The 138,661-nt window shown below is 51.5% G+C and overlaps 5 protein-coding genes and 1 long non-coding RNA gene across 14 annotated transcripts; 3 read left to right on the plus strand and 3 right to left on the minus strand.

Annotated features, from left to right (window-relative positions):
* Positions 1-2,834: 2,834 nt before the first annotated feature.
* Positions 2,835-5,041, plus strand: DEFB125 (defensin beta 125). Its single transcript, XM_080586071.1, has 2 exons — positions 2,835-2,996; positions 4,791-5,041. The coding sequence occupies exons 1-2, from the start codon at positions 2,936-2,938 to the stop codon at positions 4,910-4,912; spliced, it is 183 nt and encodes a 60-aa protein (XP_080442197.1). The 5' UTR covers positions 2,835-2,935; the 3' UTR covers positions 4,913-5,041.
* An 18,022-nt stretch (positions 5,042-23,063) lies between these two features.
* CTSB (cathepsin B) lies at positions 23,064-33,271 on the plus strand. Of its 4 annotated transcripts, none has more exons than XM_080586059.1 (10): positions 23,064-23,150; positions 27,656-27,807; positions 28,074-28,159; positions 28,576-28,690; positions 28,954-29,072; positions 29,576-29,661; positions 30,301-30,447; positions 31,051-31,167; positions 31,677-31,805; positions 31,912-33,271. In XM_080586059.1, exons 2-10 carry the CDS (start codon positions 27,682-27,684, stop codon positions 32,007-32,009), a joined length of 1,023 nt encoding a protein of 340 aa, XP_080442185.1. In that variant the 5' UTR covers positions 23,064-23,150; positions 27,656-27,681; the 3' UTR covers positions 32,010-33,271. The 4 variants fall into 4 exon arrangements, with proteins under 4 accessions (XP_080442185.1, XP_080442184.1, XP_080442187.1 ...); XM_080586058.1 differs by lacking the exon at positions 23,064-23,150 and adding an exon at positions 23,205-23,362; XM_080586061.1 differs by lacking the exon at positions 23,064-23,150 and adding an exon at positions 25,270-25,484.
* Positions 33,272-34,180: 909 nt separating this feature from the next.
* Positions 34,181-47,394, minus strand: FDFT1 (farnesyl-diphosphate farnesyltransferase 1). 2 transcript variants are annotated; one of them, XM_080586047.1, is made up of 8 exons: positions 47,214-47,394; positions 45,396-45,493; positions 42,056-42,239; positions 40,567-40,695; positions 39,953-40,144; positions 38,821-38,997; positions 37,686-37,838; positions 34,181-35,774 (listed from the first exon to the last, which is right to left on the minus strand). In XM_080586047.1, the coding sequence occupies exons 1-8, from the start codon at positions 47,313-47,315 to the stop codon at positions 35,553-35,555; spliced, it is 1,257 nt and encodes a 418-aa protein (XP_080442173.1). In that variant the 5' UTR covers positions 47,316-47,394; the 3' UTR covers positions 34,181-35,552. The 2 variants fall into 2 exon arrangements, with proteins under 2 accessions (XP_080442173.1, XP_080442174.1); XM_080586048.1 differs by lacking the exon at positions 47,214-47,394 and having other exon boundaries at positions 45,396-45,712.
* Positions 47,395-48,522: 1,128 nt separating this feature from the next.
* On the minus strand, positions 48,523-54,330 carry NEIL2 (nei like DNA glycosylase 2). 2 transcript variants are annotated; one of them, XM_080586063.1, is made up of 5 exons: positions 54,174-54,330; positions 51,751-51,942; positions 51,128-51,444; positions 50,017-50,213; positions 48,523-49,688 (listed from the first exon to the last, which is right to left on the minus strand). In XM_080586063.1, the coding sequence occupies exons 2-5, from the start codon at positions 51,886-51,888 to the stop codon at positions 49,372-49,374; spliced, it is 969 nt and encodes a 322-aa protein (XP_080442189.1). In that variant the 5' UTR covers positions 51,889-51,942; positions 54,174-54,330; the 3' UTR covers positions 48,523-49,371. The 2 variants fall into 2 exon arrangements, with proteins under 2 accessions (XP_080442189.1, XP_080442188.1); XM_080586062.1 differs by having other exon boundaries at positions 54,135-54,328.
* Positions 54,331-54,683: 353 nt separating this feature from the next.
* Positions 54,684-81,881, minus strand: GATA4 (GATA binding protein 4). Of its 3 annotated transcripts, XM_080586056.1 has the most exons (7): positions 81,742-81,881; positions 80,901-81,142; positions 63,571-63,740; positions 61,492-61,617; positions 60,485-60,572; positions 60,077-60,219; positions 54,684-58,947 (listed from the first exon to the last, which is right to left on the minus strand). In XM_080586056.1, exons 2-7 carry the CDS (start codon positions 80,995-80,997, stop codon positions 58,765-58,767), a joined length of 807 nt encoding a protein of 268 aa, XP_080442182.1. In that variant the 5' UTR covers positions 80,998-81,142; positions 81,742-81,881; the 3' UTR covers positions 54,684-58,764. The 3 variants fall into 3 exon arrangements, with proteins under 3 accessions (XP_080442182.1, XP_080442181.1, XP_080442180.1); XM_080586055.1 differs by lacking the exon at positions 81,742-81,881 and having other exon boundaries at positions 63,571-63,737; positions 80,901-81,726; XM_080586054.1 differs by lacking the exon at positions 81,742-81,881 and having other exon boundaries at positions 80,901-81,726.
* Positions 81,882-82,335: 454 nt separating this feature from the next.
* LOC308192475 lies at positions 82,336-85,641 on the plus strand. 2 transcript variants are annotated; one of them, XR_013948827.1, is made up of 2 exons: positions 82,336-83,095; positions 85,258-85,641. It is a non-coding gene; the product is annotated as an uncharacterized lncRNA (long non-coding RNA). The 2 variants fall into 2 exon arrangements; XR_013948828.1 differs by having other exon boundaries at positions 85,261-85,641.
* The last annotated feature ends 53,020 nt before the right edge of the window (positions 85,642-138,661 follow it).

Raw genomic sequence — 138,661 nt, forward strand, 5'->3', positions numbered from 1 at the left:
CCTGGTGTATTGACCAGCACGAGCCTCCTGAATAACTGGAGATGTTAGCTCCCAACACATGGCTGAACGTCCCACTCACCGGAATTTGTTTGCTGTTCCCAGGCAACACGGCAGTGTTTGTTTGGCAGAGAAAATAAATCCCGCTCTTAAAATGCCATTGTTAAACAGGGCTGTGTAATCTGCGCCAGGACGATGGTCAAACGGAGTCCTGTGTGGGCAAGGTGAGCTTCATACTTGTGGGCAAGCCCCTCACGTCCTGGGGACACAGGTCTGGCACCACACCTACCAGCCCAGTACGGATGTCTCAGGTGCCCCAGAGCATCCCAAATGATAAATGTCTGTTTAGGCAACTGGAATGAATGCTAGATCTCCACCAACTTCACTGAGAACTAAGACATCTCAAGGACTTGAAGACCTATTTGTTCTGGATGTATGTAGTGGATGCCCAGTCCCTGGAGGTGCTCAAGACCAGGCTGGATGAGGCCCTGGGCAACATGATCTAGTGGGTGGCATCCCTGCACGAGGCAGGGAGTTGGGACTAGATGGTCTATAAGGTCTCTTCCAACCCAAACCATTCAGTTTTGGGTGGCTATGACTCACCAGATGTTTGTAGGCCTGAGCACGCATAGGATTTTGGCATTATCCCCCAAAACCTCCAGCAGGCTCATGTTGGACAGGAGGCATGACAGCCTGCTGGGCAGAGGTTCACACCAGAAGCTTCTCCTGCAAAGCAGGACTGGCATAGGGTTATTTAGGAGAAGTTTGGAGGATCAGGAAAGTCTCCTGAAACGTGCTGAGGCCTTACTGCTCATGGCCTAGTCATGAACAATAACTATGGGGAAACCAGGGGGAGCCAAATTTAGCAATTGATTTTATGGTGGCATGATAATTTACCATATAAAACTTCCCTCCCCACAGAAGAAAAGTCTGAGTTGGACGAAAGCTAGGATAAATGTCACAGATGTGTTGTTCTTACTGTACCTGAGGCCTTCCCTCATGGCCGCTGTTACGGCAGGAGACAGCCGGTCCCCTGGTTTGGTGAGGATGGATGTCATTGCGGTCTGTAATGAAAACCTGCCCACGGCCATGGTGAGTTTGTGGGCCAGACCTGATCCCAAGCTGAGCCCGTGGTCCCTTTTTCTGAGGTTCTGTACTTGTGCTTGTTTTTCTCAGGGTTTGGTGAAAAAGGAGGATGGGGAGGCATCACAAGATGGTGTTGGGCTCCAGGAGACTTTCCAATTGCCGAAGCGTTTGCCCCTGCAGATTTACTGCTGTGGTCATCTGCACTGCTGTAAATATATCCCAGGCTGAATTTTAAAGCCTGGGCTCTCCAGGTCCTGATGGTGGGGACTCCCCTCCCATTTGGGGTCCTGGGGAGGACGGGGATTGACCTGACTCCTCCCCAGCCCCCCAGCCCCTGAGACACCCAGGAGCGAAGTTCTGTTGCCGAGCACAAACCATCCTTTGTGTGCTCTGGGCTCTGAAAAAAAAAAAAAAAAACATCTGTTGGCAGGTTTGGGAGTGAGGAAGAGCTGGAGAGGCTCAACAGAGGCTGAGTCCAGCAAGGCGCAAGGACCACGCAGGAGGGAGCAAGCCCAGCTGCCGTCAGAGCCATTGCCTGGGGGACAGAGACTTCCTGCCCCCAGTTTCTGGGGGAAATCTGCTTTTTTTGGTATCGGCCGGGTTTGGCTCCTTTTCCCAAAGCATGCTCACCGCAGCTGCAAGCACCAGGCAGTGCCACCGGACGTGCAAAGCACCCCAAGATTTCCAGGGCCCCTTTCTCTTTTCCCAAATCTTGCTCCAGGTTGCACATGTTGTTTAAACATTTGGTGTCCCATGACCCAAAGTCCAGCTGGCAAAGGGCTCCCTACTGCACTGTTTGATGAAGGTGATCCTTGTTCCCCTCAAGCAGCCTGAGTTTTACAGTTTTCACCCAACCTGCAAATAAAAGGCCATCAAAGTGACTTGCAGAGGGAAAACGGAGGAGTTAGTGATGCCCTCTGCTGCTTCACTGCTGTAAAAAGAATCCTTTGTGAGGTTTCTGTTTCTTCTTCCACTTTTTTTTTTTCTTTTTCTTTTCTGTTTATGGGAGATTTCTGCTTTCTATTTGCTTTGTGTTGTTTGCTGAAGTTGAAATTCAGGTCCCATGTCTACTAATTTCCTGGAACTGACCCGGAGAACTAAAACAAACCAAGGGTGATCTGTGATATACAGGCTTTTCCTAAAGCTCCTGCTCCTGCTAATTGCAGAGACATGCTCCGGCTTTCCTATTCAATAAATCCACAAAGGAATATGTGGAATTGCTATTTTTTCTTGACAGCTGTAAACAAAAGCTTTGCCAGTGATCACTTTGCAGCCCAGAACTTGGGAAATGCAAACAGACCTTTGATTTTTAAGGATCCCCTGCTTTTCAAGCTAACCTTGCGCTGTCAGGGAGTGCTGGGGAGGGGACTCTGGATTTTTTCAAGCTCGATTTGGTCAGTGCTAAGGGCAGAGACTGGGAGCTAGAAATTAAATAAATAAATAAACAAATAAAAAGGCACAAAACTTTGATCCTGCAAATGCTTGGACGGGTTTTCAACATCTCATGCTCGAGCCTACAAACACGAGAAGAGCCAGACTCAGTCAGCCCCAACATCCTGGCTCCAGCAGCAACCAGAAGCAGCCTCCCCAGTGCTCGGTGCAGTTTGTTGACAAAACCCTGTTGTTTTTTTCCTTCTTCTTCCCCCCCCGTAAAATGATATGTCCAGGACTGGGCACATCCCAGTGCAACTGTTTGCTGTCGTGTTGAAATGCACATGCGATTAACAAAGTTCCCTCCCGTCCAGCAGCATTACACAACCCCCCAGCCCTATAAATCCCGGATTTTCCCTCTTCTTTATCTCTTTACAGCCCTTCACTCCTCCCCACGGGGAACACCCACCCACGCTCAGCCATGCGGATCCTCCAGCTGCTCTTTGCAATCATTGTCATTCTCCTCCTCCAGGATGTTCCCGGTAAGGACAAAATATTTGCAGGGGTTTCTGCAGGACTGAGAGAAGAGGAAAGGCAGCTCCCTACCCCCAGGTAGAAAAGGACATGACAGAGCCCTCAAGTCTAGCCAAGTCAAGGCTGACCTGAGTCTTGCTTCCCAGGAACAAATTTTGTCTGAAATTATCTCCACAAAGTTCCTGGATGCAGGTGTCCCAAATTCATGGGCTTTATGTCTTCTCCTCTCCATCCTCTCACATCCCTCCCCGAAATGCTGAGCCGAAGCCAGGAGCTTGAGCTCTGCTCCTGACCAGGGCACAAGCCTGATCCCCTACAAAACAAGGAGAACCCCGTGAAATCAAAAGGCATCTTTCTGGGGAAGGGAAGTGGGGGGAAAACCTAAAATTCTTTTTTGTTTGTTTGTTTGTTTTTTTGCCTCTTTTCTTATGGGATTCTGTTTGAATAGAGAAGCTTTGGCTGGGCTTTTTGAGCTTTTTGATTGGTTTCTTTTGTATCTGTGTTAGGACTTCAGGTCTCACTCTGCTCTAAGGTCACTATGGTATCACTAGGACTATAATGGTGTAGCTGCTGTGGAAATTAAAAGGAGTGTGGCCAGCGTGCATTAAAAGGAGCATGGCCAGCAGGTCAAGGGAGGTGATCCTCCCCCTCTACTCCACCCTGGTCAGGCCTCACCTGGAGTACTGTGTCCAGTTCTGGGCTCCCCAGTACAAAAAAGACAGGGATCTCCTGGAAAGAGTCCAGCGGAGGGCCACAAAGATGATACGGGGCCTGGAGCATCTGCCCTATGAAAAAAGACTGAGAGACCTGGGTCTGTTCAGCCTGGAGAAAGGAAGACTGAGAGGGGATCTCATCAATGTGTAAAAATACCTGAGGTGTGGGAGACAGAGGGATTTGGCCAACCTCTTTTCAGTGGTTTGTGGGGACAGGACAAGGGGTAATGGCCACAAAATGGAGCCCAGGCAGTTCCGCACCAACATGCAAAAAAACCTCTTCACGGTGAGGGTAACAGAGCCCTGGGACAGGCTGCTCACGGAGGTTGTGGAGTCTCCTTCTCTGCAGATATTCAAGGCCTGTCTGGACGCCTACCTGGACAGCCTGCTCTAAGGAACCTGCTTTGGCAGGGGGGATGGACCTGATGATCTTTCGAGGTCCCTTCCAACCCCTTCAATTCTGTGATTCTGTGATTCTGTGAAATCAACCCAGACAATCAAGAAGAGGAGAATTCCTTCCTCTGTGTATTTACACTCTCATTTAATTAACTTAAGCCCTAGGGATAAAAGGAGGAGAGGGAAGGGCTTGCCCACTCTGGTGGTGCATACCCATCAGGGCATCCCTCCAGAACCCCCAAACTTAGTACTCTTGCCATGTGTAAGGAAAAGCAGCATACACCTTCTTTATCAAAACAGGAAGACTTAACAAAATAATAATAATAATAATAATAATAATAATAATAACAATAATAATAATAATAATAATTCCAGCTCCAAAACCACCAGCTGATAAAACACCAGCTCCAAAAACCACATCTCTGACTGTTGGTGTTGCCCAAGGGATCTGCCTCCCCTGACTCATCCAGCCCAAAGCCAGGCACCTCTCCTAGGCTGGCTGTTAGGAGACTTGCTGGGCTTGGTGTAAGGAGGTTTTCCTCCCAAAACACATCTGCCCTTCACCACGAAGCAGGCTGAAGCTCCCGGTTCCAACCTCAAGCACTGGTTGCTCAGCCATTGACACCATGGGGAGCTCCAGGTGGGTTCCCGGGTCCGCTAAGCGTGTGTCTCCGTCCTCTTTTTCCCCTGCAGCAAGAGGCCTTTCGGACAGCCAGCAGTGCAGGAACAACCACGGGCACTGCCGGAGGCTCTGCTTCCACATGGAGCGCTGGGCTGGGAGCTGCAGCAACGGCCGCCTGCGCTGCTGCAGGTGAGAGCGACCATAGTGGGACAGATCCGGCACCCTGGGCACCAAAACTGTCCGTAGGAGCTGCTGTCAGACACTGCCATCCACATCCGCAGCTGGGTTGGTCCACCACCAATAAACCTCTTGGTTTTCTATATCCTCCTGCGTCTGGAGTGCAGCTGCGTTCCCCCCGAGAAGGATTGTCCTGCCCCGTGCTTGGGGTTTGGTTCCTTTGCACACACGGAGTCATGGAGGGAGGATGGGATGCGCCGGGGTGGCCAAAGCGTCTGCAGATGTGGCAGAGGACCACGGGGAGCTCGGTGTCCTTCCATGGGCCTTGCCCAAAGCAGCCGTGCAGCCTCTCTCCTAGCCCATGCCACTGCTTGTCACAGCCTTTGTCAACCACTTCTCCTGCTCTATCTACGATTCTGGGAATCCACGATTTTGTTTCTGCATGGAGCAACTCTCATGTGAGGTCTTGCATGCACAGCGGGAGGTTTACATCAAAAGAGAAACTCACCGTGAGGGTGATGATAAAAACAAAAGGAGTCAAAAGGAGGTTTTTTTTTTTTGCCTTCATTTGCTAGCAGGAGACACTCTGGGCTGAGCCTGGTTGTGTGCACGGGGGCAGAAGAAGAGGACCAAAGCCACCAGCAGGGCTTTGGATGGGCTCTGGATGATGACATTTAGGAAGCACTCAATTTCTGGGGGTAGTTAAATAGCTGAAGAAATGCTGTTTGCTTAGAAGGAAACAAAAAAAAAAATGGAGAAAACTCTTGCCAGAGGAGAAATGATGGATATGCTTGTGAAGGAGGAGAAGGAGACCTCGGGGCCAGCAAACCACAACCTCAGCCAGGGAGCCCAGGCAGTGTTAGGTCAGGCTTGGTGACAGCAGGTGGCAGTCCCAGCCTGCTCCTCTGCTTCTGCAGCAGGAAGGGAAGGGAAGGAAAAAGGAGGCTAAACTTTCCCTTTTCCACCCTGAAACATGATGTCTGCATGGAAACTGCCTGGTGGAGGAGCTTTGGTTCCACAGAATCACAGAATCATCTAGGTTGGAAGAGACCTCCAAGATCATCTAGTCCAACCTCTGTCTTAACACTAACAAGTCCTCCACTAAACCATATCACTGAGCTCTACATCTAAACGTCTTTTAAAGACCTCCAGGGATGGTGACTCAACCACCTCCCTGGGCAGCCCATTCCAATGCCTAACAACCCTTTCGGTAAAGAAGTTCTTCCTAACATCCAACCTAAACCTCCCCTGGCGCAACTTTCGCCCATTCCCCCTCGTCCTGTCACCAGGCATGTAGGAGAACAGACCAGCCCCCACCTCTTTACAGCCTCCTTTAAGGTACCTATAGAGAGCGATGAGGTCCCCTGAGCCTCCTCTTCTCCAGGCTGAACAAGCCCAGCTCCCTCAGCCGCTCCTCGTAAGACTTGTTCTCCAGACCCCTCACCAGCTTGGTCGCCCTTCTCTGGACTCTCTCAAGCATCTCCATGTCCTTCTTGTAGCGAGGGGCCCAAAACTGAACACAGTACTCGAGGTGCGGCCTCACCAGAGCCGAGTACAGGGGCACAATCACTTCCCTAGACCTCCTGGCCACACTGCTTCTTATGCAGGCCAGGATGCTGTTGGCCTTCTTGGCCACCTGGGCACACTGCTGGCTCATATTCAGCCGACTATCAACCAGTACTCCCAGGTCCTTCTCCACCAGGCAGCTTTCCAACCACTCATCTCCCAGCCTGTAGCGCTGCTTGGGGTTGTTGTGCCCCAGGTGCAGGACCCGGCACTTGGCCTTGTTGAACTTCATACAGTTGACCTCAGCCCATCGCTCCAGCCTATCCAGATCCTCCTGCAGAGCCTTCCTGCCCTCGAGCAGATCGACACACGCACCTAACTTGGTGTCATCTGCAAACTTACTGAGGGTGCACTCGATCCCCTCATCCAGGTCATCGATAAAGATATTAAAGAGGACCGGCCCCAAAAAAATTTTTTTACAAAAGCTTGTGTCGAGGGCTGACTCTCAATAGATGGCAGCGAGGGAGCTGCTCTGCTACGTGCGAAACCCCGACCTGCTGTGGAAACCCCGACCCTCCAAGCTGTGGCAGGGTTGTGTCTGAAGGAGGGACAGCTGGCACGGGCTGGAAGCATGGGCAGAGTTTCACCCCTCATCCATGCAGGGAGTTTTAGGAGGTGAAAAAGAATAAATTTTTGCATTTCAGACCATATCCTAGCACCACGTGAGGGGTTGCCTCTTCTCCTGTAAATGCTGAGCTGGTGGGTGGAAGTATGAGTAGGAATGGGCTATGGCCAGGTGGTCCACACTTTACACCCTTTACACCAGGGAGTAAATGTGGTCAACCATGGTGCTAAGAAGGATGGGGAGCTGCCCACTACGATGTGCTCTGGAGCAGGACTCCCAGGAACAGGACATCACCTAGGAGAGGTGACACAGGGTGAGCAAGAGCAGAAATGTCTTGGAAGTGCGAGGGGAGAGGGCTCCAAGGGATACGAAAGTCTCCTCGAGAGAGAAGCTGGAAGGCTCATCTCCTGGAAACACCACGTGTAGTATCTGGGGGTGGCTAAAATTCTCACCCAAAAGCTTTCTGGGGCTGCGAGACCCCCAGCTACCCACAGCAGAGACCCAGAGTGGCCAACCCACTCTGCTGTCTGCCCAAGGGACCAGTCCTGTCCTGGAGGAAACAGAGGGAAAACAGTGAAACCAGTAACTGGGCTGCACTGGTTGACACCCGGGGAGATCTGCCCCACCTTCCCCTATATCTATACTCCATGCTTGAAGCTCCAGAGCTGAGCTCCTCCTATCACCATGAATTAAATCAACGAGGGATGGGGTGCCCACGAACTTCAGGGCTCGCGGTATCCCCAGCCTGGCTCCTCTCACCCCACGGGCTGCACAACCAGTGCCTTCACGTGGTCCCATCTCCTGGACGCTGCTGCTCTCCTCTGAGTGACGGTGCAGCTCCTCGGGGACCTCGCAAAGCTCAGCCAGAGGTTAGCAGCCGCCCCGGCTCGCTCGAGCCATCAGCCCCATCGAGCAGATAAGGCTCACCCCCGATAACGGGACCTGCCGGCAGCAAGCCTCCAGTTTTCCACCTTTTTGAAGTCTGGCCGGTGAGGTTTTGCAGAACTTTGTCCGCTTGCCAAAGTAACCAACTTCCAGCTCCAGCCTTCTTCTTCCCTCCTTTTCCCCCCTCTTCCTCCTCGCTCCTCCAAGCGCCCGCCTCTCCGTGGGGCTGATAGGGATGCTGGGGGGGGGGGGACACGAGGGGCTGATGTCATTTGTTTTTGGCTCTGAGGAGGAGAAGGAGCTGCAGGAGGAGGTGAGGGTTGGACACGTCTGTCTCTACCCAGCCTGGCGCCGGGAGCAACTGGGAGCCTTCCTTTCGCAGCCGCCTCCGCGCCTTATCAGGGGCAGGATGAGATCTCGGGGACCGCGCCGATGCCGGGGCTGCGAGGGGAAGGAGGTGGGGAGAGCCTGAATGTGAGCCTTGTGAGAAGCACACCCGGACGGACGCGTGCATGTGAGTGCGTGTGTGTGTGTGTGTGCGCTCACTGCTGGAAGCCGCTCCTGGCAGGAGCCGCGCCGGGAAATTGCTCCCAGCAGGATGGAGCCAGCTATCAGCCGAGAAGAAAGCGCCTCTGTGCCCTGTCGCCCTGCTCCTGCTGAGTTTAACCTCTCCCGTTCCGGGCAGGCAACCTGGAAAATCCTACGGGACTATCTGCGAAGGGTTCAGAAGGACCCCTTGCCATCAAAGGAGGAGGCCAAGCCCTGTGGGTGGAAGGAGGGAGGGAGGTGGTGGCATCCGTCCCCTGCCCAAAGTGGGGCTGGAGGTGCTCTCAGGAAGGGCTGGCTGCAGATTTACCATGGAAATGGTTTTGAGATGGAGCATCGGGTCCTCCTCCAAAGGATCTTGGCAATTCTTTTCCATCTTGGGACAGAAAACCTTCATCCTCCATAAAACAGCAATAACTCCTAACGCCACTCATTCTTCTTCTCTCCCCAAAATTAGGGTTTGATCAGAAAATAAATCAATATTTTTAGATAAACCCCAAATCAGACTGTGCTTCCTCTCTCCTACAATGCTGCCATGGGGAGAGAATAGCCTTTGGGACGTGCGAGCTGCAGCCCAAGGAGAGAGGCAGCTCCAGAGAGCCATAATCTCCAAATGTTTCTGACCATGCACCTCATTGGTAAAATATTTTTCAGCATGAACCTCCAATATGCATATGTTTCTGGATTTATGAAATTATCTACATATAATACTGTACTACTATATTGTATACATTATCAAACATACATGAAAATATAAATTAAAAAAGGATGAGATGAAATAAGCATTAATTTTATTATAGTATTTTACTTATTGGTGGTGTGAAAATATTTTCTCCCTGCACCCCAACAGGTTGTCTTGTGCATGACCCACTTTGGAGACCCTACTCTAGAGGAAAAAGGGGGTTTGGGACTACAGCCCTCAAGGCATGGAGCAGTAATGTAAATACTGAGTGGTTCTCTTTCCAGCTGGAAATTTTTAAAATTGATTTTTCCACTTGGAAAAAAAAGAATAACATTTTGAGTAAAAATCAAATAGATCTTGAAAAACTAGGAATGCTTTAAAATCTGGGCCACCTTCAGGGGCTCCTCCACACCTAGCTGCTGTTTCGGGATAGCCCTTCCCATCCCAGCAGAGCCGAGCCTCACGCGGGGTGAGCGATCCGAATACCTGCAGCACAAAGGTCTCCGTTTCCTCTGGCCTCCCTGGCTCCCCTGAGAGCCAAAGGAATGGGCTCTGAGCACCAAGAATCACGTCTTACAAAAGTTTTCTTATCTCTGCAGAAGGAGAAGGGAGCCAAGCCGACCAGGCACCATGGAGACACTTGTGTCTGTTAAATTAACCCTGCCCGCAATGCTTGGCACCTTTTTTAACGTGAATAAATGGATGTCCTATTTGGATGCCCCTGTGGGAAAGGGTACGGCCATGGAGGCTGCTCCGTGCTGACCTCTCCTCGTCCACGTCAGCGCAGAAGCGTGTCAGTTGGTCAGCGCCGATGGCTCGGCGTGTACCGAAGCACATTGTCCGGGCGTAAATAAATGACTTCATCCTCTTGGCGAGGCGCTCGGGGCTCTTTCGGGAGCGCCACGTGGAGGAACGACAGCGCGGGGGCCACGCAGCCCCGCTCTCTGCAGGGATGGAGCCGGTGGAGGGCTCCAAGACAAACACCGCTGAAAGCTTGTGGCTCTTGGCCTGGAGACGTCCTGGGATGAAATGCAGGGCTGAATTTGGGGAAAGCCCCCCGAGGAGAGGTGCCGGGTGAGCCTGTTCTCCTCTCCATCTTCATTTCCCCGTGGAAATGGGCCGTCAGCTCCGCCAAGCATCGCTCCTCCAGCCCGCAGTGTTCAGTGGAGCAGGACCCTTCCCCAGGCCTGGGAGGGACGCGGGAGCTGTCAGGAGGCGTTATTGTCCAGATCTTCGGGCCGCTATCAGCGACTCCCACGCGCTGGAAGTGAGATATGCGTGACAACATTTTTTCCACATGCCGGCTTATCGGGGCCAAGAAGAGGGGAAGGGGCTGGGGAAGGTGATGGGGAGGAGAGGGGGGATGGAGGGGAGGTGCGTGGGTATGAAAACCCAGCCACCTTGCCCTTCACCCGCCCTGTGCCCTATGAAAGGAGAGAAAAATATTTTTTGGGGGGGAGGAATGCGTTCACGACGTAGTTGTGTTGGATCCGCAGCCTGCTGGCCCACTGGGGACCATCCTGAATTTCTTGGGCAAGATCCTAAAACCTGCTTCCTGAAAACATCTCTCTCAATTCATATGGGTGTACGTACAAATGGAAAGACCTTCTGCAAGGATATTGGCCGGGCTAGCAAGACCCCACGGGGTACGATCCCAGTTGTCAACTGCATCTCGTTGAGTTTTTTCAAGCCCTGGGAAGGCAGGGTCTTGGCCCACAACCCTGTTTTGCAGAGCAGAGCCTGAAACCTGGCTTTCCCAGTCTTTGGAGAAGACAGGGGGAGCAGAAATCCAGCACAGCTCTTCAGTCCATCGCCAGCCTCCGATCAGAGTCGGCACCACCAGGGTCACGTACGGAAAAACCTTCAAAATGCTTTCTGAGGCCAGGCAGAGCCATCCCACCAGCCACTGCCAGCCCCCAGGCCACCAGCTGGACCACCCTGAGACAAAAACAAACCCCAGAACGTGTGGGGACACATCCTGTGCCTCGAGCGTGGGAGAGGCAAGTGGGTTTTGCATGGACAAGCCTGCAACAGCAATGCTCTCATGAGGGCTGTGGTCGTCCTTTGCTCAATAAATGAGGTTTGTAAAGGAAGGTGGTGTTATAAAACCAATAAATACCCTTGGCAGGGTGGGTGACTCATTTTTCTGGAAATTCTCTCCTTTCTGTGCATAAGGACAATGCATCCATGTCCAGCTCTTGAGAACAGAAGACACTTGCCACCTTGTCCTTCCACTGTCCAGGAGATTGAAGAGGAGAGCTTCACTTAGCTCATGAAAGGTCTTCCAAACTCAAACACCCAAAAGATAAGTGGTCCAGCTGAGCTGCAGGGTTGGCAGCCTGGCAGAGGGCAGAGCCACCTCCCGTTGTGTCCTTGCCCAGGTGCTTCTTGCTCTTCCCTTTGCTGTTAGCTCTGCCCTTGTGGCTTGTGGTCACCAAAGGGTGACCTGCTCGGGGTGGGTGGTAAGTGCACCAGGGGGAATGAAATTGGGGTAAGGGCCATGGACTGGGTAACATAAAGGCTGGCCAGCTTGCATGTGCACACAGAATTAGGAACAGGGAAAAAAAATATATGGGCCCAGTGTCAGAGGACAAACCGCCACACGTCATTGGGAACAGAAAGAAGGCAGCTCTCACACGGAGCAAAAAAGCCATCCTTTTTTCCTTGAAAAGACAATATTTTTCAACCTGCCGTGCACATGCGTCTGTGTGAGCAGCAAGCTGTCCCCAGGGGTCACGCCACCCGAGCTGGCAGCCCTGCTCCCTGTTCCTGGGACTGTCCTTTGCACTCACGAGGTTAAACACCGGGGAGCAGAGCACGCACTGCCTTCCTCCTTTCCTTTCCTTCCCTCCCCTCTCCTTTTCCCTACAGCAATGGGGCAGTGAGTACACAGTCAGGCTTGTGACATCTGCATGGGGAAGGATCAAACCAGACTGGGTTGATTTTTGAGAGATGTGGGGAAAAAAGTGCTTGTTAGCAGGGAAAACCTGACGTAGCAGATGGTAAATGCCAAGGCATCAGTGCACCACGAAGCCTTTTGGGAACTCGTTGTGGGCCCAGCAAGCAACCACCCAGCAAAAGGTTGTGGGGCTGCAGACTTGATCCCATGGTCGGCAAAACCACCAAAATTGGGGTTCCCTTCCCTCAATAAGCAGCGGCCATAAGAGTCAGAAGTGGCTGCGCATGGCTTTGCCATGAGCACGTGGGGCAGCACTTGCTGAGTGTGCCGATGCTTCTGGAGGCAGACAGATTCCAAATGAGCATTCAGCCATGATCAGCTGTAGAAATCACTTGTATGAGGCACGGGGAGAACAGACAGGAGGCATCCCCCAGTGTCTCATCCTCCTTGAGACATCCTGGGACTAAACTAGGTCTTTGGACTCCTTTAGCCACAAAATCAAAAAACACATGGAGCAAAACAATTGCCGGTAGCATCTAACTTTCATGGTGCATCCGATGCTGATGCCAAAACATCCCCAGTGCTGATGCATCTTCCAGACAGCGACACAACTGCTGAATCAAAACTCTGTGTTTTATTCCGGGCTGAGCCTGCCTGAGCCCATGTTGTGGCAAACAGGAGGTCAATAAAGGCTCGCCGTGGGAAATAATCTTATTTTAGGTTTGGCGCTTTTTCAGCTGCGGGGTAGAGCTGTTCCTACGGCACGTGATCTGTCACGTGGAGGGCTGGCCTCCGTTCTTCTGAACGGCTCTGCAGGCTTCCCTGCCTCAGTTTACCTATCTGTAAGATTAAAGCAAAGATAAAGCGGTGTCCCAAAGCTGAACGCTCATGAAGAGATGGAGGAATTGAGGCTGGATGGGACCTCAGGGTGTCTCTGATCTTCCACTTGCTCCCAGGATAAGCTGAAGAAGATGCCCCAGGGTGTCAAATGCCATTTATTAGATTTATAAGAAATACCTTAATATATTATCTTTATAATACCTTTGCAATAGTGAAGGTTATCTTGGGATGTGGACCGTTGAAGACATCTCTACCAAAGAAAGTGATTTTTGACGTGATTAAACCTCCCACAGAAACATCTCGTGACCCTGATATATTTTCTTTCCCTTGAGTAAATTGAAAAGAGGAAGCAGTCAGCATGAAAATCCCTCCATATACTGTCCAGAAAAGAAAGAAAAAAAATCTAAAAAAAGCGATTTTCACCTCTTACCATGCAACTTTCCTTCTCTGGGGGGGGGATGTGAACTCATTTCCCTCCCCACCCGCCGTCCCTGGAGAAGACAGATCGGAGGGGGTCACCCTGTCACCCTGAGCCTCCCCCCCCACCGGTCCCCAGGGTGCCCGGCTGTGCCTGCAGAGGCCGTGGGAGTTTGGCTACCGTTATCCGGCTCTTATCAGCCCTAATGTGCAGCCTGTCACCGATCCCACTTAGCTCAACGACCCCGGAGCGAGCCCCGTCTCCAGAGGACCCCGCTATCTCTGGACCGGCGCAGACCTTGGCTGGAGCCGGCGTCTTCTGACGACAGAGGAGCTGCCCCAGCTCCCCACCCTCTCCCGTTGCTTCTCTCCCGGGTCTGGCACGGGCTCGCCTGCTTCTTGCTGACTGAAATAGCAGCAGAGATAACAGCCCCAGGCGGGGAGGCAGCGGTAAAATTTCCATTCACAAAACGGACCTCCCCGGCGCCCCGGGGAGGACAGCCTGGCCACAGCCATCCCCTCCTCCCCATCTTCTCTTCTCCCTCTGTCTCTTGTGCCTTCAACTTCAGGGTCTCCAGCCTTACAGGTAGGGAAATGGGGGTGTGGAGATGTCCGTGGTGGAGCTGGTGGCTGCCGGGTTCCTGACCTCTCTCCCAGACCCACAGTGTCTCTGTTGAGGCAGGCTGGAGGCCTGTTTTCATGTGTGGAGTTACCCAGATTTTCTCTTTGGAGGCATTTTACCACCTGGAAGGCCACGAGGGAGCTTGTCCTTCCCCATCCCAGGCACCTCCACCTCATCTCCGCGTTCCATGTCATGCCCACGACGTGGTCGCATGTCCACTTGCAGACCCATCAGACGAGGACACACAGTACCCATCCCTAGGGACTGCTTGGAGACACCCAGATGGATGCCGAGGGATCACACAGCCCCTGGAGTTCCCTGATTGCTTTCTCCCCTTGGTCTGACCAGGCTCACCACCACATGTTTGTGGTCCAACCCACCTCTGCTGATACCAACCGGAGACCTGTGGGCAATCTCTTCCCTCCTCCCCTCTTCTCAAGGTTGCCCAAGCCATGTCTGGAAATGTAGTTTGGCTACCATAATGCAGATGTTGTCACCACATGATGTCCCATCCTGCTTCAGAGAGATGGGACCCAGATCATCCCTCCTACCAAGGAGGGAATTAAACAAGTGTCTTTGTCCACACTCTTTAAGGACTAGGCCATTGCTCTCAACCCCAACCAAGGAGCACTGAGCCTTACAAACCTTGGGCAAATTTTGTCCGTCAGTACATGCCAGAGACCATTCCCAACAAGCTCTCCTGTAGTGAAGAGGTCTTAGACCTAACACACTCCCAGCAGACCATGAGACTTTTGAGCAGTCCAAAAGACTTTCCTGGTCTGCCTTTGTCTTGGTGGCTTCCTCTCTGTCTGCAGTAAGAGAATTTTATTTTCCATCCTTCTCTCCATTATTCCCCTATATTCCTCTTCCAGCTTCTTCTCCTTATCTCCCACCACCTTCCTGTTTTTCTTCCTCGCCCAGCACCCTCCAGCCGCCCCGGCTCCTGGACCATTGGCTTCCTCCTCCGGCCAGTGTCCTCCTGGAGATAGCCCCAGGCCTCCCCGGGGGCCACAAGCAACCCACGGGGCCCCCGGTGCTGACCCCGTGCTGAAGGAAATGGTCCTCGAAGGAAACAACAGCAGCGGGCTCCCAGAATATCTCCTCATAGGGCTACCCCAGGGATGCGGAGATAAGCAAAAATAAGCCGCCTTCAGGGAGGAAGGAGGAGGAGGTCAGGGCTGTTCGCCTGAGATGTTTGTACATAAACACCAGTCCTGCCTTTCCCGGCGGGATCCTGCATCCTTTTCGGAGCGGGGATAATTTTTATTCAGGCTCTGCTCACCTTGGGACGTGCAGCTTGGCATCCAGGGAGGAAGATGCTCCAAGCCATGGGGGTGACGTTAGGGGGGGCAGACCCTGACGCAGCCACTCCCAGCAGAAGAGCCTCACTTTTTTTTGGTGTTTGTTCCTTGGGTGGGTGCCAGTTCAGGGTTAGGACCTCATTTGATGCTGGAAAGACTCAGGCCTGTGAGATGGGACCACCACTTGCCCCTCGGGTGAGGCCTACAGGCTCTTGGAGGACACATGGGCCCACAGGCCCTGTCCACCACACACCTCGGTGGGCTGGTTCCAGTGGCCTATGGCTAACAACCCATTTCAATCTAGCTGAATTGCTACCTAGTCAGCTAGAAAACACCCCAACTTCTGACTTTCCCCCCCAAAAAAGACTTCTCCAAAGCCCCACGACAGAGTCATTGTACCCTGAAGTCTCAGTTTAAACACGTGCATCTGGTTCTACTGCAATTAGCACAGAACACATTCACCGTCTCCATCTGCTCTTCCCAAGCCGAACCTGCTGCCCTCTTCCCACTGAATTTATCAGATATTTGGCTGGAAAGCACTTCAGGAGGCAGCGGGGGTGGCGAGACCTTGGGAATGAGCCCTGGGAGGAACCCGCAGCTGCCTGCTTCCCCCGTGCTGTTGTGGCTGTCACGAGACGCTCTCCCGGCTCCCCCGGGTAATCCCACCGCAAAGCTGCTCCTCATTAGCTCCTGCTCTGCCTATCTTTTCTTTTCAGCACCTTTGTGTGCACAGCCAGCTGGGCCCATCATGCAGGAGGCCTCTCAAACCTTCACCATCCTCGTCTCCAGCTGGAGGTTTCCAGGATCTGCCAGTGCCACGTTTCCTTTGCGCAGGAGATGGGCTGGAGCAAGTCATCGCCGCCCTGCCCCTCCTTGCTGTCCCTGTAATCCTGTAGAGACATCCAGCCGAGGATTGCAATGCAAGTTCTCACTGACAAAAGCGAGACTGGTGCATTTAAGTACCTAAAAATACGTCGACACCTCCACAGCAACCTGTGGCAGTGAGACCTGAGACGAATAACGCACGAAACCTTTCCGAGGTGGTGAGAAAGTACAGCATGCAGCTGCAGTTTGCTCCCCGCTTTTCTGCATCCCTTGGCAAGACCCGTTCCCAGCTGGAAGCCCCAGCTAGGAGGCACTTGCCCAAACCTCTGTTTGCAGCTGCAAGGGTTGAGGAAGCCTCTCGAGCACACGGGCTCCTGTTAGGCAACCGGGTGTGCAGCAGCAGGGGTTCAGTCCCCCGGCCACAGAGATTTTATGGTGCTCAGCTTCCTATTCATTCCTGATGCACATGTCCCTGTCCCTGTTTATTTATTTATTTATTTATTTATTTTATTTTTTATTTTCTGGTGCATTTTATTTATTTATTTTTTCCTTTCTGTGCTGTGCTGAAGCAGGGCTCCTTGCTTAGCAGCCAGCGGGCATTGGAGATGCTCCCACCAATTTCTGCTGGGGTCAATCCTTGCTAGGAGCTGTGACACCAGCAGGGCTGGGACTTGATCCAATCCCTCCTGGAGGCACAGAGAAGGATCCTGCAGCCCTGTCTCACCCAGGAGATGGGATGAGAAGCAGCAGACTGTCCCACCTCCCTAGGGGAGCCATTCCCAAGCATCCACGGGTTGGGATGACAGCAATCATCCCCCAGCAATGAGATCTGCTCCAAGATGGGCCCTTTTGTGATGCCCTGCAGCACTTTTTTTCTGTAGTTTTTTGCACAAATTCCTCCTGCATTTTATAAAACCTTCCCGGACCACCAGGTGGCACCAAAACCCAGCCCAGCCCGCAGCAGTTTGCTTTCCCCTCGGGTCTGGCCTCATCCTGCAAACCCTGAGGTCCCCAGCGGGCTGCTGCAGGGATGGGTGCGCACAGGCTCTGTCCCCGCAGAGCCTCCCTTCCACCCGTGGGAACTTCCCCATCAGCCTCTGCACAGTTTTTTTTCTAAATAAATTAAAATTAAAATTTCCTTAGATGACTTTTAAGGTCCCTTACAGCCCAAACTGTTTTGCGATTCTATGACTCTGTGATAGGAACAAGCCCATCAGCCAGGAGGCCAGGTGCCCACCCAGCTCAGGGTCTTGTCTTGGCCGTGGCCAACCTCTGAGCCTGCAGAGAGAGGCGAAATTATTGAAATTATTAAATACTTTCCCCAAAGGAAGAGGGGGAACAGGCAGAGCTGCTTTCGATGGAGGACACCGGAGTGCCGCTCCTGCAGGAGAGCAAAGGACACAGGAGGGGATTTTGCTTTATCCATCCCAATGTCCGTGTTTGAAGCACCCACAGCAAAATGCTCTGCATGCAAATTGTCACAGCGTGTGTCAGTGCCTCAGCTGCTCTCTCACTTCTTCTTTGCAGTTGGTTTCCTCCTCCGGGGCCAGCTGGAGGTTTCTGTCAGGCGTGATAGCAGTCCCTTCCCTGGTGCCTCTTGTGCAAGCCCACCATCTGAGCAGGGGCTGACCGCAGGAGGACGAGGAGGGGAAGCCGGCTCTCACTTCCCATCACAAGCTGGGACAGACGGACAGAGATTGCATCCGTCACAAGCCGGGACAGACGGACGGAGATTTCAAAGCACAAGCTCAGCAAGTGCTGGAGGGAGGAGGTCAGGAAGAGGCGCACGGGGAAAGCAGCTGACGTTTGGCTCACACTAAACCACCTCTCCTGGGTTTTCTGGGGATCGGGGTAGGGTATGAGTAAGAACAAAGGCAGGCAGGTCCCGCAAAGGGAAATGAAAGCACAGTGTCGGCCCCAAAGGGTTTCAACCCTCCTGACACGTGGGTGGAGAGCACGTGGGAAAGGTGCCCCGGAGGGCAGGTGTTTCCCAAGAGGGACATCATGGTCAGCCTGGGATCCTATCACCTGCTGAAGCCCCAACCACAGGAGCGAAGAGAGCGCTTTTTTCCAAAAAAGCTGCGGCAGCAGCCCCCCCAAGAAAAGAGCGAAGCAGTTCCCATGGATTTAAAACTCACTCCAAAATCCATCCTGGACTGCTAAACACAAAGGCTCGCTGATGGTTGTGCTTGCTTGAAGTCAAAGGAGGGGAGATACCAAAGGCAGATGATGAAGCAAAAGGATATTTTCCATGTTTTACATAAAAAACGCAAAAAAAAAAAAAAAAAAGCAATTAATGTTTAATTTAGATGAGGATTTTGCCTTGCCAAGGATTAAGTGTGCCCAAACTCAAAGTCCTGGCAGCAGCTGGAAAGCACCAGGAGCAGAAGCCTGGAGTGGTTTCTGCCTTCATCCTCCCCTCTGCCCATAGCCAGAGCTGTGCAGAGGGACAGAGAAACACAGAATCCCAGAATCATTAGGGTTGGAAAAGCCCTCCAAGATCACCTGCTCCAACCACCCCCCTACCACCAATGTCACCCACTGAACCATGTCCCTAAGCACCACGTCCAACCTTTCCTTGAACACCCCCAGGGACGGTGACGCCACCACCTCCCTGGGCAACCCGTCCCAATGCCTGACTGCTCTTTCTGAGCAGAAATGTCTCCTCATTTCCAACCTGAACCTCCCCTGGCACAACCTGAGGCCTGATGAACCTCCCAGGAACAAATGATATTCCTGGCGTTGCCTCCCCGTGGGGCTCTGCTCTCACCAGCTCTCTGCTCACCCAGAGCTGGATTTGCTGCTTCCCAGCCACGGTGGGAAGAAGCTTTTTGCTTTTTGCTTATGTCATCCGGCAAAGTCACTTGATTCCTCGTGAGCTCACTGAGTCACCAGGGCTTGCACAACCGGAGTTCCCTGTTTGTGAGGATCTGCTGGGAGAAGGGGGAGGATGCTGCAGGACGAGTCCCGAGCAAGAAATAACCCCAGCAGGGACCTTCAGCCTCGCGGGGAGCTGTAAAGCAAAAAGGGCTCAGAGGGGGGTTAAGGTCCCAGACTCGAGCTGCTGCTGGGCAAGCTGAAATCCAGCAGAATTAGCTGACAACCAGCATATTTGTTGATTTTTTTTTTTTTAAAGCCACATGCTTCGAGAGTGAGGGTTTGAGCTCAGGCATCCCAACTCCCACACCAAGCTGAGAGTTGCATCCGTGTCCAGCTCCTACAGCCAGCAATTCTCAGGCAGGGTCGGGGCTTCCCTGTCCTTTTAGAGATGAAAAACACAGATACGTTGTCTAAAATGACACAGGGGACCGATGTAGGCTGGCTAATTCTCAGTTGAAAGCAATAAAACCTGGCACATGTACTTGAAGGCAAAAATACGTTTCTATTTCACTACTGTTGAAGCAGCAAAGTCCTCGGGTTGGGTAATCTGCAACGTTTTGTAGACCGGGTGCTTCACCGCCCCGTGATGGGAAGAGGAAAGCTGGTGCTGAGCTGGGCAACGTCAGCTTTGGAGGGTGAACCGTCAGCAGAAGATGCTCGAAGAGGGCTGCAGTGACACAAAGTCAAGGAGAGCCACGTGAGGGAATGGGGTGAGGGCAGGAATATTAAAGATCTTCAAAGAAAATACTATAGTGCTGTTTCAGAAGTTAAATATTAGTGATTAAAAGTGGCCTATTAGGGTGAATTAGGAAAAAATGTGGATGCACACACCCAGAAAGAACCCACGTGGAGAAGCACACTTGCTCTTATCCCAAGCCAAGGTTTTTGCTTATTAACAAAACCTGATTTCCATCCCCTGGTCCTGTGTGATAATGGTTTGAAACCCTAGAAATGCAAAAAATATGCCTATATTATTTAGTTCTTTCTTTCTTTCTTTCTTTCTTTCTTTCTTTCTTTCTTTCTTTCTTTCTTTCTTTCTTTCTTTCTTTCTTTCTTTCTTTCTTTCTTTCTTTCTTTCTTTCTTTCTTTCTTTCTTTCTTTCTTTCTTTCTTTCTTTCTTTCTTTCTTTCTTTCTTTCTTTCTTTCTTTCTTTCTTTCTTTCTTTCTTTCTTTCTTTTCTTTTCTTTCTTTCTTTCTTTCTTTCTTTCTTTCTTTCTTTCTTTCTTTCTTTCTTTCTTTCTTTCTTTCTCTTTCTTTCTTTCTTTCTCTTTCTTTCTTTCTTTCTTTCTTTCTTTCTTTCTTTCTTTCTTTCTCTTTCTTTCTTCTTTCTTTCTTTCTTTCTTTCTTTCTTTCTTTCTTTCTTTCTTTCTTTCTTTCTTTCTTTCTTTCTTTCTTTCTTTCTTTCTTTCTTTCTTTCTTCTTTCTTTCTTTCTTTCTTTCTTTCTTTCTTTCTTTCTTTCTTTCTTTCTTTCTTTCTTTCTTTCTTTCTTTCTTTCTTTCTTTCTTTCTTTCTTTCTTTCTTTCTTTCTTTCTTTCTTTCTTTCTTTCTTTCTTTCTTTCTTTCTTTCTTTCTCTTTCTTTCTTTCTTTCTCTTTCTTTCTTTCTCTTTCTTTCTTTCTTTCTTTCTTTCTTTCTCTTTCTTTCTTTTTCTTTCTTTCTCTCTCTTTCTTTCTTTTCCTTCCTTCCTTCCTTCCTTCCTTCCTTCCTTCCTTCCTTCCTTCCTTCCTTCCTTCCTTCCTTCCTTCCTTTCTTTCTTTCTTTTTCAGTGAAACTCTTTCTGAATTTAGCCATGTGAATCCTGCAGCAGCCCCTTAGCAGCTCGCTGCCACGTGATGTTGAGGCAGGTGATTTTACCAGAGGTAAGAGGAGGTTGCCCAAGACCTCCTGCTGGTTTCCTTATCTCATTCCTGTAGTGGTGGATTTTGCTCCAAAGGCTGAAGCTTGCCACAGCCAGAGCAAACATCTTTTTCTCTGATACTCTAAAAATCCCTGCGAGAGTAAAAATTAAAATTAAAAATATTATTATTAATAACAATAATAATGATAATAATAGTAATCATAGTAAAAAGAAGAAGAAAAGGTTTTCTTTCCTGCCTCACTTGGGCACATGAAAGATTTGTAGGCTCCTTGGAAAGCATCTGTAATGGAGAACCTTTCTGGGCTGGATTCAGTTTCGTCTACCAAAGGAACCCACCTCAAAAATGGGCATTTCTCCTGCCCAAATGGACTGAAAAAGGAACGGCGACTTCATCACTTCCTCAGAGAAGAGAGAGGCCAGCTCCCCGTGCAAAGCCTTACTTTGTGCTTTCATTTCTTGAAAAAGACAACGAAGCATTTGCCAAGAACCAGGTGGCTGCTCCGGGAGGATCAAAAAGAACAGCTCAAAGACCCCAGAGCAAGGCAAAATAAATGCATTTGTAAAGGTGCTGGTATGCCACTTGTAGAAATAAATAAATAAATAAATAATAAAAAATAAAATAATAAAAAATAAAATAAAATAAAATAAAATAAAATAAAATAAAATAAAATAAAATAAAATAAAATAAAATAAAATAAAATAAAATAAAAAATAAAATAAAATAAAATAAAATAAAATAAAAAATAAAATAAAATAAAATAAAATAAAATAAAGAGCAGCAAAAAAAACTATTTGAAAATAAGGAGATATTGGAAAAAAGGGTAAGGAGCTTGAGTGACGGTCTGCAGCACGCATGGCCAGCGGTGCTGAGCACTTGCGAGCTGCGTCGTGCAAAGGTCAGGCCACAAGTCGGGTCCTTCTGCCTGTTGTCAGCCAACAAAACCTCACGGCAGCAAGGAAATATCTGCAAAAGCAAACAAGGACCGGCACCGCGAGGGATCGCTGCGTGAGGCAGAGTCTGAGCGAGGCTGGGCAGGCCACGAGGGGTTTATTTGCGTTTCGCTGATGATTTTCATTTCCAAAGCACGGAGAAAAACACAGCGAAGGGTGTCTTTGCTGGTTAAAGATTATATTGAAAGGAAGCTGCTGGTCCAAGGGCCTTTGCCCAGTGTATCGAAGCATAAACACACTTAAGGACATGCCCCAGTGTTTGTGCAGTGTTTATTGGAGATGTTACTGGTGTATTTAAGTTTATTAAATGCAATTGCTCCGTTGTTTTTTGTTTTGTTTTGTTTTGTTTTTTCTTGCTTTGCCCAAGCTCAGCAGGACGAAGCTGGGAAGAAGAGGATGAATGGCCCGATTTATCTGGTGCTGCTTGGCATCACCTTGTGCCCTGCAAGTTCCCACAAGGCACACATCACATCTAAACCCAGCAGAGCCCACCAGCTCCTCACGTCGCTCCCGCTGTGTGTGCAGGGCTGAGCATCTGCTCCCTGCTCCTGCTCGCGGAGGATCTGTTGTATCCCCACCTCTCCCAGAGGGGGCTGAGAAAAACGTATATACACGGTTTTTCTCTTTAAAGTGAACCTTCGGCACCCTCGTGGTCTGGAACAGGACATGAAACCGGGTCTTAGAATGACCTGCGGTGTTCACGGTTCTTGCGAGAGCTGGCCAAAATGTCAAGTGGAAAAGAAGTAAATTGGCACGGTGCGGATTTGCTGGGCTTCCGGGGGAAAACTGCAGGGGATGGTGGCAGGATGGGGGTGGGATGGGCGGGGGGTGGAGGTGGGATGGAGATGGGGTGGAGGTGAGGTGGTGGTGAGAAGGAGATGGGAAGGAGGTGGGAAGGAGATGGGAAGGAGGTGGGATGGAGATGGGAAGGAGGTGGGATGGAGATGGGATGGAGGTGGGATGGAGGTGGGATGGCCATGGCATGGAGGTGAGATGGAGATGGGATGGAGGTGGGATGGAGGTGGGATGGCCATGGCATGGAGGTGAGATGGAGATGGGATGGAGGTGTGATGGAGGTGGGCAGGGAGGAGGAAGGAAGCGGTGGGATGGAGGCAGAAAGCAGGCAGGCTGGAGGAAGGAATCACACAGGTTGGAGAAGGGAAGCAGCCTGGATGGAAGCAGGACAGAGGAGGGAAGCAAACGGGCTGGAGGCAGGAAAACGGGCTGCAGGCAGGCTGCAGAAGGGAACTGGGAAGGCTGGAGGAGGGAATTAGGCAGGATGGGGTGGGAAACGGATGGGGTGGAGGCGGGCCGGAGAAGGAGGAGGAGGAGGAGGAGAAAGAGGAGGAGCAGAAGGAGGAGGAGAAGCAGGAGGAAGAGGAGGAGAGCAGCGGGCTGCAGGCAGGAAGGGCACAAGGTGTGGGGGGGCGGAGGCGGGGAGCAGCAGTGGGCGGGCGGGGAAAGGGAAAGGGGCAGGGAAAGGGGCAGGGAAAAAGGGGCAGGGGCTGGCAAAGGGGCAGGGAAAGGGGCCGGGGCAGAGGAGGAGCCGCCTGCCCGTGACTCAGCCGCCCGGAGCTGCCCCTTCGCGCAGCGGGGCCGGGGCGAGCAGCGGGAGCGCAGCGGGGGACGGTGAGGACCGGGGCGGGGGGGACCCGGGGAAGGGACGGGTTCAGCCTTTGGGGGGGCTTTGGGGGGCTCCGTGCTGCGGCTTTGCAGCGGAACCGGGGGCAGGGCTCGCAGCTCCGCTTGTTTTTCCGGCTTGGTTTTGGGGTCGGGGGTTCTGGATGCTGGCGCAAGGGGAAAGAGCAGGGGAAGGGCAGGGGAAGGGCAGGGAGGGGGAGGACGCCCTAATTTCCTAACAGGGGTCGGGTGGGAGCGGAAGACGGCGGGGTTGTTGCTGAAGGGCGATGAGGAATGTCCTGTGGGGCTCGCCTGGCTGGGGACGGGGATGGGGACGGGGATGGGGACTGGGATGGGGATGGGGATGGGGTTGGGGATGAGGGTGGGCATGGGGATGGGGATGGGGATAGCCATTCAAGGGGACCCTCTCCCATCCCATGGCTTTCAGATGGAGAGGCGAGTGCCGCCACTTGCATCAAGATGCCCTTCCCATTTGGCCAGGTATCCAGCCTGTGCCAGTGGCTTGGCTTTCCTGGGAAGGGTTGGGTGTGGGGACGAGTGGCTGACGCATATATATATATATTATTATTTTTTTTTTCAAAAAGGCCAAAAACCAAATCTAATTCTCCCCATACAGTCACAGGTGGAATGGAGTCACCACGCCACGGGTCTGGTGCGTGCCCCTGGGCCACCAAGCTCACCCGGCTGGGCTGGCCAGCTCCGTCCCGACCCTGGCTTTGTTGTGGCTCCGTCACACCGGCAGCCAGAACAAAGGACAAAGCTCATTTGGGGCAAAAGGCTGGAGGAAAGCACATGACAAGGGCTTTGCTGAGCACCTCCTGCCCCCGAGGGCTGGGGGTACTGCAGCTGCAGGGGTGGGCCAGCTTTTATCTTCCTCACCCCTATGGAAAAGGGCGTGCGGGTGCCTCCCTGGGTGCCCGGAGGGCTTGGGGCCAGACGCCGAAGGAGCCAAGAGGTGCTTCAGGGCTCTGACTTATTTCAGGGCCTGAGCTGCCCGAAGCGGGTGCTGGTATGAGCAGCCTGTTTTGGTGTGGTTTCTGTTCTGACTGGGGCAGGAGGGCGGGGGAACGCCCGCTTAGACGGGGCTGACACACAGATCTGGGGGCGAGAAGACCTTTGCAGTGGGGCGCTGCAGCGGAGGGGTTTGCTCAGCATCCGCTGCGTGACCCTGCCCGGCTCCGGGCTGAATATTTGCGGCTCTGTCCGTGGGAAAACAGGCAGGGGAGCGCCTCTGGCTTCGAGATTTGATCAGGAGAGATGGAGAGAGCAGCTGGGCCGTGTCTCCTGCCCCCCCTGCAGACACCCGTCTCGCTGCGGCTGCTTTCCTCCCTCGCTCGCTGCAGCTCCTCTCCGTGAGCCTGAGGGTTGCGCTCAGCCCAAATTTCTTTTCAAGCCTCCAGATGGCTGAATTGCAGGCGTTCTGCCCAGGTAGCTGCTTTCTGGCCTCAACTTCTTGCTCTTTATTCGAGAAATGTCATTACTGGATACGTTGGGGCCCAAAGCAGTGGGGCAGGGGATTTGCTGCAGCCCAGGAGGAGGTGGAGCAGCTCGGGGGGCTCGTTGCACGCCCCAAGCACCCTCCTGCGACCTGGAGAATCGCCCAGGTGAAGTCTCAAGAAGTCCAACAACCTTTGCCAGGGCAATATTGAAGCTGTGAGGCTGTGGGTCCTGCAGGAGAAAGGACTGGGCTGTGCACGAGGCCAGGCTGGGTTTGCTGCTGCCTTTTGGGTTTTCCAGGGCTCGTACAGACCAGGCAGTGGTTCCTCCACCCACGTAGGCGAGGAACAGGGGCATTTGGTGGTAGGGACCCTCCCCAAAACCAGCTTTGCCTTTCCCTGTTGCTTCTTCCCAGCACTGCAAGCCTGGTGAACGGGGCGAGTCGTGGCTTTTATTGCTGAATTAGCCTGCACCACCCCTGGGAGAGCTGCACAGAAGCAGAACCGGCGCGCGTGGGGACGGTGCCAAGGCCGGGAGGGGCAGCAGAGGCTGCCTGCAGGTGGACACCCCCTTTGGAGACCTTTGGGGGCAAAACCAGGGCTGGAAAGGGAAAAGATCTTGCTGGAGCAGCGTGCAGGAGGAAGCGGAGATCTGCAGGCACCGCTGCCCTTACGCAAGTTTGGGTTTTGGTGCCGTTTTCGGGGTGGCGGTGTCTGAAATGGCCGCAAAGGTCTCCGGGGAGGGGACGGGTGCGCAGGGGAGATAGCGGCGGTGAGGAGCGGTGACGGAGCCACGGGGGGGGCGTCTTCCTCTGCCTTTTCAGGGGGGGGGAAAGAGGGTGAAGGCAGGAGCCAGCAGCCTGTTTTCCCGGCCGCAGGCTGCCCCCGTGACTCGCTCTCAGCGGAAATTCGCTCTCTGCAGCCAAGATTTACCGCACGCAGGGCGCTTGCTAAAGCTGGGGGGGGGGGCTGGGGAGGAAGAAATCACGTGAGATCGAGGCTTTCCCCTTCCTTCTCCACCCAAATCCTCCGGCAAACCTTGGGATAGCGTCATCCAGCTGAGAGCATTGGTCTTTACCCCCCAAAAATGCCCTCTCTCAGCCCGTTGCAGGCTCGGCAAGGGGGTTGTTTGCTGAAATGGCCGTCAGGCCGCGGGTTGTTTGGGTTGCACAGAAGGAGACGAGGCTGCTCCTGGCCACGAGCCACGTTTTGGGGTGTAAGCAAGCTTGCAAGTGGCGGTGTCCTCTTTCAGCTCCGTCTCTGCTTGGCTGCAGCTGGAGGTGTGCAGCCCATGCGGTCTCGTAACCTGAGGATTAACCAGGCTGTTGTGCTGCCAGACCTGGGGTGGTGTAAACTGGGGGGGACTGGGCTCATCCTGGGGGACAGAGGGGTTTGAGCCCACTCTGTTGCTGCTGCACCGGGCATCTTGGGGCACGGAAATGCCCTGGGTGCAGCTCAGCTGCCTCTGGTCAGGCTGCTGCAGCTTTATCCGGGTGCTGGGAGATAAATCCATGCCTTGCCCGCCAGCGTTCGGGTGCTGTGACTGTCCAACCCAACGGGCAGGGTCCCATTTAGACCCACTTGATGCAGAAAAGGCCTCCCAGAGAGGCCAAATGATCCTGTGATTGGACTGGGAACACCTTCAGAAAGGTGAGATTTGGGGGGCAGGAGGCCCCACGCGTTGCTGAAACTCAGCTCAGCTTTTGGGCTGAGCATCCTGCCGAAAGCACGAAGGGCTATGGGGGGGAAAAAATCGATAAGTGGTGGATGAATGGGGGAGAAAAATGAAAGGGGGAGGCTGCAGGCGCCTGGGCTTGCTGCTGGCAGAAAGTAGGACACTGCTGCTGGGCTTTCTTCCCTGGAAAGGCTAAACTTGGCTGCGAGTGGGTGGAGGCAGCCTGGAGATGTGTGCGCGTGTCCCCATTGCTCGCAGAGCTGCTGATGGGAGCTGTGGGGCTGCTCCGGCGTGTTTGGCCACAGGGGTTTAAGCCTGGGCTTGCAAAGGTGATTACGCACCCGGCTTGCTGAGATGAGTAGGAATTAGAGCCTCAGCCTCTGCCGCTCAGCGCTGCTGTGAGTATCCGAGGTTTTTAGGGCTGCTCAGGGGGGGTTTGGAGAAGGGTTTTGGTGGAGGGGGGCACCTGAGTGTTTTTGCAGAGGTCGAAGAGCTCGTGGCGTGCCCGAGTCAGGTGTGGGGACGTGGAACCAGCTTGTGCTCTGACATGGGGGGGCTATGTTGAGGGCTTGCCATGCCCCTGTATTTCCCCTGTGTCTCCGTTCCCCAAACTGGGACTTTCTTGGCATGCTGCCACTTTTCAAAGCCTCCTGAGAAGTCCCCATGGGATGGGAGCTGGTCGCGGGTCACCTCTGCGTGGGCTTGAGCTCCCCACTCTGTGATGTGAGCACGTTTAGGGTCCTCAGGGCCACTAGCTGGCCAAAATGAGGCCATAAACCCCGAAAATGTGCTCTGCAGAAGCATCTTCAAAGAGTGTTGCAGCAAAGAAGGGACTGGCGAGTTTCCTGGGGCTGCAGCCCTGCAGTTTGATCATTTATTCCTTATCCTTTGGTTTTATGGAAGCAAACACAGCTCTTAATGCCCTCCAAACTCAATCCCTTGGATCTGCTTCAAAAGAGACTTTTCCTGCTGCTGCTAATCCCGCAACAGACGATGAGCAGGGGTGCCTTGTCCGACGCACTTCTGAGTGGCAGAGGGGATTATTAGTGTGCTCTCATGTCTTCTCCTGACCTTTGGGGTAAATTGGGGTTGTCAAGGGCTTTGTGTGGGCACGTTGTGGTCAGAGCCCACGCTGGGGAGGTTTCCAACGATTCCCAAATCTGGCTGCAGGTTGAGCGACCCGTGCCGTAGCCAACATGTGGCCGTCCGTGTCCATCCTATGCGTCCTGGTGGCCTTGGCCAATGCCCGCAGCGTTCCTTACTACCCGCCGCTCTCCAGCGACCTGGTCAACCACATCAACAAGCTCAACACCACCTGGAAGGTGAGTACTGGGATGGTGTTGGGGGAGGACAAAGGGACGATCTCCGTGGGGCTCGGTGGCTGTGGTTTGGGTTTCTCGCCGCCGTGGTTGCATCAAACCAGCTTTGGTCCCAGTTGGCTTCTCCGCTGAGCTGGTGCCATCACGGATTCCTGCTGTGGTGGTAATTGGTGATGAGCTCATAGACCAGAATGAAGATCTGGAGCACCAGGCTTGTGCCCTTGGTGGCTGTGGAGAGTCCTGTGCCACCTCTCCTTGTCTCTCCCCAGGCAGGACACAACTTCCACAACACTGACATGAGCTACGTGAAGAAGCTCTGTGGCACCTTTCTAGGTGGGCCCAAGCTCCCCGAGAGGTGAGTGCTGGGGGAAGAAGACGAGGGCCCCGCAAAAGCTGCTGTAGATGCTCCTGGTGTGTCTGCAGTGGGTGGGGGGTCTTTCCTGGCAGGCTGTGAGCGGGGTTCCCCTGGGTACAGCTCACTTTTTGGTACCTTGTGGACATCTCGCGTGGAGTTAGTGTGGTGGGGAACTTCCATCCCGTGTTGTGCCAGCTACTTGAGCAATCATGTAAGTTGTAAGCCTCAAAACTCAGAGCACTGGAGGAGCTGCTGGCCTGGTCCGAGGACTTCAGCAGTGTTCATTCTCCTTCAGCAGTTAATAACAGGAGCAGTCCTCCTCCAGGTCACCTCCTGAGCTGGCTGGAGAGGGCACTGCCTCCGGTCCTGCTTCACTGGGGTTCCTATAACAGGACTTCCCTCTTTCTCCCTTGCAGGGTCGATTTTGCTGCAGATCTGGACTTGCCAGATAACTTTGACTCACGGAAGCAGTGGCCCAACTGTCCCACCATCAGCGAGATAAGAGACCAGGGCTCCTGTGGCTCTTGCTGGGTAAGAGCACGGGTTTCAGGTCCTGTCGATACGGGGTTTGGCAGACAGCAAGCAGGCTGCTGAGTTTGCTACTGAGCTTTAAAACTGGGGGGCACGGGGGATTCTGCGATGTCTTAGCACTTCAGTGGGCTTGTCCCAGCCACACTTGAGCTTGGTGCTCTCAACTCCTTCCCAGGAGGGGACAGAAATCTGCCTGGTTTCTCTCCCATGGCCTACCCTAACCACCTTGCCTTGTATATTTTTTTGGGGGGGGTTGCCCACAGGCCTTTGGTGCTGTAGAGGCCATTTCAGACAGGATCTGTGTCCACACAAACGCCAAGGTGAGCGTGGAGGTGTCGGCAGAGGACTTGCTGTCGTGCTGCGGCTTCGAGTGCGGCATGGGGTGAGCTGCTGGGGGCACTTGTTGGCTTCAAAGCGGGGTGGGAGGAGCGGGGACACAGCCCGAAGATGCTGGTGTTGTTTTGGTCTTGTTTTTTTAGTCTTCCCCCTCAGCACAAAGCCCCACCGGTGGCTTGTGCTGTAGATGGTGGAGTTGGGTGGGAACATGGAGGTGACTGCATGGCCTGAAGGCCCATCTGGGCCATGTCCTGCCTCCACCAGTAGCTGGCCAAAGGGAGGGTCTTTCAGTAGCCCCAAAGCCTTGTTTTTTTGGCAAAATTATTTTACCTGTGGCTTTTGCAGTCTTTGGGAGCAGGGCTGGGAGTTCGGTCTCCGAGCTGTGTGGTTCTGGGGGCAGAAGCTGACCAGGGACCTGGTGAGGAGGCCCCACTACTTTGGGATTTGGAGACATGGCTGCTCTTAGCTCCTTCTTGCCCTGAGGCTTTAAAGGATCAACTTCAGCTTCCTTGGCCTGGCTGGAGCTCGAACTTCTGCCTCTTTCCACAGGTGCAATGGTGGTTACCCCTCCGGTGCGTGGAGGTACTGGACAGAGCGGGGCCTCGTGTCCGGGGGCCTCTACGACTCCCACGTGGGTAAGTCCTGGATCATAGCCTTGTGAAGGCCAAGAGGAGCATCCGCACTAAGTTATGGGACAGTGCCCTTCTGGACGTGCTGGTCTGCGTCCTCATGGCTGTACCATGGCCTTGAGCACCTCCGCTAGCCCTGCTGGCTGCTCCTGTCCCCATGGCTCCCTCTGGCCCCCCATGTGGGACAAGACACCCATGTGGCACAGTAGTCACACCTACCACCCCACAAAACTGGGGTTGGGGCAGGTCTGAATCAGTCTGTGGATGTTTTTGTTGGCCTTGGACCAATTTAATATATTTTGGCTGGGGGCAGGAGTCTTCCTGCCGTGTTTCACCTTCCAAAAGCAACTTCCAGACTGGAAACCTCTGCCACCACCTCCTAGCAGGGCCATAAGGTGGTTCAGGTTTCCATCTTTTCCCTCACCTTGTCAAGAGGGTGGCGGTGGGAAGCAGGTCCAAAGGGAAACCTGCAGCGATTGCTCATCTGGTGATGACCTACTCTTGCCCTCACCCCACTGATCTGTGGGGTTTCTGGGTTAAAAGGATCATAATTTTGCTCAGGGCATCTGTTGCCTTCTTCAGCTTGGCTGCTGGGGCTGAGGGGTTGCTCGGGGACAGCCGGCTCATGCTACCTCTGCCTTCCAGGCTGCCGTCCCTACTCCATCCCACCCTGTGAGCACCACGTCAATGGCTCCCGGCCGCCGTGCACTGGGGAGGGAGGAGAAACCCCCAGGTGCAGCCGGCACTGCGAGCCTGGCTACTCGCCCTCGTACAAGGAAGACAAGCACTATGGTAAGGAGGTGGCCTCCCAGCAGGAGCTCCGTGGGGTGCGTGGGATGAGACCTCTTCCCAAGCAGTTGTATGGCCAACATCCTCAGGATGGGTGCTGTGAGCCCGTCTGACGTGCCCATTTGTGCTAATTGAGATGGGGGAGGTGATCTGGGTCCTCTTGGTTGTGGTAATGTGGGTGCAGGAGGTGACCACCTGGGTTGAAGAGCACGGTGCTGAGTCTGGCCTCACATCTGCTTCCTTCCTCCCTACTGGTAGCCGCTGGGACTCTACGCGGAGGGTTGTCTGGCTGCTTTTTCCAGATTTGTCTTAGCATTAAGTAATTTTTCTTTTAGAAGTGAATCTGGAAAAGGGGAGAACTTCCCTTTCCACAGCTGTCTGGTATAGGTCTTTGGGTACAGAATGGGACCCTTGGGTTAAGCCAAGGGAAGAGGGATGGTTGGAGCCCACTTCCCCTGCTGAGCTGTGCCTGTGTCTCCAGAGCAGCTGGGTTTGAATTTAAGCTTTAAGTGGAGAAAGGGCACACTGAGCAGTTATAGTGCAGCCATTTGGAGATACGGGCCCAACAAAGCTGGGCTGATGGTAGGACTTCTTCCACCTTGCTAGGCATCACATCCTACGGCGTCCCTCACAGCGAGAAGGAAATCATGGCTGAGATCTACAAGAACGGACCGGTGGAAGGAGCCTTTATTGTCTACGAGGACTTCCTGATGTACAAGTCTGGTGAGCATCGGCACTGAGGCTGGTCCCTACCTCACCCATAGGGTCTGTCCTGTGCGGCCCTTGTCCCTGTACCCAAATCTGAAGGGAGATCTCGGGTTCATATTTGAGTATTTGGTGTTCTGAGAACACGAGCAGATAACATCTCCTTTATCCATTGGTTTGTAGCAAGGGGAATAGGTTTTTAAGAGTGGTTCAAAGGGAAGCCCCAAGAAGGAACTCCCAAAACCGCATCAGAGTTAGGATTTTAGGTAAAATCGTGGCAGATGGACCCCAATTCCTTGCTCTGGGCTGCACTGCCTCTGGGCCTCTTGTTGAGTGCCTCCTTCCCAACTCTCTCTCTCCATTTTATCTTCAGGTTTGAGTTCATTTAACCAAAAAGGGAGAACCCCCCCAAAAAAAACACCAAAAAACCTTTCTCAGCTGGTCTCTGTTTTTTCATATCGAATATTTTGAAAGCTGGCAGCGCTCTGCGGGGGGAAAGCTGTTGATGTGTTGGTGCTGCCTTGCAGGGGTGTACCAGCACGTGTCCGGGGAGCAGGTCGGAGGCCACGCGATCCGGATCCTGGGCTGGGGGGTCGAAAACGGGACCCCCTACTGGCTGGCTGCTAACTCCTGGAACACCGACTGGGGGGATAACGGTGAGGAGCACAAAGCTATCGGTGTCAAGGGGGCTGCCCCCATTCCCCGGTCTCCTTGGGCACTCAGTGAAGCAGGGGAACTGACGTGCCCCTGGTGTTCTTCCAGGATTCTTCAAAATCCTCCGAGGAGAGGACCACTGCGGCATCGAGTCCGAAATCGTGGCCGGCATCCCCCGGACGGAGCAATACTGGAAGAGGGTGTAACTGGCCTCGTGCATCACTGCTGAGTTGATCAAACCACAAATAATCCCGAGTCCCTGATGCTTTTAACCGATAGCGGGTTGGGCGCAGAGCCCCCACTCTAAGAGACGATAGTTGAGGTTACTTTATTAAAGCTTTTTATCTTTTTGTTTTGTTTTTATTTTTTATTTTTATTTTTTAGTTGTATGATGGAGCTGGAGGTGGCAGGTCCTGTACTGGTGTCAGCTGCCGTCTGCAAGCCCTCTGCTCCTGGTGGGTTGCAGCTGGGGGCATTCCCTGCTCAAAGGACTGCTCGGGGGCTTGCTGGCCTCTTTGTGTCGTGGTTTTTGGCTAGCCCGGACCCCTTCCAGCCCAGTCTGTTACTGGGAGGGAGGGAAGCAGTAGCTTTGCACTGGGAGCAGGGATTTGGTGGGGCAGCAGAGACGGAGGCTGCTGGCAAATCCAGGCATGGCCGGTGCACCCCTGGCTGGGGCGGTCTGACTGTTAGCAGAGAGCGTGTGCCTTGTTGAATTGGCTAAACGTAGTCCCATTAGTGACAAAATACTGATGAACTTGATGCGGGGCTGCCTACAGCCCCTCCTGCCTGTGACACGTCCTTTCTGCATCGCTTGCTCTGCTCCATTATTTCGGCTGCTTTTTAAACCACTCATTCCTCAGCTGCTGTTTTGTTTTAATTATTTTTTTTTTCTTTTTCTGCTGTAATCTGGGGTTATTGATCCTAGGGAAGGGCCTGGCTGGAGCTCCATGAGCTTTGATCGAATGTCCTGCAGTATTCAGGAGCACGCTGGGAAGGGCAAACTGCTTTTGGCCAGGGCTACGCAGCTCGGGCCATGCCTTGGCAAGGGTGCTGCTGTGTGTTGCGAGCTGGTGTAGTACTTTGGGACTGCAGATGATGTTCTCCAGGTCTGCCACAGGGAGCTCATGCAGATGCTTGGAGGTATCTGGCGAACTTGCACGCAACTGAAGCTTTCTTTGAGCCACAGGTGGCAAGGAAGTAGAAATAATCTTATTTTTGTTATTGGGGGAAGTGTAATAGCAGTGTAGGAGGAATCATGCGATTTGCCAACACTAATATAGTGAAAGAGCTTTTGATTTTCTTTTAAAGCACAAAGTATATTGCTGAGCTAATGCTACAGGGCTGAAATAAGTGAAGCAGGCTCTCCCTTGTACTGTAAAATAGCCCCTTACCTCTGCCTACTGAACCAGTGAGACAGAGCTTTGGTGTGTGTGAATGAAACAACCGTGCCAATAAACGATTTCTCCAACGTCTCGTCTCCTGCCCCTTGTTGACTTCTCCTTCAGGAGCTAAAACCATCCTAAACTCTTCTGCTGTTGCTTTGCTGTTGTGGAAGCCGGGTGAGGCCCTTTTGTGCCAGTGCAAGCTGTCCCTGCCCCATCCTCTGGCCATGCTGGTGGCAGCAGGGCTGCAGCCGCTGCTTGGGACCTGCACTGGCCCCCGAGCAGTGCCAAGTCCTGGTGGCACAGAGGATGCTCCACCAGGGACCAGAAGGAAGCCAGGGGTGCAGGGCTGGGGAAACAGGGATGCAGCCAGGCACCGGAAAGCACGGCAGCAGCCCAAGGGTGCTGTGCCCCGACCCCTGCTGAACACACTGCGTTCAGCCCCTTGGACCTTCTGCTGCAAGCTTTTAGGCAAGGAAACCTCCAGACCAAGCCCAGGGCTACAAAGCTGGCACTGCTACGAGAGTATGGAGTAAAACGAGAGGTGGGATACAGCTAGCTGGGTAGGGTATAGCAAGGCTGGAGCTCACGAGATGAGCAAGCAGCAGCTGTAGAATAGGCCGGTCTTGACCTTTAAATGTTTCTAGAGAGCAGCAGAGCCCCCAGAAGGGCTGCATGTAGTCTCCCAGCCTGCAACATGCTCTAAGGCTCCAACTCACCTCCTGCCTGGCTCCAGCTCCATCCCAGAAGAGCAGAGAAGGTCCCCAGTGTAGGCACAGCTTCCCCACTCCTCCTCTTCCCAACAGGGACCGGTATAAAAGTCAACATACTGAGCTTTAGCTGTCTCCCCCGTGGTTACGATTCAGTTTTCAGGCCCAACCTATAGGGTATTACTGTGATGCCCTGCAAGGAAGCATCTGCACTTCATGTAACTTGTGCAACAGCGGAGAACTAGCACAATAAGAGAAATAACAGCGGAAGAAATTCTCAAACACTTTTTTTCCTTTTTCCAAAGAAAACTTTAATGTCAACAAGACAGGAAGCTGCACAAAGGGAGCTACCGCAAGTTTTTTGAACAACAGCTTAAAACTATCTACATAGGTACTCGTGGAGTAGGGCTGCTTCCTCCAAGTAACAGTCTGGCCACACAGGCTTGGCCTTGCAAAGGCCACCAAACGCCCCTGCTAGGGGTAGGCTTTGCCCTATCCTGCCCCAGGCTGTCACCCCCATCACACAGTCAAAGCAGCAGTGAGGGATTAGGGTCACTGAAAGCAAAAATCCAGGAAAACGGGACTTGAAAGTCGTTTCCTCTTCCCACCCCCGGCGTTCCCTGTGGGAACGCAGCCTGCTTGAAGTCCAGGCTGATGGGTCTCGAAGCAGCAGTGGAAAGCTCTTCCAGTTTGCACGTCAGACTCACTCGCAGCACCCCGAGCTGCAGCCAAGTGGGCCAGGAAAACCTGCCTGGGCCACCCCAGGCTCCCTCTGGGCTACAAAAGTGCAGAGCCCAGAGCATGCAGCAAAGGTGGGTGGCTGTCCTCACATCGGGCTCGGGGTTATTAGCCCAGGGCAACTCCTGCCCACTCCCTTTCACCACCTCCCCAGCTGCTAAAACCCAAAGCTTTGCAACGCACAGTGCCACCTGTACGAAGGAGCTGCAAGAGCTGGCTTTGGGCACGGTGCACGTTCCAGCAGCCAGAGCAGCACGCCTCCGACACTGAGCAAGGAAAGGGCTCGTTTCAAGCCTAGCAGCCTCCTCAAATACAACAACAGAAAGGTGAAGATCGCCCCTGGTTCCAGGTGCCAGGAGGGCAACCAGCCCGGGCTGGTGGCCAGAAGATGGCCAGAGCTTTCTGCTGGCTAAGTGCAGGGCCTCCTGGCTGAAGCCAGAGCCCTGCGCGTGGGGAAAAGGGGCTGTGTAAGGAAGGGAGGCCAAACCCAAAAAAGGCTCCCGTCCCGCGGCTCTGAGCTGGAAAGGGGTCTCAAATCTCAAGCAAGAAAAGAGGCAGCTGGAGTTTCTACTTCAACCATCCGAACCAAAATAAAAAAAAAAAATCAGGTCAGAAGTAATCAGGTAAACCGTCCAACAGGAAAGGAGGGAAAAACCAAAATCCAAATTCAACCCCAAACAGTAAGACTCCGATTGGTGCTTGCAACCAGCCACGCAGGCAGCAAGAGAGGTGAGGAGCGGAGCCTGGCGACGCCATGCTGTCCCCCCAGGGGCTCCAGGCCACCGGCGTCCCGTCCTCATCACCGCCCGCGGGCCCGGTGGCACCCGGCTGTCCCCACCAGCAGGGGCAAGGAGCCTCCCGCCTCTGCTGCCCGTCCGCCGACCCGACCATCTCTTGTCTCCCACCGCCTGCCCGCCCTTCAGTTCTCGCCCGCCTGGACGTACTCTTCGGCGGCCTTGGAGATGGTGCTGAGGTACTGCCAGCTGAGGGCGGCCAGCAGCATGGCGCACGACAGGTAGATGGGGGAGTAGTGGTGGCGCGAGGCCATGGGGCCGCCGGGCAGGCTCATGGCGCGGATGGAGGCGATGATCTGCTGCGTCTTGTTGGACGAAGGGTCCGTGCTGGGGATCTTCTGGTAGATCTGGGGAGGGGAAGGAGGAATAATGGGCTCCTTAAACAAGGGAAACACATGCACGGAAGAGGAAGGCTCGTGGGGCACAAGGCATGGTCCTCAGGAGTTAACTCAGTGGGGGACTGCCCTGGAGCAGCAGGCCCAGGGAGGTGATCGTCCCCCTGAACTCTGCTCTGCTGAGGCTGCACCTCGAGTGCTGTGCTCAGTTTTGGGCCCCTCACTACAAGAAGGACATCGAGGCCCTGGGGCGTGCCCAGAGCAGGGCTACGAAGCTGGTGAAGGGCCTGGAGCACAAGTCCTGTGAGGAGCGGCTGAGGGAACCGGGGGAGTTTGGTCTGGAGAAGAGGAGGCTCAGGGGAGGCCTTATTGCTCTGTGCAACTGCCTGACAGGTGTGGGGAGCTGGGGGTCGGCCTCTTCCCACAGGTAACCAGTGATACGACTATTAGGAAGAACTTCTTTACTGAAAGGGTTGTTAGGCACTGGAATAGGCTGCCCAGGGAAGTGGTTGAGTCACCACCCCTGGAGGTCTTTAAAAGCCGTTTAGATGTAGAGCTCAGTGATCTGGTTTAGTGGAGGACTGGTTAGTGTTACGTCAGAGGTTGGACTCGGTGATCTTGGAGGTCTCTTCCAACCTAGATGATTCTGTGATTCTGTGACTAGAGGGAATGGCCTCAAGTTGTGCTAGCTGAGGTTCAGGTTGGACATGAGGAGACATTTCTGCTCAGAAAGAGCAGTCAGGCGTTGGGACGGGTTGCCCAGGGAGGTGGGGGAGTCAGCGTCCCCGGGGGTGTTCAAGGAAAGGTTGGACGTGGTGCTTAGGGACATGGTTTAGTGGGTGACATTGGTGGTATGGGGATGGTTGGACCAGATCATCTCGGAGGTCTTTTCCAACTTTCATGACTCTGTGATTCTGTGATTCTAAGGCCCAGCTGCTGCATGGGGCCAGGGCCCGCTTCCCTTGAGAAGTGCATTAAGCCAGGCAGCCTCTTGAGGGCACCCCGTGATGGGAGATGGGCTGCAGGGCCTCCAACACAATCCATTGACTGACTACAAGCGGTGCTGCTGGGGCAAGCGGCTCTAGCCCAGCAAACCTCACTCACTGCTGGCATGCTGCAGCCCACCCCAAACCAGGTAACAGCCACCTCAGTCGGATAATCCCATTGTTTTGGGGGTCTTCTCTTCATGGTCTGCATGAGTTTTCTGGAGGCCAGCAGACCTTCCTCTAGGCTAAGGCGTCACTGTCCCTTGTCATAGGTTTGGTCTGCCTGCACAAGAAGCTCTAATAACTCACGGGTTTGGGTCTCCCTGATGCAGAATTATCTAACAGCCCTTATCATCTAACAGCCCTCACTGGATTATTTTTTCCCCTAGGAGTCCACCCACCAGCTGTCCTTCCGCATAAACTCTTAACATCCACAGCGCCCCAAAGCCAGGAGTCCCACTGCTTAACAACCTGAGACGAGCTGCCCTCATTTACTGCTGCCCATGAAGTGGAACCACAGACTGCATCACACTCGCTGCAACTCCGGACACGGAGTAAACAAGAGCGCTCCCCATGGAGCTGTCTGCAGGCAGGTGATGCAACCTGTTCAGAAGCAGCAGTCCTCTTGCTCGCTCAGAGAGAGGAAGCCCTCACGCTGGGAAAGCTGACTCAACTTGCTCTTGACAAGAATGAAGGCGAGACCTTGGTCTCTGCCTCTCAACGCAGGCGCAGACCGAGGGCATATTTAAAGAATGTCAAGCAGACAGTTTCGTCCAGGTCAAAACCATGTCAGGCATCGCCATGCCCTTGTGATGGACTAATAGAGACGTAACGAAGGGATTAACAGGTTCATGGGTCTGCAAGGGACTGCCAGTTCCACGCCAGGAACAAGAACAGCAACAGCCAGAAATGACTCGAAGCAAGCTGCTCAACCTACCTCTTCCACATACTGGTACATGATGGCTTTGACAGCCTGTATGTTTGTGGCATCCATCATCAGAGTGACGGCTTGTCCCTTCCGGATCTTCACTACGCCCCTGAACACCTGCTTGTTGTTATAGCAGGCGGCCAGAGTGGCGATGGCCATCACCTAAGCAGAAAAACAAAGAGCCCTCACTGCATTGCAAGGAGCCTGCCCAGGGAATAACCTCGGCCCAAGCAAAATCAACGGCAAAACACCGGAGTGGAACCACAATCCCACCTACAGCACGCACAAGCAAAGAAAGAAGAGAGAAGAGAATAAAACAGGTCGGAGTTTGCTCTAAATAAAGATACCTTCACTGGGTGCATTTCCTGGCTCTCTGATGAATTATTGCAGCTGCAGGATGACTTGACAAAGAGGCAGCATGCATTATGTCAATTAATAATGTGGGTGACTTTGACAACCCAAATGTTGCCTGCCATTCCTCCCCCCAGCCCCATTTTGGACATTCAAGCCCTCTTCCATAGTTTTTTGGTTTGGTTTGGTTTAGATTTTAAAGACACACAAAATTTCTACATCTCTCAAATTTGTTTCAATTCAGTGAATAAGCCTAAAAGTGAATTGTGATTGAGGGTCACGTATCTATCCCCATGTTTTTGGCCTGACTTCAAATGGGAGGACAAAGAGGCCTACGCATTTGTGCCGTGGATATCCCCTGCCAACTGGGGAACCGGGCTTGGCAACCTGCAGCAGCCTGGGAAGGCGCTGCTGGCCTCCTGCAAGTGCAGCCTAAGGGTACCTAAGAACCAGAGACTTCCTCAAGATACCACCACCAAGGGCAAAAGCAAGGAACTAGAAGAACAACGGGCTGTCTAAGAAGGAGCAATTGCCTTGGGAAAGGTGCCTTTCTCAGAGACTAGGAAGTATCGGTGTCTATCGCTTGTCTCAGGCGAAGCACAGAAATTAGCAGCGTCTTTTGGCTGCTCCAAGGAGGTGGTGTCCTAGATTGGACTAGATGATCTTTCAAGGTCCCTTCCAATCCCCAGCATTCTGTGATTCTCTCACAGATCTGATACGTAACCCTTCTGCCTCCAACTCCTCATCAGCTGCGCTGCAGATGACGAAGAACCACTCGAAAGCGATAACCTACCTGGGGGATCGCACAGAAGTTGAAGACGCTTTGGTTTTTCAGGCGGGACAGATACGTAAGGACATCGGGGACGTGGTGGAGAGCGTTGGTGATGAGCTCATTCAGACACTGGACAGCCATATCTATGTTCTCTGGTTTGGCAAGGTCCGAGAGCTTTTTTGCATATCTGCTCCAAACCTGAAGAGCAAGGTAAGAACTCAAGTTAGAGGGTACATTCATGCTGTGAAGGAGACATCAGTAAGTCTGAGGTCTGGGGGAAGAACCCCCACAGCCTTGAAGGGCTAGGGCTTACGAGGCTAAAGAAGAAAGGAAAGGCTCCGGAAACCTGACAGTAGCCTTCATATATGCTAAGACTATGAAGAAAAAGGATGTATCTTCATGTCTTCTATAGGTAGGGCAAAGAAGTACAGCTCATGGGCCAGGCTGGTGTCGGGAAATGTTCTATCAGACAAGGTCTGCCATGTGGGGAGAGAAAGAAAATTCCTTGGAGGGCTTAAAGAACAGCAGACAAGCATCTGTCTGACAGGCAGAGTTGATCCTGCCTTCGGGAATAGAATAGGTAACCTCCCAAAAACCTCACCCAGTCTTCTTCTCCCTCATTCCCGGATCTGACTTAATAGGGAGAGGGGAAAAAGCTGCCCAACAAGCTCTTAGCAGTGGGGGGAAGACATCATCTTGTCACCACATCAGTACCCAACAGCTGTAGATAGATGTAGGACTTCTGACTCAGGTGTCATTTGAAGAACTGCTATTATTAAAGGAATGTACAACCAACAGCAGCAACCTTAAAATTGAAGCAGACTGTCAAATCTCTCCCATTAACTTCGATTTAAAGGGATGTGAAAGACACCACAATTTTAGCTGTGCGTGGCCCATTAGCTACATCCACAACAGATCTTGGACAGAAGTCCGAGAAGATTGTCAAGGGACACGAACAAACAAGCCAAAGCAGTGGAAAAACCCTGGCCGTAGGGATTTTGAAGAAAATTCTAGGAGGAACTCTTCCAACGAGAGGCTGCAATGCACTATCAGAGCAGCAAAGACAGTACCTACATTATTTATTAGCACAGTACGTGCAGTTCCTCATGAAGCACAGCAGAAAAGCTTGCCCAACAGCAGTGCTCCCCCTTACCTCTCTGGGCCAGAACTCCCTTCCCTCCAGCTGGTCCTCCAGATAGTCACGGATGATGTTGGTTTTCTGCAGGAAGAGGCCCATGGAGTTTGCCAGCTCCGTGTCCTGTCCGACAATCGGATCTTCTAGCTCTGATGCAGAGAAGAGACGGGAAAGGCCTATCCCCACCAGCCCAGCTACGTAGTGACAGTACTGGGACGCACCGGGAGGGCAAGGGACAAAAAAAAAAAAAAGATAAAAGGAACAGTTACAAAGAGCTGCCCACTTTGCACAGCACATTTTACAAAAGTGATGCTTAGGAGGTAATTCGTGGTGTGTTTTCTGCAAGTTCTCCTTACACATCAGCTTTCCCATGCCCAAACACCTTGCCAAGGGTGTCCTCTGTCACGTCTGTGACTGTTGGTGCTACCAAATGAGCTGCCCGCAAGGGGACCCAGAAACGTGCTGGTGGGGGACACCACCAAGCCGCTGGTGAAATCTTCCACACCATCCCTCCACAGCTGCCCTGCATTGAGAAATAGCTCCCCACGATAAGGGAAGCTGCACGTGCAGACCTTCAGGCCCCAGAGATGGTAACTTTCCTACTGATGTTGAGCGCGTCTGGGTTGACTTACCTTATCCCACTCACGCTGAGAATCCACCTTCTTCTCCAAGAACTCGGCCATCCCGACGCCCATCTTGTGACAAATGTCTGAAATCACATCCTGGTAGACTTTCGACAGGTTCCTGAACTCCATGGAGATCTGCAGCACAAGCCAGCAAGAGGAAACAAAGACAGCAGGAAAAAAAATAAAAGTCAGCAGAATTCAACATTTACTAGCGGACGAGAAAAAGACTTGTTTAGCAGGCTCTTATCCCACACTGGCTAGAGATCTAGGACAACTCCCCCAGCAAGAGTTGTTTCAAGGCCCGCCAAGCACAGGCTCTCTCCGTCCTCAATCTCAACGGTACAATCTCTGGCAGCAGATCAGACACGGCGATATCTCTGGGAGGACTCTGCAGCCTTGGACCGGTATCATCTGGGAGGTGCAGGACAAAACTAGCTACGTGCAAAGTTGTTTCTCAAAATTTATGAGAGCATCCCATCATGACAACCATGGGAAGGAAAGGGGAGGTTCCTGGTGCTCTGTTCTCCTGAGCCTTTCCAGCTTTGGCTCTTGCAAGACACATGAGTGCCCTTCGCACAACGGGAAAGCATCAAACAACAGGGAGAGTGTGAGATCCCCCTCCTGCATCTCCACAATCTTCTCAGTGATTCAGCTGCTGTGTAAATTAAGTGCATGGGCTCAGCTTCAGTCTGAGGGGCTGGGATCCCCTACGCAGAGAAGAACTGCTGGTGAGCGCATCCCTACCAAATATTATTAAAATCATACCTGAATATGAACTGCCATCACCTGAGCGCATAACGCAAACACAACGGAGAACAATGAAGTTCCCCAAACACCTTACCTACAGAAAATCTCTTCTAAAGTACCACGGCAGTGGCATACAAACCACGTCTCTATCGCCATACACTAACAACTCCCTGGCACAGCTCCCTCCTATCCCATGCGTCCCAGGCAGAGCCTCGAAGTTTCCACTACGCCTTGTTTCTCCAGACGACTACCCCTTTCCCACTGCTACGGAAAGCCTGACAAGGACAGAAGAAATTTAAAGCGGAAGAAGGCTGAGCAAAGCAGAACTTCCTCCAAAAAAATGAAATGCTTTTTTCTATATTATACCGTTTCTTCAACAGAGCTTCAAAAACAAAGCAAAAAACCCAATCCACCAGCTATTTTTGATCAACGTGAGCAACAGCAAGACAGGTTTAATACTGTTTAACTTGCTGCGGGAGATGCAGATCCCCTGCGCCTTCATTTTAGAAAGATCCTTAAACTATGAACAGCAGCGGTGCTTTTTATCGTAAGCTCTATGCTGAAGACCTCCAGACTCCTGCAGATCCCGAGCAGATCCTGCAGGACTGCTGCAAACGTTGTTCCTCCCATAAGCTGGACACCAGGCAAGTCTTCCTCATCTCCCTTTGCTCGAAGGATCACAGGACAGCAAACCCATAAAATGTACGGGCTCTGCACCAGGAACCCGATGCTCCTGCGGGTGCCTTACCGTGGGGAAGTCCTCCAGCACCTGGCGGTCCTTCTCCTTGCTCTCCATGTACTTCCAGTCCGGTTGATAGAGATAGGAGTGAAACTCGTGCAGCATCGGGACCTTTACGTCCAAGCTGATGGTCATGTCATCCTCTATGGTGTCCAGGGCACGCAGAACTAGGTAGAAGATACAGACGGCATGTCTGCGGGGGGAGAGAAAACAATCGTCCCTTACTCAGGATTGCTTGTTATTTGGGAAAAGCAGCTTAGGTTCATCGCACAGCCTCATTTCCAGCTCGCCACCACGCACGTGCCGCCAGATTGACGGTGTAACGTAACAATAAATGTCTTAGGAATGAGCTGCTCAAACACCAGGGCAGCAGGAGCGGGTTGGGGATGGGGAGCACCCGTCTGCCCTGCTCAGGACCCCGCAGCCCTGCTCTGACTCCAACCTAAAGCTCCACACAAGCTCCTCGTGGGCTGACCCCTGGGAAAGCTGCAGCACACCCGAGCCGGGGTTGGAAACCTGGCTTTCTCCTCGGAGCAGAGCGTTCCTTGCAAGGCTTTTCTGGCTATTTACCACTGGGCAGGGCACTGCAAAATCCAAGCCCGCGAGCGAGCTCCGAGGCTCTCGGCCAGCGCTCGCTAGGACCCGGGGGACAGAGCCCGATGTCTGTTTACAGGAAAAAAAGCAAATTCCAAGCAAGGACGGGGAGGAAAGCAGGTGGGACTGTTCCTACTGCTGCCTCCGCTCTGCACCTGGAGCCCTTTTAGCAAGCCTGGGGGGAATAAGAGGACCTCTTACGGTGCAACGGGAACATCAGGGTGGGCAGACAGAGCCAAAAAGGCTCCAGATTTATCTCAGGCTTGCCACACCCAAGCCACGCAGGAAGGAATCGCAGAGGAAGGGCACTGCTGCGAGGGGAAGCCCAGAGAAGATGGCATTTCCCTCCCGTCCCCCTGGCACGAGGCGCTGAGGCTCTGGCAGTGCCCAGCCTGCGTGCCCGAGCACCCCGGCAGAAACCTTGGGCTCCCCGCTTCCCCAAAACCCTCCTGAAATGAGAAATGCTGGATTTATGCAGTAATTCCCCAAATCTTAATGAGCAGCGACGCTCCGAAGAGGCGATGCGCTCATTAATTGCTTGCCAAACAGCCACTAGCTGGGATTGCTTAAGCGTTAATTGTTAGGTGAAGGCAGCGCTCTCCTGGGACGAGCAACGCACAAGCAGCAATTCGGCAGAGAAAAGAGAGTGGTCTTTCGAGGCAGCACTTCAATTTGGCACTTTTTTCCTTTAATTAAGGGATATCAGAAGGGTAATCTGAGTTGAACAAAAGCCATCGGCGAAGCCAGGCTTTGTTTGAGGACAGCAGCACGGTCCTGGAAGAAAATCACGGTGGATGAGAAGAGCTCGCTCCTACAGAAGAAGGCCCCCTTCCCAAAAAGATGCCCTAAACACACGGCAACGGGCTGGATAGGGCCCTGGCACATGCAGCACAGGATTTATAGGGCCAAAAAGAAACCAAGCCAGATGAGGCCAAGCCTCCCAGCCCAGCAAATCGATTCCTCCGGTACCGCTGCTGCTCCGGCGCCGCGAGCACCACCTGCCAGTCCTGCCTCTCCCTCCCTCACCCCCAAACTCTCCAAACGCAGCTTCGGAAAACGAATTTCTCCTGATCCGCTACAGAGCCGGGGCCATAATTCAGCAGCAATCCCCGCACGTAGGTTGCAAACAGCCGCCGACAGCATTTTTAGGATGCCAGGCAGGAGTTTCCGTGCCCTGGGGACAGGGAGCCTTCACCGTCCCGGTAAGCTACAACAAGGGGAGGATTAAAGAGCAGAAAAGACAGACAGGAAAAACCACCAGCACCCCGCGCAGATTACAAGACTAGCAGCACCCCATACAGACACCGCAAACACGTTGCGAGGTGTTTTATGGATTGGCACCTTCGCTTCTCTTTTTGGCTGTTATAACAGGGGAAAAAATAAGTTCGGTTTTTGGCCCCGCTCACGCTTTTCCAAGCCGCTGGATTTCTTGGCTTTTCCTGCAAACCGTTTCACAAACGCTGGAGCGCGGCCGCGGGGCAGCGTCCCAAACGCCAGCCCCGGGCTCGGGAACCAGCAGCTTCCCCGGGATTCGGGCACAACACACGCACCTAGTCCTGGGAACCCCCGCTTTTAACCGTTAATACGGCGTGGGATTGCTCGGGGAAGCTCCCCAGACTGAAAATTAGGAACGTAAGGGAATATTTGGTGGGCGAAAAGAGATGCACAAGACCCCAAGCTTGCATCCCCCTTTTCTGCAGGGGTCAGCCAGGGCTGTAAAGCAAACCTGGGCGCCCAGCGAGCCTCGAAGACCCCCGGGATGGAGGTCTGGAGGCTGCTGCTTCCACACCCACCTCTCTGTCAGGCTCCAGACCCTCGGTCAGCCCCGGCTTTCTGCTCGCCTCCTCCCGCCGTGCCTCTCCAGCCCTCCCGGCCGGCGTGGCACCCAACGCCAGCTCCCGACGCTGCCAGGACGCGCATTCCCAGGGTGTCACGGACAGCACACGGGCTCTGCCTTTAACCTCCTGCTGCCAGACGAGCTGCAGCGACCGTCGGCGGGCCCAAAAAAACCCCGGAGCCCTGCTGCGTGGGGAGGGAGCAGCCGCGCCAAGGAGCCCGGGGGCACCGCGTGGGCACCGCCGCGCTGATTTGGGCGGGAGGGCCTGGGGTCCAAGGTTCCCCCCTCAAAAAAAAAATAATCCCAAATGAGCAGACCTGGTGCTTAGGGGCACTGCACAGACCCCCCAGTACCCAAACTGAGCAGCCCCAGTACTTGGGGGCATTACAAAGACCCAAGCAATGCCCAAACTGAGAAGCCCCAGTGCCTGGGGGCGTTGCACAGACCCCCCCACAGTACCCCCCAAACAGCCCCAGCGCTTGGGGGCATTGCGCAGACCCCCCCAGTACCCAAACTGAGCAGCCCCAACGCTTGGGGACACTGCACGAACCCCCCCAGCACCCTTCCTAAGCAACCCGAGTGCCTGGGGGCATTGCACAGACCCCTCCAATACCCCAACCAAGCGACCCCAGTGCTTGGGGTCACTGCACAGATCCCCCCCAATACCCGAACCGAGCAACCCCAATGCTCGGGGGCATTGCACAGACCCCCCCCCCCCCCCCAAAGCAACCCCAGTACCTGGTGGCATTGCACAGACCCCCCCCAGCACCCCCACCAAGCAACCCCAATGCTCGGGGGCACCACGCAGCCCCCTCCCACACCCCCCAAGCAGCCCTGGTGCCCGGTACCATTGCACCCCCACCCCCCCACACCCTCTTCTGTGCCCCCCCCCGGGTGTGCCCCCGCCCCCAAGCTCACCGCAGCTCTCCGTCCAGGGCCTGGATGACGGCGGCGAAGCTGCGGCTGGTCTGGTTGAGGTAGCGGTAGCAGGTGCGGAGGCCGAGTCCCAGCGAGTCCTGGGGGGACAACGGGGGGCACAGGGCGGGTTGGAGGCGAGGTGGGGCCGGAGGAGACGGGGGGCAGGGGGCGGCAGCCCCGCTGCGCTGCCCCCGCCGCCCCCCGCCCCGCAGCCGCCCCAGGGCTGCCCGGGGGGGTCCCCGCGGGGGGGACAGCGCCAGGGTGCGCTTGAACAGGGACACGGCTTTGGTGCTGGCCGCCATCGGGGAGGAGGCGGCGGGGGGGGGGGGGCACCAAGGGGGGGTCACCGAGCCCGCTCCGCCCCGTGACCGCCCCCTTAACCCGCTGAGTGCCCGGCATGGCGCTGGGCACGGCACGGGAGGCTGCAAGCTGCTGGGAAGCACTGGGCAGGGGCAATGCATGGGAAGCACCGAGCTGTTGCAAGGCACAGGGGGCCAGGGCAATGCATGGGAAGCACCAAGCTGCTGCGACGCTCCGGGCTGGGGCGATGCACGGGAAGCACGAAGGTGCTGGGAAGCTCTGGGGCAATGCACACGAAGCACCAAGCCGCTGCAAGGCACGGGGGCTGGTGCAATACAAGGGAAGAACCAAGCTGCTGCAAGGCACCAGGGCCGGGGTAATTAATGCACGGGAAGCACCGGGGCAATGCACGGAGGTAGCAAGCTGATGGGAAACTCCCGGGGTGCTGCAATGCATGGGAAGCACCAAGCTGCTTGGAAGAGCTGGTGCCCGTGCGATGCATGGCAAACACCAAGACACTGCAAAGCACCGGGGCCGGTGCAATGCACGGGAAGCACCAAGCTGCTGCAAAGCATCAGGGCCGGGGCAATGCATGGCAAACACCAAGCTGCCGGGAAGCACCGGGACAACGCAGGGGATGCACGAAGCTGCTGGGAAGCACCAGGGCCGGTGCAATGCACAGGAAGCATCAAGCTGCTACAAGGTGCCAGTGCAATGCACGGGAAGCACCAAGCAGCTGCCGGGGTAATGCACAAGAAGGAACCATCAAGCTGCTGCAAGGCGCCGGTGCAATGCATAGGAAGCCCCGTGCTGCTGCAAGGCATCGGGGCAGTGCAACGCACGGGAAACACCAGGACAACGCATGGCAATCACCGAGCTGCTGGGAAGCACCGGTGCAGTGCACGAGAAGCTCCAAGCAGCTGCAAGGCAGCCGGGCCGGTGCAACGCAAGGGAAGCACCAAGCTGCTGCAAGCAGCCGGGTTCGGCGCAATGCACGGGAAGCCGGTAACCGGTGCAAAGCACGGGCAGGACCAAGTCGCTGCAAAGCGCCGCTGTCGGTGCAATGCCCCGGGAGCAAGAAGCACGCTGCAGGGCAGCACCGGGGGCCTCGGATGCTCCGAGCCGGGCGCACCGCCCCAGCTGCTGCAACGCACCGCGAGCACCGAGTCTCTTGCATGGGGGCTGCTGCGATGCGTGCAGCACCCGGGGGCGCCCAGGACCCCCGAACCCGCTGCAATACGCGCGGGAAGCACCAAACCGGGGGCGCGCAACGCCCGCAACCGGCTCCGTGCACGCCAAGCAGCGGTGCGCGCCCAGCTGGGTGCCGATGCAAAGCACGGGGGGCCGTGCAAATCCCGGGGAGCGATGCTCAGCGCGATGCCAAGCCCCGGGAGCATCGCAAAGCTCCCCCCGGGCATTGCAAACCCCCCCAAAACCCGCAGCGGGGCCGCGCACGGAGCCCTCCCGCCCCCCTCCATCACCCCGGGGCCGCGCCCCGGGGCATCCCCAGCCTCTCACCGGGTCGATGCGCGGCATGACGGCCCGGTAGCCGCCCATCTTGAAGCGCAGCAGGTTGTAGATGTCCTCGGGGTGCCCCAGCCATGTCCGCAGCAGCTCCATGGGGGCCCCGCTGCCCGCGCGCTCCCGACGCCGCCAGGCGCGCTCCCGACGCCGCTCCCCCCCCCTCCTCCTCACCCCCCTCCCGCCGCTTAACCGCTGAGGGGGCGGGCCCCTCGAGCCTCCTCTCCGCCAATCAGCCCGCTCGCCCCATGGCTCGGCAGGCAGGCGGGAGCGGCTATTGGTCGGCTGCTCGTCGCACCAGAGGGGCGCCGGCCAATAGGAGGGCGGCGCGGCTGGGGTGACAGCCGGCGGCGGGCGCTGAGTGGGCGGCGGGCGCCGCGGGCACTCGCGTGGCGGCAGGAGCGCTGAGAGGGGAGAGGGAGGGGCTAAGATGGCGGCCGGCCTCCCCTCACCGCCCGCGGTGCTCAGTTGCCGGCTGCCCTTGGTGGAGAGCTTGCTCCTAGCTCCCACCTGAACCCTAGGAGCATTAAAATTGGAGAAGACCTCCCAGACTATCTCGTCCAGGCATCCCCTGACACCAATATCACCCATTAAGCCATGCCCCCAAGCACCACATCCAACCTTAAGTTCCCCCTTTCACTAATATCTCCACTAAACCCTGTCCCTAAGCACCCTATCCAACCATGAACTCCCCCTTCCACCACTATCACACACTAGACCCTGTCCCTAAGCACCCCATCCAACCTTTAAACATACCCAGGGACTGTGATTCCACCACCTTCCCCGGCAACCCATTCCAATGCCATGACACAATTTCACCTCAATTTTTATTGAGAAAGGGCACCCAAATCACCATACTTCATTTTCACTTTCACTAAGAACTTGTCTCCCTCTGACAAACAGCCTCTCAGGCCTAGGCACAAGCTGAAAAACAGCTTGCAGGGCACACTCAGAAGTGACATTAGCCACCCCTTTTGTTACCAAAACCCCATAAATTTAGCAGCCCCATCACCCACAACCACTCAAAGGCATTGCAGTTCACAGGGGAGAGGCCATGAAACTCCTCTGGGAAGGAGCCTGCTATTGAGGCCTTGAATTCCAGCATTCCCAGGTGATTCACAATCCACCTTTAGATCCATGAGGTGTTTTCCTGCTGAGACACCCGTACAGCTGAGCCAAGCTGCTGGTGCCATCCTCTAACAGGGCAGCAAGAGATTCTGGAGTCCTCCCATTTGTGCTTATACCTCATGTTTTAACCAAGAAACCATCAAAAGAGACACAATGAACTTCAGCTGAACATCACCAGTTCTGTAATTCAGTTTTTATTTTTCACTCAAAAGTCAACAATCCATTGTTAAATTAAAGCCAAACTCAGGGAGAGAGAACTGCAACACTTTCTGCCCTACTGCATGGAGAGAGACAGCTCTGACAAGCTAGGGACGTTATCATCTATTTCCAAATCTTTCTACTTTCAAGATACCTTGAAGATCATGAGTTTTATGCAGTCCCCATCACAAACATTGTTAGATACCCCCACGTTGGTCAGGCTTGTGATCCTAGTTGTAACTGGGGTCCTTTCTGAGTCCCTCTCTTTGGAACCACCCCGGTACTTTGTTAAAGCTGATTTTTTTGACATCAAGACCTGGATTTGGCAGAGTTTGCCAGAAAACATCAGCGTGTCAGGGCAGATGCTCTGGGAGGCAGAGCTGAGCTACACCAAGCACTGCTGAGGTTTTCATCCCTTGGAAGGAGGCAGCTGTTCTCACAAGAGCTGACAGAGGAACAAACACTCATTTTTTAACCACACCTAAATCACAGCCCAACACACGCTTAACTCTGCTATAAACAGAGGTAGGATTATCTAACACTGAAGCAATCAAGCTGTGTAGACAGCCAGACCTACTCCTTTAACTGAACTCCATCTGAAGTCACTTTATTTGTACCAGGGTCAAGGATAAGAGTCTCAGTGACAGCAGTCACCTGCTCAACACCCTAAGCTTCCCATTTGCTGAAGCACTGACACCTCAGAACTGGTCAAACTTTTTACACTGTTTTGTCACCAAAAAAAATGCAACCACTTTCTCCTTTTTGCATCTCAGGAGATGCTTCAGGGACACCTAGACACCTTCCAGGAATCGAGGAACATAAAACCAGGTCACTCAGTGACTGGGGTAGGCTCCCCGACCCCTGACAGCACTGCGGGCTGGCACTGAGGACACCACCATGTGAGTCTCTTATATCCACTCAAGGGTCCAAAGGTTGCCTTCATCACCGCGTGCCCAAGGGGACACCGCTCCTTGTGGTAGATCTGAAGGTGCAACCCTTCGCCACGCAGCTTGCTCTGTAGCCAGTCTGAGCTGAACTGAATGGCACAGTCAAGCAGATGCTCGAGATCTGAAGGCGCCAAAACAGATCCTCGTGTTAATGGATGGATCTTTGCCAGGTACAGGATCTCATTTTTAATTATGTTCCCTGCAAAGGGTCAGAAATAAGGAGACCATAAGGATATTTCTTATCGAGATGATGCAGACCAACAGCTTCCAGTCACTGTGACTTCTGCCTGGAAGATCACATCCAGCAATGCCATTCCCCATATCAGAGATGGCATACAACAAGCAGACTTATAGCTGGGAATAAACCAGAGGACAAGTCCCTTCCCACTATCCATCGAGCAGATCTTCCTTTCTTTCACAAGTACAAGCCACCCACACTAAGACATTTCACTCAGCTCACAGGGTACACCCAAGTATACAAAACCTTTCCTCCCCTTCTTGCTCTACCACTAAGCCCTGGAACTCACCCAGCCCTGAAAAATATCTCTGGTCCAAGAGTGTGTAGCAGACAGGGCTGGGCGCACGGAGGGCATCCAGCGCCTGGCCACGGTGGAACTCAGCAGAGAGGATATCAGACGCGGGATCAGCCACTGGAGACGAGCACCACTGCATTTGGCAGTTGTAGAAAACAAGGAAGCCTCCATTCTCAAAATGCAGAACCAGTCTGGGAGAAGCAGAGAAGTTAGTCTCTACCATAAACATCCGTAAACCATCTGTTATATTCTGGTCTGGCTGAAGAGATTTGCACAAAATAGAGCAGAAAGGCAGCAGCTTACAGTTAAAAAACACACTCAAAGATTAGAAAGGGTCTGCACATAAGTTTGGAGAAAAACAGACTGAACATATTAGGCATCAGCCCATGGAGAGCAAATGCCCATCAGTTCCCATGAGAGCCAGGGAAACCTCTTGGAGGTACCAGTACCCCAAGGCTCCAAGGTCACCAGCTATAGTTTGGGCTCTGATAGAGGTATTTCGACTGCTGTCTCTAATAGCATCACTACAACCAGTGGTTTCAGCTACCCCAGATGTTCATCCAGAGCTTTTTTAGACATAACTGGGAGAAACTGGCATTTGGGGGCTATGATTCACTTTAGCAACCTAAAAGTTGTCTTTGAATAAAAGTCTTCACTGAACTGACACTGTGATTCGCCAGGCTGGCAGGCAACATGAAGCCCACAAGCACCATCACTTAGATCTCTGAGATGAAACAAAGGAGATAAAACAGCAGAAAAAGGAAAGCATTGGAGAGGCCGTGGCTGGATGGAGGAGGCAGAAGGCAGCAGAGAGCAGAACACTTCTCACTAAGGGTAGGAGAATACTACTAAAACAAGGCATATCCAAGGCAAACCACACCCAACTGATATTGCTGACAGGCTTCCATGACACCTACAGAACAGGAATCCCCAAACAGCAACCTACTATGGGGTCCCTGGTTGAACACACCCCAGACCTACTTAAAGACATACTTTTAAGATTTTAAGAGGAAGAAAACAAAAGGACAGAAGTACCCCCCCCACACACAAATTTAGTCTGCAACAGAAGACTGCCTCTCCAGAACGACAGAAGAACACCAAGTACCTGGGCACGGGGTCCTTCCAGTCTCCCGTCTTATTGGCCCGGTTTGCTCTTGAGAACTCGTTTGTCCGAACGCTGCCGAACAAGCCGAAGTGGAAGCGCAGCCAGCTGCCCGGACCCCCTACTGCACCTGGGGCATCAGGTCTGGAGCACTGGAGCTCCTGCGGCTCCTCTTCCTCAGGTTGTGTCTGTGGAGCACTGACCTGGGCAGGAGAACTTGTCCCGCTAGCAGCTTCTCCTTGCGGCACTGGCTCTTCCGTGCTTGGTCGTAAGGGACAGCCAGCTGCCACAAAGGCCAGGAATAAATTCTTCCCATGAACCTGAAGGAAAGGAAGGTGGGATGGACTGAGGATCTGCATTGCCTCCAACTGTTTCTGTACAAAGGGCTGTTATCTACAGCTTCTTCTAAGCAGAAAGCACATCACCCAACCCTTCACAGGATTCATTCGCATCTGAACCAGCCCTGGCAGAGCTCAGATCATCCCTTCTTCATCTACATGAAGCACAAAGCATCCAGATACTACTCTCATGTGAAGGCCTCTCAGAGGCTCCTGGCAGGCCAAAGGGCAGTGGCTTCCCTCCAGGGCCCACCATGGAGGGATATGGTCACCTTCAGCACAGCTCACCTGGGAGTCCTGGAGCCTCAAGGCATTCAGGTCATTCACATTTATCTTCCCGGTGCTTCCCCCCACCTTGGTCACCACCTGCCCCACAAAACGGGAGGCCAGCAGCTGGAACTTCCTCACCGAGGGGCCCTCTGGCATCCTGGCCAGCTGGTGGAGGAATGGCAGGACCTCCAAACACTGGGGACCCTAGAGCTGCAGGAAAATTTCCAGCTCAGAAACACAGTTAACAGTCAGAGGCTGAGCTCACATCCCCAGGAAGAGCTCACCACAAACCCCTCACCCCTGTTTTCCTCCTCAAGCCCCTTTGGCATTGTCCATGGAGAGAGACAGGTCCGTTCCAGGACCAGGGAGGTGAGGAACCCCCATCCTGGGGGAATTTCACAATCTAGGTCCACCTGGCCCTAGGCAACCTGTTCTAACACTAGTTTTAAACTCACTTCAAGCAGGAAGTCGATGTGCAGATTGTCAGAAGCCTTTTTCCACCCCAGGTTTTCCAGGAGTCAAGAAGGTCTTAGACTGCTTAGCATCTCTCCTCACAAGGAAGAGAAGCTCACTGAACTCCAGCCACTGCTTCAGTCCCAGCACAAAGCAGGAACACAACCTTACACAGATGTTCCCAAAACAAAGCCAGCCGAGGCCATGGCAGCCATCCTTTTGCTGATAAGGGCACAGAGGCAAGCACAGCTCCCTGATCACCACTGGAGTTAGCACATCCCCTTGCTTTATCAGCTGCTTGTCCCTCCGTCACGGCATGGAGCAGGTTAGGGAGCAGGCACACTCTATTAACAGAGCCTGGGATCAGAGCCGAGACAAGGCAACACCATCCCACAGCATCCTGTTCCTCCCCGGAGGAAGCCACATCAGAACAACGTGGTTATTTCCAGCACAAGATCCCCACCACACGCTGCCGGCAGTCCTGAGGATTTCTGCCAGGACTGAGAGTACAAGAAACTCGAGGATACGGGAAGCAAGGCTTGGCTGCCATCCCACGGTGCCAGTTCCCCCTGCAGACCAATCCCAGAGACCAGAGGCTCTGCTTCAAACCCCACAGCACCCAGAGAAAGGCTCTGAGCTACTTGGCACCACTCTGAGCTTGGTTTTCACATCAAGCATGCACGTGGGCGCCCACCAGCAGAGGCATCTGGGCTGGCTCTGACACAGCTGCTCCCAAATGCTGATCCCACAGGGCCGGGCAAGGCAGCGTGGCTATAAAAGCCTTCATGTGCTGCAACGAGCACAAGCCCTTTTGGAAGAGCTCCAAGAGGAAAATGCGTCAGAGAACATTACCTGGATCCGGTACCTTTCATTTAAGGCCTTAACTGGTCACACAAACTGGAGAGCTTTTGCAGCAGTAAAAACCTGAGCTTTATCCCTGTGTCTCCTAGGGCAGGAGGTAATTATTCGCAGGCTGGCTCCAGTTACACCCATTTAGCTACGTGTTGTGTTCTGTAGGCTAAAGCCAGTACCAGGTCAAGAGTCACCCAAGAGGTGACAGATCCCCAGGATCAGCTGCTGGCCCTGGACACCGCTCAGCCAAGTGGCCTGCCCACACCCCAGGTCCTTTTGGTCCTCCTCCCGATTATGTAGGCACAGGATTTGCACAAGGCAGCACAAAATGAGCCTCAGAGCAGCTCACGGCCAGAGCTGAGAGCTGCAGATCACCTGCAGAGCTTCACAGCTGTGGTGCCACTGCCATGTTCTCCTACAAACGCTCCTCCACACAAACAAGAAGAGTGGTGGCACCTCCTGGGTGAGCAAGGGACATGCACCGGGAAAAAACAACCCATATCCCACCACAGCTTCACGGTGCTAACAGGGGTTTTGATGCACATGGGCCTGACTTTCCACATGCAGTTATAGGGGCACAGCCCTGCTCAGCCCACCACCTTCTACCTTCTCACCCTATAAAACCATTATCTCTCCAGTTTGCTCCAAACTTATGCACCAACAAGCCCAAGCCCCTCTACAAGGAGCCCCTGTAGCCACACACCAGCCAAGACCCCACAAGATGGGGGCCTTTACTTTTGCCTCCTGCCAGCTCCGCACTCCCTTCTCCCACCCCCCAAAATTGTATCCAATGCTCACTTCACACCACTCCAAAACAACCCAGAGCTCCCCCCCCCCCCCATTCTCCCAGGGGCAGCAGAAGGAACCATATTATCCCACACTCCTGGGGATGGGGTTCATCCAATGCCTTCACACACACAGCACAGCCCCCCCAAAACAAGCACCCATTGCACATCCCCTGTCCCAAAATCCCACAGCCAGCCCCCCCAACTACTGCCCTTCCCAGGGGCTGCACAGTCCCCTCCCTTCTCCCCCTACCCCATTGCCTGCTTCTACTACCCCCAACCACCTCCCACGGCCCAAACCAGCATCATCACCTTCTTTCCAGCCTTCACAGCCCACCCTCTTCCACTCACATGCTTTAATGGAGAAAATGAGACCCTTCCCCTCCAATAAAAATTAGCAGGGGAGCTCCCTAATTGGCTGGCGTGGGAGAAATGGGTGAGGTTTCAAGTGGTGGCCCCACCCAGCCCACCAGTTGCCCCAGGGACTGGATGAACTGGGAAGGAGCCTGGACGCCCCATGGCTGGGGGGATTGTGCGAGGGTTGTGAGCGCAGCCTTTGGTGGAAAAGTGATTTTGGCTTATGGGGGGCAGCTGGGAGCTCAGCTGGGAACTGTCAGGCTGAATCAGCAGAACAACTGTTAGTAAAAAGAGCAAAAAAAAGGTAAATTATGAGGGTATGAAAGTGCCTGGAGGAGCTTATCCTCTCTCCTTTGTGCTAGTGGAATTACCTGCAGGTTGGAAAACATGTTGGGTGCTTTCCCCCCCTGTGCATTAAAATAATCTTTGCTTCTTCAGGTGCACCGAATACATGAATATTTACCCCCAGCCTTCCCCAGGAAGCCCCTCAGGATAGTCAGAGTCAGGCAGCAGCCTTCTGGTTTTATTGTCATTATTTTATTTCCATTAGTTCTAAAGGTGTAGAAGTTACGTGGATCGGTAGCCATACTACTTCTTAATATATATTTTTTTACATCTTTAAATAATTACAGCTTGTTCAGTTGGTTGGTTTCCCTCTCCCCCTTACAAATAAGTGTCTGTTTCCACGGGACCTTCCCAGCTGACCTGGGAAGCTTCAAACTTTATACATGGAGGAAAAATAAAAGGCAAAACAAGACACCACCCCTGGCATAGTCACAGCTTCAGAGTTACACTGAGAGTCATTGATCGGTTTGAAAGCTCTTTTACAATATTCCTGAGCTCCTCCTGATTGGAGAGGGTCCAATCATCCCGTACGATTGCAAAGTGGAATACGGATCTCTTCTGATCGATTTACGCAACAAGATCTGACGCGATTCTAGATATTGCACTTTCACAACTCGGAAAGACGTTTAGAGGTGGTGAACGACCTTTCCACCCCTCTCGCTCCCCACCCTGGTTCTCATCTGCCCATCTCGCTCCGGTGAGCACCGAGCCGCATGAAGAGGGCTTGGCACAATCCCACCTTGTGCTGCAAACCCTTAGGCATCAAAATTCCCGTGTGCCATTAACGATGAGCTCTAAGGGAACAACTTCCACAGATAGGTTTATATAAATGCTTAAGTGTTTTGCAGGACTGGGCCTTTCGCTCTTGAGGACAGGGATGGTTTTTGGTTCTGTTTGTGTAGGACCCATCCTGGTGTCACAGAAGGGTTGAGGTTGGAAGGGACCTCTGGAAGTCATCTGGTCCAACCCCCTGCTCATGGTGCTCAGCAGGACCTCCAGCCACGCCACAATGGAACAAATAACAGCAATAATTGTCTTGTCGTATTGTCTCTGCTAATTGTATCTAATTTCCTTAGCAAAGCAGGCTCTGAATGCCTCCCCCATCACTTGAAGGAAAGCAGAGCTGGAATGTAACCCTGAATTTTGTAAGTCGCCCCTCTCACTAGAACGAGCTGCATCTCCTGGTGGTTTCCTTCCTTCATCCTGTGTGAATCCCTTCACGGGTCACCTCTGGTGCTTGTCGTCCTGTGGTGACAATCCCAGGCGCATCTGAAACATCAGCTGCTGGTGGTGTAAAGGAGCCTCACCTTTTGAAAGCAGATGTCTTGTTATCTAGGTCCATGTAAATGCTCTTCGCTGTGTTTCAACATCCGTTTTTTAAGGCTTTGTGGGAAGCGGAGAGGCAGTCAACCAAATTGTGCCACGGTCATTTAGATAACCTAAAGGGACATGAGCCAGAGGGCTACCAGGCTTATGTCTTGCAGGGTTTTTCCACCTTGCTTTGCAGGCAGACTCCTCTGTGGCACCTAGGAGTGTGGTTTAAGGGCAGGAGAGAATTTCAGCCAGGGAATTCGGCTTTGAGGGCAGTAGGAGGAGCACAGCAACGGGGCAAAGCAGGCAAAGCCCTCAGGAGCATCACCATGGAGAGAAACGCTGCGTGTGTTTGGTCTGCGCCTTAGATCCTCTCCAGGAAGCCACCTGCTTCCCTCCTCCTCGGGCTGTGCAGGGTGGTTTTAGGTATCTCAGGTGTGTGCGTTGCCAAGAGGCATCTCCGGGGTGCTTCGGTGTCACAGAGAAGAATTCACAGCAAGACCAAAAGAGACCTCAACTGCCAGGTGCAAAGGAATATAGGACAAGGAGCAGGCTGGCTAAAGACCTGCATGCCCGGGGAGACAGACTGTAATGTTTTCACCCCAAATTCATATTTGTTAGGTGCTATTTCTGGCCTCTCTGCAGGCTACTGGCCTCAGCAGAATCACAGATTTTCAGGGTAACATTTTATTCATGTTTCACTGAATGCCTGTAGTTAACACACTAATGAGGTTAGACCCTACATTAGCTCCATGGGTCAGAGTGCAAACTCTGGGGGCATCTTGTGGGGGATGGAAAAAGTTCCCAGTTTGTGGGCTTCATTCCCATGAGCTAGTGAAGGGCACTTCTTGTCAACGGGAGGACCACACTTCGTATGGGGATGCTCACAGAGGAGCCTCAAGGTGCAAACAGCATCCAGCCATCCCTGTGGCATCGCTGCGTCCTCCTCCAGGGAGTGCAAAGGCTCCGTCACCCCTCCAAACCCCTGCAAATCTGAGCTACTACAGGGATTGTGGAGGGGCCCAGCTCTCTGCTGTGACTCCATTCCCAGTCTCTGTCGTGACCAGTCCAGTTGAATCCTTCTCCTTAAAGAAGCTTTTCAACCATCAGGAGGAAATTGGAGAGTTCAAACAAATACAGGTCATGCTTTTGCTTCAACCGTGTATGCGGCTTTCCTCTTTGCCAAGCCCTGTATCTTGGTACTTGGTCGGAAACACTCCTTGAGGGAATGGTAAAGAGTGAAAGCCAGAGGATGGCACCTTACACCCTTCAGCACATTTCGGGAGGATACACGATCCCTCATCCAGGTAGCACTCGGTCGTTCCATAGTCAACTTGAGGATGCAGGGAGGAAAGAGAAGAGCTTGGAAGGCGAGAAGAAGAGTGACGGAGTTTGGGAGCGGACAAAAACAAGAGTGGAGAATCTCGTAGGATGCGCTCTCCCAGAAATTCTCTGCCTGTTCAGGCAGAGCTCTCCCTCCTTGGAAATGCCAGTGAAAACATCCTGGCAAGCATCTGGTGAAGCGCTTAGACGGCACAGGGGAGCTGTGGTGTGTGCAGTGCTGGATTTTGTTCAGCACTTGCTGGAGGAAGAGCAGCCAGGGCTAGGTTACATAGAATTGATCCCTTTGGGACAAGGGAATGAGTCAGCGACCTCTCAGCATCTCTCCCAGCTCCATTTTCTATGATTCCCCGGTTGCTGAGAGCCTTACGGGTAAGCAAAACCATGAGTTTAACACTTGTGTATGAATGGAGTTAGACTCCTCTTGCAGGCAAGCAAGCCTATGCACATGCCTGGTAAAGAAGATGGCTCCTGCCTGCATCCATTAAAGGCTGAAGGGTTTTCTTGTTGTGAAAGGTGAAATCCTTAAGGGTTGGACATGGAAAATGGTCACGAGCCAGCTGCTAGGGGCCAAGTGGGCACTCACAGTACAACAACAGATAAATGACAATAGGACTTCATCAATGACATCAAAAACAACAGAGAAGTATGCAAAATAATTAAATTAACTGTCTGAAAAGTGACAGCACAGCAGCGTTAAAGAGCAACTTTCACTTGCTGTGCTCTACAATAATCTCTAAGCCTGGCCTGTAGCTATTTGTGAGGAAAAGCCCAACACTTTCCTCCAGGATTCGATGACCAACGTGGGTCTCCTCTACCCACTTCCAGAAGGTTTCTCCTTCCAAAATCACCCTTTGATTTCAGACAGACCTTCTCCAGGCTCTGACAACAACCTTTTGGGAACACATGATATTGTAATGATAAATAGGAAAGGAGTTGCTATTAAATACGGACATTCATCAGGTTTCCAGACCATCTAGGAGAATGAAGGTAATGCTCTAGGTACGTGAGCTGAGGATGAGGAGGGGGGCCTCTTTTTTCTCTGCCCTAGATCATACCAAATCCACTAAAGACACCACAGCATGTCTCCTGCAGTCTGTTCACCAAACTGATCTGGATCTGGCTCCATTTGGTGGAAGATCACTGAATTTCAGTCATGAGAAGGTGACGGCATTTCCTCTGGTCGGGAAACAAACGGATGCTGACAGAAGAAAAAAATGTCTTTGTGCCACCATTGTCTAAGTCTCAAATGGCAGATGTTTTTAAATAAAACCCCAAAGCTTTGTCCATCTTTGTGTTTCTGGCTATTTCGTAGAAGATGGTGACAATCTAATAAAGAGAGGCTTGTTGAAAAGGGGGGAAAGGCTTCAAATCCATCAGTTTCTTTGAGATTTGAGTCTTGGTCTCTTTTGTAAGAGCTCTCCTACACCTCAAATAAGTCCTCTTTACCTCTTTGCTGGAACATCTCGAAAGGGGAGAGAAGGCAGGAGAGCAGGGGAGGTGGGGAACAACATTGACTTGATTATTACGTGGCATCTTCTTTGTCTCTCAAGCCGGTCAGCCTGAAGTCTCTGGGTGGAAGACCAGGTTATGCAGTTATGATGTCCCCATGGTTTTCAGCTAAGACCAGGCTGTTCCAGGAGTCCTGTTTGGAGCTGGTTTGTGGAGACTGGCTGATGGCTGACTGGTAGGCCTGCGGGGAAAGCTTCAGGGCTGAAATCGCAGGGTGAATTGAAGATCCATGTCCAGACATGGCAGAGACTGAGAATGCCTACGGGAAAAGGAAAATCCCGTAAACAACACTTCACACCATTGAGGACCCTCTGATTCCCTGTATGTGGGGCTGGTGCCACTGTAATAACACATCTGAGGATTTGCTAGAGTTCGCAGCTTAGATGTGATGCTTTGGACAGACTCTCCTTCTTCTAGACCATGTTCTTTACTATTTGTGCACACGGGACATAGTGTTCTCTTCTAAATGACAGAAATGATCATTTAGCTTCCCAAGGCTTGAGATTTCATCGGCCTCGGGCACTCCTAGCTTACAAATGCCCTCCTGTGGACTGCAGGACACATAACAGCGCTGCAAAGGGTTGCGGGTGCAGGATCAGTCCGGCCCAACAATGCCATTTTTTCCCCCATTCTGTTTAAACGCTGCAGCTCCCTGTATGAACCCAAGGGGAAGGCAACTACCACATACCACCGTCTCTTAGCTGTGCTGGGCCATGGGGATCCTTAACACAGTTATTAAACCCAGAGAGGCAACCCCAGACCAGCTCCCAGCTGCGGGTGCTGCTCAGCAGGAGGCATGCCTTGCTGGAGGCAGGGCTCTTCCCAAGACATCTAGTGGTGGACGTGGCACACAGCACCCACTCACCCTGCAGCTCTCTGCCGTCACGCTGGCTTGCTTTTACCTTCACAGGGACTTAAATTTGGGCTATGTGAGTTTATTCTCACGCTGCATTTCTCATACCGTTCAACACACAGCCAGCCAGTGCAGATGAAGTAGAGTATTGCCAAGTTTTTCCTTGCTTAAGACAAATCAAATCAAGTCATATATAGGGAACGGGTATTTTCTTGCCGTGGGACCCATACAGCTGCCCAGCTAGAAGGAATTTCATTTTTTCATCAAGGTTGCTACCTCTTGTTGTCCATTCAGAACTGCTACATGTCATTAAAAAGCCATCTGTAAAAAAGATGTTGTAAAAAAAAGGCATCTGTAAACACGATGCCAAGACCGTGTATTTTTACCCTGTCCCAGAGAATAGATCTCCTGCTGTGAAATCCTAGATGCCTGGGTTAAAAAGAGGCAACCTTCTACTACAGAGAAGGTTTTGAGGATACTCCCCTCACCATACCAACCATCCTAGTTCCCATTTCTGTCCCACCACCCCATGTACCTGAGAAATGGGGCTGGGGTGCCCGTAGTGAGATGAGAGCCCTGGTTCTGTTTTTATGGGGCGCATTTCCTCGGTGGTCGTGGCACTGCTGCTGCTACTGGTGGAGCTGGTGGTCGGGGTAAGACTCTCACTGCTGGATGGACCTGTGAGAAAGCAAGTGGTAAGCCAGGCTCTTCCCAAGGACCTAGAGCAGTACAGATCTGTACCCACCCACCCAAAGTTAAAAAAAATAGGTTAAAAAGAATAGCAGGAAAGGCTTTGTTACTGCTGAAAGGCATTCAGACATTCCCCATTTTTAAGACGCAGCCCATTTTGTGGTTGGGTGTTGGACTTGGCATATAAATCCAAATGGCCAGAAGCACGAGCACACACATATACACGCAATAAACTCCCTTGTTCAACACTTACCTGCTGGCGTCTTTGTTTTGTTAAGGTTCTTCGGCTTACGCTTCCTCGTTTGAATGCCCTCTTTTCTCATCGCTAAAGGCCGTGGAACCTATGGACCCAAATATAAAAGCACATTGGTTTCTGTATGTCCATGTGGTCACCTAGAACATGGTTCCAGCTCTACCTTGTCGAACCTATGCAAAATTATCTGATTTAATTGCAAACAACAACAAAATGGAGCCCAAAGTCACAGATCAGCACTGCTGTATGAAGAGAGATGTCAAAGCTGCAAGGTGTGCTTCCGAGTGGGACCAGATGGGCTTTTTACAGCGTAGGTATTGAGAGGTTGTTTTAAGGCCAGATGGGAGCAGCCCGTCTGATTTACTTTCCTGTTGAATTCAGAGCTGAAGCTGTCTTTCTGGACAACGCTTATTTTCTAGAAAACTACTAAATCTGCATTGGGGGACCTCCCTATGCAACTGATCCCACTGAGCCAGTCATCCTCAGAGTCAGAAACACGCTGGGATTCCTAGCAACAATTTGTGGGGTCAGGTAAAGCTTCCCCTCATCCGTTGTATCTTCCAGCTTTGACCTATCTCTCCTGGATGCTCCCTCATCTGCTCTGAAGCACTGGAAATCCTTGAGAGCATGGGAGGGTATTAAAAAACAGGAGTAGCAATGGGGAGAAAAATGGGGGAGAAGAATGGGGTTTTCTTCTGCAGTCGCAAGGGTGGTGAAGGTCTCTGTCTCTGCCACTACTACTCTCCCACTGACTGGTGGAAGAAGGATGGGATATTTGCATCCTGAAGTCCTGCTTTGCCTTGGGCTCCAGCAGGACTCTTCTAGATCTATCAGACACGACATGAATGCATGGAGCCCCCACTATTAGGAAGAGACTATCTGGGCACCCGTGCAAGGGAAATCATCATCAGGAAAACCAAGACAAGAGAGCACAGAGTTGTACCCCGAAGCCAATCCCCACCACAGTGCCATCCACACCCTCCCCATAAGAGCAACGAAGGCTTTACCCCGTGGAGCTTCATGTAGAGCCCGCAGGCGTTGCAGACGGGCTCTCCCTCGGCGTTTCTGCGCCAGAGCGTGGTCGTCGTCGTGTGGCAGTTGGCACAGGAGAGGCCGACGCGGCGGGAGGCCGACTGGGATTAAAAACAGAAGAAGAAAAAGCATCAACCCTCCGCTGCTCCCGCCGGCAGCATCTCAGGTCCCTACGAGCTTGCTCCAGGTCCCCTGTCCTCTCCCAGCACCACCAGGCACATGGGTGCTGTGGCTCTGGAAGTCCTCTGGTCTCCCTCTTTCCTCTCTAATAAGGAAAAGAGAGCTTCCAGCTTCCAGCAGCATTGTCTTCCTCAAGATAAAGAGGGATAAGTAATAGGAACCCCCAGTAATTAAACGTTGCAGGGAACAGGTCTTTTCCCTGTCTGGGTGAACTGGTTTAGGCTCAAAAGGCCGCAGGAGGAAGACAATGAGCTTGAGACCATGTAAAATAGCAAACGTGAGCTTAGAAGCGGTGGGAGGAAGAAAAAGCGTCGTCCTCCAAGCCTGCCTGACTCTCCCCAGCACCTTCAAAGCAGAGGTCTTAAGAGGCCTTCAGTTATCCACCTTTGCCAGTGGAAGAGGAGCTTAGAAGAGAGCTTGCAGCAATGACAAAGATTTCCCCTTGCAGGGCTCTCTGGCAAATCTCGGGCTCTGAAAATAAATACTGAATGTATTCATTGAGGTAGAGGAGCTGGCGTTGCTTTAACCTTCCCCCTACGCTATATCCCTAGACGTGTCCCCCTTTTCTTCATGGCAATTGTTTTCCAGAGGAAAAAGCAGGAATCTGGCCATTTGGGCAAGATTTCCAGTTGCCAGCACTGGACCAAGTCTGGTTCCCAGCCGGCAACACCTGACCACACAGAAGCGCCCAGGGATAACACGGATACCAGAAAATGAAACAGGGCAAGGGCTTGGGTGCCAGGTTGCAGACACTGATGGTATTATGTTTCTCCTGGCCAGCAGTGTTGTATATACCCTGCAGAACCGAGATAGGTTTTGCAGGGACTCAGCGCCCTCTGGAACAGATACGCAGGAGATCCCTTCCCAAAAAATAAACAATAAAAAGCGGTGGGAGCATCCAGTCCTTCTCTGGGGCAACCAGGGGTGGGCAGTCCCCAGATCCCAGTCCCTTTGGAGCTGAGGACAGCCCAGTTTGGCCCAGTTACTGGTAGAGGTGGTGGTGGAGCTCGGCTCCATCCATCACCACCAAGCGGTTTTCACAAGAGGGCGCTGGGTAGCTGCGGCCAGTGGCAGCGCTCAAGCTACAAGCGACATTTTTTGGCACTTGCAGGGAATTGGCTGGGTTTGAGCAGAGATGGGTTTGGGCTAGGTGGAGGGCAGGGCAGCTGGGGATGGAGCCTCCAGGATGACGAGGAGCCCCGAGGGAAGGCTTGCTGGCTCCTTGCTACATGGGGTCAGGACAGCCCCGTGTCCCTGCGGCACGGACTGCAGAGGCCTTCCCAAAACTCCTCACCCAAACAGGCCGGGACAGGCAGGATATCATCACCGAGATATTCCACATTCCCTGTGCATGCCCCATCCCGATCCCACAGCCTTTGGGATGCCCTGACCTGCCCCACAAGCTCTGCTTCAGCTTGCCCAAGGGAACAGCAAGCCGGGTGTCCAGGAGAGGTGGCCGGCCACCACGAAGTGAAGGGGGTCAGCCAGCAGTGACCCAGGGGATAATGATCCTGAGGGTAAGAGAAGATCAGCTGGAGGTGTGGTGGAGCTGGAAGGGGTTTCCATTGCTGCTAAAATGCCTACAGAGGTACTAAAGCATATCTGGCTTTCTAGTTGACCAACACTGTTCCGTGCAGCCCCTTCCAACACCTGGCCTGGATCAGGTCTCTGCACAACTAGTCTGGACAGTACGAGGCCTTGCAGCTCACCAAACTCAAGGTAATCCTGCTTATTTTGGAAATCCGGTCCCGAACCACCTGCGCCGGGCAGATGGGGACCCGAGGAGCTGAAATACCCCCGCCATCTCCACCTGGCTGAGGCCTTTTCGCCTCGTCCTGGCAGGCAGCCTTGCCCCACGTGTGATGCTGACTCACCAGCCTCCTCTGGGGTTTGAACAAGGGCCGGTTGATGCCGTTCATCTTGTGGTAGAGCCCGCAGGCGTTGCAGAGGTAGTGCCCCGTGCCGTCCCTCCTCCAGAGCGGGGTGGACATGGCCCCGCAGTTGACACACTCTCGCCCCTCGGAATAGTCATCAAAAAATTCTGCTGCCATGACGGGAGAGAAGGGAAAAGATTCGGTTAATTAAGCGGCTTTACGTTAAATTTCTGCTCTGCTTCTCAGTATTTGAACCCAGCAGTGACATTTAAAGAAATCACAATTGGATTTTATAGGGTGCAAGAAGCATCTCTTCCTTTCACGGGGAAACCCCCAAGATTACAGGGAAGAGGAACCCCTTTCCCTGCCATACAGTGTTGGCTGAAGGACCTGTGTGGCAGCAGGGATGTGCTGGGACACAGATACAGGGAGACAGAAATAGAAACCTTCCCTTCTGCTCTGACGTTATCCAGTTTTCAAGATTGGACATAGCCAGGGCAAACAGATCAGGGCAGGCAAGCGGCCGTGTTTGCAACCCAGATGAATTGCCTGCGACCGGGGACAAAGAGAAGCCCGGACCCACGAAGCAGAACTGGCCAGAGAGCAGAGAGCTCCCCAGGCATCCCCTGTCGGAGCTCAAGTATGTGTGAGCAGAGAAAATCCTGCCTGTGCACCCTGCAGCCCCTGGCTCCCACCTGCCCCTCTGCAGAATTGCCGCAGAGAGCCAAAAACCAGAAATATTCACATGCCATCACTCTATTCTCTGCACAAGAAGCAGCTCCTGAACGGCAGGAATCCGCAGGTATTTCCATGATAAACCCATTCCTGCCCCTGTATCCCCTCTGCACCCAAAGACAGTGACCGAGGCACGCACATGTCCTGCTACGGGCACCAGGAAGGGAAGACCAGATGATAAACTCATTGTGGAGAAGAAGAAGAGGGCAAACAGGCTGGGAATAAACCATGCTGCTGAAAGAGCCTGATCCCCAACATACTGCAACACACATGAGACTTTTGGAGGATGGCAAGAGCTTTGCACTGGGGCCTTCAGCCGTTACATGCCAGTGTAGCATTAACTCTTCCAGTACTATTGTCCAACTTGCTCTATTTTCTGCCTGCCCACCTGATTGTTAGACAGATCTCACTTTCTGCTGGAGGACGAGGGTTCCCCAAACGGCAAACCAGCAAAATTTGACTTTTTGTGGATCCACGTCTCAATCCCTTGTGGATTCTCTGATATCTTGTAAGCGTTACGTTCAACCATCAGCCTTACGTTCTCTCTTCTTCTGCTCTGCAGGCTCTTTTTGGGAAATCTGTGGGAAGCTACGTAACCATAACACAACCAAAGGATTAAAAAATGACTGAAGTGGGGCCGGTAAACAGAGACGCAGAGAAGGATTCATACAAGCCTAGTTATCCCTAGAAAACCAGTCTAAAAATGAGAAGAGATTACACCATGTGGCAATAGGGAAATACTAGAAGAGAGGAAATGAGTACACCTAAGGGGCTCTGGAGCCAGAAAAGAAGAAATACAATGTCTTCTAATCACCTTAGGGAACCCTCATTACATTTGTGCAGTTCTGGTGGTTTAGGAAAGATGGGAATCCCTCCAGGTGAGTTTTGGACTTGGTACTGTAACCATGCCTCACTTTCCCCTTTAAAATCACCACCGAGCCACAGCCAAAACCCAGATCAAATAAACTTCCTTCGAAAAGAGGAGGAATTGGAAGAGCTAGTCAGGAAAGAACTCATTTCCTTGAAAAATCTCAAGAAAGGAAAACACTTTGCTATTTTCTTTCTTAGAAGTAGCTGAGGTTTTTGATTATAATTTTACCTTAAAGAATCTATATTACATGTTTTCGGGGTAATTTTCATCTTATGAAAAAATCTTTTCATCTCTGAAAATAGTTCAGTACAAAGTCTTTGACACAATCCAGGGAGAAATGAGCAGAGAAGGGGTAGTCCAAAGACAATAGTTAAAACTCTTCACTGATTTAAATTGTTCTTGGGAGTTATTATAAAATGTTGCCGTTCCTGGAGAATTTCCCACCAGAAAACCAAAATCCGAAGGCTTTTAATCAAAGAAACAAAAGGGAAAAATTTCTAGCTGTCCCTCAGAAATGTTAAGAGTTGGACTAGCCCTTGAATAGGAAGGTACCTCAAAATGGGTATGATAAGAAGAAATGTCAAGTATGGAAATGCTTTTGTTTTTAAAGAAAACAGCCTGTGGAGTCCAAACCAGACAAGCTGTAAGTCTTTTGTTTTCTGATAATAATCAAATTTGCTACTGTAACCTAGCTCCGTGGTCCGTATTATTTTCACTGGCATGTAATCTGCCATCCAAAATCAAAATACAAAGCAGTCTTCAGACCTGCTCCCTTTGCTCTCCCCAGTCCATCTGCGTTTGTTTGAGCTATATTCTCCACTATTTTTTCTTTCTTTCTTTTGGGTTTGCAGGGGATTTGGACTGGAGCTTCTCTCCTGAGGGACTTTCACCGATTTACGTTTCTGGAAGACCTTTTCTGCTTCTGTAGTAACAGCATTTGTGCGATTTCTTCCTCTCAGCTGCAGGCAAAGGTGAGCTTCGTGAACATGACCAACTGGGAGTCGCTGGAGCTGGAGACCGCGAAGGAGCAGACTTTGCTCGCAGGGCACACGGCGGCTCCACTCAATGGGTGGCTCTCCCTGACCGCGGCCCTCGCGGGGCGATATCGGATGGGTGCGTCCCCTGCGGACACCGCCCAGAGCTGAGTCAGAAGATGACATCTGTGGAGTGCAATCTCATTAAAAACATTCCCAGAGCCCCGCCGGGGCAGGGACAGCTCCTTGACCTCACTAGATCTCACCTGGAGGAGAAATATTGCATCAAGGTATGCCTGATGATGGCAAATTCCTCTCGGCAGAGGTGCTGGCTAGAAGGGTGTGTCATGGAAATGACTGAATGTCCGCTCAGGGAAGACGACTTAGGCTTAATGCATGCCTGAATGAAAGGGTGACTCGTTTTGGTGCCAGTGGAGAAATGGAAGGCAAGGGACTGGATTTCTTTCAAAAAGAGGTGCTCTCATTTCACACCATCACTGAAATCAGGGTTGGGGTTGTGGAGGGGAGCCTTCTGAGCTGGCCTTTCAGCCATCCCAGCTGCTCTTGAAAACCTGGGCATCTATGAAATGCCAAGAAATGCCAAGAAAGTATCACCTTAACAGCAGCAACCCCTGCAGTTTGACACGGGCAGATGTTCAAGACCTAGGTAACGCAATAGCTGCTCGTTTTGGAAGGTGTGGGCCATGGCCTCTGCCTGCCTCCCTCCCTCCCTCCCTCCTCCAGGGGCACAACCAGGGGCAAGGCTGAGCTATATTGGGCATGGAGGTCACTGGGTTTCAAGTGCACCCATTGCTTAATCTGCCCTTGTTATTAATAACGGGGCACCGCAGACCGGAGGATCCCCAGCAGAAGCAGTAAAGTGTTTTCTTGGCTGCCGTCTCGGGGCTGGAGCTCTAAATCCCGGCGTTATGAGATCCCCTGACACTTATTCGTTCCCTCTCCTCGCACTAGCAGCCGGCAGAGGAAACGTTTATTCAGGCAGCAAATTGCCCGAGCGGCTCCCGGCGGGACCCGAACAATGGGAATGGAAGGAAAGGCTCCCCCAGTCGCACTCAGGGCAACAATTTCCGTTTCGCGGCACAGGAGCCACCGCCTGATAATGGAGATTTATGGGTCCGGCCAGTGACCTCTACAACAGCCCTTCTGCTTGGAGGTCCTCCTGGAAAGGTCTGCTCCCTCTCCCAAAGCCGGGTATGGCCAGCAAGGCCGAGGAGAGGACAACGTGTGTGTGCCAGTTGGGCTGAGGAGAAAACAGGCCCATGGCAGGAATAACCTCCTTCACTACATGTGCCTCAAGGTCTCAAGCTCCTCTCTGAAGGCTCAGCTCTCCTAAGTGCCTTTGCCCAGCCCTTATCTCAGATAATATCGGTCTTGGGGTAGTTCAGGCCTTGCTGTGGGGTGAGTCCCTGAGCCTGGCGTTGACTAATGCTAATGGCTTTCTGCTGCATGCTTCATAAGACCCTGCCCCAAGACCATGAAGGAGCTTCTCACGTGAGATCAGATCGTGAAATGGTGCTGAACAAGCCGGCCTGTTGAGGACTGGGGCCTGTCCCTGTCCCAGCCACCAGCTTGCCACATAAAAGGAGGTCCTTTTCCCCTCACACCTACCCCTTACAAAGACTGCAAGGTCCCCAGGGCAGGAAATGTCACTTGAATGTTGCACAACAGTCTCCTAATCTTGGGTGAGGCCTTGAGCATGCTAATGTCAGGAATGCTTTCCACAATGGGACGCTTAGTCCCTAGGGAGCCGGGAGCGATTCTGAAGTGGGGCACTGGGGTCTGTTAGGGGAAAAGCATTCTTGAAGGTGGCCTTTCATGGCTCTTAGTCACTGGGAGCGGCCCTTTACATCCACCACCAGGTCCACAGAGATCAGCCAGGGAGGACAATGCAGAGCTCGATGAAAAGAGAATTGGGAGCCGCCGGCCAGCCCACACCTACAGGCACTTCTTCCAGCATGGCTAGGATGTGACAGCATCTCTGGCCAAGGATATCAAGTCTGGGTACTTCTGCCTTCCCAACCAGGAGAATCAGGTCCCCGTGGACAACAGCTGGGAAGCAGGGGAAGGATGCCCAGGGCTTGGGTCTGAAGGGAGACTTGAACTCCCCTCTGATCCTTCCAGCATCTCTGCAAACTCCAGCTCTGCCATCATGTCCATTCCTAGGTCTTTAGCAAGCTTAAATTTGGAAGCCTTGGAGAGATATCTTGAACAGGTGAACCTGAGGGATCAGGACCCGAAAGAATGGTAAGAGTGAAAGCACCTCTGACGGAGAGGTTTTGATTCCTCCAGTTCAAAGCCAGCAGCCAGTTTATAAGTTTTTGTTCCCAAACCAGCCTCCAGAAGGGGACAAAGAACCCTCCTTGCACTAGTTTGGGTGAGATCTGGTTGTCTCTGCTTGAGAAACAACAACGAGGTTGTCTCCTTTCTTCTGCCACCTCCTGCCCTCACCCCCTCTCTCTACTTGCTGGGGAGAAAGAGACTTCCATTAATATAGCACTGGAGTTTTGTTTACAGATGGAGGGATATTTAATATCAACATTTCCCCCTGCAGAAGTGTCTTCTCAACCCAGTGAAGCAACTCGGCAAAGGAGAAGCTGTCCTTCAAACACAGCCAGGCACTTAGAGGCTCTAAACAGAGCCTGAGAGCAGTTCTCCCTGCAGAGAAGCAGTTTCCTAAAACAATTTGTTATGATAAGAGGTGAGAGCCACGTTCCTGTGTATACAGAATCCCAAATGGACTCTCAGGGGCACTCGCAGCTGAGGCAAAGGACACTGGTCCCTCGGACACATGGACACCTTGGGCTCCAAGAAGATCCCAAGCCACCAGCACCTTCTGCTTCGAGGGACAGCCACAACAGCATGGCAGCAGGAAATGGGATTTACCATTCTTGGCTACTCAGGATGGTTTGTCCCAAATCCCAAGATTGTTCCTATTAAAAAAGAGACAGTATAGAAATCCTTCCTACCATTCAAGCCTTTGGGTGTCCCTTTAATAAGCGTTTTGCTGCAGCGAGTGGAGCAGAAAGTCACATCTCTTTCTTTTAAATGGGTTGAGGTTCTCCCATGACTTGTATGACTACAGGAGCTGCAGCTTTATGGAAAAAAAAATAAAAAAGAAAAAATGCCAAAAACCTTCTGGTCAGATCACAGCTGTTAAAAGTGCTTCTTGTTCCAGTGCTGTGTCTGAGTACAGGGCTAGAAAGGAAAACAGAGCAGCAGAAAACAAGGAGAGACAAAAGCAGAAGAGGCAGGGAGTGATCGAAAATAAAAGAGCCCAGACCTATGCCTGAGAGAGCTCTGCAGCCAAGAGAAAGCTGTCTGTGAGCCTTTCCTTTTTCTATGGGGACATCATCAGCGTGGCATGCAGATGGGGATCAGAAAGCCCATGTGCATTACCAGCTACCAGAGCTGAGGATGTTTCTGTAAAATTAGGTTCTGCCCATTGGCTTTTTTTTTTTCTTTTTTTCTTTTAACCCCTCCTCTTCTCTGCATGTTTCCCCTCTGACAGAATTTGGGGGAAATTCGTCCAGTTACCCACTGGTTTAGAGACCATTGGGACCTATGCACAAGGTTGGCAAGGGGAAGCAGGACGTTGCCTGAGTAGTGCCCATCAGTGAGCTGGTTGTGGCTCTCACCCTCCCATCATCTGGATTAGCAGAAGACATCCCCTGTGTGTTTGTTGATCCACAGGGAATGGAAAAGGAGGCAATTTCCCCAGCGTTAACCAGAAATGCTCTTTCAAGCAAAATGCATCATTGTGAAGCTTCACAGAAAGGGCTTGATGCCGTCCCTGAATGTTTTGGGGTTTATCTGACATGTCTAAAATGGTCGGTCACTCAGTTGGCTGCTCAGAGCGAGTAGCTTTCCCCATGCGGACCTACAGCCCCTATTTAATTGCTCAGGAAGCATTTCACCTGTAATCTGCCTGAGCCACACGCCACTTTTGAGAAGGCAAAGAACTCTCTTGCCTCATGAAACACCGAGACTGTTCCTGCACGACCGTTCCCAGCCAAGTGTTTCACGTCAAGGCAAAGGGAACATTGCGTCCCTCCCCTGCAAAGCTCCCCGCTCTGCCTGCAGCAAGCCAAGGTCTATGGCACACACCACTGCCAACAGCCAAGCATACTCCTTTCCTTCACGGATATGTTTTCCCCAGCCTGAAGGACAGTGGAGGTAGAAGCAGCCAAGGGACCAGCTGAGATCATGTGCTAGAGGTACACGAAGGGAAGGCTGGTCAAAGCCTGGGCCTGGATTTGAGTTCAGTCTCGGCTCTGTCCTTGGGAGCAGGAGCAAAGGCTCTTCCATGCCTCACCGTGTGCCCACACAGGGGAAGGTGGAAAACACCAGGCCTGGGGCTCTGGGGACATCTCAGTGTGTAGTTTTGGGAAGGGGCAAGAGGTGGTACTGGGGGCTGGGCAGTGTGGCCACTGGGAAGGGCTCTCCACCACACCAGAGCCACCACCTCACAAGCCCAGAGGCTGTACCACAGCTGCACGGAGAGGTGGTCACCCCCATGCTGAAGCAGCATGGCCCGGACCCAAAAAGTGGGCAGCAGGCCGGGCAGGAGAAGGCCTGCAGCTCCCCTTGGGTTGTATTTGCACGGGGGTAAGGCCCAACAAGCTCTGTCCATGCTGCAGTGGAGACAGGCTCTCCTTTTTCCATGTCCACCATGAACACCACTCGTATATGGCCACTTACACACATATGCGTGCAGGATGGGGGCTGTTCAGATGACAGAAACACAGCCAGACTGTTAGATCCCAGTCACCCCAGCATCCTAAATGGGCACAACCCCACACTACAGTCAGAAAAGGCAAACCCATTCCTTCTCCCCACCCATCCCTAGCAGCTCACCAGCAGGCCTGAGGCCCTCCATCAGATCCTGAGGAAAGCTTACGCAAAAAAAAAAAAAAAAAAGTTAAAAAAAAAACAACAGCAAAAGCTGATTTTGGGCAGAGCACTTGCTGGCCACCCTTTTGATGGCAGAGTGGTGTCCTACAGCAACTTGTGCTGCCTGTGAAGTTGTGTGTAAGTGATCTCCAAGGCCTGCTTTCTTTTGCTGGGACGCAGGCCTGATCCCACCCACCAAGGTGACCTCCCCTTTCTTACTCCTACTTACAATTCTTACACTTGTAAATATCTGAGGCTCTTCTGATAAACAGGAGATTCCTCTGCTTATCGACTGTCCAAATATTTTTAACAAATCTCAGATTAGCATGGAGAGCTCAGGGAATGGCCAGGATGGGGCCATCCACAGCCTGGGGGCTGTTTGGCGGCAGGGACCTGGAAATGGTCTTTCTCTCACTAGACAAAGGAAAAAGAGCCACAGCATTTTCCCCCTTGAAATACATCCCATCTCCACGTGCACGTGCTTTAGCTCTCCTTTGATTACTGCAGGGATGATGGGGAGAAAATGGAGAGTGTCAGAGCCAAGGAAAGCTCTGTAGCCTTACGGCTGCTGGTGTGCCAGGCCCGGTGCCCATGTCTGGCACCTGGCACACGTTCATCAAGCATGACACAGCCTTCACGTGCCCTTGGCCTGCCTTGGTTGGCCACCTACAGCACGGTGGGTGAGCCGAAACACCTAAAACCACAGGAACCCGACGGTCTGTGGTCATACATCCTCCTGCAGCATCTGTCTGTCTGAGGGAGAGCATCTGTCCGTCTGTAGGGGTGGCCCAGGTGGACCAAAGTCAAGGCCCAGGCAAGTGGTGCTGCTTGGGGTCGTTACAAAGATATAACGAGGGAAGCTGTGCGGATATATGCTGACAGCAGGGCATTAGGAGAAGCTTTTTCATTAGGACATGGATTAGGTGCCCAGAGAGGTGAGGGCATTTCCATCCCTGGGCATTTCCAAACATCAAGACAAAGCCACAGCTGGCCTGAGCTAATTCAAGTGGCTAATTGCTTTGGGCAGGTTGGGGGCTAGAGATCTCCTGACACCCCTTCCAACCTGCCTTTCTGTAACCCTCCTACTCCAGAAACTCAGTGGTTGTTTTTTTTTTATTATTTTTTTTTCCAGACTAGTGCAGATCAGAGGAAAAAATATTTACCTGAATCAGGCCAAAATCCCTTGTGGAAACACAACTGTATTATTAGTGTGTGTGTGTTATGTGTGTGTTTGTATGTATATATATACACACATACATACAGACATATATATTCAGTGTAGATATACACTTACTGTGTCCTTAAGAACGCTGTTTTAGCCAGCTAGGAGTCATCTCTAATTAGCTGTCTTTGCTTTTGGTGTTAGAATTATTTTTCTATGGCTATGCAGAACATAGCTGTATAGAACTGCATATATATATATATGTGTGTGTGTACACCACTACAATGCACACACGTATATACAAACACACACTTTATATATTCTAAAGTATATATATACTGTGTATATAAATACACACTTTATATATTATAAAATACATATATACCACATATAGGAACATATGAAATATGTAGTCTATACACTGCATAATATGCCCAAGCCCTCTCTGAACATGACAACCTTAACAGAGACCTTCAGGTGCATATTCAAGCCCTGCCCCAGTATTTTGTTCAGACCCTGTGGGCTGACCAAAACCCACCAAAACCAGCGAGGTCGGATCCTGGCCTCTCTACGGGATGGCAGCCAGGCACAAACAGAAAGGTGTTTGGTACGGCATATGGGATGCTGGGTGCTCTGACCCCCGGCCCTCCTCTTTTCCTGTTTTAATCGTTATTCTGGACAGTAAAGTCAGCAGGGGTGGAGGACGGAGCGATTCTGCGATAAAGTATCTGCAGAGGTCAGCCGAGCGCTCGGCAAGCCCAGAAACTGCAGCCCAGGCCAACAAAACGGCAGGTACCTGACTTATCAGGGCAACATACAACTTGCAGTTTTTCTACCTCAATTGATTGGACTTTTTATCTAAAATAACAGACATTATAAGATAGGCGAAAGTCGAGATAAGGAGCAAAATTGAGTAGTCTTGAATCAGATCAGCTTGGGGACAGGTTCAAACTCCCACACCTGCCCCGGGGGAATCAATGAAAGTTTCTTGGCGTCGTCCACTCGTTTTGAAACGCTGCTCAAGTGGAGTGAACTTTGAGACCGTGGCGTTTATTCTGTGATTATAATTAACCTGCTCACCCGTTGTTATTGATTTCCTCGTGAAGGGAGGCGACGGGATGTTGGCTCAGGAATATAGATGGCTGGGGAGGGGAGGCGAGGGGGCACGCAGCCTAGCCCCTCTTTGTGAAACGATGAGGGGCAGGACATAGGCAGCTCCTGGAGAGAAGCCTCGGTCATGCCCAAGACCCTGGGCACGAGGGCATCCTCCCAGCCCAGGAGGCCAGGAGGAGAAGATATCCCACAAGCCAACTGCCTCCCTCTTGCTCGGAATCACCAAGGCATGTCCCAGATCTGCATCCATCCCAGCAGTGAGCCCCTGGGGCCAGCAAGCCCTTCCCCAAACCCTCTCACACATCTGGGGCCAAAAGGGTCGTTCGGAGGAGTCCTGATGGCTGGGGCTCACCTCCTCACCCAGCACTGCGAGCTCTGAATATTAATTAAATAATGATGGCCTGCAAACCCAACAGCTTGACTTGGAAACTCATAGGATTTTAAATCATATATTTTTATGTCTCCTCTGGAGCACAAGCACGTAGGAATTGGGGGTTCCCAGGTTTCTTCTTGTCCGGAAAAGCTGCCTCTTTGCCTCCCTGCAAAAACAGAGCCTCACGTGTAACGCCACGGCTCCGGATGATGGAGCCTGGAGGAAAAGCGAGCCTCACCAAAGGGAACGAGGCACAAAAGCCGAGAGCCGAAAGGGAGCTGCCTGGGGACATTTGCATCGTCCCAGGACAGCCCGGGGGGACGGCTGCCCCAAGACAGCATCGAGGAGGCTGGGGAGGGCAGCGCCAGGACCTCTCCTGAGATGCTCCCCGGCAGACACCAGCCTCATTCCCAGGGATTAGGAGGAAACATTCCCAGGCAGGGATTTTGTTATCCCAGAGTCAGAAGCAGCCGGTACCAGGCCCTGTAGGAGACATGGGATCAGCCCCGCGCACCCCTGGTCCGCCTGCCCCGTCCCCACCTCTGCTGCCGATGGAAAACTTGCTTCCCCTGACTTTCCATGAATTATTTTTTCCCCTCCCTCACAAACAAGCCAAATTTCCGACTCCCTCTCAAGGCTGGCGCGGGCCGCGCGAGCCCAGCTGGCTCCGATAAGGGGCTCGCCAGCTTTGCGGGTCGCTAAAAATAAAAATAAAACAGCAAATCCCTTTGTGCTGCACCGCGTAAACCGAGCGGCTGCTTTCCAAGATGGAAAAAGGAAGGTGCTGCTGGCGTCTGGGAAGCTTTCCCGGCCAACAGCCTTCACCTCCCCGAGGAAAGCTGTAGGTTCCCAAATAGCTTGCAGGGGGCTGGGTTCCTGCCCTAGGGAAGCTTCTTGCACGGGCCTGATCCTGCAGCATCTCCCAGCCCTGGGCGAACCTCCTTTTGGGATGGTTTCAGCTCAGAGGGGGCAAGCTCCTCAAGTTTGCTTGGTTGGTTTTGGTTTTTTATTTTGCTAGTTTGTGCTTTTTTTTTTTTCCGTAGCCCATACTGAATTTTTTTAGCGAGCGGGGGACTGATCCTGTAAGCACTGCCTGGGCAAAACCAGCAGGATTGGTCCTAGAAACATCCCTGCTGTAAATCCAGGGGAAAACTCAGTGCCCACCAGGAGGGGAGGTATTTCCAGCTCCCCTCCTGAAAGCAGGCTGGAAATACCTGGTGAAAGCCGGGGGAAACTGAGGCATGAGACAGCGTGCTGGGGCTGGGCATAGAGACAGGGGCATGAGACATTTCTGTGCATCCCCTACAGCTGATTTCAGCAGCAGAAAGACATGAGAAGGATACAATTTCGCCCCTCCAAGCAGAGCGTGAACCCTACAAGAACTATAGGTGTCCAGAGCCGCTAAATAAAATTACCCAAAGCTATCTCTGTGCAGGGAAATAACTGAGGAAAAATTTAAAAAAAATTACACCGGGCATCTCTTGGGTAAAAATAATGATTTTCGCTTCCAGTTGATGCTTCCCCAGCCTTGGCTTTACAACCCAGGCCTTGCCAAAAGCAGAAGGCTGAAATGTTTCAGTGCTGCTGACGGGGTCAGACGTGCGGCCAGCCTGGGAAGTCTCTGCCCAGCTTCCTGCGAGCGGCCGCCCGGCTCTGAGCTGCCTGGAGGAGAAATCCCAGCTCCGGCTCAGCGCAGGGAAAGGGAAACGGCGACCAAGTGCATCGCCAGCTTTGCTCAAGCACGGGGGAAAGGCTGCAAACGCAGCCCTCCCGCGGGGATTTCTCCTCCTTGCTTTGCTTTTCCAGTGGGAAATGACCTGAAAAAGCAACAAGAAAAGCCCCTTCTTGCAACCACCCCGTATGAGCCCTAACAAAACATCCACGGCGTCGCTCGGCACGCTTCAACAGCAAAAGGGTTCCCAAAAAAAGCCCCGAAGCCGCTCGTCCCCCGCTACGAGAGGCAGTGACGGCCAAATTATTTTCAGCCGCTGTCACGCACAGGCGAGCACCCGCGTCTGAGGACCTCACTGCTCAGGAATGGCAGATAATTGGGTTTAATTTGTCATTACGGATGTATTTACAGCTTGGACTGGTCGCTGCGACCGATCGTGTAAAGAAGGTTAGAGGGACTTGATATTTTGCCATACCACTGGAGGTTTAATAAGCAGCTGAGAGCCAACGTTGACCCAAAGGTTCTGTGTTTTTTTTTTTCTTCGCCCCCAAACCAAGCAAACCTCCACCAGACATCACGGCGAAATTTGCTTGTGTAATTTGGCGTCATTTGGGATGCAAAAGCACCTTCTCACCTATTTCCCTGCTTACTTAAGCAGCGTTTCGCAGTCGCGCACCAAAGGCAGTTTTGCACCTTCCTGCCAGACAGCCAGAAGGCAGCGGGAGCTCAGGACCCATCGAGGAGGCGAATATTTGAATATTCCCAATCCTCAGCCCCACAGGCATAATTACACGCGATCCCCCCCCCCCCCAAAAGGGAGCCGGGACGGGGACAGCTCAACCTCGCCGACACGCACAAGGGGTTACGGCAGCGCGGCCGCCTTGCAAAAATCGGCATTTCAACAAAACCGGCTGCTTTCAGCCCAGGATCGGAGCCCCCCACTCACGTCCCTGCCTGGTTTTGCAGGCAGCAGCCAGCCCCAAAGGGGAGGCAGGAGCCTCGCAGGGCTTTTTTTTATAGAAAAGGGGTGCAAAAGCCTCAAAGCACACAATATGTGCGGTGCTTCACTCCCCAAAGGATGTCTCCCGAGTGCAGAGACATCCCCAAGCGCTCTGTTTCTGCACCCTCTTTTCTGTAAGGGAACTGTAAGGAAGGACACACCAGGCTGGTGTGCAAGGAAGGGAATCTGGGGACAAAAGCTCCAAAAATGAGGTCTGTTTGCATCTCTTTTCCCTATGCACGCAAAGCTCTGTGGGTCTCAATGAGCAAAAAATTCAATCCGGAGCCCTGTGCCCATAAGAAAGCACGGAAAGTTTGGGGTTTGCTACTTCAGCTACGCTCTTAAAGGGTTTTTAATTAGATTTTCTTTGAAATTGCATTTTTTCACCCATTTTTGAACATTCCCTGCGCACGTCCCCCCGCAGCTGCCGACCTCCAGGCACAAAACCTCGCGCATCTCGCCGCACGCCTGCTGCGTTTTCACCTGGGTTGGGATTTATTTGCAGGTCGGCGCATCGCTGGGGAGGGGGGGGGAATTTCCCAAGGCAAACATTTCAAAGCCCCCGAAATATTGCAGCCATCAGGGTTTTCGAAATAACTGGCCCCGTTTGGGATCACCAGGGAGCACCTCTGCCTGCCGAGCCAAGGTTTCTCCATCATCAGAAGAGCACGGAGACAGCAGGATCGGGTCCAATTTCCTTTGGTAAACACCGCCTGATACACGCTCCTCTCTCTTTCCAAGGATTTTGCCTCTTTCTACCCAAAACGGATGGAAATAAATGTGGAGAGAGTGAAACACGGGCTGTCCTCTTAAAAAAAGAAATTGCTGCTTTTGTTATGGGGGATAAAGATCCACGTGGGTGCGTGTACAGAAAAAATAATTCATCCTGGCTTAATAAATCTTGGATTTAGTGCCACTGCTCAATGCCTTCAATTTTGCTGCTTTGTAAAAAAAAAAATAAAAACCATGTATTATATAAAATATATATGGATATGATACAATACATGATATTATAGGTATTATATTACACTACACAACTATTCTATACAACTTGTATGATTGTATTCAGTAATTAAAGCTCCCTTTCCAAGGATGGAGCTGTATCATTAACAAGGGCGATGCAGCGTGACGATGATATTTTTACTATTATTGTTGCTTTATTTGCAATTTTAAATATGCTGTTTGGGGAGACGGGGAAGGGCATAAAAAGAAATCGCGTGCTCGAGCTTGAATCGTGTCTCCCCATCCCGTAGCCCTGCGGGTTTTGTCCCCAAAACTGCGGGGCTGTGGGGCTGGGGACCCCTCTCCTTGTCACCCGGTGACGAGAGCGCAGCAGCTTGTCGCGCCGGAGGGCTGCAGATGATGCATTTGCCTTTACCGGGGATTTTTGCAAATGGGGAAGGAGGTGAGGGAGAAGCATGGCGCGATGCTTTCACCCTGAAGCCGCCGCGTTGGGAGCGGTGCCTTTGAGCACCCCTGCGAAATCCAGACCTCAGCCCTCCCTCCGCTGCCCTGGGGCATCGGCTGGTAGGGCAGGGGGACGTGACAAATGGGATGAGTCACTGGAAACGAAATGCCAGCCTGGGGATGCTACCCCGCCAAGCTCTTCGCATCCCTATGGGAAAGCGTAAGATCTGGTTCCCCGATCTCCCAGCAGCAGGAAAAAAAAAAAAAGAAAGAAAGAAAAAAAAAAACATTTTCCGACCGATGGCCGCGTCTGTTGGGGGCTTTGATCTTCGCAGATGTGGTCCCGTGGAGCCTGGCCGGGGACTCCTGGCTCGGTGAAAGGCAAAACGAAATGCGAAGGCAGCCAAAGTGCCCCGTGCCCCGGCTCGCTCCCGACCGCAGCGGCAAAATTCAGCCTCCTAAAATATATATATATATACAGAAAAATAAAAAGAAGAAAAAAAAAAGACCCCCTACCTACCCCAAAAAAGAAAAATCCTTCAGTTTTACACGAGTTTGCGTTTTACACAAGTTTGCAGCTGAAGGGGAAAAAATAAAACAAAAGTGCACGGGGTGGGGATGGGAAAGCTGGATCTGGCCCCCCCATCCCCTGCGTAAAAGCCAGTGCATTGCCTCTGTTCGTGCTCGCCTCTCCCCAGCAAAGGGGGAACAGGGCAAAAACACCCCCCGGCGGCTCTGGGGGCAGATTTTGGTGGCGGGGATGTCTCCTGGAGGATGTTTTGCCCCTCCTTAGCTGGGGAATTCACCCCAACCCCATGCCCCGGGGCAAGTTCATGGCTGCTGGGTCTGATCCTGCCCTTCAGGGTGAGGAAATGATCCCCAGACGTACCTCCAAACCCCAAGTTTGCTGAACAGGGGTGGTTTTATTTTATATATGCCCATGTGATTTATTTATGCCCCCAGTCTCCCCAGCATTTTATTCCACTGAGCTGCTTTGGCACTTTTTAACCCCAAATTCTCCTGTTAGGGAAAAGCGAGAACATACATCTCTTAGTATCATTTTTTTTTATCACCTTTGAATGCAGTTTCACTAAAGTTTCACCAAACTTTTCCTGGAGCATTGCTTATCAGTGGAAAATAAACGCCATGCCCAGTTGCGTAGACCGCGCGTCTGAGTCTGCAATTCCAGCTCCATCTGCACGGACTTAACCTTCATTATTAAATAGTAACACTAATTAGTATTACAGTAACGGCCGGCTGCTCTGCAATTAGCACTGTCCGAAGGTGGTGTTTCTCCAGGAAATCACTGGAGGAAAACGAAAGCGCTGCAAAAATCCCTGGGCGCAGCAAAGCCTTGCGCCAAGGGTTGTGTTTCTCAGCGTGCAGAGAATAAGAATATCTCCGCTCCCAAGGAAAGGCAAAGAAAGGGTCTTGGGATTCACCATGCGCGGAGCTGCCCACCAGGGAGCTGCCTTCCACAAAATTCACTTTTCTGTTTGAATCCCGAATTTTTAGGCTCGATGCCTTTCAGGCCGTTTCATCCCATCTCCCTCATGCTACGCAAAAGCTCGAGCGAAGAGCACCAAGAGGCAGGCTCCGTCCACGGGACCGGCAACACTAACTGATCCGCAAACCCCAAAAACACCACAAACCTTAAAAGCTAACGCAGTATTTCTGCAGCTGCAATGCTTCATCTTGAATATTTCATTTTTAAGTTATTTTTCTTGCTAAGAGCCCATCAGTGACCACTGCGAAAATGCGATTTTTTTTTTCCCCCAAGGAAGAGATGGGCACTGAAATCAAATAAAAATGCACGACTGTCCTCAATGATACAAATCAATAGTTCCTGGTTTTCCTACATGTTCTGCCACCGCAGGCCTTCCCAAAATCCCTGCCTGGTCAACCAAAGCTTTATCTTTATAGCTGAGTTCCCCATTTTTACGCAATTTCTTAATGCCCAAAGAAATGCAAAAGGCAATGGCAAGGCCAAGCCTTCACCGACACCCAACCTTCATTCCTATAATGCCTTAAAATAACTCTAAAGATTAAGAAAACCTTGCTGAAGGGAAATTTTACCCTCCTGAGTGCAACCCTAAAATGTATCGTCGGCCAAATTTGAGGCATTTGCTTCCGAGCGCCTTTATTTCTTTTCACCCCAGCGCCAGCAGCGAAGCCCCCACAGAGAGGTGGTGGGGAACAGAAATGGGTCCGGGGGAGCAGCCCCACAGCCCTGCTTTCCTCCCCATGTTGCCTTTTTCTTCCACGCAAAATACAAAAGCAATATTTTAAGCCTCTGGGAACAATTTCTGGTCTTAGGACCAGGGCGCTTACAGAAATCAGCGTTTCGGCTCCAAGACGGGGATCAGCACAAGAAACCCGGGTGGGATTTTGGGCAGGGAGACCCCGAAATCCAGAGCTGGGGCACTCAGATGTGCTGAGCTGCCCCCCCCAAAAAGCAAAAGGGGTGCAAGAGGCTGTGGCTAATGGATTCGGATACATTTCTTCTTCTCTCTCACCTCTCCCCCTCGGCACTGAGTTTCCCTTCGCCTTCCCTTTCCCCGGCCTCTCCAACCATCCAACAGCTGCAAAAAGGATGTAACACAAAGCGGCCCGAGAGCGGGATCTGGGATTCACACACCAAACTTCGCTGGTTAATTCCATCCCTAAATTTCCCCCTTTTGCACCAAATCAGGCCAGGAAGGGGCTGCCCACCAGGGTTGCGCTCCCGCAGACCATCCCCGCCGCGGCCCCGAAATGCCTGCGGAGCTATCTGTGGAGCAAACCCTTCCACGGGAGCTCGGCACATGATTCTTGCAGCTCCAGGCCTACCCAAATTTCATTTAAATTATTATTATTTTTTGCAACTGTGGCCTCGAGGACTTTTTGCAACGTTGCAGTGAAAGTGCATGAGTAAGGGTGTAACCGGCACCATGAGGACCCCGATATTCTGCATCCCCAGGAGCTCAAAAACCACAAGTTTCTCAATCCCACCCTCCTAAAACAGGGTCGCGCTGATGAAAACGGGGCGGGGGGGGGGAAAACATGAGAACGGACAGCACCCCATCCCAACGTACACCATCCCATCCCTGTCCCCGGGGGTTGCTGCGCTCACCGATGTTGGCGTGCCGGGCGGCCGCGGGCGTCCCTCGGCTCTGCAAGTTGTGGAGCATGGGGCTGTCGAAGGGCGAAGAAGTCCAGGTGGTGGCCATTTCGGGGCTCACGTAGGCGGGGTAGGGGCTGGAGTAGGAGCCGCCGAAGCCCCGGCCGTACTGCTCCCTCCCGTTAGCAGAAAGGCTCAAGGAGCTGCTGTAAGCCGCCGCGGCCTCCCGGGAAGAGGTGGCAGGGATGGGGGTGCTGGTGGAGAAGGAGAACCGAGGTGACACGGGCGGGTGGGACGATCCGGGGTTGTAAGCGGCGCTTTCGGCTCCGGGTTGAGTCCAGATGGAGTGGCTGGAGACGGGGCTGCCTTGTTGGGATGAGCCGCCGCTCTGCAGGTACGGCAGGCTGGGGAGCATGGAGGTGACCCTCGTGGTGGGCACATAGACGGGGGACGCTGCGGCCGCGCTGTGCATGAAGCCACCTGCCCCCTCGTAGGCCGGGGGGCCGGGGTTCGCCGCCATGGCTAAGCTCTGGTACATCTCGCCGCGGGCCCCCCCAAACCCCGGCCGGCTCCCCGGGCACAATCCAGAGCGGCGACGACGACGACGCGGGGGGGGGGAGCGGGGTGACAAAAAAAAGAACCCCGAAGCCCGACTCCCTTCTCCCCCGACGGAGACGCGGCGAGCGGCGGCCGGAGAGGTCTCGCCTTGGGGTGGGGGGTGGGGGTCCGGCCAAAACGCGGTCGGTGGGGCGAGTTTAATTTAAATTTCTTTTTTGTTTGTTTGTTTTTTGGATTTTGTTTTTTTTTTTTTTTTTCCTCCACCCCCCCCCTCCCCGCCGCCCACCTTCCCCACCTTCAGCAGGTCCGGCCGCCGCTTCCAGCCCCCCAGCAAGAAGTCCTGGTCCCTGCGGAGGAGAAGCTTTTAGCTCCCGCTTGGAATTAGCTTCTCCCACCGGGCTCCATCCATCAGCTCAAACTCTTCCCCCCCCCCCCCCCTCCTCGACGGTGGGGCCGGGCTGCTTAAAACCCTCGGGCAGTCTCCTCCCCGTCCAACCCCCCCCAACCCCCCCCCCCCCCCCCCCGGCCCGGCCAACAGAGCCCCGGGAGATGCGGCTGGGGATGCGGGAGCCCCCCTCGGGGCGGGGTGGTGGTGGTGGGGGGGAGATAAGGAGGTTAGAGCAGGGCCTAAAGCTTGGGGGGGGGGATGGAGAAGGAGCCCCGGAGCCCCGGGGGGGGGGTGTGGGAGCGGTCGGGAAGGTGAGAGACAGAGAAAAGCCGGGGGCAAAAAAAAAAAAACCTTTGTCCCGCAGGTACGGGCGGTGCGATCCGCCGCTGATGGTCCCCGGGGGGGGGGAACCAGCTGGGAGGGTTTGGGGGGGGTAAGGGAAGGGGTTTTGGGGGGTTCGGGGGGCACCAATTAAATTGGGAAAGGGGAAAAGGGGGGGGGGGGGGGAAAGGAGGGCGGTTTGGGATCCCAGCGGCACGCCCCACGTGTGTCCGCGTCCTGCGCACCCCGCGGGGGGGTCCCCAAGGTGGGGGGTTTAAGCTCCCCGCTTAATTTCCCCACAATTTCCCCGCTCTGAGGGTGCTGGAGGGGCTGGGAGCAAGACCCCCGCGAAGCAGAAGCGGCACCGACCTCCCCCTCCGTGGGTTTTTAATGCACCCCCCGGGCTCTTTTCACGAGTGGGGGGCGCTGGGGGGACCCCCCGGGGCCGGGCTTTTGGGGTCGGCGTTTCCCAGGGTGGGCGCTTCGGGGGCTTCTCCCCCGGCTGAGCTCCGGGTCCTGCTTTGGGCCCCTTGGGTTGTGGGGCAGAAGGTTGGGATTTGGGGGCACGCTGTGGGGCGCACAGTTCCTTTTGTGGGTTTTGCAGAGGCGAAACCCCAAAAAAAGCAGGAAGGGAAGGGGGGAATAGAATCCCCTATCGCCGATTTCTCCGCAGATCACGGAGGGATCCTCGAAAACCGCCTCGCACCCAGGCCAGGGCCGGCCACGGGAGTGGGGGGGGGGATGGATTTTGGCCGGAGAACTCACTCTTGGGACTGATTTAGGTTTAAGCAGCAGATTCCCCAGGCTGAACCCCTCGGCCGGGCTGAATTTAGCAGCAGCAGAGATAACCGGGAGATAAGGGCTGATACCCGGCAGGACAGCGGGAGCCGAGGGAAGGGGGAGAAGCCGGAGGCAGAGCCCCGTGGCGCGTTGGGAGCGGGTAAGGATGGCAGCGGGGTGGGAAAAAGAAAAAAAAAAGAGGGGGTTTTGGGGTGGATTTGCTTTTCCCCTAAACCCAGGGGACGGAGGGGCCGCTGTGAGTGCGCCCGTAACCGGCCTAGGACGGAGCCTTCCCACTGTGGGCTCCGAAAGGGAGCGGGGGTCAGAGGCAGGGGAGGGGAAGAAGAGCGAATTCCCCTCCCATGGGCAATAATAACCACGATGGGAATAATTCCCCAAATCACAGGCAAATCAACCCCAAAGCGAATCTGAGCCCGTTTTCAAGCCCCGGGGAAACAATAGGAGGAAGCTCGCGGGGAGAGGCCTGGAGGGAAGGGGCTCGCCAGCAGCCAGGAGCGGGGGACAGAAAGCGCTACCCACCTCGGTGCTGGGGGCAGGGGGCGGCGGGGGGGCCTTTCGGGGGCCTTTTGGGGTGGGGGTCCGTGGGGCAGGGACCCGTCGCTGCGGGGATGGCGGGGGGGGGCTACGGGGTGCCTGGCTCCTGGTCCTGCTCCGCTGGGGAATGGGGTTGCGGAGGGGGCAGCGGGGTTCTGGTTGTGCGCTCCCCCCTCAACCCCCCCCCAACCAGCACCCCAAACAATTTCTCCCCACTGTGGCCAGTCTCCCCAGTCCCACCCGCTGACTGGTTTGCCCACGTCACGTGGAAGTGGGCGGCGATGGGAGGAAAAGAGGTGGTGGTACAGGAAAAAAAAAAAAAAAGGGGGGGGGGCTGGAGGAGAGGGGGGGGGTCCGTATCTGTTGCACCATCAGCCAGGCGCCAGGTTTCGTTGCCGTGCCAAAAATATAAATTAAAAAAAAAATAAATGAAAACGGAATAAAATCCTAAAATGAAGCCCCCGGGGCATGCCCACACGGCCGGCCCCACGCTGCAGGCAAAGTCCAGCCCTGCTCCGCGCCTCCCCACGCACCTGGAGGGACACCCGTGGCCCCTAGCGAGGAGGGGGGGCTTGCTGGGGACTGGGGGGGCACCCAGCACCCCGACCCCGTTACCGGTGACCCCATTCCTTGGGGACATTTGAGGAGCAGGGGGGATTTCTCCGAGCTCCTGCCCCCAAATCCTTCATGCTCCGAGCAGAGCGAAGCGGTCGCTGCCACCCTGCCTCCCACGCCAGCATGTTTAGGGGTGCCCCCCCCCCAAAATAGACCCCCCCTCCCCAAATCTAGACCCCCACCACCACCCCCCCCCGTGCGCTGCTGCAGGGTCTAAAGGTTCCTGGTGTGATGCGGGGCCAGCCCAGCCGGCCGCAATTTGGGGTCCCACCGAACTGAGGAGGGTCTGGGGGGGGCTCTGCCCCCCCCGGAATGATGCTCACCCCCTATAATTCCTGAAAAAAATCCACCATGGCCATTAATTGCCCCTGATAATCACAGGGGTTTGCAGTGGGCTGATGGGCACCTCGGGGGGGGGGCTCCGAGGTACCCCCAGATTTTGGGGTCTGACCCAGGGGGAGGTGGGGGGGGGGGGGAGGCTGGCAGCGGATTTTGGGGCTGGGAAAGTGAAATCCCCTAGAAAATTACAAATCTCCAGCTGAAAGATTTCTCCTCTTTACGTTTCAATAGTGGAAAAAAAAAAGGTGAAAAAAAGCAATTTATGGGAGCGGCGCGAGCCCCCCGGTCCCATTGAGCCCCTTATTCCCCCCCGGGGAGGGGGGGCACGGGGGCTGCCCCAAAACGGGGGCTGTATTAGGGCCGGGTGTGGGGCGTCGGGGCCGGGCGGCCGGAGCCGGGCAGCAGGGCTATAGGTGCGGGCACCTATAGAAATGTCGGTGCGGGCGCAGAGACACGGGGCGATGGCACGGATTTCTTTTAGGACCGCGGTCCTAACCCGGGGGTTGTTATCCCTGCTGCGGGTATAGGGTTAGGGACATCTAAACAAAATGATTTCTGCTGCGGGTTTGTACATCGAAATGCAAATATTGCGTGTGGACGGGACTTAAAACGTGTTAATGTATAGGAATATACAGGGTATATTGGTGTATAGGGTATAAAGAAGGAAATTCACCCCTTCCTAAATACCCAGCGCGATGTGCTCGCGGACATCAATAGGGGAATGGACTTAAACAGGGGCATGGCGTCGGGCAGGGGAAGGCGGCAGAATTAAATCCCTTTTATTTTTATTTTTACTTTTTTTTTTCCCCCCAGCAGCTGCGGATCCAGATGTGCCGCCATCCCAAGGGACGCGCATCTCCCTGCAAAACCCACCGGATTTTCCCCGGAGAAGAGTTTTTTTGGTTTTTTGTTTTGGAAACTTCGTTGATTTTTTACGGAATCTCATCCCTTTATTTCAAATAATAATAATAAGAGGGAGAAGAATTTCGATTAAAAGCGCTTAAAGCCTCCGCAGCAGCCCCGCCGGGAGCAGAGGGGATTTTAGGGACCTGCCTTGGCTTCGCCCCAAAAGCGCTGAGCTCAGCCCCGGCGGGATGGATATACGGGGAGGGGACGGACCCGTTCCTTTTTTAACCTTTTTTTGATAAGAAAACGAAAAAAAAAAATAAAAAAAATAAAAGCAGAGGTCGGGATGCAGCTGGGTCCCCGCGGCTGCGGCTCTCGGTGGCTGCAGCCGGGAACGGCGTCAGGGTTTTGGGGTCGGGGCTGGGAGGACGGGTTTGGGGAGGGATTTAAGGTTTTAAAAATCTGTGCCGGGAATTGATTTTTTTTTTATTATTATTATTATTTCCTTAAATCACGCACACGAAATGGTTGGGGGAGACGCGAGGCAGGAAGAAAAGTCGTTTTAGCACAGGGGGAGGGAGAACCGGGTACACGCGGCGCCGAGCGCGCAGGGGGCCGGGGTTTGGGATTTTTTTTATTCTGGCTGCGAGCCGGGGGGGGGTTGGGGGGGGCCGGGATCGGGTGGCTCGGGGGGGCCGCCCCAAATGGTACGGGGGCAGCCGCGGGCGGCACGGAGCGGGGCTTGTAGGGCCGGGGAGCTGCGGTTGTAGGGGTTGGGGAGATGCGGTTGTAGGGCTGGGGAGCTGAGGGTATAGGGGTTGGGAAGATGAGGCTATAGGGCTGGGGAGGTGCGTGTATAGGGCTGGAGAGCTGCGGATATAGGGTCGGAGAGCTGTGGGTATAGGGGTTTCGGTGCTGTGGGTATAGGGGTTTTGGTGCTGCGGCTATAGGGCTGGGGAGATGAGGCTGTAGGGCTGGGATCTGCGGTTATAGGGCTGGGGAGATGCGGCTATAGGGTTTACGGAGCTGCGGCTACAGGGGCTGAGGAGCTGTGGTTATAGGGCCGGGACCTTCGGCTCTAGGGCCGGGATCTGCGGCTGTAGGGCCGGGAGCAGCGGCTGTAGGGCTGGGATCCGCGGCCGTGCTTGGGGCCGGTCGGGGCCGTGCCGGGAGGAGCCGGGAGCGCCCCGGAGACGTCTCGGGGCCGCACCGCCGCCGCCTCCCCCCGCCCCCTGCCCAGCGCCTTCGGGGGGGGGGGAGGCGGGGGGTGCAGCTGAGCCCCCCCCATCCCAATTTCTCCCCCCCCCCCCCCAAACCGTCACAAACCCCAAACCAGCACCAAACCCCGCTGCCGCGGTAGGGCTGGATCCTTCTCCTCTCCCCCGGGCCCCGTCCTGGTGAATATTTGGGGACCCCCCCCCCCCCCCCCCAAAAAAAAACAAAACACGGTGGTGTGTGGGCAGGAAGGGGGCAGAGCTGGGCGGCCCTGCTCCGCTCCCCCTCAAAATTATTATTTTATTTTATTTTATTTTATTTTATTTTATTTTATTTTATTTTATTTTATTTTATTTTATTTTATTTTATTTTATTTTATTTTATTTTATTTTATTTTATTTATTTTATTTTATTTTATTATTTTATTTTATTATTTTATTTCATTTCTTTTCATTTTGTTTCATTTCGTTTCATTTTATTTCATTTCATTTCATTTCACTTTATTTTTTTACTTTATTTTACTTTCATTTCATTTCATTTCATTCTGTTTTACTTTATTCCGTTTTACTTCATTTCGTTTCCCTTTATTTCCCTTTATTTCCCTTCGTTTCGTTCCACTTCGCCCCATTTCGCTTTGCCCCGTTTCGCTTCATTCCGTCTCGTTTCCCTCGCCAAACGCCTGCGCGCTCCCGCTGCGGCGCCGTGACCGTGGGAACCCGCGGGAGCGCGCCCGGGGTGAACGGGAGCGCGCCGGGGGCGCGGCGGCGGCCGCCAAACCCCTGCCCGGGGGGGTCCCGGCGCTGCCCCCCCGCCTGCTCTGCCCCAGCCGCACGCAGCCACGGCCCCGACACCATAGCGCCCTCGGCCCCGTAGCACCGAGCCATACAGACATACAGCCATACAGACGTACAGCCATACAGACGTACAGCCATACAGACATACAGACACACAGCCATATAGACGTACAGCCATATATCATACGGCCATCCAGCCTTCTACTCGTCTGCACATTCAGCCCCATAGGTACCTAGCCATATAGACACGTTACGCGACCTTCTAGCCATCGACTCATTTACATTTTTACCCATTTACCCATTTACTCATTTATCCACATATCCATATACCCATATATCCATTTATCCATATATTCTTATATCCATTTATCCCCATATCCTTTTAGCCATATGCCCATACACCCATTTATCCATATACCCATACATCCATTTATCCCTATAGCTATATATCCATATATCCATTTATCCATACACCCATTTATCCATATATCCATACATCCATTTATCTATATACCCATTTATCCGTATAAGCATTTATCCATACACCCATATGTCCATATACTCATTTACCCGTTTATCCGTTTTTCCATATAGGTTTATATCCATTTATTTGTACACCCATGTATCCATACATCCATTTTTCCATATCCCCAAATATCCATGCATCCATTTATCCATACATCCATGTATCCATTTATCTATATACCCATACAGCCATTCATCCCTATAGCCATATATCCACTTATCCATATACCAGCTTTTCCGTATACCCACTTATCCATATATCCATTTCCCCATACATCCATTTATCCATACATCCATTTATCCATACACCCCCACACCACAGAGCCACCTGACCCTTTCTCCATGGGACATTCCCAACATTTCGGTGTCCCTGTGCCTATCCCTGCCCCCTTCCTGACACAGCCACACATCTGCCCCTACATCCCCACCCACGCGTCCCCCTCCTGTGTGCCCACACCTGCACACCCCTCCCTGCCCCCGCAGGTCCGCAGGGACCTAACCCTAACCCCAACCCTAAGCCCCCAACCCTACCCCTAACCGTAACCCCAAACCCAACCCCAACCCTAACCCTAAACTGCCAAACGTAACCCTACCCCTAAACCGCCAAACCTATCCCTAAACCTAAACCACAAAACCTAATCCTAACCCTAAACCACCAAACCTAACCCTAAACCTAAACCACCAAACCTAATCCTAACCCTAAACTGCCAACCCTAACCTTAACCCCTAACCCCAACCCTAACCCTAAACCCCCAACCCTAACCCTAGCCCCAACCCCAACCCTAACCCTAAACCCCCCAACCCTACCTCTACCCCTAACCCTAAACCCCCAGCCCCAACCCTAAAGCCCCAACCCTAACCCTAATCCCCAACCCTAACCCTAACTCTAAACCCCAACCCTACCCCCAACCCTAACCCCCAACCCTAACCCTAACCCCAACCCTAAAGCCCCAACCCCACCCCTAACCCTAATCCCCAACCCTACCCCTAACCCCAACCCCAACTCCCTAAACCCCCAACCCTAACCCTAAACCCCCAACCCTACCCCTACCCCCCCGCCGGGGCCGTGCTGGGGGCCGTGCTGTCAGCCCCTATTGATGAGGTGTGGGCTGACGGCGGGGGGCGCCGGGGGGGGCGGTGGGGACGGCTCCGCTCCAGACTCCCCGGCGCTGGGGTCAGCGCCCCTGGCAGCCCCGACGCCGCCACGGCCCCGGGCACGGCCCCGGTCCTGGTCCTGGTCCTGGTCCTGGTCCTGGTCCTGGTCCCGGTCCCGGTCTCGCATTTTGGGTTTTCATGCAGTTGATGCTTGAAGCTCAAGGGCAAGGGGGTGTTGGATAGGGATGCAGGCTCTGGTGGGGTGGGTGGTGAGGCTGGAGGCTGGATTGCAGGGGAAAAAAATAATAACAATAATAAAAAAATAAACCCACCAAAAGGAACAAACAAACAAGAAAACACTAAAAAAAAAAAAAACTCACATTAAAAAAAAAAAAACTCACACTAAAATGGGGATTATTTTAAAATAGGGTTTTAAAATAAATAGGGTTTTAAAATAAATAGGACTTTAGAATAAATAGGATTTTAAAATAGGATTTTAATATATATATATATATTTAATCATGAAAGCACCTATATTTTTTCCCCAAGGAAAACCCAGCCTCTGGCTTGGGAACCCTCCCCAGTTCACCCCGACCTGTCCCAACCCCGTTCCCCATGGGGCCGGGACACAGCACAGCCTCCCCCAGCCCCAGGTTTGGGAGGGGAAGGAGGTCCCAAAGCCCCTGTAGGATCGGGAACCCCAATCCCCCCCAGGCTGAGGGGTGTCCCTATAACTGCAGGTGGGGAGGACTCGGCTCCGGTAGTGGGGTTGGCATCAGCAGAGCTCGTAAATAATTAGCCTTTATTCTCCAACCTGCTGCCGGGCCCCCTTGGGGTTAACGCTGAATTTCCGTGCAGTTTACACCCCCATTTCTGGAGCTGAGGCAGCGACATGGGCATTTTCTTCCTACAAAACCACGGGCCCAGCTTCCCAGAGATATCCTACAAAAAAAAAACAAAAAAACGCTCGGGGCAGCCCATGCACTGCCGCTCCCCAGGCAAGGAACAGCGCAGATTTCCCCAGCTTAGCCCAGCCCAGCAGGAATTCGGACTATGCTGCCGAGATTCCTAAGGCCGTGCAAATAAAGCTTCCAGCTTCCATTTGGGAAGAGCCTGCCTGCTTCCCCGCTGCCCCCCTTTTGGGATTTGCACGGAGAGAAGCGTTGCTGGCGCTGACGCTGACGGTGCATTGGTGTTGCTCAGAGCCGCTGACCCCTTGGCACGGTGTTTGGGCTCAGATAGGGCTGGGAGAGCCGGGACACGGTGGGTGTTTCACCCCAGGGGGCTCATCCTGAGGAAAAAGGGAGAAAATGCCCCAAAATGTAGCGCAACATCATAGGGCGTTTGTCATAAATGAGGTTCTCGCGGGGCAGAGCCCTAGCGCAGCACCCCGTGGGAGAAACGTTGTATTGGCAGACTTATACCCAATTAGCCATCATTCTTAGATCATTAATTATTCTTAGATCATTAATTTGGTGTTTAATTAATAGAACTGTAATACCCACAGGGCAATGTGCCTGGAGGCAGCGGGCACGGATTATGGTTCCTCCTGTGGTCTCCAGCACTGCCGATGCTGCACCATGGGGCTGGAAGTGCCAGAGGGGGCTCCTGGGCACCACCTGAGTCCTGGGGGGGGGACAAAAAAATGCTGGGGGGAGCAGGGGGGAGCCTGGACTTGTGTCATCTTGCTCTGCACGGGATGGGCTCGCCAAGGGATGGCTCCCCAAGGACACCTCCAAGAGAGACGTCCGACCCCGTGCCATCTGCGGTAACTCCCTGGCTAGGTGGGAGCAACCATTTGGTTTTCTTCTTTTTTTAATTATTATTATTTTTTTGCTCTGATTGTCTTCTTTATTTTATTTTATTTTATTTTTATTTTATTTTATTTTATTTTATTTTATTTTATTTTATTTTATTTTATTTTATTTTATTTTATTTTATTTTATTTTATTTTATTTTATTTATTTTATTTATTTTATTTTTATTTTTATTTTTATTTTATTTTATTATTTCTCTTCTGCAAAATATCCCTGAGCACTTTATGAAGATCACCCACTTAAACCTCCCAACAGCGCCGTGGGTAGGCAGATCCCATTACGTGGGACGAGAAGGGAGAGGATGATTGAGAGGCTGGTGGGGACAGCAGACCTGCGGCAGACCTGTGGCAGGGCTGGGCACTTGGTGCCTGGCCTTAGCACATGATTATTTCGGGGGGGCATGCACCCCATGCACCCACAGAGGACACGTCTCCAAAATGCGTTATTTTAATTTTCTGGCTTCTCCCGACACGCCAGGAGGACAATTTTCAGCACCTTTCCATTCAGGCTGCCATAGAGCTGTACATTCATTCCCCAAAAAACAGGTGTCAGAAGTAGAACCGAGTAAGAAAAACATTTTTCAGTTCAGCAGAAAGTCAGGAATAAAAAGTCAAATTCAATAGGAAGGATGTTTGTGTTTCAGCTGGAAGATGCAGAAATACAAAATCAACCAACTGGGAAGCTCAATATTTTTTGTTTCTGGCCGAACGAAGCTGTGAAGTGCAATATTTTTGCTCATTTTCCGGTTTTCTTTTTTAACACTTTCACTTTCCTCGTTGGCTTGCAATTTTTGTGTAAGATTCGAAGACATTTCTGGCTGAATAACTGTTTAAACTCAATAAAAAAGAAAAGCTGTGTTTGAACTGATATGAGCAAGACGTTTAAACATTTCTAATTGTTTTTGGTTACATTTAGGGTTGAGTTTTTGTTCTCGAAAGGACAACACAATGTGTGCACAAATCCAGATGTCCTTTACCAGTATAAGCTGAAAATTATTTGAATTATTTTCCTTAGCTTGACCTAAAAATATGCTCCTTCTTCCAAGAATCTTCTTTTCTGAGGATTTATGTAGAGAGTAAAGAACATTTTTTAACTCCTGTCTTCTTTCTGCACGCCTGCCCGTCTGAACAGCCTTGGCTGTTAATAACTTGCAGTGGGAAAACTGCAGAATGGGCCAAAAACGTTACATTTTCTGTTGTTGTAGGCAAAACAAAACAAAACAGCAGGGCTTTTGTTGTTCAACTGTTTCCTAGCTTCTCACCTTCCAGGGAAAATGCTATCGAAGCTGCAACTCTCCTCCAGAAATGCCAACAAAGGCTTTAACAGAGAGCTCGCCATATTTTTATTTTTATTTTTTTTATTTTTATTTTTATTTTTATTTTTATTTTTATTTTTATTTTTATTTTTATTTTTATTTTTATTTTTATTTTTATTTTTATTTTTATTTTTATTTTTATTTTTATTTTTATTTTTATTTTTATTTTTTTTTTTTTTGATTTTATTTCGATTTCTATTTTGATTTTGATTTTAGCCAAGGAATTATCCAGGAGAGCAGGGCAGAAACAGGACCTGCTGCCATCCCCATGAATAGCAAGGTTTGTCCCTTCCCTGCCTCCAGGTGCCCACAGGGTGAAGCTGGTGGAGTCCCATCAAGCGTGGTCATCATGAGATGTTGGCAGCAAGCAGTTTGGGGTCCACCTGCTCTGCTTTTAGCTACAGTGCCTCTGAGAGGGTCTCCAGGTATGGGGTCTTCTCCTGGGTTCAGCTGTATTGGAGGGCTGTAGGGCCCAAACCACAGACATCCCCCAAACCTTTCATGAGGATGGGCCAGGATCGTGCCCAAAGGATGATAGATTCATCAGGTCATCAAAACACCTTGGTCCTATGACATGTGGGACCTTCAGGGTTCCTAAGCCCAGCCGTGAGGGGGTTTGGATGTGGCCGCTCTGTGTTGGCAACCATGGTTCATGGGATGGATGTGGCCAGCCCAGGCCCTGAGGTACTTCACTCCATGTAGCTGAGCTTTTTGGGGCCAAATCCTTTCCCCCGGGAGCCTTAGGGCAAATTATGTGGGTCTGATGGCTCTCTGCAGCCCTCCAGAAGGCTGGTTCTTCTCGCTTGGAGGAGCCAACCCTCACTGACTTAGACATCACCAGGCAGCATCCCAAGACAGGTGGGTCCCAGTGGGCCACCAAGCCAGGCCCAAATCATGTAAAATGTTCTTTGTTTCCTTCCCTTGTATCGACTTGGCCATCAGTGTTAAACACACGGTAGAGAGTGAGGACATCTGATGGTGTTGGTTTTTTTTTTCCTTTTCCAGAATTCTTGGCTAATATCACATATTCATGTTTGAAAAAAAAAATGGAGGTGAAAATATGTAGAGCTTTTACCCATTTTTATCCAGATGTCCTGGTTTTACTTTCCCCTTCTCTCATTTTTTCTTCTGCTGTTAATGCAGTGTTGAAGCCCAAATGCCTCACACTGCCATTTTTGATTAAAAAAAAGAGAAGGGGGGAGAGCTCCACCGTTCGGATTTGGCCTGTTTTGGATCCCGCACGATCAATGAGCTTTACTTTTACTTATTTTTCCCTCTTCTCCTCTCTATTCTCATCCTGCCTGATGAATCCTGATTGCCCCAAGACCTCAGCATGGGTTTATCTCCGCTCTGTTGGCTGGAAGAGGGTTTCTCAGTAAATAAAGCAAAGCAAATGCTCACGTCCTCAACAGATACCAGGGCTTTAGAGGGAAAGTGCCTCCAGCCTGTGCTTGGCTCTCAGCACGATGGTGCCCTGGCTTCTCCAAGATTGTTGAAGGAGAAGGATGTCCCAAGGCTTGGGGACCCCTAGCTCACTTCTCAATAACCCCAGGACTTTGGAGAGCCCACCACACCTCTACTGCCCGCCCCCCCCCCCCCCCCCCCCCAGCTGCCCAGATCCTAAAGCAGAGGTAATAAAACCCCAAGTGGTGAATCTTTGACCCGCCGTTGAGGGCTGTCCACGTAACTGGGCTCTGGGATGCCCACCCCAATGCAGACAACGGAGGGAGGGATTTGCAAACAGAGATTAAGCCGTTGATCAAGGCAAGCCCAGGTATCCTCAATGGGCTGGTAGATAGGTCTATCAGCAGCCAGAGCTCGGTGTTGTCCCCCCTAAACGTGCAGGGCAGTGGTGATAAGATGATAACGTTGACCAAGGGCGTTATCAGGCTCGGGACAATGCGAGGACATGAGCAAACGCCGGGCAGCGGCATCACAAGGAGGGCTTTGGGAGCCGGCGGGGCGATGCTATCTCACTGGGACGGTGCAAGGCAGACCCCAGGAGCTTTCTTCTCTGCTCAGGTGATGTTGGGAGAAGGTTGGTGGCAGCAGCAGCCCTAGGTAGTGAAGGAAGGAGGGTACAAGCCAATGGTGTGCGGTGGCAGCGCTGGAAAATCAGTGTACAACGTGGGAGATGTCTTCAGCTCTCAAGTGCCCTTAAATCACCAGCTCTCAGCCTCACCTTGTGCAAGTTTGGGCTAGGGAAGGCTGCTGGAAAGCTGTCCCAGTGTTAGCTCTGTAGCCTCCTTCATAAAAACAAAAATCCACGAGTGTGCTGGCTGCTCTTTATCCAAACAGCACTTGAATTTACTGATTAGTTCGAGCCAGGCTTGGCCGAGGGGTGGAGAACATTGGGCAGAAGTAGGAATGGGTATTTTGTGCTTGTGAAGTGGTTTCCCCCACACCTCGGTGAAAGAGAAATCCCATTTCCCCTTGCAGATCCTCAGGTGCTGTGCTCAGGCCGTTGGACCAATGTCTCCACGGACAGCAAATGTGCCACCCAAAATTGAGACCGGCAGCCTAGCCTGAGCCAGGCTATGCACAAACTTCCCTTGAAGTGACTTATTTTGCTACCAGTGCTGTCTCCCAGGAAAACTTTCTGCCCAAAGCCATCTGGATGATGATGACGATTATTATTATTATTATTATTATTTCATCTCCCTGCCTGCTCATTTCAGTAGCTCTTGCAAAGGAAATCTGAAGGAGAAGGAATTAGTTAGAGCCAGAAATGAGCAACAAGGGACATTTTTCACTGGAAGTGTTTGATGCAGTATTTGCACCCTGCATGCTCTTGCTTGCTGCTCATACAAGCTGCAGCATGGACAGACTCTAGCTGGGATCAACACTGGGCTGTTTGCACATCCAGGCTGTGGACAGGCTGCAAGACCAGCTAAAGGTGAAGCAGATGTCCCCAGTCTGTGAAAAATCACATTATTTTATTCTTCCCCCATCCCTCCCAACACAGGGATTTTAGCTTTTGCAGGAAGAGAAATCTGCTCACGGAAGGGGATGTTTTGAGACCACCGATTTTCACCCGTTTCCCCTAGGTCTGTATTAACCAAAGCGCCTGGAGCCATCAGCCCTGCGAAGTTCGCACATTTAAATGTTCCCATCAAAACAAAATGAACATCCAGAAACTTGGCAGTAATTGGATCACGAAGTGCAAGCTCCTGTGATTAGATCAGGAGCACTCTGCTGGGATTACACTAAATCAAAAGAAATAATCAGACTGCTAGAAAAGGGAGCAGCTCTTCATTTAAACTTCATTAATTTCCTGTCTGCTTGGCAGAGCCCACGAATTATGCACTTAAAGATGCAGGAGTTATTTTAGCGAGCATGGGCTGCTGCTGCACCAAGAGAAGCCTTCCTAATCCACACAAAGCGAAGAAGCGAAGCCCGCGCTCCAATTTTCCCTGATACGCCTTGTCTAAAGAAAATATTTGGCTGCCTGCTGTATTTTCTGTTCGGCTTGGCAGGTTGCTGCTCTGCTTTCCAGGGCTCCCGGGTCAGCCGAGGTCCTTCGCTGCTGGACCAAGGGGTGGCATCCCCAGGGGAGAAGTCTGGGGAGGGTGAGAAAAGGAGATAAAGACCTTGATGATGACCACTTGGACAGGCTCATGAGAGGAGAGAGAAGAAATGCAGAGAAGTGACCGTATTATCTTCTTTTTGGGCTGATCTAAGGTTGCTCAGAGGTTTGAGAGGTCTCCAGCTTTCTGCTAGATGGAAGGCTTTCAGCCCTCGTGTTACTGCTCAGGAGATTTGTCTACAAGTAAAGCCACACGCTTCCTGCCTGAAAAGGATTTTACTAGTAAATAATGAGCATCCACGGGTTTAGCCCTGCTTGGCTGCAGCCGGGATTATTTTTTGCCAATGATCATTGTTTACATCTTCACCTACTAAAGTAAGCCCTGACACTTTGCTGGCGAAGATGCTTCTTGGTGAGTTGGACAAAAACATGAGCCAACCTCTTCCTGCTACACATCTGATGGCCACACAGCCCACGTCTCTATGAGGCTTAGCTTCGAGCTGAATTTACAGCTTGTGTGTCTTACCCAAGCCAGGAGCCCCATGGATTCACATGGGAGGACTTGGGAGAGTGAAGGCTGTTGGGGCCGAGCCCAAATTTCGGGAGGTATCACCAGGTGGTGCTATCATATGCTCATCTTCTGGCAGCGTGCGAGCAAGTGCTCAGCCTTAGGAAGACACGTACTATGGCAAGGTTTCTTGTACCAAACTTTGCCTGGCAGTTTCCTGAAGTTGTACCACAAGTGCATGGCAACATCATAGCAGATTCAGGATATTGGTGAAAAACAAAGCAGATGCTGTTCAGAATAAATTCAGGTTTGTGTCACTGATGCTTCTCTGTGAGCTGACCTGTAAGTGCTCAGACTTTTCGTAACTTCAATCCCATGGCACTGGCCAAGGGTGCTCATATGATCCAACCTAATTCCATTTTTATTGTATTTGGCTTCAGATTAATGCACCATGGCAGGTAGGTGTAGGGGTATTAACCTGGTCAATAAGGTTGTCCCTACCATAGCCCAAATTAATACGGATATTTGAAGGACTGGGCATCCCAACCTGCTGGACCAGGAGGGACTAGAAATGTTCTGGGCTGCAACGGCTCACGTGGCGTACCTTCCTCAGGAGGACACCGAGGTTTTAGCCAGAGTTTTTCAGGGCCATGACAGCAGCTTATAACACTTGCTACTCTGAAAAGGTGTGCTTGCTTTTTTATTAATCAGAAAATTCCCCCAAACCCCTTGATTTTTGGTTTGAAAGCAAAAAGCAAGGGAGTTGCCGTCAGCAGAAGGTTAATTCATCTTAAAAGAGAAGACAGACATTCCAGCCAAATTAAATAATAAAAGAGGTGATAAAACCCACCTGCTTTTTAACTCCAGGCTTCTGTTTCTTTTTAAACCAGGTCAGTGTATTAAAGGTTTCGTGCTGAGATTGCGTGTGGAGGTATTGGGCCAGATCTGTATCAGTTCCAAGCGGGAAGTGGTGCATCCTAATTGCCATCATGGTTCTTGACACCTCTCTTCACCAGGAGATCTCAGAAAAACAAATTTCACCCCTCTTTTACAGATGTGGAAATGGAAGCAGGTGACTTTCCTGAAGTTCCCCAAGAGGCAAGGGAGAGGGCTGGGAAGACAGGGAGGACTCCGTGCCTCTTTGTTGCTCTGGGCACAAGGTCGTGCTTCAAACCAAGACCTCCTGACTCCCTCAGAGATGGGTCTGCCCTTTTCTACCTCCTAGATTTATTGGGTTTTTGGTCTACAGGTGAACGCTGACCATGCGAGAGGATGGTGAAACGAGGAGGCAAGGAGCAGTGGCAAACACCTGGGCACTCAGCACCACCTCTGCCTCCTCAGCTGTCCCCAGGTGGATGTCCGACCACAGCCATGTCTCCCCTGTGGCAATACCTAGCTGGACATTTCTCTACAGGTGGAACTTTATGGTGGCATAACTGCACCTTATGAAGCCTGCCATAGACATACAGGTATGTCTATGTCTGGAAAACCTCGGAAATAACACAGTCTCCTGAGACCCGGAGTTGAGCATCCATACTGCCTTTGAAACTGGGGCTGCTGCAATTCACAGCTGCTCATAGAGCAGGGTTGTTCTCGGAAGGATGTCTGATTAATTCAAGGAAGGACCTTGGCAGGTTTTGTTTCTGGATTTTTTTCTTTTTTTGGTTTCTTCTTCTTCTTCTTCTTATTTTCTTGATCTGGCCACAGAGAGCAGGATGCTGCAAGGAAGTGAATTCAGTTGCCTGAATTAACAATATATCTGAAGACTCTGCATGTGTTCAAAATGGATGGTAGTTCATTTGGTCTCCAGGGCTCTAAAGACCTCTGTGCCCAGCACTGTATCCTTAATTTAGGGGACAGGCATGTAGCACAGTTACAGTGCAATCCTAAAAAAGCCGTCCTGAGCGAGAAGTGCAGCTCTTGGCACAGCTAGCTCAGCTGCTCAGTCTGGGACGGACAAGGCTGAGGGGTGGAAGGGGCTGATACCTTGAGTCAAGGAAGGAGGGAACCTGGTCAAAAAGGTGTTAATAACTGGGCTGGACCACTACTGGAAAAGCCAAGAATAACAGAGGTTTCTTAGTTAAGGGCTACCTTAGTTAATATTAGATTTAAGAATATTGTTCCCACCATAGTATGGGGAGTATTAACTTAAGGTAGAAGCTTTGGTTGTGTTTGGTGCTGCACGAACATATTCTGTTCCCGCCCCCCTCCCCCCCCCCCCCCCCGGAAAAAAAAAAAAAATAAAAGCAACTTCTATAACTAGAGAATTTGCTGGAGGGGGAGAAAGAGGTGCAAATAAGTGGAGGAACCTGCCTAGGGCTAAGCAAAGTCAGTGGTGAAGTTCAGCAAGAGCTGGGGTCTCCTGGCTCCTGCTGGTGGCACCAGCTTGGCTCAGGAGCCAGAAACAAGGAGTGACAGTGAATAATGAGCTGCGGTGGCAATTTTTTATTGCTCCTCTTTCACAGACACTCTTTAGGGACTAGCACATGTGAATTGACCAGGATCTCTTAATGGAAAAGACGGTCCCTGCTCCATGGAGGTCAGAGTGCAACCACTTCCCTGGGGTCTGCAAGAGATTTTGGGTGTCCCGTCTCCCCCATATCAAGATCTCCAGCAAAGCGACCCATTTTGTGGCTTTCTCCTTACTGTTCCCCCTGTATGATTGGACTGAGAGTGACAGGGTGTTTTTTAACAGATCTTCCTGGCATTTGATGCAAGCCCAGGGGATCGGTGGGAAGGCAAGCTGTAAAATGGTATGCCCTGGCTGTCTCTCAGCTCCCAGCCTTTCCCTTGGAGTTAGATAAGAGGAACAACAGATAAGAGGAAAAGTGGTTCTTTAATTCGGCCAGAATTCACTTAGTGTAAAGGAAAATGTCTAGTGAGAGAATTAGGCTAAGCCAGGAAATATCCTCTTAAACCTCAGCTCTCCTGTGCTAAAAGTATATTTAGCATTTTTTATACATGCATATCAATGTATCTGTCTTTCTCTATACCACTACAAAATCCCCATTTTCTAACTGTGTGTTGGCCAAGAAATTCTTTTAAACTCATAAAAGCAAGTCAAAACAATGCTGCCTTTTCAGCTCCGTAGATTGGGGCATTTTCACCCAACACACTTATGAATAATGGCTCAACCAAGGCTTTGCACTGAGCAAAAGCTTTTGGGGAGGCTGAGGAGAGACCAGGCTTTGAGTCGTTCCCTTTCTGCCTACCACTGGGAAGAAGGCCTTATCTAGCCTCCTTATTTATCCAGCACTTGCTGGCAGGGAGCAACGTTGCTCCCATCGGAACAGCGGTGTGGAATTGGCACGTGGGATATCGCTGTGGTTTGGGAAGGTTTGCCATGGCAAAGCACTGCTGCACCTGCACTGCGATCTGGTGGGTTCACACCAAGGGGACGATCTGGCCTAATTAAAGACCTTCTGGCACTCCTGTATCATCCCAGCAAGGAGCTACGGAATCACCCAGATTCATCTTTTCTTTTGGGAAGATCCAAACATCCTTTCACAGCCCTTGTATGGGATCTTCCAAGTCTGCAGCTCACTGAACTGATGGTTTCTATCAGGAGCTCTCAAGGGATCCCCACAGTCCCGTGCTGCTGTCCACACCTCTGCCACCGCTGGTCCCAGGGGCTTGTCGTAGGATGAAGTGAAAAGTTGTAGGCTGGTACGAAAACTCAAGATGGAAGCAGAAGAAATTGCCTTGCTGCTAGCGGCCTGCTTCCACATTGCTTCTCTGAGTTCAGCCTGCCTAAAGACATCAGTCAGAGAGAGCAAACACTGGGCCATTTCTTACTAAAAATGAGTATTTTGATTAGTCATTCACAACCCATTTCTGCAGTCCTCTGGCCCCCAAAGCCTGCAGGTGGGAGATTCAGGCCGATCACCATCTTGTCTTCTTTCTTCATCTGTTTGCAGCCATGCTTGTTTGTGGAAGATCGGCTGCTTTTATTTTGTTAGAAGTAAAGCCGTTGCCTCTTGGGACAACAACATCTGCCTAAAGGTGGTATTGGCCAAGGCAAGGGCTGTGGTTTCTCATCTGAGAAGTCCCACTTCGTGGCAGTCACCCACTTCTCTACTGGGCTCCTTTTCTGGTTTGTTTTTACTCCTCAGACTTACCAGGCTTTGAGCTGTCTCAGGGCCTCTGACATTCAGTGCAGAGAGGTCTTGGTATGCTGAGGGTCAGAGATTGCTGCTCTCAAGCACACATTAGTAATATTTCTGTCACACTACAAGCCTGAAATGCTGCTAAGATGAGTAATTAAAGCAGCCACAGAAGGACATGGCAGCACATCTGCGCTAGGCCCCGCAGGCCCCAGCAGGCTGGGCCAAGGGTAGAGCTGAATCTAAAGGGTGGACTCGGGGATTTTTCTTCTGTAATTTTTTGCCACCGTGGTTTGAATACACCTTGACTTTTAGCATCTGCAGAATCCTTGTTGTCCAACACCTGGGGGCCGAGGCAAAGCCAAGGGACATTCTCCCTGCACCTAGCAAGGAAAGGTAAAGTCAAGCAAGGCCTGTGGACTGATGCTGAGATAGCAGCTCGGTATCTAAACAGGTAACACCCAATTACAACAGAACTGTGTTGACTTACACTTTCCCTTATCAGAAGAATCAGGTATTCATGTAAATCACAAAAGAGTTTGATGGATGCCAGTTCACAGTGAGCCCCAAACCAAGGAACGAGGGCCTAGTTAAACAAAATGTATGTTCTTCTTATCTTTAAGCTGTGACTATTGCTATGAAATAAAAAACTATAAAAGAAAGTGCCTTATCACGGGGGTTATAATTCTTTAATGTTCCCCAGAGGCTGTGTCTGTGCTGGAATCAAACCCTTGGGACCACTTTCCAAACCCCACTGAAGTAATTTTCTCGCAGACAGATGATCTTTCCTTATCACGCGTTGTCTTGGCAATAAAAAAGTCTCTTTCTTGAGATGCATGTTTAGACTAAGCCTGGTGAAAAAAAAAGAAAAGGAAAAGAAGGGGCGGCTAAATTGGTCTTAATTCTGATGCTCGCCTGAAAGTAAACAGTGAGGTCCGGGGACAACCTTCATTAGACCCTCCTGGGCCAGGAAGCGGGGCAAGGAAAGCAGATGTGGGAAGGAGCCTTCAGACAGCCCTGCTGGGGACCAGCGCGGAGCCCGGTCTGAACACCGTGGCTAATCAGACCCCTTATCACATTTACTGGGAGATGGGTGATGCCCATAAAACCAAGTCAGGCTGAGTGCACTTAGTGGAGCCAAAAAGCTAATTGTTAATAGATGCCTGCAGCCCAGAGCTCAGGAAAGCCAGGTGGCCCCCTCCGTTCTGCCTCACCCCCAGCAGCGCCTGGCAGGAGCTCGGATTTGGGATATTCCCAAGCCCTGCCAGTATGGACGGGCACATAGCATTTTGTTGGTATTTAGCCTGATTATGGGGTGTATAGGTGCCCTAGTTGAGGTCAAGACCTTATTAACATGACAGCAGTCCAGCCACCCCAGTGTCTCCAAGGGCAGCAATAAAATCAGGCTTGTGCTTTGCACCAGGGTCATGCTAAGCCCTGATTTTCCCAAACATGAACAACTGAAATGCATGATTTGTGACAGAGATGGGCTGCATTTAAAACTCCTCCCTCCAAATTGAAAATAGTGGCTGTGGAAAAAGATGAGGATGAGGTGAGCTTGCAGTGAGTTTCTCTGGTATGATCCCTTTGACTCTAGAAAAGTAAAGGATATGCAGAACCAGAATTGATCGAGATATGTTTAAATCCTTATCTTCAACATTTTTTTCTGCCAACAAATGTCCATGTATTTAAAACCTTGTCTGCTTGTCTGCTTCTTCTGCTCCTTTGGTTGGAATGGGATGTCCCACCTCACTGCAACGCTCATCTTCTGCAGGACACAGCTCCATCACAGAGACCTCACAGCTTAAAAAACTATACACTTTCTTTTTATTTCTTGATAATTTAAGCTAGCTAGCTGGATTGATAAATATAGAGAGCCTTAAAAACCAACAGCATAGCTACAAGGCCCAAAGGCAGGTGGCAGGCAGAGTTTGCTAGCTGCAGGCTCCAGCAAAGACATCCCACACCCTGCAGTGATGAATTCCCTCTCTGCTCCTGGGGAAGCCTCCAGCTCCTGCTCTCATGTCCAGCAGCTTCAAGAACCTTTGCTGGGCCTGTGTGAGGGTGAGCATGCAAAGCAGCTCAGGATCCAGCTGATCCTTAATTCATTCCCTCCTTAATTAATTCCCTCCTTAATTCATATCCCTGAGGGGAGGCACGAGGTGAGAGAGCCTGTCTGGGTCCAGCCAGCGCTCCCCACAGAAGAGCAGAGGGCAGAGATCTCTGTTTCTCCAAGCCCCTTGGGCCCCTGACACAGACACAGGTTAAGGGCTGTGATTTTGAGAGGCAACCCCTTCGCATCACCAGTAGCTGCCTTGCCGAGGCTGCCATCTCCAAACCCTAATGATGCCCTGATATCATGGGGCATGCAAGAAGAATTTAAGGTGGTTGCTGGAGAGGAGCAGCAGGGCCATCCTTCCACAGAAGGAAGCCAGGTGGTCACTGCAGCAGTTTTGCAGGCTTATTTCCCATCACTGAGTTTGTTGGAGGGCATGCTGCGATGCAAACCTCCCTCCCATTTCACTCTGTCCTGAGATACAGATTCTGGTCCCCATGTGCAGAGACCTGGTGAGCCCGGGCCATCCATCTGCAAAAAGGGGACTGGGAAAGCGGCCGGCGGAGAAGGTAAATGGGCTGCGAGTGTGAAGGGGCTCGGCTGCAGGTGTGCAAACACAGCTCGTCCCCGGCATCAGCTGGGAACACGGGGACCCACTGCCTTTATCTCTTGACCTCTTGCTCCCCTGCCCTGGGGACCCAGATGCGGTGACTCCGAGCGCATCCCAGCCAGCCCGCCCGGCTCCCACCCCGCAGCACAGCCCAGACATTCACAAAGAGGACGAACAAAATTCCTCTACAGGTCCCTGCGGTGGGATGCTCCTTCCAAAATTTGCATCCAGCTCCACTGAAGTAGAGTCCTCTGGATGTGTCTACACCTTTCCCGGGGTCTTGTGCCAGCACGTCTGCATCGTTCATGTTCACATCTGCCCCGTGGGATCTGCAGAGGGCTTTTTTGAAGCTACTGCTCATGGGGGCTAAGCTACCTTTATGGCAGGTCACACACCCTCTCGAACAGCGGCGGATTTAGATGCCATAAAACCCCTGCTCCAGCACTCCCCAGGAGTCTCCCATCGCCCTGTATTCATTGCAAAAGCATCCTTCATCTCCGTGCTGGCACCGCGCGTCGCTCAGCTGTCAGGGAAATAACAGCAGCCCCCGGCACCCTCTTGCTCCTCCCCACTGCTCACAGGCATCGCTTCTGCGGCCGGCTTGCTTTATTTTTCTGGCAACGGAGGCAAAAGGAAAAAAAAAAAACTCGTGTGAAAATTATTTATTTGGTATTAATAGCTCAGAGTCAAAGCCTCAGCAGACACTTGGGATAAACAGGATCACTCAAAATACAGTTGTTTGAAATCAGAGCTTTTCTCTGACCCTGGGGTTTCTTGCCAAAGCCAGAAAAAAACTGTATATATAGAATCCCTTAATATATTTTTTTTCCTGTTAATCCGCAGTACAAGCCTTGGTTGTAGCCAAAGGACTTTGACCAGGACGATTAAACCAACATTTCATTTAGGCAGTCGCACGCATGGTTGTATAGGTGGTCAAGATGTAAAGTAATCCTCCCTATCTGACTAATAACCTCTTTTACACTTCCAGTCCCATTTGTACTCTAGCATTTTCCACTTCTCTTCCGTCACTCTTCTCCTTTCATCATTTTCCTTCTCAAAAATATATTTTTTTTTTCAGTCGACTAGCCAATATATTTTTTTTTTCAGTTGGCAGCTGTCGAGTGAAAAACTGTGTTTTGGAAGAAATTTTCTGGACTCTTGACTTGAGAAAGAAAGAAAGAAGAAACAACAGCACTTTTGTTTTTGTTTTTCCTTCCTCTTTCTTTTGTTTTCTTTTACTCCCTGTCCTGCACAGCCTGTTTTTCAGACAGATAAAAGGAGGAAAAAAAAGGGAAATAAAACAAGTGAGCTTATATTTTTATCTGCCTTCAGTGTGGATTTCCTCTCTTCCCCCTTTTTCCACCAAATAACAGAAATGTTCCCAGCCAAGAAATAGAGCATCTCAGCTCATTAAAATTACTGTGCATCTAGCAGCACATCTCTTTATGAGTTCAGCTCTTTAATTGTGGTTACTCCATGCATTTAACCCTGTGGTACTGCTGCAGTCGAGGCACAGAGGAGGAATGGTCTATGCACACCTTGAGAAACCTGGGTTCAAGACTTAAACCTCCTTTCCTGACTCCGAATCACCCCTATAGCTCCTTTTTGTCCCATTTCTTTGTGAAACGGGGATGGTACCCCAGACCCCATGGTTTTGCAGAGAGCAATGCATAGGATACCTTGCAGGGTCCCGCACCGCAGCGGTGCAGGGTAAGGGATAAGCGCACACGAAGAAGACAACCAAGCAGGGATGCTCCTGGAGCAGCTCTGATAAAACTGCCCTAAACTTTTTCCTATTGCAAAGCTTCATTATTCCCTACCTAGGCTGAAATTAAAAGGTTTTCTAGGGGTGAACACTGGCTTTACCCCCTCTGCCCCTCAGCATCCCTGATGGAGACGGCTCCAGCGGGGCTGCTGAGCCTTCACACTTGCTGGGGTTCTTGGAAAGCCTCAGCTAGCAGCTTCCCCTCTCCCCGCCGGCTGTTATAATCACACATTGTTCCTGGTCACTGCCTCGATGCTTGCAGCACTTGGAAAATGTCAAATGTGGGAGTCCGGCAGCCTTAGGTTAGAGTAAAAACTCCCAAACATATTTGGAGGACTGCCAGCGCTGTGCAAGCCCTTTGCAAAGGCAGATAAGGGGTGACCTTGCAGGCAGCGGGCTAGGCCAGGAGTTTATTAAATCCCCCGCTTGCTTGGGTTGAGCTCCCTCAATATTGTGATCATCCTGTCCCCTTCCATCGTTGCCTAGTGCCCCTGGGTGGGAAAGCGCCGGGCGAAAACACGGGCTGGTGGCCACGGTGACCTTCACGGGGACATCCGGAGGTCGAGGCGGGGGGAGCCCGAGGAGATGGGACGTCTGGAGCCAGCGGGGACGGGACCCCCGAGCAAAGGGGGTCGGATCTGTCACGGCTGAGTGAGAGAACCCAGCGGCTGGTTTCGATGGAGCCGAGCAGCCCCGGGGTTCCCGATGTTGGCCCCAAATCGCTGGGGTTTTGCAGTGACTTTGCGGGGCTTGAAAGCGCGGCTGGGGAAGGATGGCAACGCCGCCTCGCGAGGAGGGGGAGGAAGGGTTGAGTTTGGGGCTTCGTGTTGAACCGAAACGAAATCTAAACATTTTGAAATTCTTCCCCAAATGACAAATAATGTCAAATACTGAGATAGCACCGGGCTGGATTTGAGCCGCGAGGCACCTTCTTATATTCCTAACTTCTGATAAAAAGGATGGAACACAGTCAGGAAAACTTTCCTCTCCTTCCCCTCATTATTTTTCTTCTAAAAAAAAAAAAATAAAAATACACAACCCCAGTGAAATCAGCAACGTCTCCTGAAATGTTCCAGTTTGGATGGAAGAGCGTTTCTCCGCAGGAAACGTTTCCCTCCGGGTTTTCCTGGCTGGCGGCACGTCCCCGACCCGCTGCCGCCGGGCTGGGGCTCAGCCCAGGGCTGGGAAAGACCCCCCCCCCCGAACAGCACTGGGGGACTGTTTGCAGTTTGTTCGCTTTCCTCCTGCAAACATAGCTTGTTTTCTCTCCAGGTCAACTAACTGCTGTGGAAATGGCAGGGTGTGAGCTACCTGAGAACTGTTCACCCCTCGCATCCCACCAGGGACCCTCTGAGCTTCCTGGTGATAGCCCAGCTACCCGAAATAAAAGGAAAGGGGTTTTCTGGCCCCAAAAAAATCATCCAGGTGGATTCTCACTGGCTTTCAAATTCATAAGAAATTCAACGTCTGTTTTCCCAGGCAAATTCATAGCTCCCAGATTTGAGAAAAGCTCACTTTTATAGGCAAAAATATTTGCAGCCATCTTTTGGGGCTGCTTGGTGATCTGGGCTTTCCCCAGTTCTTCTTAACCCTTCTCAGTATATCAGAGGGAGTTAGGTAGCTTCTTTTTTTGTCCACATGTGGAGGAAAACCCTGCTATTTTTATATTTTCAGCTTCCTGTTCCTTTTGCCCCTGTGCCCCATGGATGGCTCCGTGTCTCAGCCCTGTCTGGGCAAAGTGCACATCCCCAGGCTGTGCGCGAAGGCAATAACCCGCAACCCATCGTGGCATGGCTCTGCTACGTCTGCCTGCTTTTCCTTCAGGAAAATTGAAGGAAAAGGTCCGTACCACCAGGTGCTGTAACCCCAAAATGCTTCCGTCCTGGAGTCAGGGCTCAGATTGAAAAACTTTACCCCAAGGCTAGATTTTAACTCGGGACGGCAAAGCCTGCCCCAGGATGGGCAAGCACGGAAGGTCTCCAAACCAGAGCACGCAGCAGACCCCTGCTCCCCCCTTTTGCACAAACCAACCTTGGACCCCCTCCCTTTAATTTTTTTTATCTCTTATTTTTTTTCCCTCCCCTTCTTTTTTCATGCCTTCTCTCTCCCCTCTCTCAGCCAGCGCGGAGCATTCAGCAGTTAATATCCTCCTGCCTCCAATTGTGCTTTAAGAGGTGTAGCATTTGATAAGCCCCATTTAACTTGGCTGTATTACATTGTTTAAATAATTCAAATACAGATTGGCCCTTTAGAAGGATTTCTGCTCTATTGACCCTGCTGGTCATGAGTTACCAGGAAGTCAGGGAGGGGCCCAGCCTCAGCTTCCAGGGCTGAAAGCCTGAAAATCAATTCCAGCTCTTTAGTGCCCCAATCACACCCCATTATTCCCAGGTAATTGCAGACCTGCTTTGCTGTTAACTCTTTGGGAACAATGCGGCCTTTGGCGGGAAGTGGGAGACCAAGGAGAGCTTTCTTCTCCGTCAGGGTCCTCATTTGCATGGACAGTGCCATGGGCTTATCGTTAGGGTTTGGATGAATAACGATTTACAGGTAGAAGTGTCAAATTGCTTGGGTATTTTTTTTTGTTTGCTCTTTGGCTGTTGTTGTTTGCTTTCTTTTTTTTTTTCCCTTCCCTTTCATAATACCTGGTTTGCTGTAGGTGGTTGGCTGGACTGCAGCATTAATAGTGCGTTTTTTATTTTTATTTTTATTTTTGCTGTTGGCATCTCTCTCTCTTTGCAAGACTGATTCATGAGGAATAAGGAACAAGATCCAGTAATACGGCTCGTCCTTACCAGTGTTTGTCTTTCATGCATGGGTCACATTAAATACCTTTCTGAATGCTCTCCAGACATATGGAGATCCTACATGAGAGGCTGTGGAGGAGCAAGAAGAAATGCTGGTTTTGTACATCAGCCAGTGGGGTGGACATGCATGGGTGGGTCAGGGTAGCCAAATGGTTGGTCTTGAGCACATGATGTCCACTCTGCACACATTTCATAGGGGGGTTATTCTGGGCTAACCCCGCTCTGGTCCCATAGACAGCAAGACCCATTATCAGCTGTAGTACATCTTCTGGGTTAGCTTCATTGAAAAGGAGTCCAGGATTTTAGACACAGTTGGGTCTTAGGGGGAATTTTTCAGTCTCAAACAGAGACTGAAGTGTGGCAGTGCTTCAGAAATTAATTGAGTCAACACCACGAGATGACTCTGGTCTTTGGAAGCTAGGAAAAAAAAAAAAAAAAAGCAACAAGATTTGGCACATCTAAAAATGCCAAATCTGATAATAACGTCCTTTGTCTCCTCTCCTAACAGGACAAACCTGTCCTGATGAGAAGGGGGCTGTTGTCCCAGCACCTTTGGCTTGTGAGAGAACAGGAGTCACACCAGGGAGTTTTTGTGAAATAGGCTGGGGACAAAATGCAGGTGAAAATACCCCAAATTTCATCTGTGAGGTGCTGCCTTCACTCAAGTGCCTTCTTCAGCTCTTGCTGCTCCTCTGATATGAGGCAAACTGGACATGACCCAGGGCTAATGACGTAACAGGCACAAAAATCGGCCCTTTTTCCTTCCTGGCATGTGAAGGTTAAGTCACCTACCGCGGCTTCCAGCCCGATCTGTCCTGTGGCAAAAGCCACAGCCTCACCCCGTCACCCAGCGTGACCCCCAGCTGCTGGTGGCATTTGGGGTGGGGATGTCAACTTGGATGGAAAACTTCAGGTGATGGGCACCTGACCATGCTTCGGGCCACTGAATCCCCACCCCGTTTACAAATGGGTACCTTATCTCTGGTGACTACTTATCCAGGAACATGGAGCAGAGGACAGGGAGGAGCAGCAGCAGCCTCTGCCCCAGGTCACCACACCAGCAGCTGCTCAGAGTCCACCTCCAGGTTGGGTGGGCTTCTCATTCCATCTACTGCTTCTGGGATGCTGTCCCAGCACCTCTCTCCCGTGTAGGTTAAGAGCCATCCCCTAATGTCCAGCTGGTGTCTCCTTGTAGTGCTGGAACATCCCTGGTGCCTTCCCAGAGTAGGTCTTTGGCACCAAAGAGACCTTTGGTGACCGTCTGTGTTGGTCTGAATTGTTGACCCAGCCTGCAGACCGGGGACCCTTCTGGATTTCAGGGTGTTGGCAGGGATGCGGTGATGTCTCAAGGCAACCAGTGAAGGGATGTGTGTGCTGGCCCGCTTGCAGCATTTAATTTAGCAGGTGACATTGTCCTGTGGTCTCTGCCAGCAGGGTCTTCCAGGGGACGATACAGAACACGAGCCTAACTTGGATGGGCTAAATCATCCTCAGGATGTGCCACCATTAATTCCTTCACTACAGAGTGCCTACAGAGATTTTCTGGCTAATTTAGCTGGCTAAATAAATGTTAATAAGTCAAGGGCCTGAAAACCTTTCTCAACCTCATGTTTCAAGGCAGGAACACGCTCTGCTACACACGCCTGAGATTAAAACAGCAACGAGGCAAGACGGTGGCTGGTCTTGCCGTGGAGACACCAGGTTAGGCTAAGTGGGGCCATTCGTGCCTGCCATTTTGTGCCCCCATGTGAAACCTGGGGAGAAGGAGTGTGTCCGATTATCTCTGTGCTGTTCAGAGTGGACATCATCCCATTACATTGGGACAGGCTGCCCAAGGGAGTAGTTGAGTCACCATCATTGGATGTCTTCAAAGGATGATGGTGGACGTGGCACTGCTAGGTTGAAGGTTGGACTTGATGACCTTAGAGGTCTTTTCCTACCTGAATGATTCTGCGATTCTGGATGTGCACAGCAGCGAGGGCAGAGGAATTGTAGCCACGGGCTGCCTGGTGAAGCCCAACAGCAAACACTGCTGCGGGAGTGTGAATGGCGCCTGATATTTGAAACAGAATGAAGAGGAAGCAAACCCTATGATAACATTTGAGGATCAATGACAGGGATTTCAAGGGATTTTGAAGCAGTTGCTTGGCTCCCACTGGAAAGGGATGTCTTTGTATGTAGGTACCAAACTCAATTGAAGGGGTGGGGAGACATCGTTTCAGAACCGAAGCTCGCAGGAGATCTGCCACTACCTCCAGCTACTCAGAAGGGACTCCTGGGACCCTGATTTTAGACAAAGCAGGGTTGTGCTCACCTCCCTCTCCTCTCTAACCTGCAAAGGGTTAAAGGGTGGGGGAGCCGTTTGATTAATAGATGTCGTGTGAACATGCACATTTGCCTATGACTGCATTCCTGGGGCTTTCGGCTGGGCGATAAGCTGCGACCAAAGTCCTCTGGCTCCGGGCAAGGAGAGCAAACAGGGCCCCAATGGAGCAGTTATTAATTCCAGCCCCGCGTCTCTCAGGGCTGTCTCTCAGCAACGGGGCTCCCGAAAGGCCTTTCACACACCAATCGATACAGCTCGCCTCTCCCCTTGCCTTCTCCATCCTAGTTTTCCTCTTTGGTGCAGGCACCCTGTTGCTGTGCTGGGACCTTCAGCGCCGGGACCCTTCCCGATCGATCAGGAGCACGGGAAGGAGGGGATGACGTTCCCATTGGGGTGATGGGAACAGCCCCCAGCCCCTAAACTTCTGTTGTAGCTGGCCCATGCAACCATGCCCACCACACTTCAGGACGTAGGGCAGTGGGGAAGGAATGGTCCTTTTTTGGGTCGAAAAAGGGGAATTCAGTGGCAATATTGGCAAAGGACGTATCTGCTCTTCTGCAGACGTGGAAGGATGCTCTCTGACATCAGTGCTTTTCTTCAAAGTAAATTTAATAAAAAAATCCCCAACACACCTAATTTAGAATGTCTTTGGCTGCAAATTTTCCTTTTCCCTCCAGGCAGTTTCAGATTGATTTAAGACACGAGCTCTCTTTTCAACTCCAAGCTTTGACACGAGGATGTTGGTTGAAAATGAAACTCCTTTCCCTCCCTGAAAAGCAAAACAAACCCAAACAACCTGGACCTTTCAACTTGTTTGTCTTCAGATAGGACATTGTCACATTACTCATGAGCCAGCTTTCACAGGGGTGTATTTTTAGTGGCGATGATCACGGAGGATTTCTGCGAGCCGTGGGTTGGTTTGAACAGGAATTTGAGGGCAGCATTATCAGGGCCAAAAGTGGCATTCTGCTTGCTGGTGTGCGTCTCCTAACCCCACGGCTGCTCTCAGGAGACTGGCAGTGACGGTGCTCAGCTGGGACTTCTGCAGGAAAAGGGAGTCCTTGGGATGGACCAGGGCTTTCACTAATGGTTCTGGGAAGATTTGTCTCCAGCCACTCTGCAAGGGCTGAGTTTCATCTCAGAGGTGGAGAAGGTATGTGGTGCTGTATGGAACACAGATGTCTCTACGTTGTGTCAAGCTGATTGCATCCAAAATGAACATGAGAAAACGCTGCAATCAAAGAGTGCTGTGATATGAGATGCTGTTTTTTGAGAGGTTGTACATTTCCTATTTTATTTTATTTCAAGACAAGCGCAAAAAAAGTGTATGATGTCATGCAGGGCTGAAATCCTGACACAACTTTCAGGTGAGAAAGCCATTCTTCAGCCACTTATTCACAAAGCAGTAGACCCTTGTGCCTAGTTCTGGATAGTTACAGAGAAACATTAAAATGAGATGTCAAAGAGTAAAAGCGAATTTCTGCGCTGAGAAACTGAGAATTAAATCCCTGCCTTGGGCTGTAGGGATCTTGAAATCTGTGTGATGAGAAATGTGATCACCGTGGGCCAGAAATCCCATCCACAACTGAGAATTTTCATAGGATTCACCGAAACAAGTACATTTCCACAGAGAAACCTCAGCTCAAACAACTAAAAAAAGAGTAGTTTTGTCCAAAAATTCCCAGTGGGCTCACGTTAGGCCTATATCTGTGGTAGAAGATATGAAAAAGGCATACTGAGGTCATCTAATCCAGGGGCTGGAAAACTTTCAAGGGGTGAGTGCCAGACTGTTTTTCTCCCCCCGCAGAAACTCAGCAGTCTCTGTCTCTCTTGAAAAAGGATGAGTGGACGGGTGGGATCCCAGCTCTCCGAATATAAACCATCTGCAGCAGCACAGCTGCACCCTCTGGAGTTTGTCCTCATAGCCCCTCTCCCAACACGTGCATGAAGGCTGATCTCCCACAGCAGTCACTGGGGATCCCGTCCATGCAGGCAGATAAAAACTAATCCAGGCACCAGGCTTTAGTCAGCCTTGGGGTATCCCCACTTAATCCCCTGTTGCTGGAGCAGAAGGACATGAATTACCTCTATTTCCTTTACCTTCTAGCCTGGGTGGGCATCTCATGTGCTCCAGTGCATCTTCAATGAGGATGACTATCGGAACTCCTAAATTTAGGTCCCTAAATCTTTCAGTTGAATTCCATCCAAGATCTTTGCAAGAGGACAAGCGCCGTGCATTTCTCTGCAGATAAAGAAGATCTCCCCGTGGGTTTTGTAGTAGGGGAGTTAAAGGTTTTTCACAAGAGCGCCGTCATATCGATAAGGAAATCCCGTTGGCTTCAAAAGATCTTTGAGGATCTGGTCTGGAAACCCTCGTGTTTCGTAACTTTTCTTACTGAGGCATTTCCAAAACACAGCACGGGGCATCTGCAAGAAGCTGAGACCAGACCCGAGCTGTTCTGTTTCCTGAAATCCAGAACTGACCCCACATCCCCCATCCCTGGGTCTCTGAAGCCTGTTCCCCAGTCCAACCACGTCTGCAGCTAACACAACACAGTTTCTGCCTTTCAAAGCCAGATCTAAGAATCGGTGAGGTCAGGGGAGGGAAACAGCTCAGCACTGAGGTCATTTCAACTGTGTGTTGAGCCCTTGGGCAGCTTTGATCATTTCAACAGAGAAATGTGTCGCGAAGAAACTCTTTCATCTTTTTTTGGGGCTGCAGTACAGCATTGCAAGTCCCCAGTTCTTCAAGGGGCCTTGAGAAAAAAGTGGCATGGCCTCATCTGGAAAAGAGACAGGGAGGTTGTTCCAGGGACCCTGTGCTGCCAGGAGGGGTGATGCTGTTAATTGCGTGCATCATTTCACACAATTATTAACATCCTGGAGGATACGGAGCTCTGAGGGAGCGTGGGTCAACCTCTAAAATACCACTTCATCCTGATTGACTCAGAAGAAGCCTTTAGCATTTTGGAAGCACTTTCTGGAAGGTTGTCCTTGTCCTTCACAACACCTCCACAAGGTAATGGAACCAGGGCTCAAACTGTAACCCCAGCAGTCCTAAAGAGTAAGGCAGTTAATTCTGAAGCACTCTCTTCTTCCAAAAGGAGATCTTCTGTCCTTCCTTGTGCACCAAAGAACTAAGGCCAGGCACCATGATAGCAAAGTCAAGCACCCTCCATCCATTCTGTTGGCATCAGAAGGAGGTTTGCTCCACACTCACAAGAGTTTGAAGAAGGGCTGGTGGGGGAGGCTCCTTCAGTTGGTCATTGTCATTTTATTAATGGAGAGAGAGCATAGGTAGATCAAGATGTACGAGTCAGGTGCAGATGTAAATCATGGAGGAGACCCTGCTGAGTAAGGGTCTCCTCCAAAATCTTCCACCTTCAGAAGTTTTTTCTGGCCATCTTGGCTTCTTCCCCATCATGTGGGTGTTGGTTCTCCATCCTCCTGTCTCACTTTTCAAGTTTTTGGGGTTTGCTTCTACTTTGGATAATGAGGAACTGGTCCCCAAGTGTCTGACCAGTAAGAAGTCTGGGAGAAGAGAAAGGTTTCCACCAGAAATGTTTCAGAAAGGAAAATGCAAAGGAATGTTTTGTTAAACACAATTTTTGATGGTTACTTTTCCGCGGAAGTCTCCACTTTTGGTGAAACAGGAGGGAAATCCATGAAGAATTTCAGCCAGATCTGGCTGTGTATGTCACCAAAGTTTCAAGTCTTCTTCCCCTGTAGCAATGACCTTGTCGCTTTGCTCCCCTTCCAAGGGCCTGGGTGTTCTCACGGAGCGTGAGCCCGCACGGACAGAGGGACTAGGGCTGGTTCCCGAGCATCTCCTGGCTCCCATCTGTCTGGCCCAGATTTTCACTGGAGCACAAAGTCTTTGCAGCATCCCCACCGCGGTGTTTCTCAGGGATCGATCTGGCCAGTGAGCGCAGTGCCGGCACAAAAAACAAGCGAAAAGCCAGGCTGGCACATCCGCTGGAAAAATGACATAACCCCATCCTGTAATCTGGAGTTCCTCCTGTGGGGCAGCCTCGCAGGCTGGGACTGTGCGCGAGGAGATCAAAGGGCAGGACAGGAAAATGAGAGTGGAGCCCCGAGAGAGAAAAACACCCTCGCCCACCGGCCGGGGGACTAATCACGGCCCTGGGCAGGCTTTGGGAGTTCCCGTTCACAGGAGGGATGGAGACAGACATCCTCCTCTGGCTCCGGGCACCCGGGTGTGGGCATGGTGTCTTTCTCCATGCCTCTCCCACCTTATCACTTGGATTGGTGTGAGATGGTGGCCTGAACTGGGACCCATCCCCTCTTGCCTGGTGCTGTTCAAGCCCTGTAGAAGAGATGATCTTGACCCAAAAGAGTTTGGAGACAGGGCAGTGCAGTCAGCATCCCATCCCCTGCATATCTCCAGATAGCTTCCCACCCTCCCTGACTCCACAGTACCCAGGGAATAGAGATGGAGAGGGGTGGGGTAGCAGGAGGGAGGTGTAACAGCAAGGAAATCATGCTAAAATTGATGGGTCCCATGCCAGGACTGGTGGTGCTGAGGAATCTGCACCGGGTACATCCCTGTACACAGAGTCTGGAGCAGCCTTGAAGCCTGGCTCCTTCTCCTCCTGCCTCTCTCCTCACCCCTGCAGCCACGGGGACTTGCCACCACCTGCGCCTCCCCATCGCATCCTCCCACCCCAGCTCCGTCTGCCCACCAGTGCCCACGCTGGGGGATTTGCATCGTCCAGGTCCTGTGGTTTCTGACCCCTGACTTGCCCGTTGCCACTGGAATTCCCTATCGCTCCATGACTCAGCTGACAGAAAGGGAGACAATGGCATTTTACATCAGCCCAGGCTATCAGGAGCCTGCCTTATCTGAGCTGTGTTTTTCTATTAGTCTAACACTCCATTGTGCATCCCTTTATCAGCTGCAATGTTGATGTAATGCTGGCTTGGAAGTGGTTTCTGCATCCTAGCACTAAGACAGCTCACTTTTATTTCGGGGGGGAAGGGGAAGGCGCGAGAGGAGGGTTTATCGGGATTCTCAGGAGATAGGAGCCCCTCTCCAGCACGGCGCAGGGAGGGAGGGGGACGGGGTGATGGCAGGGGGCTGCCAGCCTGAGCTGAGCAAGCTATTTGCAGCCAGCACTTTATTGAACGAAATTTCTGCCCACCTCCATGATCAGTATTTTTAACTGGTGTGCTTATTTGTCAGGATTAATGTCCTGTCTGGTTCCCTCTGCAAGCTCCAGAAGGTGCAGACCTGGCTGTCTGCAGCCGAATTGGCCCAGCGCGGTGAGCGCAGGCTCGTCCTGCAGTGGGGGTCATCCCTAACAGCACTTTCCTGGGTGTTTTTTCACCAGCTGTTATTCTATTTGAGCTCCCACCGTGGCTTTTCATGTCTCTTTCACATACCTAGATATCTATTTTCACAAAACACCCAGCAACTTAACATATTGAAGCAGTCAATGGATTAAAAACTGTTGGGGATGGAGATGAAGGACAAAGAAGAGCTACCCACATAAAGTAAAAACATGACAAGGTGACATCATGGGCATTTTTTTCTTGCAGTTAATAAACTTCAAAACCTATCCCCTATATAACAACATGCAAACACAGTTACTTCAGCTGCTACATGGAAAGAGAAGCACATTCAATGTATGCTAACACAGCAAGGTGAGATATGGTCAGGTAGGAGCAAGCATGCTCAATTTGGTCTATCGGGCAATGGTAAGAGCAGCAATGATGTTATCAACCCAGAGCATGGGCTATTTGTGGTGCTGAGCATCATCCCTGAGTACTGCAACCTGCTTTCACTTGGATACCCACCAACCTTGGCTACCACCCTTTGGCCGAAGTCAGCAGCACCACTATTTTCAAGCCCACTGTAGACTCTGGTGGGAGGAAGGTGGGCAGCAGGAGGTGCTCTCTGCTCCCTCCTTGGTGGGATTTTATGCTTCTTCTTCCCTCTTAGCTCTATGTGTGGGGTTAGGATCAGAAGGTGTTTGCAGGCAGATGTGCCAGCTTGGGTTCCCGCTGATCATTTCTTGTTTTGCTTTGATCAAGCCCAGTAGGCTGGTAAAGAAGTAAAGAAGCAGTAAAGAAGCTGCAGCCGGGATACTTCCTCATAAAGTATGTATATCCAGTAGTCACTTGTAGAAGCCATAAAATAATTAATGTCTTCTTAATAAGAAGCCACTATGAATCATACTTGGGCTGTTTCACTGGTGCCTGGTTCGCAGTGCCACCACGCAGGGGACAGCTCTGATTTTGGACCTTGGGTTCAGCTGGTGATTGCCTCCCCCTGGGCGAGGGGATGCATTATGTGGCTCTAGCTGCACATCCATCACCCCAGCGGCTCAGCAGCGCTGGTGTCAGCTCAGCTGGCTTGTTTGATGTGGAAGGATAAGCAATCACGTCACGCTACAGACCCCTGCACTCCCGTTTAATAGATAGAGTCAAAGCTTTTCTGCGATGCCTAGGAAGAGTCTGCAGAGCTCTTAAAGGCTACTCAGGACCAATTTCGATCCTTCCAGAGTTTATTCTCGAGACAAGACTAATTTAAGTGAATTGCAAATATGAACCCTGGGCAAACTCTCTGCACAGGTGCCAGCATTGCCCTCTGGGACGTTGTCTAAGGTGGGATGCAGGTGGCTCTCCAGCTGCAGAAGCTATGAGTAATCCCACCCAAGATGCTTTCCCCAGGGGAGAAGGTACATGGTACATGCATATGCACCTTGCGGCAGTTTCTATTGAGGTCTGATGTTGGAAATTACTTCATACCTGGTAGTGTGCCCTGTCTACCACTTATTCAGACATGAACAACAGCACTTTTCATGCATACCACACAGGCTTCAGCCTGGGACTTTGGCATTTGCCTACCAGTACTTTTGCATCTGTGTTTGCATACCCCGGATGCCTACGTTTGCATGTTGACCCCTGGAGATGTGTGAAGACCACAGCACGCTTCACTTGCAATGGAGAACCCAGAACAGACCTTTCTGAGAGGGCCTTCAGAGTTAGCTTGATTTATTGCTCCTTTGTACAGGACAGCACCTATCAGATTAGAGGAAATCCTACTGTGATGGGGGTTTGGCAGACCTGGTGCTCAAGGGGTAGCATCTGAAGTACCAAAACAAGGAAAGCGAATCTAGGAACATGAGCCATGGTGAGCAGAAAAAGTTATCATAAATGGTTACAGCCCATCCCTGCACACGTTTATGCTATGAGTTTGGTGTTGAGTCTTCAGACCGCAAATAAAAATGTGGAAGCACTCATGAAGCAGGCCTGGAAGTTCTCAGCTCACGGAGGTCCTACCTGGGCCAGACCTCACCACAGAGCACAGCTCATGCACCAAAGCTTTTTGTGCTCTCTTCTCTTCCTCTTCAGCCTCTGGCTGCTCTGGCTGTGCTCTCTCTGCCCAGTGATGGTTGCGGTTTCGTCTCAGTCATCATTTCTATTGTTATCTGCCCATTATCTGATCCTCTCCCAGCCTGGGCCAGGAAACGTCCTCCTGTCTCTGTCTTCGACGGCGCTCCATCCTCTTCCTCCTCTGAGAAGACAAAAGCAAAACAAGCGCATAATGAATCAGACGTTTCCCTTCTCACTTTGCCCCTTACTTCCCCCTCTCATTTTTTACGCGGACCAATTTCTGTCTTTCCCCTCCTGTTTATTGGGACCGTGGCCGTCGCAGTTCCCCTGCGCTCAGCATCCCGGAGAGTCTGGCCGGCTCCTCTCGGTGTCAGCAGGAGTTCAGCGGCGGGTAAGGCTGATAGGGCTCCTCTGGCCCCCGCCGCCTCTTCCACCTCACGCCTGCGAGAGGCTTGGCCTCGTGACACCAGGGCACGGGATCAAACCCAGCGAGATGAACTCAAGCCCAGCTAGAGGTTCATGCGGGTTCAGAAAAGCAACCGGACAGTTGAGTGGAAGAAAAACAGTCTATCGAGGGCCATTAAGCATGAGATCAGCTCGTCCAGCTCAGGATGTCATGTGCGTGCAACTCGCTAGAGGCTGGAAGAGAGTATTGGGGAAGCATTGCTCCGTCCTTGCCCTGATTTTATATTCTTTCATTAGCATTGCTAGGATGCCCACTTTTACGCACTCTATGGGTTTTATTTTGGCTGCAGGACAGGATGGTGCAAAGCTCTGCCTGTGAAACCCAGCACTCCTTGGGTTCTTCCGTTTCTTAGCCACCTTTCTTGGGAGCCAGAGGCAAGGAAAAAGCTAAACATCCCTGCAGCTCAGGGTCAATATTGCTGTGGGTAGGGAATCCCTGCTTGTGCAGGTCACATCTTCTAGGCAGGACTTCAGACTTCGGATGCTCAACCTTTTGTTGAGAAGCTCAACAGCTGGCTGGTCAAGGGCAAAGGCTATGGCAAGGTGTGGGTGACCATGGGCTGGTGCCTGCAGGTGCTCCCCATTTCCTTGAATGGTATACCTAGGTGGAAAGGGAAAAAAAAAGTAGGAAATGTTCCCATTTATGACAATTTCTCACTCTTTTCAGAAAACAGAGTTGAAAAATAACATCCTCACAGAAACAAGAATTTTCCCAAATATCGCCTATAGTCAACTTTTTATTATTATTTTTCACTGAAAACAGGAAAGAAGGAATGAAAATATGAAAACATAAAGTGAAAGATGAAGACATCCCAATTTGCCTTTGTAAAACCTCTTGTCTCTTTTTCTTGCCATGTCTAACAAGGCTACATAACTTAAATCAAAGAAGCATTCTCTCTGCAAATGCAGAGATAGGCTGTCATCAGACTATGGGAAAGCCATGATTCTGCTTTAAAGAAGATGCTGAAAAATGAGAAAGGGCATGGAAAAAAGGGCTACAGAAATTATCTGAAGAGTGAAGAGAAAGCCTTAGCATGACAGGCTCAGAAAACTTGTTCTGGTCGGCTTATCAGAAAAGGAGATGGAGAGGTGACTGGAGAAGAATTGCCTGGGGAGAAAAATGCCTGATGCAAAAGGTCTCTTTAATCTAGTAAAAACTGGCCTTCCCAGGGCTGCAGAGCAGAGCCAAACCACCCAGGCTTGTGGTTACTGCTGAGGATAAATAGTCAGTAGGCTACCCAGGTTCTTCATCCCTGGATACCTTTAAATTAAGAGCAGATGTCTTTCTGGTTGTGAAGTTTTAGCCAAGTGCAAGCTCTTGAGTTACGGGAGGGAGCTATATTAGAATATCATACTTGCAGGGGTGAAATATAATGGGTTGTGCTATATGGGAGGTGAGACCATCAGGGCTTTGAATGCCATGACTCATGAAAAGTGAAGGGAGATTTAGGAAAAGGATGTGGGCAGATATTTTTCCTTACCCAGCTGATGGATAGAGATTCCAGACTTCAACATACCTGGGAGAACTGTTGAGGGAGACTTGCCACCTATTTCCTGGCCAATTAGGTAAATGAACTCTAAGATTTCCTACTCTTTTGAGGGCACAGCTCTTTCCATGGCCATGGTGTTTCTGCTCAAGGGAAGGTTTATTGCTCAGGAAATCAAAGTAGATAGAGAAACCAGAGTGAGAATTTTCACTGGGAAAACTTGGAGTGATCCAGGAAGTGTTTTCTTAACCTTTTACACTGAAAGGTTTGCAGTTCATAATCAAACAGCAAGGCTGTGTGATTTAGAGCTACACCTCCTCAGAACAGACTCATCCTTTCTCTGTTACCTTTTTATTTTTTTTTTCTTTAAAGGCAGGTTTCACTCACTTTCATATACTTCACTATCAATGTGCAATTCTCTTACTAGTCAAGAGTTGCAGGAGAGACTTTCTGTACATGTGCTGCTTGGAAAATGCTTTACCTGAGCTCTGCCTGCAATTCTGAGCAAAGCTCTTGATAGATCTTTATTGAGGAGAGCAAACAAATGGGGTCCAAAATATCCTTTTAGGCCACAGGCTAAAAGGTTTGACAATGAGGAGGAAGACTTGAGCTAATCTTGAGCAAATCTGCAGCAACAGAGGAATAAAAAGAGAACAGGATTGAAGAATACTGTAACAGGTAGGAGCCCTTGAAATCTCAGCTAGTCCAAACACTCCTCCCTTGGCTCTCCCTAACCTTTCCTCCTTGTGCAGCCTGTTCTTGTAAACCACCGGTGTTGGAGACACTGTTCTCCCCCTCTTCTCTCTCCCTAGACAGTTAGGCAAATGAGGTACATATCACATTTACCCTGTGTTTTATCTATGAGCTAAACACTCTGTGTCCTTCAACTGTTCCTCATTGGCTGTGTTTTCCAGTCTCCTGCTCATCCTTGTTACCGTCTTCTGCATTCCCTCTGGTTTCTCCCACATCCTCATGTGATGCTGCAAGTTGGAACTTGTGCTCCAGCACCGAGCTGTCTGGAGCTCCCACATCCCAGGCTCTGCACCGGTTTGTACGCCCCAGTGTGGAGTTAACATCCTTTGCACCAGATGACTTATGCCCAGATTCTGATCTGCAATCAGATCCTATTCTGCTCCTGCTGATCTGTTGCCTTCTGGTTGGCCTCCATCAGTCCTAGATTGCTGTGTGCAGGATCTCTTTATTAAATCCTCCTTTTCCCCTGACCCTGCAATACTGGAGATCACCTTATATTCTCACAAATTCACCTTGCATTCTCACAAATTCTTGGCTCTCAGCACAGATTCTCTATACCGAGATGCCAATGTTTGTTTGTTTGTTTGTTTGTTTGTTTTATGTTAATTTGCTCTGACACCCACAGAAACAGTGGTGCTCCAGACCCTTTGGAAATCAGGCTGGTCATCTGCACATGAGGAGGAGGTGGGATCCCAGCCCTGGGGAGCATGCAGTGCTTTTTTGGTCTGTGTACACAGCCCTCAGCATGTCAGGGAGGGGCTGTAGGCTCTTGCATATAGAGACGCCTTTCATTGCATGGCTGAAGAAAAGAAACCCCCCATTCAATCCTTCTGAGCAGGTTTTCCAGCCCCTCCCGTCTTGGCCCTGATTGCTTATCAGCTGGGATATGTTTATCCTACATCTTTCTTTTCTCCTTTTCTCGTCTCCCCCTCCACCTCTTCCCTTCCTGCTTTTTCTCCCACTGTTTCTCTCTCCCAGCAGCCCACACGCACGTCCCCTCTCCAAGGCCAGGGCTGAGCCTGCAGAGGAGTGGAGCTTCAGACTAAACTTTAGTTTGCACGCTCCCTCTTTCAAGGGCACAAGGCTTTTTCACCTGTTGTTGTTCTCCACCGCAGAACTGGAAGGTTCTGGTTTGTGCCACTGTCGATCGAGACAGCACCGGAGTAATTACAGCGTGTTCCCTCCCTCTGGAATTTAGCAGAGACCAGCTCCTTTTATAGCCTGGCCGGAGCCCCTCTGAGGGAGTGTTCCCATGCCTCTGACAGTCTTTCAACCTTTCTGTCCCCGGCACTGAAGTGACAGTGCTGTGGTGTTGGCCTCAAGCCCCACGGGTCCTTTGGGAGGCTCCTTGAAGCCCCTCCTGTCACGGCCTTGCTCTGCCCTGGTGAGGCCATGACAGGCTTCGGCCTGCATCTCTCCAAAGACCCTGCTGGCACAGACGCTATGCAGGGGCTATAAAATCATAGAAACATCGAATGGCTTGGGTTGGGAGGGACCTTAAAGATCATCTAAATCCACCCCCCTGCCATAGAGAGGTATGCCACCCACTAGATCGGGTTGGCCAAGGCCCCATCCAGCCTGGCCTTGAACACCTCCAGGGATGGGACATCCACAGCTTCTCTGAGCAACCTGTGCCAGTGCCTCCCTACCCTTACGGAGAAGAATTTCCTCATGATGTCTTGTCTAAATTTATCCTCTTTTAGTTTAAGACCATTCTCCCTTGTCCTATCATGTCCTTAACAAGTTGACATTATGGAGGCTCCCGCGTGAACCACTCCAGATCTGTGCACGTCTCCAGGAGCTCAACGTGGCTACCACCTCCTAGACCATTTGTGAGCCTTTTTCTCTAGTCTAGGTCTCACACAAGGGGTGTCCATACTGTCCCAACCACTCCTGCCTGCAGGGCAGATAAGGATGCAGATAAGGGATTAACCTCCCTCTGATGATCTCCTTCCCAAGCAGTGGTGGTGGTGGGGAAGAGGCAAGCGGTGGGGTGAGGCAGGGGGAGCCTTGCACTGCTCTTTTCTGAGATGTGCTCGTGCTGTGGGAAATCTGGGCCTCTCTAGCATCCTGATAGGTAACAGCAGTGACATCTGCCTGGTCATGCTAATCAAACAGGAAGAAGAGAATCCCCCTACCACCAACACTACCAACTCAGATCTCAGCCCAAATCACATGGAAATAACAAGGTGCAAATGAGCATCATCTCTGCATGGAACTCCAGTTTGTTCTGCCTTTTCATCCCCTGCCTCTCTGAGAGCAATTTTCTCCTGCTGTCCCTCCTGGCCTGCTGCTGTTTTTCCACGTGTCTGTTGAACACCACTGATAAAAAGTCAAGTGCATGCAACTCTTTCCCAATCAAAGTTTCACAAAGGGGACTAGCAACTTCACCAGGACCTTTCTAAATAATCTTTCTTGCTGTCTTGTTCCTGTGAAAACATCCTTGAGTGTTCCTATTTAGACTCCTAGAACCTGTATATCGCAAAGTACCTAAAAAGTCTAGGAGATTATGACTGGGTGGAAACCAAGAAGCCTTGTTTTCCTGAATTGCTTGGATGCTTTGGCTTTCTTCATCACCGGGTCCATAGAATGGGGACAGAACACCTTAGGGTTACTGCAGTGTGCCTCGAGTCCTGTTCTGCCTTCCCCAGTAAACTAGGTAGCCAAGCATGGCATGGTTAGCTACCCAGGGAGTGGAGTGCTAGTCTGGAAAACAAAATGGGGTTTAAGCTCCCCTTCTTGCAGTGTCTCATCAGGTAAACATGCATCTCCCCAGCTGTGAAATGCAGACAGTGCAAGAGTAGGATGACAAGAGCTCAGCGTTATCATGAATAACAAGAACAAGTGGCTTCCTAATCCTGGGAATGAGATGATCTTTTCCATTACAGGGCACTGATCTACTAATCATTTAAGCAGTGCCAAACACAGATACTGGAACTTGGCTGTCTGTATCATCAGTGAGATGCTTGGCACAGTTTTGGCCCAAACCAACAAGTGCCACCCTTATCCATCCTAAATCTGCACAGGGCAATGCCTTTGTGCTCCCAGCACGACAATCCTTCTTCATCCCTACGAGGTTCAGGCAGAGCACCCAGCTTTTTGGGGTGCTCCATCTGAACCACTCTGGGCACAGGGAGCATGTGGCCACAGCACAGCTGAGCCTGCTGATGTATCACTCCTCTTGCCCTGCTTCTTAAACCCTTTTCATAAACATTTGCTAGTGGCCAGGGTTGGGAAAGAGCATGTTAGCAGATAGAGCTCTGGTCTGACTCACTGCGGCTGCTCAGATGTTTTTGCCCTGCTTTTCATGCAGATGAGCTCAGACCATGGCAGAGGTCAAACCAGCACATGCTATCTTTAAAAAGCCCAGAGCTGAACCAGAGGGTTCTTCCCAAAAGCCGTTCCTGTCAAATACTTTTATTTCCTCCTGGTCTATCCACGCCATGCCAGCATTTCTCTTTGCAATGCATAGAAAATCTAGCAACCACGTGTCAAAAAATGCTGGAGAAGAGAGAACGACAAAAGAAAAGGGCAGATAGCACAGGGTGGTTCTTGTTTATCTCACATGGGGGCTTGCAAGGTTGCTAAGATCCTCAGGCTGAGCTTGGATGGGGAAGAAAGCTCCATTAGCTCCGTTGCCCTCATTGCCCACGTGAAGCTTTCTCCCTACTTTGCCACTCCGGTCCCCCCAGCGTTGCCCCTGCCCCCCGCCCCATTAGGACCCTGCGGGCTGTCGGAAGCGTAATGGAAGAGAGAGCTTTCATCCATCACAGACCTTGAAGAGTTCAGCGAGGCAGAGCCATCAGAGAGGAGAAACATTCCTCCGCGAATCCCCTCTTGTCTCTCGGGTGGGAAGGGGGAGGAGGAGGGAGAGATAAGGCCAAACTAATTTGTCTTTTTTAATTGGCTCAGAATACTTGAACGAAAGCTGGTTTGTTATCCTTGGCTTTGCTCTGGCAGGCGTCCAGGATGTAGGGCAGAGACGGAGGCTTCTGAAGAGTTAACCTCTTCTAAATATCCTATTAGGATCCTCTCCATTTAGTGTAAGGACGATGTAAGCAGAGACAGAGTGGGAGGGCCTCCTCTTCTTTCTTTTTTTCCCCTTTTTTCCTATTAGGAGCCCAGCCTTGGAAGGGACACGGGGACATGCAGAATAGCAAAGGCCCAAGGGTGAGATTCTTCTGGTCAAACTTTGCCGTGCGCGTTGTAAACATCCCAGAGCTGAGCTAATCACCCCAAGCTCCTTTGTAGTCAGCGAAGAGAGACAGGCACTTCCAAAGGCACTGCTCATCCCAGCCTAAGGCAGGCATTTCAGAGAGGTCAAACAATTCATGCCTGTCTGTAAGGGTCTGCAGTATTGGAAAGGGAGCCTAGAGTCATTAGCTTGAGCGGAGACATCCATGCATCTGCACACAGGTGGGCACCTAGTGTCCTCTGAGATGCTCTAGCCTTGCATTCTGGTTGCATGGACATGGCACCAGATCTGTAGGAGACCCGTGCAAACCCTGAAGAGCAGCTGGATGGAGGCTGAGGGCAGCTCAATCACTCAATGCCTACTCGTAGTGAATCAAGCTGCTCATGGCAAAGCTGATCACTTGGGCTCTGGATGTCTGGACCCAACTGGCCAAGTTTTGTGTACACAGCTGGGAAGAAGTGGCTCCAAAGTCAGGCTTGAGGTCAGACCAACTGGCAAGCCATGGTTTCTGTTTCTGTGCTTCAAGTGGCTGTTGAGTGAGCCATTCATGCTGGAAGAGAGATCACCAAAACACACAGAAAACAAACCCAAAGGCCTATTTACGAGATCATTTAGACATAAACCGCACCATGTGTGTCCTCTGTCAGCCCTTGTGGTCATGATGAACAGACAAAGTGGTCCAACATGCTTCCTGGAAGGGCCCCACCTCGGTCATTCCTGAGGACAGATGGTGTGAATAGAGCTGAGTTCAGGACCACATGAGGGAATGGCCTCAAGTTGTGCCAGGGGAGGTTCAGGTTGGAAATGAGGAGACATTTCTGCTCAGAAAGAGCAGTCAGGCGTTGGGACGGGTTGCCCAGGGAGGTGGTGGCGTCACCGTCCCTGGGGGTGTTCAAGGAGAGGTTGGACGTGGTGCTTAGGGACATGGTTTAATGGGTGACATTGGTGGTAGGGGGATGGTTGGACCAGATGATCTTGGAGGGCTTTTCCAACCTTAATGATTCCATAACATGGGCCTTAGAACAACCCTGGACTTTGCACGAGGTTCCTCACACAGCCAGCTCAGGTCTGGTGGAGAGGCAGAATGCCAGAAATATTGCATGCTTTGGTTTCTTCTCGTGTTCAGATGGGTGGATCCGCTGTCTGAAGATAGTTACAGTCACAGGCCAAGGCCTGTGCCCTCCGCACATCTGGGAGCATCAGATTTGCTTCGGTCTCTGACAGCATTACTGCAAAGTAATTTCTCTCTTCGGGCCATGCGACTCCACCAAGCAAAGAAGCGAGAGGCAGTGCTCGCTGTGCAGCTTGATGTACAGTTTGCGAGGCCTGGGGTTAATTCTGTGCTCAGTTATAAACCTCTCTGTAGAGTTGGCAGGCCTAATTGATTTAGGTGCCAAATTCCCATTTCTCAACAACAACAAAAAAAAAGGACTTATCTGGACTTGTAAAAACTGTAGCTTGCTTTCAACCCCCGAAGCTGGAGAGTTAACATTCTCTCCAGACCATTTGCCATCTTAAATCATGTTAATTAACCATGTCATTTAATTCATACAAATGTCTGATTCCTTTTTTGAAACCCGTGTTCCTATCAAAACCGATCATGTGTGCAGTTCAGCCATGTTCCGCTGTCTTATGCAAAGGATGGTGCAGAATCTAGTTTTCATGTTTGATTTTTTTCTGATCTTTTAAGTGAAATCCTACAAAGTGAGAAAAAGAAAAATGTCTCAGAGAAATGTGGCAAGCCTAGTACAGCCAGGGCTGGAAAGCCCTGCCCCTTGAAGTAATGACATCAAAAGACAGTCCCTGTCCCTGGGTTTTCCTCCTTAATCTGTCGGTTCTACTCCTTTAGTTGTGCTCTTTGCCCTTTTTTTAGGTTGGCCCCAGTTTGACCCCTTTTTCCCTCAAAACACAGGTCCCAGGAGGTAGACCCGTGCTCCAGCTGAGACCTCCCCAGCACTGAGATCACTCCAGAGCCAACTTCAGAGATAACGCCCCAGCCCCACGGAGCTCCCCAAAGGGTCAGACACCTCCCGGTTTCCCCAGGGACTGGGAAGAGCCATTCCCATTACAACGGGCATGGACATGGGTCTGCAGAGGTGGGACACCCACATTTCGGTGGCCGCTTGTTGTCGGTCCAGCTGGCCAACCAAGCCTTGGCCTCTGTGAAGAGCAGAGCAAGAAGCTGTGGCAGCTCCAGGCAATAGTGGGGTGGGATTTGGTGTCCACAAGGGTGCCTAAGGTGGCTGGGCACCCTGTTCAGAGGGGTGAAAGTCTTGTGCCATAGCTGCTGGCCCTCTGTTGATATGGCAGCATCTCCGACGCTTGTAGACATCTTGAGTGTCATTATTCAATCCACTGAATGCTGTCTGAGGGTACCAGAGGGAATAAAGGGAATATAAAGAGAATTTAGACATCCAGCTCACAGGGAGACATTGGCTGGGACAAATTGATTAGTCTTAATCCAGACCTGAGTCCTGATTTAGCACAAGTCCCCTAGGGAGCTCTACAACCTCCCTCGCTCTGTTTTCACATCTCCATTTCCAGCCTTCCCTTCCTGCAGAGACTCCACTTGCCTTGCTCAGTGGAGGCACTGCAGAACCCCAACCACGTCCCCAAACACCCCTTGGGAGCAGGGCACCAAGCCACCTCCCACCCTTGGTCCTCAGAAGAACCTCAGCATCCATGAGTCATGGCTGGTAAAACACCTCCCCTCAGCTTCATTATCCGCCTCCTGCTCAACGGGGATGTGCTGGAGGCCGAGCAGAGCCTGTGGCTCTCCCCAAACCCCCCTTCCCTCCCTGTTCCCGGGCACCCCCAGCCCACCGAGGGCTCTGACAGTAACCATGCCGCGGGGGGCTGTCAGTCAAGCCAACGTTGGCCAGTGTCAGCCACAGTTCGCCGTAATCTCCCGGTGCCAGAAGTGACAGCTACCTTTATCCACATCCCGGGGATATAAACAATATCGTGAAATAATGACAGGGGGAGCATAAGCATCAATATCCTTCAGCCGCTTCACCCCCCCCCCTCCGCCTGGAGTACGTTCCTGAAAAGCCTCGTTGCCTAATACCTGGGGTTTCTTTGCTTATTAGCCTTATCTGCTGGAGCAAAGTACCTCGGTGAAAGACATTTTTGGTGCTGGTGCCTTTTTTTTTTTTCTTTTTTTGGAATGTTTTTGTAATCCTTGCATTTATAGGCAAAGACAAGGAGATCAAAGCCACCCGGGGTTTATAAAGCATGTCAGGCTGAAAGTTTGACATCAATTAAAGTGATATACATATTGCTCAGATTTATGAGAAAACGCTGCTTTCGCCCCATCCCCTGCTCCCCCCTGGATCGGTGGGACGCTTTGGATGGCTTGCATCTCCTTTCAGAGCCTGCCGGCGAGTGGCCGGGGATCTGAGAGCAGCTCGGAGGGGACACGGTGCTTCCCCCCAGCTGCACGTCCTGGCCCTGCATGAGCTGAGTTTGTAGGTCTCAGCAGCACCCTTCGTGCTGCCATGTGAGATGGTAGCTCAGAATTAAGGAATAATTCAGAAGTTATTCATTTGAGATGTTTTTGGAAGGGAGAAGGCGACACAATTATTTTTTCATGTTTTATTCTTAGTGGTTTTTTTTAGGGGGGTGAAATGCTTTCTTTTTGCAGCAGAAATCGGTCTGTTACCACCCTAAGGAATGGCTGAAAATTGTAAACGGCTGCAGATGGATAAATTTCTCTCTTTCAAGGCTGCTGAAGGATTTCCTAGTGAGAGCAGTTTGGGTCCCCATCCCCACCAGGGTCCCAAATACTGTCCCATCGTGGATACCCTCTCTGTGGCACTTCTTGGAAGGGGCAGAATTGGATTGCTTGGGAGAGGAGAAGCAGATTTCAGTTCCCAGTCCCTCTCAGGCTCAGGAAACTGAGACCAAAATCATCTCTTTCCCAGGAAGGAGCTATGACCACCACCTCCAGCCCTCTTGCTGAAGTTGGCCAGCTATATATCAAAAATATAAGTGACTTCCAGACCGTGAAGGTAAGCCAGGGGAGGGAAGTCTGGCTAACATTTCATCCTCACAGTGCTCCCCTGCACAGGTGGACTCTGCTGAAGTGGAAGACAGTGGGGATGGAGGCTGGAGTCCCCTGCCCCAGCAGCCCCTGATCGATAGGCACAGGCCCCTTCTCCCTTTGGTCTTCCGCAATTTGCATCGCTTGTGCCAGGCGATAACATTTAGAGTGGCAAAACCTAAGAAGAATGTCTTGGAAAATATTTTTCAGAGCTCACAGAATCACAGAATGAGCTTGGAAGGGACCCCTGGAGGCCAGCAGGTCCTAGAGCAGGTTGCATGAAAACAATCTTGAATATCTGAGAACCTAATAAAGGTTTCTGGATCTAAAAATGGCCAAAGGAAAGGCAAGGGGGTGAGGATAATGAATGCAAATTGGACAGTTCGTCCCTAAATTAGGTCTTGCTTTCATCTCATTTCCCCTGCTGTGATTCAGATGTCCTGAGTGTTTCCTGGCAGTCCCTCTGCATTTTTTAACATCTCAATTTTGTTCATTTGTCCCAGCGTTCAGTGCTCTTCCTGTGTCTTGTGACCGACGGTTGTTTGAAATGAACATTATTCCTCAAGAACAGGACAGCAGCTGATTGTCCCTTTAACCCTCCTCGAAACAAATCCACCCAAACCAAGGAAGACTCTGAGATCACCTGGGAAGTGATGTTGCCCATCATGGATTTTCTGCAAATCCGCTGTTGGCTTGGCCTTTTTTGGCAACCCCCAGACCTCAGTACAAAGCGAAGACCTTGCACTTTCAGCTTCAAAAGTTGCCAGCCCCCACATTCGTGGAGAAAACATGAAATCATCCAGGAGGGGGAAGATAGCTGAAAGCCAGCAATGTTTGTAAAACATCATTGGGTTTGTGTAAACCTGAAAGCTTCCTCAGGGACTCGAGATATGACATGTGGGAAGGTGCCACAAAGCCTGGCTTTGCCTGTGTGCTCCAGGATGTCTCAAGCAAACCGAGACAAACTGACTCTGAATTTCCTCTGTGAAAAAAATATCTTCACATTTCACCAAAAAACGCCTTCAGGTTTCCCACCTGGACCATGCTGGTGACTCAAAGGGAAGTTATTCCGTGATTGCTTGGAGCTGCCAGTCCCAAGGGGTGGCTTCACCTGAGCAACTGCATTTGGAGAGAAATAAATGGAAGTGAAGCCACTCTCTGAGCTTTCTTTTGGTTGTTGTCTGCAGCATTTTACAGGTGTTTGGGAACAAACCCTTCCAGACGCCAAGGGTCTCGTGCCAGGTTTTATTCCCTGTGGCTGTGAGCCAATTTGGGGGCATCTGGCCCTAATGATGTCCCCCAGGTCTGTGTCCCAGGCTGCCAAACCTGCAGTTACACCAGTGAAAAAAATTGTGATGCTGTGCCAGGTCTTTGTAAGGACTGGGGTTGCAATAAAATAAAAAGAAAAATAATATATATAATAATATATTATTGTTACATATATATTATATATTATATATATATGGAGTTCAGGCTGGTCTCAAAGCAATAGGACGAGAGTCTTTGCTTCCTCTGATTGCTATATATTGTTCCTTGACCTTTCTAAACCAGCTTTCTCATCAGAGGCAATATCACCTAGAACTGCTTAAGTCATGGGACAGATCCTTCTCCTGATAGACACGTGCACCAAACCTGGCAGGTCATGCTGGAGACCACGCTGGAGAAATTGTGCTTTCAACATCCCCTAGCAGCCACTGGCTTCCTTAAAATACCCCAGAAGGTGTGGGGTTTGATTACAAAAAAATAAGGACACTATGACTTATGGGAAACTGCACCACGGGGAAGTGATGAGATTTAGTTTCTGCCCAAACCACAGGGCTCAGGAGCTGCTGAAGCAAGACATGAGTTGTGGGGAGCTGCTGGTGGCGGTGCTGCAGGGAATGGGCTGGGAGATGTGTGCTGTTATTTCTAGCTTTGCTCTGAACACGAGTAGAAAAGGGAGCAGACATTTTCCTCTTCCTCCAAGCGAAACCCAGTGCTTGAAAGATCTTCCCGAATCTTAAGACACTGGGCCTTCTCCTACACGTTTCAACACCTCCTCCAGACCAGACTGTGATCTAAGGGTAACATTTGATCATTAATTGCCTCTGCATTGAAAAATATTGTGGCAAAGCAGTTTTTCAGCTTCTTTGCTCACAACGGCAGTTTAATGTGCCTTCCTATTCCAGTCATTGGAGGTGTCGTCCAGACAGCAGAGCGTGGAGGGACTCAGCTCCTGCTAAGGCAGACGTCTGCATCCAGCTGGACTGCTTTACTGGCTGTACTGGCTGTACTGGGGAGGATGAATTTAGATGCCTAAACACTGGTGTTTACCATGTGCCTCCAGAACACTGAACTTTGTGTCTCAGCACCAAGGGACGCTGAGAAAGGACCAAAGCTGACATTTATGCACCAAATAATCAATGCAAGGCTTTCCACTACTGCCATCCTAAGCTGAAAACGAACCAGAAGTCCCTATAGGAGCCCTTATACTGCCCTTTTGCTCATCCCTGGAACTATCTGGGACCTTGGGGTGTACAGGTTTTCTTGAAAGACAGATGTTAGTTTCTGCAGTTTGCTGTTTTCTATTACAGAAATGGGGTACAGGGCTGTAGCTTCAGCTTTTCTGGGTTGCAGTGATTCTTCTTTTGCTTGCAGTAGGAAAGAAAATGGGAATAAGTGTTTTTACCATGAGAGGGGCATGGGGTGGAAATAGCTCCCCATGGAAGCAGTGGGGACAAGAGATGGAGCCAGGTTAGGCTGGCTTGGGGGAGTTTCTCAAAGGACAAATAAAACACAGCTCTGATTTTGGCTGAAAAGATCAGAAAAATGGGCTAAAGGGATGTTACATTGTACAGTGAGAAGAGGAAAATGCAGAGGAACAAGCTGCAGCAGGTCGAGCTCCCTCACATCACCATCACAGTGTCTCCTGGTGGAGATTTCTCTGCTTTAACTGTGACTGCTTCCACATCACATCTCCCAAAGCTGGGGTGAAGACCTGGAGACCCTGTGCTGGCAGGAGACCCAGGATAACTGCAAATTATTCTGGCAAACCTGGGCTCTCTATCATTTAGCCTGCTTGGTTCAGACATTGAAGCTGCTGTTGTGCAGTGGCTGTGTCCTGGCATCAATATTCAGGTAAGCTGGAAGGTGTAACGAGGGGAAGTGGACTTCTGGGTTAGGGGACAAATCCCTTCCTTCCCCTCAAAAAGAACACAGATAATTCTTTTCAGGTGAAAGAGAAATGATGCCAAATATTTCATTTTCTCTGGTTTTCTTACTTAATCTCAAAGGTACTGAATAGGGAAGCACAGCTTCCTTTCGAGGCACAACCACTGCACAAAAAAAAAAAAAAAAAAAAAAAAAAGGCAAGAAATTTCATTTCAGAACTCAGGGCAAACCGCTTTAAAGTTTTTTTTTCCATTTTTTGGCTGAAACGGCTTGCCAAAATTGACCTGAACTTGCAAAGAGTCTCGATCTGCCAAGAAACTGCATTTTTTCCAGTGAATTAATGATTGTCATGAAAAATTTCAGTTAGCTCAGACAAAGCCCAGAGCAGTTTCGAAGAGATAAAGTTAAAATGGTGCAAAAGTCTTCCCAGACAAGCCTTTATGGCTAGCTTCTTAAAGGAATGCATGTACCTAACTCCCTCTCAGATCCCGGAGAGTTAGTGCTTCATTCTTGGATGACACTGGCCCTTCATGCTTGTACGATGACGGCACTTTCCGACAGCAGAAGGGACTGAAATGGTGGCCACCGAGGGCAAAAAGTCCTATTTACCCCATCTGAAGATGTCCACGGTACAATTTGAGCTTCATTTGGTGGCACACCAGCCAATGTTAGTGGATCTGACCTGCACAGTTTGGCCTTTCTTTCTCCCTAGGAGCAAATTTCTGCACTTGGCAGGTTTCAGGCCCAGCTATAAAATGCACATTCTGTTGAAAAATCCCAGCGACCAGCTCTGCTCTTTGACCTTGCTTCATTTTCAAAGCAAAGAACAGCCTCAGCATCCTCCCTCATCCTCCCTTTTATTTCCCTCTTGGCAAAATATAAACGCGTATATTTTTCCTAGGACGCTGGTATCTCTGCCCAGAACATGCCATGATATTATTTTTAACTCTGTTTTCTCTTCCTTGCTTTTCTTTATGGAAGAGCCTTGGAAGCTCTTTTTTTTGATTTTTTTTTTTCATCTGCATCCACATCTGCTTTGCCCTTTCCTTCCCTTCCTCACTCCTGATAAAACGCCTTGGTCCGATTCCAGCAAACTGCCAAATGCACGGAGCTGGGCATGAAATACCTTGGCTGATTAAATCACCCTTTTTAAATAGCCCGAGCAGTTAATGTCAGCTCTCCCTGCCAAACAGCTTCTTGCCTACCCATATCCGTGTGGCCAACCTCTCTCCTGCTTGTCGCTCTTGTTCTTGACTTGTGCTGAGAAAAGGCAGCTCAAAAGGCAGCCAGATATGCAGACATCCCCTGAAACAAAGAGCAAATAAATAAATTTTCAAGCGAATAGAGAGAAGCATTGCTGGGCAGATCGGACACTGTATTTCAGCTAAATTTTATTTCTTTGCTGAGTGTGGATTGAATGCCATGGCCTTAAGAGGATGGACTTCTTAGTTGCAGCATTCCTGGGGGCTGTAGGTGAGCCTGGAGCTTCACTGTGCTGGGGTTGTTGTAGATGAACATAGGGAGCCTAAAATCTAGCCTTCTTTGTGGAGTGAGGCTGGTGCCCCTGAGGAAAGGCTGAGGGGGACTTGGGGAGGTGAAAAGATGCTGTCTGGAAAGCCACGGGGCAATTATGTGCTTTTTAGGGGGGTCAGATGTGGCTTGGAGATCCACCAAGGTCCTGCCTTGTCTCTGAGATATTGCAGTGCCTCGAGCTTTCTTATAGAGGATGTGGATCAAAGCGACATCCCTGCTCATATGTGGTGAGCTCCCAGCAGACCTGAGGCTCCTGTTCCCACAGGGAGGAGGTGAGCCGGCCCTACTGAGCCCTCAGGATCTTCCCGATGCTGCAAATCACAGAATCACAGAATTGTAGGGGTTAGAAGGGACCTCAAGGGATCATCGGGTCCAACCCCATAATAAATCAGGCAAACATCTGATGGAGAAGAGGCAGGAGGAGGCAATACAACATCCTCTGCACCGGTTGTGGTCAGGGGATGACCAGGAAAAGAGAGGCCCTTCTCTGGCTAGGAACCAGCTTTCTCTTCAGGATGGAAAATTCTCTTTTTTTTTCTTTTTTTTTTTTTTTTTCCATCAGTACTGGCTGGCTGGACTGCCCCAAAGGCTGAGATGTTGTCCTGTGTACAGCACCTGCTGGTCCCGGTGCACTTCTGCATCTGCAGTGCCCTTCGGATCTCCAGGCAGCTTTGGACATGGGAGAGACTTAATGTTTCCTTGTCTTCATTCCCTGGAAGACCCCTCAATCCCCTCCTACGGGATCATCCCCTCCATTAGCCTGTTGTCATGAAGGCTCAGATCCTGATCTCATCATAGGATGAGGGCTCGATCTGCTCACCCCCAAGTTGCTATTAGGAAACCCACACTGGCGTGATGTGGGACAAACGGGCCTTCATCCCGTTTCTTCTTCCCTTATCTCCCAGTTATGGAGCCAGAAGGGAAGAGTGTGGCTCCAATTTCCCAACCTCCACTGGAAATTAGATCTGGGTGAGCTACGGCCAGGAAACTTCATGGGGAAATGGGCAATTAGTGCCATGAACCGGGGGAAATCCTTTCCATGGGAAGTCACAGGGGACACAGATCACAGGGGGCTTACAGTCCATGTGCAAACAGCAAGAAAATCCAAAAAAGACCTTAAATAACATGCTTTGTAAGGGATACTATGCCTAATATCTGAAGGGTCAAGGCAGATGGGGTCTAGGATAAATATCCTGTGGTGCTGCTAAGGCTGCTGAGGGCATCCGGCACCTTCCTTGGGTGCAGCCCTGTGCTGCCCAGCGAAGCAGCACCCTGGGGTCTCGAGAGGGGACCCCAGCCCTGTTCTTGCCCTCTGGAAGCACAGCCCTGTCCTTCCCGCTGCCAGCCACCAGTCAAGGCCCCCCGGCGGGAGGGCCTGACGCAGGCATCCCCCCCCCCGTGACGCTCCTGCACCCGGGTACAGAACATTCCCCTGGGGGGGCTGGGGCACAGATGTGCGCCTCCCGTTACCTTGAGCCCCAGGGAAGGGCTCCGGAGCGAGCGGGGGATACGGCCGGCTTGTTTTGCAGCCCTCCTGCAAGCTGAGGAGGAGGAGGAGGAGGAGGAGCGGGGCCTGCATGGGAGAGTGTGGTGGAAAGAGCCGGCACAGCTGGGCTCCGTCCCGTGGCCTTCACCTCACCGCCTTGCTGGGGGAAAAGGGAAGAAGGGGAGGACGTGGCTGGGGAGCACTTTGATTTCTCCTGCCTTCGTGCTTTGTGTTTTTTTTTTCTTTTTTTTTTTTTTTTTTTTCCCAGGTGCAGGAGGATGGGAACACAGGGGCTCAATTCACAGTTCGCTCAAATAGGCAAATACAGCATTCTCTGGTCCCAAAGGCAAGCAGGGCAGCAGGGATCCATCCGATTAAACTCTCTTCCCCATCAGAGAAGGATGGCCATGATCAAACTGACCATTTTGGGGTGACAACCCCAAAACCATGCCTGGGACTCACCTGGGGCAGTGCTCATGGGGCCAGGCCAAACAGGACGGACAATTTGAATGCGGTGGTTCACAGGAGCTCTGTATCCCAGTGCCACACAGCACAGCTGGAAAGTCCCTGTTCCCTCTCCCTGTCTTTGTGATCTCTCCCTGCTTCACAGGGGACACTGGCTGGGTTTCCCCCCCATGGTGAACCATCCTAATATCTGCTTCTTCTGCACCCATGAGAGTTAAGGCTGTAAGAAACCCCCTGAGCGAGGTGCAGCCCATCTCCGGTGCTCACACCACCCATATGTGTGTGCAAGGAGCTGAGACTGGGAAACCGGCAGCAAAACCCACCATCGCCTGGTGGGTGTTGCTTTTATCTCAACAGATGGCTTTAGGCTTGCAGGTCACGCTTGGGGTTAAGGTGTGATAGGTGTGTGGCCAGGGCTTTACACAATCTGCACTCTTTTTAGATCAAACGTGTTAAAAAGAAATCAAGGCAATGCAGACATCAACTTCCTTGCTTTCTCTTCTCTTTGGAAGTCAGTCCTGGCAGACCTGGGACTTGATCCATGGTTCATTGGGGTTTCTTTCCACTGATTTCCCTTGAAGCCAACCCCAAATCACTGTCACATTCCCTGAGCAATGGAGAGGTTCCCCCCCACCCCGTGCAGGGCAAGCTGTGCATGCAGGGTGGACATGCGCACATTCCTGCTCCCACCCCTTCAACACTCTTTGACTCTCCAGCCCACCATCGCTGACACTCGGCTACAAAATGAGCTGCTCTTGGTGATTTTGGCCCCGAGCAACCCTCTCCCTCAGGATCCCAGTGCCACAGCAGTGAGAAGAGGGATGCGGGACCAGGGGGAAGGCTGTAAATTGCTCACCGAGGATGCTATCACATCGAGCCCACTGTTTACAGGCTGCTGCCAGGTTATTGAAGATCAGAGAGTCGCTGTCTCTAAACACAGCTACTCCTGGAGTGCAGCACGTCGAGGCTGGTTGATACATGTCCACCCGCTGCCCTTGGGCTGACCTTTAAGACCCCGGAGTTATCAGAGGGAAGCGACCATGCGGTGGGGCTGGAGGACCACCTACGGTGCGACGTGAGCTGTGCGGCGATCCTGCACAGCTCCAGGAGAGGAGATCTACAGATACAGCCTGCACGGGGGGCTCCTGGCCCACGTGGATCCAGGGATGAGAGCCTCTACGAGCATCTAAACACCTGGCAAAAATAATTGCCGGTCCGTAGTTGGTAGAGGTGCTTTTTCCCAGTCCATCCAATTGGGCTGACTAACCCCCTCTGCAGCATTGGCCCAAGGAGTGGGATAGCTCTGTCCACCAGATGAAAACCAGTCCTGGTGATTTCCAGCAAAACCAGGCTTAGTTTGTGTATTTATAGTAGTAAATGCAATACTGCTGACAATTTGATGATCCGCACAATTAAATTATCAACATACTCCCAGCATCAGCTCGGCCCAGGTTGAACAGTGTAGACCTGAACAATCCCTGTGCGTGGATCTGGAGGTTGCACACATCATTCCCCAAATGTATTTTGGATGTGTCCACTCTGTTCTGGAGGCTGAGAAGTTTTTGTAGCATGGACATGGCCAGCTGGCCTCAGGGTCAGAGGACAAGCCAGGTGCTTTTTTTGTTTACCAGCAGTCATAATGTGTGAGCTCAAAAGTTTAAGGTAAAGAAGAGTCAACACCACGCAGAACAGGGTTTGTCCTGCAGAAGGAAGGCCGGCAAGGTCCTCAGTTGCAGACGGCAAAGGAAGAGGTCATTCAATGAAAATGGCAAAGGCAAATTTGTGATATTCAAGGGAGAGCATCAGGCACATAGGGAAGAAGGTCTGTTGTTGGTCACATCCCATTACCAGTCCTCAGCAGAGAGAAATGTAGAGGCCAGGCCAGATCTTCCTTCCCAAATAAAACACATGAGCTCAGCTCTGGGCTGGCTTCCTACATGCCACTCTTCACTTGGAAACAGGCTGCAATCGCTGCTCTGGAGTTGTTCCTCTGTTTTTTTTCCCGGAGTTCCCAGGCAGAGGCTCAGGATCCAGGAAAACTCAGAAAACTGACTTAAATCCCTGTTAATGTCACACACAGAGGGACGCACGCATTTCAGCATCAAAAGCCAGCAGTAGCAGACAGGCCCGAGGAAGGTGTCCTCATTCCCATACATTAGGGTGGCTGTGATCTCTCAGCAGCTGTTTTTGGGCAAATGAGGCCACATGAACTGCCTCAAACCTACATGAACCCACACTACTGACCCTTCCTCAGACCGTGACCCTTCGTAGATCCTGTCTGAAGAAAATTATGGAGATTTTTCTCACATTGCAAGTATTGCTTGTCTCATGTCAAGACCTCACTGCTAGCTGGTAACCACATCTCACCTTCTTGCTGTTGCCTCCCGACCCTTGAAGGAGACATGGTGACCACCACAACATCTAAATCCAGAAGCAATAAAGGTTCAGACCTGTACGAGGTCAAAGGAAAGGCCCATTTCTCATTAATACCTGAGCTGGGTACCCCTGACAGGAATGCTAAGCGAGGTGCCTTGTCCTGAGGCCTGCATCACCCAGGCTTGGCTGCCAGACTGCCTCAGCACCTTGACCCATTTCCAGGCACCTCCATTTTGCACCTCGCTCTGAAGAATTTCCTCAAAGCATCACATCTTTGGGAAGCCAAAGCTGAAGTGAAAGTTTCCAGACAGGACCAGAAAGATTGTACAGGGGCTGAAATAAAGCAATTACCTCACACAAGTTTTGTGAGGGACCTCACTGAGGTGGTCTGCAGGGTCAAGGCCCAGAAAGAAGATCTGGAGAAGTATTTTTTCCCCAGTGTTTCAGTAATTTTGGAGATGTTTTCCTGGCCCACCTGAGACCCAATAAGTTTTTCACCCAAACCAGGTGTTTTGTGAAACGTGGGTGAATGGCCTGTAGTCTCAGTGGCGAGGGTGGGCCCCTGCAGCTGCGTTCCCTGTTGTCTTATGAGGTGCCCCTTCCAACCTGAAGCTTTTTTTCTACATCAGGGGCATTTATGATATCTCTTTCAGCTTTGTGGCATCTAACAAGGACTGTGTTCATGTCTTTCCCTCAGGAAGGACATCCGTGGGGCCTCTCTTCTCCTCAGCTAGTCATTTCCTTGAAGCTCACAGGAGCCTCTGCGATACTCACCCTACTGAGGAGGGAATCGGGGCCACAGCAAGAGACACACCTTGCCTGGATGGCCCAAAGCTGAGCAATATGGGGTGCAGCAGTTCCTCCTGGCCTTTTGTTAATCACGCAAACACCTCTGTTCTTCAGGAATATCCTCCCTCAAGCTGCTGCCACAGGTGCTTTTCATTCACAGCAGTTTCAAAGATGAAAACAATGGGCTCATCCCTTCCTCCTAGCTAGGCGCAAAATTTCTTTATTTTATTTTATTTTATTTTATTTTATTTTATTTTATTTTATTTTATTTTATTTTATTTTATTTTGCCACCATTCTCTCACCCACATCAGCTGCCAGCAGCTCATGCACTGATGTCTGGGTTGAGCTGAGCCTGCAGGAGATGTTCTGACCAGTACACGAGGACACCAGAGATGCTCTTCCTCCTTGGGACCAAATTTTGATGCATGCTGCAAGAAGGACAAGCTACCTGAATGTTGCTGCTGCAAGGGGCAGGAGATGTTTGCCCAGGCTGTTAGCAAGGCAGGCTCAAGGCTGTGGTTTCCTTTCCTGGTGGGCCAAATGTTACACCCCTGAGCATCCCTAATGCAGGGCAGGGACGGATCGCAGCATCCCACCACCTTTCTGCTACCTCCACCCTGTGGCTTCAGCCTGCCTTGGAAAAAAAAATAAAAAAGAGAGAAGAAAGATAAGGCCAGGAAGAGGGATCAGGTGAGGACGAGTTAAATATAGATTTGAAAGGCTGAGGGAACTCTCCTGCTATCACAGAGACAATTACGAGCTGTGAAATGCCTGGCTTGGGTACAACGAGGGGGGGGCACAACTCTGG

This window comes from Anser brachyrhynchus, assembly GCF_964034855.1.
Source record: "Anser brachyrhynchus genome assembly, chromosome: 3".
NCBI lineage: Eukaryota > Metazoa > Chordata > Aves > Anseriformes > Anatidae > Anser > Anser brachyrhynchus.

What these genes read in the sequence shown, in the direction of transcription:
- DEFB125 (XM_080586071.1), top strand. Translation starts at nt 2,936, where the DNA reads ATGCGGATCCTCCAGCTGCTCTTTGCAATCATTGTCATTCTCCTCCTC. An exon ending in CCTCCTCCAGGATGTTCCCG is followed by an intron (nt 2,997 to 4,790) that starts GTAAGGACAAAA and finishes TTTCCCCTGCAG; the next exon opens with CAAGAGGCCTTTCGGACAGC.
- CTSB (XM_080586059.1), top strand. Translation starts at nt 27,682, where the DNA reads ATGTGGCCGTCCGTGTCCATCCTATGCGTCCTGGTGGCCTTGGCCAAT. An exon ending in AGCTCAACACCACCTGGAAG is followed by an intron (nt 27,808 to 28,073) that starts GTGAGTACTGGG and finishes GTCTCTCCCCAG; the next exon opens with GCAGGACACAACTTCCACAA. An exon ending in GCTCCTGTGGCTCTTGCTGG is followed by an intron (nt 28,691 to 28,953) that starts GTAAGAGCACGG and finishes GGTTGCCCACAG; the next exon opens with GCCTTTGGTGCTGTAGAGGC.
- FDFT1 (XM_080586048.1), bottom strand. Translation starts at nt 45,697, where the DNA reads ATGGCGGCCAGCACCAAAGCCGTGTCCCTGTTCAAGCGCACCCTGGCG. An exon ending in ACTTCTGTGCGATCCCCCAG is followed by an intron (nt 37,839 to 38,820) that starts GTAGGTTATCGC and finishes TTTTCTGCTTAG; the next exon opens with GTGATGGCCATCGCCACTCT. An exon ending in TGTACCAGTATGTGGAAGAG is followed by an intron (nt 35,775 to 37,685) that starts GTAGGTTGAGCA and finishes TCCCCTCCCCAG; the next exon opens with ATCTACCAGAAGATCCCCAG.
- NEIL2 (XM_080586063.1), bottom strand. Translation starts at nt 51,888, where the DNA reads ATGCCAGAGGGCCCCTCGGTGAGGAAGTTCCAGCTGCTGGCCTCCCGT. An exon ending in TGGAAGGACCCCGTGCCCAG is followed by an intron (nt 50,214 to 51,127) that starts GTACTTGGTGTT and finishes TGCTTCTCCCAG; the next exon opens with ACTGGTTCTGCATTTTGAGA. An exon ending in GAGATATTTTTCAGGGCTGG is followed by an intron (nt 49,689 to 50,016) that starts GTGAGTTCCAGG and finishes GACCCTTTGCAG; the next exon opens with GGAACATAATTAAAAATGAG.
- GATA4 (XM_080586054.1), bottom strand. Translation starts at nt 81,426, where the DNA reads ATGTACCAGAGCTTAGCCATGGCGGCGAACCCCGGCCCCCCGGCCTAC. An exon ending in CGCCCGGCACGCCAACATCG is followed by an intron (nt 63,741 to 80,900) that starts GTGAGCGCAGCA and finishes CCGTCATGGCAG; the next exon opens with CAGAATTTTTTGATGACTAT. An exon ending in TCTACATGAAGCTCCACGGG is followed by an intron (nt 60,573 to 61,491) that starts GTAAAGCCTTCG and finishes TTGGGTCCATAG; the next exon opens with GTTCCACGGCCTTTAGCGAT.